The sequence below is a fragment of the Nyctibius grandis genome, chromosome 1, assembly GCF_013368605.1.
Source record: "Nyctibius grandis isolate bNycGra1 chromosome 1, bNycGra1.pri, whole genome shotgun sequence".
Taxonomy (NCBI): Eukaryota; Metazoa; Chordata; class Aves; order Nyctibiiformes; family Nyctibiidae; genus Nyctibius; species Nyctibius grandis.
Genome location: NC_090658.1, coordinates 17,852,282 through 17,996,460, shown reverse-complemented (window position 1 = coordinate 17,996,460; position 144,179 = coordinate 17,852,282). Strand labels below are relative to the sequence as shown.

At 40.4% G+C, this 144,179-nt stretch overlaps 1 protein-coding gene across 1 annotated transcript; it reads left to right on the top strand.

The window, feature by feature from the left end:
* The first annotated feature begins 63,296 nt into the window (after nt 1-63,296).
* LOC137667920 (ALK tyrosine kinase receptor-like) lies at nt 63,297-124,980 on the top strand. Its single transcript, XM_068409536.1, has 8 exons — nt 63,297-63,698; nt 91,124-91,255; nt 99,130-99,261; nt 100,763-100,863; nt 111,371-111,540; nt 122,493-122,587; nt 123,977-124,120; nt 124,871-124,980. The coding sequence occupies exons 1-8, from the start codon at nt 63,416-63,418 to the stop codon at nt 124,978-124,980; spliced, it is 1,167 nt and encodes a 388-aa protein (XP_068265637.1). The 5' UTR covers nt 63,297-63,415.
* The last annotated feature ends 19,199 nt before the right edge of the window (nt 124,981-144,179 follow it).

Sequence of the window (144,179 nt, the reverse complement as noted above, 5' to 3'; positions counted from 1 at the left end):
CCGGCATCTCTTGCAATTCGATTGTGTTTTACAAGCACCTGCAAATGATACGGGGTGAGAATCAGTGTGGTGCTACCGATCTTTTGTAATGGCAAAAAAGTTGTTATAATTCCTGCCACGGAGCACAGCACTTTCTGATTTATCCCAGAGGCCACTAGATGTGGGATACTGTCTTTTGCTTTTTTTGTGCTCCCATGGTGCTGTATGCAATCCTTTCTTGTTGCTATTTAATGGACTTCCTTTTTGGTGTTACTGGCGGTGAGGAGGCAGCAAGTATGTTTACGTAGCGTATTGGTTATTTAGCAAAGCAAAGTTACTTTCACAATTTGAATGTTGACTTGGAACTTCTGGGTGCTTGTCAGACTGTCACTGTGGCCGCTGATTTCATTTCACCTCTTATTTGTTTTCCCATCTGTTAAATTTATAATTATAAAGCTAGTAAAATTGTAAATGTGCTTAGTAGAGTGGTGAAAACACAAAGGAAAACCTGTCAACAGGGTCAGAGTTTGTAATGCAGGATTGATTTTTATTTCTTTTGATCTGTGTATTTCAGAGAAGTTAAGAGTTGGGCAAGGACAAAAATAGCATTGTTCATTTTAATTACCATTACGACTTTACATCTCTACGTGCACTGTTAATGGTAAGTTGCAGTGTTATATACTATATGTCAAACCAAGCTTTTTAAGAAGCCCATAGCAAGTGACAGCATAACTTCAGTTTGGTCTTTCATTACAGACCTCCCTCATCACTAATTCCATAATCATGTTCTTGCCCCCAAAAATAATGTAACAAGTGGATCTTAATACTGTTCACGTGACTGAAGGTAATTGAGGCCTCCCTGAAGAGAGGGGGTGGTGAAGATCCTCAGATCAGCTACTTTAGCAGGAATACCAGGATGCCAGCCTTGTTCAGATGTAGATTCAAAAGATAAGATTTGAACTACTAGACTGAGTTCACTTCTGACGTCTGTCCCACATTTCCTGCATGAACTCGTCGCACTGTCTGTTTTGTCATGTCACTGCTTTTTCTCTATAGAAAAGAGCAGAGTAATTTCTCTTGGATGTTTTTCTATGTCTTTTTAGATGGTAATTGCTTTATGTTAGTGGGACTTTGTCTCTTCCTACAAATCCTTGCAACACTTTAGAGGCAAAGGGAGGTTGAGGCTGTGGCACTTGGCAGATCAACATGATCTGTTTTGTCACTCCACACTTAGGGGATGTGGACTGTAGAATCCATGCATAGAACTGTCGGTACTGAGCTATACATCTTTTGACTTAAGCAGGCCCGTACAAGCCACATAAAATTATTTTGCAAGATGTATGTGATTTTTGGGGCTGTGAGTAGGACCCCTAGACTAGCCTAGAGTCTTAACCAAACTTGAGATTCATCTGAAGACTTTTGTATAAATATGTGAAGTAAAAGGTGTCTCTTAAATAAAACCCGAGATCTGAACATGCATGCATGAGCAAGGAAGCCACAAAATACTACTACTCCGTATAGCCAGTGTTTTAGTAGGTACACGTACATTTCTGCACAGAGCACTTACAACAGAGAAAGAGCACCTCTGTTTGAAGGTTACTACAAATCATGATAGGCTATTCCCTTTCTGGCATCTACAACTTCACTCAAGATTGATTGCATTGATAGATGTCAAGAAAAATAAATGAAGGAATCACTAACATCTGTCACATTTGACCTTGGGGTTTCAAGTCTGAAGGTTATTTCTTGTTCTTGTGTTTGTGCTTTTCTTGTTCTTTTTTTTTTCTTTTTTTTTTTCATTTTTTTTTTTTTTTTTCCCCTCTGCAATAGCTTCACAAGTCTGTCTCAGACATCCATAGGCTTAGTAGAAGGAATTTACTTTCTTGGAACCCTTTAACCACAAAAGTACCTTTCTCAGGTTAGTGATAATATGAATTTGCTTGGCTTCTTTTGTGGATGTTTTTTTTTTTCCTTCTTATGCCTGAAAAACTAATTTACTAAGTTCTTGAGGAGGAAAAAAAAGCCTTTGTTCTGCAAATGCCTGGACTGAGACATAAGAATGAAGACCAAATTATATGTATTTGGGGTACTTCTATGGGCAATGAAACTCATTTTTAGGCATCAAAATATGTCTCAGAAAATTTACAGCATATTTTACTTGCAGAGAATTCTAAATCAGGAGTTTAAATCATTTGGTCTAAACTATGCATTTGAGAAAGTCAGGTAATCCAAGAAAATAATCTGGATTTATGAATTCATTAGAAACTAAGCTCTCCTGCCTTGGTTGCCAGGCACTACTAATCCTTACTTTGAGAGGAAACTTCAACTGTTCTAGACAGAAAATTAGCACTTAAACTTTTCCTGTGTTGTTACCACTAGCCACCTTTTGGTTCCTTTCAGTCTGTCAAAATAAATGCAAAGGAAAAAAAAAAAAAATGATGTTTGTGTCTCTCTTCCCCCTTCCCTTTTCAAAAGATACCATCCTTGATACCCGTGAAGAATCAGTCCTTTTCATAGCATATGCTTGTATTTGAAAACAAGTTTTTCATCTTCACCTAACAAAACCTTGGTTCTTTCAGTATCTCAGCTCTAGATCTGAAGAAAGCTTTAAATGTTGGTTGTGGCACCTTGAGGAGTTCATTACAGAATGTATCACAGAATCACAGAATGTTAGGGATTGGAAGGGACCTCGAAAGATCATCTAGTCCAATCCCCCTGCCGGGGCAGGATTGCCTAGACCATATCACACAGGAACGCGTCCAGGCGGGTTTTGAATGTCTCCAGAGAAGGAGACTCCACAACCTCTCTGGGCAGCCTGTTCCAGTGTTCGGTCACTCTCACCGTAAAGAAGTTTTTCCTCATATTTAAGTGGAACCTCCTGTGTTCCAGCTTGCACCCGTTGCCCCTTGTCCAGTCAAGGGATGTCACTGAGAAGAGCCTGGCTCCATCCTCATGACACTTGCCCTTTACATATTTATAAACATGAATGAGGTCACCCCTCAGTCTCCTCTTCTCTAAGCTAAAGAGACCCAGCTCCCTCAGCCTCTCCTCATAAGGGAGATGTTCCACCCCCTTAATCATCTTCGTGGCTCTGCGCTGGACTCTCTCTAGCAGTTCCCTGTCCTTCTTGAACTGAGGGGCCCAGAACTGGACACAATATTCCAGATGCGGCCTCACCAGGGCAGAGTAGAGGGGGAGGAGAACCTCTCTTGACCTGCTAACCACACCCCTTCTAATACACCCCAGGATGCCATTGGCCTTCTTGGCCACAAGGGCACACTGCTGGCTCATGGTCATCCTGCTGTCCACTAGGACCCCCAGCTCCCTTTCCCCTACGCTGCTCTCCAACAGGTCTGTCCCCAACTTGTACTCATACATGGGGTTGTTCTTGCCCAGATGCAGGACTCTACACTTGCCCTTGTTATATTTCATTAAATTTCTCCCCACCCAACTCTCCAGCCTGTCTAGGTCTCTCTGAATGGCTGCGCAGCCTTCCGGTGTGTCAGCCACTCCTCCCAGTTTGGTGTCATCAGCGAACTTGCTGACAGTGCACTCTATTCCCTCATCCAAGTCATTAATGAATATATTGAATAGAACTGGTCCCAGTACCGACCCTTGAGGGACTCCGCTAGACAGAGGCCTCCAACTAGACTCTGTCCACCACTCTCTGGCTTCTTTCCTTCAGCCAGTTCACAATCCACCTCACTACCCGATCATCCAGACCACACTTCCTCAGTTTAGCTGCGAGGATGCTGTGGGAGACCGTGTCAGACGTTTTACTGAAATCAAGATAGACCACATCCACAGCTTTGCCATCATCTATCCTCTTGCCCTCTATATGAGGGTTATGTCCTCATAAAAGGCTATCAAGTTGGTTGAGCATGACTTCCCCTTGGTGAAGCCATGCTGAGTGCCCCTAATGATCCCCCTATCCTTGATGTGCCTAGAGACAGCACCAAGAACAAGTTGCTCCATCACCTTTCCGGGGATGGAGGTGAGGCTGACCGGTCTATAGTTACCCGGGTCCTCCTTCTTGCCCTTTTTGAAGACTGGAGTGACATTCGCTTTCCTCCAGTCCTCAGGCACCTCTCCCGTTCCCCACAACTTAGCAAAAGATGATGCAGAGTGGCCTAGCAATGACTTCCGCCAGCTCCCTCAGCACCCGTGGGTGCATCCCATCAGGGCCCATGGATTTATGGATGTCCAGATTGCTTAATTGGTCCCTGACCCAGCCCTCGTCAACCAAGACAGACTCCTCCTCTATCCTGACTTCTTCTGGGGCCTCAGGGGTCCGGGGCTCCTCAGGACAGCCTCCAGCAGTAGAGACAGAGGCAAAGAAGGCATTCAGTAACTCCGCCTTCTTTTTATCCTCTGTCTCCAGGGCCCCCACCTCATTCATCAGTGGGCCTACATTGCCTCTAGTGTTGGCTTTACCTGCAATGTATTTGAAGAAGCCCTTTCTGTTGTCCTTGACCTCTCTTGCAAGGTTTAATTCCAAGGAGGCCTTAGCTTTCCTAGTTGCCTCCCTACATCCTCTGACAACAGACTTATATTCCTCCCAAGTGGCCATCCCCTCCTTCCACGATCTGTACACTCTCTTCTTCCACTTGAGTTTGCCCAGCAGTTCCCTGTTTAACCATGCAGGTCTCCTAGTACCCTTCCTTGACTTCCTACCTGCTGGGATGCTCTGATCTTGAGCTCGGAAGAAGCAGTCCTTGAATGCTAACCAACTATCTTGAGCCCCCTTACCTTCTAGTACCCTGTCCCGTGGGATTTCCCCTAGCAATTGCTTGAAAAGGCCAAAGTTGGCCCTCCTGAAGTCCAGGGTTGTAATTCTGCTAGCTATTCTGTTCCTGCCACATGAGATCCTGAACTCCACCATCTCATGGTTACTACAACCAAGGCTGCCCTCAACCTTCACCGCTTCAACCAGACCCTCCTTGTTAGCGAGAACAAGATGCAGCAGCGCTCCTCTCCTAGTTGGCTCATCCACCATTTGCATCAGAAAGTTATCATCAATGCACTGGAGGAACCTCCTGGACTGGGGATGGCTGGCTGAGTAGGCCTCCCAGCAAATATCAGGGTAGTTGAAATCCCCCACAACAACCAGGCCCTGTAACTGCGAGACTGCTCTCAGCTGCCTGTAGAAGGCCTCACCACCCTCCTCATCCTGATCCGGTGGCCTGTAATAGACACCCACAACAGTATCACCCCTGCCAGCCTGCCCCTTAATTCGCACCCACAAACTCTCAACTCGCTCCTGATCCGCCCCTGGACAGAACTCAGTACATTCTAGCTGCTCACTCACATAAAGAGCAACTCCACCACCTCTCCTCAGTAGCCTGTCTTTCCTGAACAGGACATAGCCATCCATGACCACATTCCAGTCATGCGAGGTGTCCCACCAAGTCTCTGTAATTGCCACTAGATCATAGCCCCCCGACCGAACAACTCCTCTTGTTTATTCCCCATGCTGCGTGCATTGGTGTACAGGCACTTCAGGGAGCGAGCTGAGCACACCAATCTCACCCCAGGGGGATGGGAGGCCTCCTGGTCTACCTCAACACTAGAGTGTTGCCCCAGTGGTGCAAGCCCAGCTACAACCCCATCCCCCTTTGAATCTAGTTTAAAGCTCTCTGAATGAGCCCTACTAATTCCTGTCCCAGAACCCTTTTGCTAGTCAGTTTTCAGTGGTTGAGGAGTTTTAAGTCAAAACCCTTCAGAATGTCTAAGGTGAAATGGAGGCCTTCAAAGCTTTATGAAGCAGAATGAACTTGATATACAGATGTCTTCAGATGTGGAAAGATGGTTTTCCCATTCCACTTGAGCACTAGATTATGTAGATTAAGTTGTCACTTTAGCACTAGAGGTAGGTACATGTCTGTACATTTCTGCTTTAAACGTCTTAGTGGTTTTGCTGATGAAGTGCTAGATTATTTCTTGAGATAAACTTGGATCCTTTCTGTAGATTTTGTGCAGTGGTTTGCTTTTGAGCGTGCCTTGTTTTTGCATGTAATCTCAAGTACGACAAAGCAGTAGCTTCAAACTGCTCCAGAAGGATTCATTGTATTGTCAATAGAGATTGGACTGTAGCAGTTTATTTCCTCTTACAGACATCTATATGGAAGCAAACTATTTATTACAAAGAATGATATATTAATATTACCAAAAACTAAATTTTGAGTGCCATTCACTCTTGTGGTGTATTATATAGTAAAGCAACAATATTTTGCGACCTCTTGAACCAACCACCAAAGTAAGTTCAGTAATAAGTGGGTGCAATTACTTTTTCTTTAGCAGTTGATTACAGTGCCAATCAAACTGATTGGAAATCAGTTTGGGGCAGTGCAGTGCCGGGGGCGGGGGGGTGGAATCCAAATGCAAATGGGAAGGCCAAAGTTGTGTAGTCTACTTCCAATTACAATTACAAAAAAGGGCAGGGAAAAAAAAGCAATTTTAAAGTTGAAATAAAAGTAGCAAATGAGAACAATTTTTGTCCAACATATCAAAATTTGGCTAAATACAGAAGCAAGTTACTTAATGTGTAGAGTATGGAACGGTAGAAAAAAAATTAACTCATTTTTCAGGGTAAGAATTCGGTTTCACAGATACCCAGTGGAGCAGCCTTTTCTGCTGCTTTTAACATAGTGCTGAACACACTATAATGGAGGAGGGCTAAGGTGGTGAGCTGGACGGCCAGTGTGCCTGACACAAGGATCCTTGTGGCTCCCCAAATAATGGCAGCACCTGTCGGTGACCTCCTTGGGCTCTGGGAGCTGCTTCTGTGCGTGAAACCCAGAGATTGGCACATCTGACCCCACAGCTATGATACCGTACTACCATACCACAGCAACAGGGTTGGGGCACCCTGAAAGTGATTGTTTTGGGTATTTGTTCTTTTGAAACCAAGGAGTCCTTAATATAAATTATTTCTTACATGGCTGAAACAATTTCTTCAGACCACTCTGAGCAGCCTAATCCAACTTTATGCTGCGAAAATCCTGGGCACAAAAATCTGACATCTTAAACTTTTATATATTGTATCCTTCAGAATTATTTGCAGGCTCCTCTTTTCTGGTTGTTATGCTATTCTCACTTTCCAAAGTCTGGGGGATTTTTTCTTCCGCTTCTCTCGTTCCTTTAACCTGCCCCCCTTGTTTTATAGATCTCCTGTTTTCCTCTCTACCTGAGGCTTCTACTTCAACTTTTAAAAGTCATCCCAAACTAATCTTTACAGCCCCGTATTGATGCTAGTTCGTGTTGCACTTCGTAATGGTGTAGACAAGCCGGAATGAATTTCAATTTCCTAAAACCTAAACAAGCAGCAACCTGCCACGCATAGACACTCCACCCAGTCTCCTCTTCCCAAGCATGCACACAGAGTTCATTTTGTCATCTTTCTTTTCTTAGTTTAGGCGTCCCTTCTGCTATACAGAATTACAAACAGTCTCTTTAGGATCCTTTGGTGTATGTAGTGTCCAAGTATGCTTTCCCACAGCCAAAATGCTTCCAGCATTTGTTTCCAGAGACTAGGCAACATGCCTCATTAATATTGTCAGCCTTGTTTCTAGTTATTTTTCTGCTCCCCTCTAGCTAAGCTCTCTGTCATTCTGCTGTTCGCAAAGTTTTATAACTAGCCTGCAGTATAATTGCTTTCTGTATCTCCTACTTATTTTTGACCTTAAAAACCTTCTGAGTTCTGTGCAACCTCCTCTGTGGCTGCCCCACCTGGGAATGTGGTTTTTGCCAATGTGCGCAATTTCCTTGGGGCTTTCCTTGGTAGTGCTTAAGAATCTCCTTCTCATCCAAGGCAAATCTACCCTGCCATAGTAAGTATTATAGAAGATTTACAAGGTAGTATTCCTCCCTTCAAATTCAGAGAGAAATTATTAACGAGGTGCTGATAACCTTGCAAGACTTAAAAATCACGTCCTTGACCTGTCCAGATGCTAAGAATGTTAGTGTAGTGCTAATGCACTTGATTCTGCATTCTGAGCCAGGTTCTCAGGTATCGCTCTTAAATTATCTCAGTTCTGTGTCCTGGCTTGCACCACAGGGTTCAAGTCCAGTAGGGCAGCTTCACACTCTCACTTTAAAGAACACTGTCTATATTGCTGCCTCACTGAAAGTGCTGCCTGTTATTCTCAAGTGCTGGTAAATCAGGTAATTTCCACTCAAGAGCGAAGAAAGAGAACTCTGATAAACCTGGCCACTGATTTACAATTTACTTCTGCATATAATTCTCAGTAAATTCTCAACTGGAAATTGAAGGAAATGAAGGCTAAGAAGCTATGTAGATTCTGATGCTTGCTGCGGTGGCAGAGGACGAGGCTTGCCGTTCTTTTCAGTGATGGAGGAAAGTACGGAACAGGCTTGCTGTCTGCAGGAATACAGTGAGGACTGTGGTGTTTGACACCAGTGTGAAGCACTTTGCAGAGCTTTTAATTTAAAACTCATGTACCGTATTTGTTAACTAGTATTCCTAATACCTGAAAGCACTTTTCTGTCATTTTTCTGTCAAATAGCTACCTTTGTTTGCTTTGTAGTTTTGTTGTTTTCTATGGCACACGTCTGGTACAGTAGAAATTATATTCCTGTAACAAAATACTGTCTCAAGGGCTCTTTTGTACTGGCAGTGGCAAACCATTAATGTCAGCGGCTAGTCTGGCAAAAACATGGTTTTGGGTTGACACCAACACCAAAGGGTACAGGTTTCAGACAGAGTTGTCAGATCTGCTTTGTACACTGCTTTATACAGCTTATTTCTTGACTTGTGCACTGTGGCAGAAGGCTTTTCCCCACACTCTGCTGGATAATGCTTGTTCTTAAAAACAAATTAATATAGTGAAGCCATGAACATTTGTAGCTTGCACAGTAGCATTTTGGTATCTTGTTGTCATGGTTTAACCCCAACTGGCAACTAAGCACCACACAGCTGCTCGCTCACTCCTCCCACCACGGTGGGATGGGGAGGAGAATCAAGGGAAAAAAAAAAAGTAAAACTTGTGGACTGAGATAAAGACAGTTTAATAGGACAGGAAAGGAAGAGGAAATAATAATGATCATAATAAAAGAATATATGAAACGAGTGATGCACAGTGCAATTTCTCACCACCCGCTGAGTGATGCCCAGCCCATCTCGGAGCAGTGATCCCCCCAGTTTGTATACTGAGCATGATGTCATTTGGTATGGAATAACCCTTTGGCTACTTCGGGTCAGCTGTCCTGCCTGTGCTCCCTCCCAGCTTCTTGTGCACCTCCTCGCTGGCAGAGTGGGAAACTGAAAAGTCCTTGACTTAGTATAAGCACTACTTAGCAACAACTAAAACATCAGTGTGTTATCAACATTGTTCTCATACTAAGTCCAAAACGCAGCACTGTACCAGCTAGTAGGAAGAAAATTAACTCTATCCCAGCCGAAACCAGGACACTTGTATACAGAAATGAACAGTCTTCCCCATCACATTTGGAAGTACTTGCCTTTTCTCTACCTTTTTTTTTGCAAGGGTTGTGTTCATCTGTTTTTCTTTATGGACATTGAGTTCTCTGAGTCACCAAGTGCAGCTGACAGCTCTTTATAAAAGTTGGTCCATAACCTTATGATATTTTTTGCCTCCTATATCAGGCTGAGTAAATATGATTTTCTATTGGAAATAGCAGCAGTGAAGTTTGTTTACTGAACGTAATTGGAGCTTGTCCTGATCATCCCTGGCTTGGCGTGCCATTCATGATGATGGACTGAGGCCACAAAGCCGCATAATAAAGTTCCTTTTGACAAGACAAAGGTATTCCAATCTGGGACTTGAACCAGCATCACCATCTGCCATCCTTGATGAACTTCACATGATAAGACTACAGAAGATCAGCGCAAGTCTAAATCTTTCACACACAATGAAGTTTTTATGACTCTGCTTCATCTAGGGAGGAATACAAGCAGTAGAGTAAATGAGACAAACTCAGCTGTCTCTTGTATTCAGATCAGTGACCAGTTATTATGATGCCTTTGTAATAGAACAAAATTACACTAAGGGGAAGATTTTATCAAAATATTTACATTGAAATACTTTTTAATAAAGAAGCCAAAGAATCTGATTTTCTTCAGCAGAAGAAAAATACGAAGTGTAGAAAAACTTCCTGTGTGTGGTGTGCTTGCTAGAGATGTTAAGATAACTTTAGTTAGAAGACTGGTATCAGTACGTGAAGTGCAATGGATGACCTGATAATTTTTAGGATGTTAAACATCCTAAGAGTGTCTAGCTAAATGTACTACCACACCAGAAAATAAAAACGTGAGATGATCCATCTGGATATTGCCTTAGTTTGAATGGAGACTCTGCTCCTTTCCTTTCCAAATGCCTGGCTTTGAGGAGGCCATGCTGCGGGAAGTGTGGGCTATTGCTTTTGACAATTCAGATCCATATCAAAACCATGATGACTGCAATTTATTATTGTTTCATGCCAGATGAGCTATTCAGAGGCTCATTTCTTAGAGGTCTCCAGGTAACATCTGACACAAGTTGATTTCTTTTTTTTTAAAAGCCAGTTGTCTGGGAACTTGGGCTCCTTTCTTTCCTTTAGGCAATTTCTGCAGGTCAAGGCTAGGGCATGTATCTGGACTGTTTGAAAGGGAATTGACTCTCCTCTTACTATTTCTGTTTGAGAGGGGATTTTGATTGCCAGTATCAAGGCAGTTGCAGTTAACAGGGCCTAGTAAAACAGCCTAGTAAAACTCACAAACAATGAGAGATACCATCAACTTCAATGTTTATCAATAATCAGACTACTATCAATTTTTAAATGTGTTTTTTTCAAGCACATCTTGCTTTCTTTTCACTTATTGCTTGCTGCCAGTATTCTATTGTGAAGGGAAAAAATAAAAAATCTTATATAATATTATTGACTTCTTTCCTTAACAATTTGAAAACAAGGAGAGTGATGTTGTCTTGGACAACAGAATTTCTGTCTTTCCATCAACTGTTTTATCTCTTCTCACTTATTCCCAGGGCTCACTTGTTCCCTGCTCCCGCTATCTTAACATACTCTTTCCTTCTAGTTTTTTCTTCCAGACTTTTATTCTAAACAGGCTTTCCAGCTCCTCAACAGGTCTTGTTCTCTCTCTCATTTCACTTCACCCCCTGTCTCTTGCTCCTGTCCTGCTTGTCTTTGACTCAGATATTTTTCTTCTTCACATATTCTGGGTCCAAAGGCTGGGGGAGGCACAGAGCACCTTATTTTGTGTGCCCAGGCCTGGTACTGCCTGCTGCGGCCCAGGGTGAGCGCTGGACACCTCCCCTTGTGCAATTCAGCTGCCACTTCTGGAGGAAAATCTCTGCCAAGAGGACACAAGCATCAGCCTGTTAGAGGCTTGCAAAGTGGCCGTGTTGAGGTGAATTTTCACAGAAAGGGCCACACAAATGAAGCAAGCGACACTGTAGCTCTCCAGCGGCATTTTCATCAAGTGATCTGAAGGACCCTTGGAAATATTAAGACCCCGCTGAAGTAGGTGGTACTATACAGATGGACACAATCAAGCATTAAAGAGATATTCCAACAGATCATTAGTGAGATTGTTATTCAATAGAAGTGCAGCTGAGTGGCACTACATTTATGGCATTATTTTTACTAGAAGAGTGCTGGTTTTAATGGGGAGAAATAATGTTGATGTCTGAGTTTTCAGAGTCAAAGGAATTGATTCCAGCAGAGATGTTGATGTGCGTCTCCTTCACCTCAGGTGAGTGGCCTAGCGCTGTTTGGGGAGCAGGCATTAATCCGCTGAATTTCAGCGTATGCACAACTATCTAGTTTCTGCATGTTTTCAAATGTAGAAATACTTGTAGGGGCAAAGTAAAGAGGGGGGGGAAATTAATTATTCATAGGCTAGACAAGTTCTAGCTCTGTATCTTCTCCTGAGTCCTTTACCTCATAATGAGCACCAGGTGGCAGATAAATTTCCACCCCACAGGAGACAGGCACTGCACATACTCCTTCCATGTTCTCTTCGCCATCCCCCTCCCAGCTCTCCTAACTGCATTAATTCTCCCCAATCCTAAAACATGGATGTCTTTTTCTAACTGAATTGTGAGCATTTCTTTCTCAAATTAATCACTACCCAATCCCATTTTCATGTGCCTTTGATGCCTGGTTTTAATTGCCTTAAAGTAGAAAGCTTCAATGAGCAGAGAAATTAAAATTGCAAAATCCTGATGGCTTTTTTTTTAGTTGAGTTATTTGCCTCTGCAGTCAACTTGAGTAGTATGGCTTTTTTGGTTGTTTTTTTTTTATTTTTTTTATTTTAAGCAAGTGAATGTCTTATTAGTTTTCCATTTCAGACAGAGCCGCAGGCTTAACTGCAATGGATAGGCTACATTTTAGCTCCAGTACACGAAACATGTCCTGTGTTGCCTACGTTCTGGGAGAGATGTTGCAAGTCAGTGAAATGAGCTCTCCCTTTCTTTTGAAGCTGGGTTCTACTTAGGAAGGAAACCGCCATTTGGAAAGATGGAAACCTCTAATATGTAATGGAGTCTCAAGGATATCATGGAGGGGGCAAAAGCAGGACTGAAGCACATTGTATCCAGCTGAAAAAAACAGAAGTAATTTAGGGCAATCACACAACTTCTTTTATGCAGAAATTTTATCTTCCATGAAATCAGAACTTTTCATGGGAAAAGTTCAATATTGATTAAGTGTTTTCCTTTAGGCTGAGCTAGATGAAACATTGGTTTCTTGGACTGACCCCAAATACCTTCTTAGCTCTCTGTTCAGCATTACAGTGGATGTTGTTTTACTGCCTTAGTTCATGCTCAACAAAATTTGTATGTCCTTTTTCACAGGGATTGTTCTTTATCCCTCTGATGAGGCAGCATGTCTCCTTCAGCCACGATGTGGCATGCCATGGAAGTTGCATGACTTGAGGAGCATCATCACTGAGAGCTGGTGGGAAAACTCTTTATAGAAGGAATAACACCACCATTTGAGTGTCTGTGTACGCCTGTGCCATACAGCAGTATGGCATCATAAGGGAGTGCAATTGAATGATCAAGTGACTCTGAGAGAAATACTGCAGGTCAGCTATATAAAGCAAAGTAACACATGCTGATAGATGATTATCCATAGTTTGTTTTAAAAATGCAACTGTGCAACTGTGATGCTACTTTACAAATTTTTTGGGTTTCTTGAACTTAATGAAGTGTAATAGCAAAGCCAAAGGGTCCTGTGTTTTCTCAGACTTGACAAGTAAAATTACTTTGTGGAGAAAAATCACCTTGGTGTAGGACAAGTTTATTAATTATTGAGTGAAAGAGAAGTTGTCTGTCAGTTTGCTAGATTTCAAATCTGAAATTTGTTGCCTTTTACTGACTTGTTTGTTTCTAGGACTGATATGACTGCTTTTTCCCAGTATTGACTTTTTCTTAATGACTTCTGCGTGTAGTCTTCTGTAATAATTTATGCCATGATTGTGCTCAGTTATTATCTACTGACTGATAATAGCGTTTGTTTTACAGACAACATTCATTGTAATGTAACTGTTCAGTACTGGCACAGAAAGCCGCGTTAATAACTTCTGCAGGTTAATGTAATTCTTTACTCAGCTGTTGCTCAATTATCCATCAGAAAATATCTTGTTTTCTGTTCCTTGCCTGTGACATACCTAGTGAGAGTGGTTTGGGTTTGTGTTTTTTTTCAGCGTTTAGATGTAAAATGGATTTTAATGCCTTTTTACCTCAGAAAAGTATTTTAAACATCCTCGTGGAAAGTTCAGGTTGTTCTGAGGGGCAAAGACATAGCCTTTATTGACTGTCTTTTTATACAGTTACCCTTTTTGACCAGAATAGTTATTCAGAGTTGAAGATCCACAGGTTGCCTTTGTAAGGAAGAAAAGTTGGCAATGAGGCCAACGGTTTTGGTCATCCTGTTGATTTGAAAGCCTTGTGTTCCTGAAAACTGCAGACATCAAGCACCATAAAAAATTGTTACTCACAGCTCGTGTAGCCCAGAACATAGCAGAAACTACTTGTTTCTGTAGTCTTGTTTCTTGGGCCACTCTCAGTACTTACTGAGCGACGTTTGATGTTTGCTCTTTTCTGTATATGATATTCCTGGTTTTCTTCCTCATTGTCTCTCCCTCACATGTGCATTATACTATACACAGGAACTGGCCTTTTTTCTCCCACTCTCTAGAAATTTACTGTTTTCTCTCTCTTCCTCTTCTCGGTTGACCTTATATCCCTCACTTTATATTTTTTTTATGGGCCGGTCATTGCTTGTGCACGTAATTTGTGTGTATGTGAGAGACAGACACACACACACATGCATGCATGCATACCTTTTGCTTTCTGACTCTGTTTCAACAGTCTGGTACTGTATCTTCTTACATCCTTCGTCCTGGTATGACTGCTGAAGGGTGGCTTTGCTGATCCTTATTTCCTTTTGGAATAGCCATCAGTGTTATGCAAGTCCCATCCATCTGCTGGGGAATGCAGTTCTAAAATTATTTTTTAATGGTGTAGGAGAGGCATAAGCTCAATGTGTTTTCAGCCACAGAAGGAGAAGGAAGGGAGGGAGTGTTCCTCCAGTTCATTAATCAGAATGAGAATGAGAAATGGAAACAGCTTCCTAGTCATTTACTATTTGCTCCAAAGTAAATCTATCTAAATATTAGTGCACTGATGATAGTAAAAAAATGGGGGTGGCAGGGGAGGCAGGAAAAAAGCCTTGTCATTAGCTTGTCACGCTCTGTAGCAAGGTATGTGGGAGGCCAAAGATATATGTACTATGGCATTTCTGTAATGAAAACTTGAGCAATAAAAGTAGTTTCTGCTATGTTCTGGAAAAGGGACTCTCAGAGGAAACACATTAACAGTATTTCACATTGCAAATTATTATTGCATATTCAGCTATTGTTTCAAATGAGAATTGTGTGTATACAGGGTGAGGGAAGAAAGATGCAGTTAGTATTTCTTCTGTAAGCAGAATTAAGATTTTATGCATCTGGCTATATCAGTTCTACCCTATAAATTTAAGTCAATAATTTCACAGAATGATGAGTGGGTTGTCCCCAGGATACTTGATGGACTTACACGTGTAGTTCGAGTTACACTAATAATGGCTGAATATGTGAATCTCTTCGCTTTCACTGGGCTTAAATGGAAGAAGGTATTCCTTCATTTATATTTACATTAAACTTATATTAACAATTATCATTAACATCTTAGTGATATTATAGCATAGCCTTATCAGTGTATTCTCAAAATGCTTCTTGTTGAAAGACATTTGCCAGAAATGGTTCTAGCAAACCAGTGAAACACTCTCTAATTAAATGAAAGTAGTTCATTTTCCTTTTTCTTCCGTTGAGATTGCAAGCCACAGTGGCACTGCCAGATATCCTGCCTCTGTACTCAAAATGACAGTGAATTTTTTTTCTCTTCACAATTGTCTGGCAGAGGATCTGAGCCATTCAATTTACTTGCAGTCCCACACACTGTCAAGATACAAGCCCCAAAAGTTCTGGAGAAACGAGGGTGAGAGTGAAGCACTGTCGCAGAGTGAGTAACTCAAGTGTTGATTTGCCATGAGGTTGCCCATCTAAGGTAGGTTAATCTTGGATCTCAGGTGTGAATGAGGACATCTTAATTAGCACTGCACTGAAGCCATACTGTGACGGAACTATGTAGCCTAATTTTGTAGAGGAAATGTGACTGCCCAATCTATGATGCAAGTACAACGTATTACACAGGTGCTTATCGGTATCTAAGAAAGGTTTTTGTATTTCCCCCTTTATTTCCTTATATATCTCATGTTTTGAAATTGGGTTTTTCCTGTGGTGTTCATCATTCCCAAAAAACAGAGAGACCAAAGTGGGCTTGTTTATGAATACTCTGCTGTTTCTTTTAAAATTGCTCTTCCATGACCATTTGTAGTAGTAAACATGTTTATAATGATATTTGCAGGAAACACACATGGAGCAGGTACAACCTGAATCAAGCTGATTTTAAAAGATCAAATAGCTGCTGAAAATATACTTGTTGCTTTCTTCCGTAGATGATAACCTGTCAAGTATGGGTGCTGTAAGGCTGAATTCAGCAATGTGTGTAAAACACTTAGAGGCTAGCAACTGGAAGAGTGTCATCAGGTGTGCATAGCATCAGTTAAGCGGAGCATGAGGTTTTTAATCTTTAAAAAAATGAGTAACTTATGGTGTATGTCTTCAACAAGGTAGCATCAGGTCTTTTCAGTGCCCGTTTCAAGCCCTCTTGATTATGAATCTGTCCATAGAGTTTAGTAGTCTTTCAGTCAAGTCTTAAATCATCAGCCAGGAGTGCAGCCATGTTTTAGATGTATTTTGCTTTCCTAATATGCTTTGAAATGTGTAGAATCGGGGGCTGCATTTATGGAGTAAGTTTACATCTTTCTGTTTTAACATATGCAACATGTGGCAGATAAGTTTGGTGAAAGAAATATGTGGAAATATCTCACCTACCTAAATGTCACCCCCCACCCCTGCTTTTTTTAAGCAAAATGGGAAGTTGAGCCCAAATCTCCTTTGCAATTTTTATCTTCTAAGTGAAATTTCAGAAAGCAAATTTCAGTGTATCAATTTCAAGCAGCAACAGTCAGACAAGTAAATTGTGGATATAGATGTTGATTTTAGGTACTCCGAATGCTGGCTGATAGCAAACTTTATCCTGGGGGTGGGGGGAGATTGTGTGCGAAGTTCGCTAAGGCAGAAAGACAAACTGCTAGAGGAACAAAGAAGTTATGCTAATATGAGACACAGTTTAGCTATACATAATTTAATGCTTTGCACTTCAGCAAAGTTTACCTTTCAGGTAAAGATCTGCAGGACTTTTATCAAATAATAAGTTTTTTTTATGACATCTTTTCTGCTGTCTTACAGATAGCTGATTAAAAGACCAGCAATGTTAAGGGACTTTATCAAATAATAAGTTTTTTCTTGACATCTTTTTTGCTATCTTACAGATAGCTGATTAAAAGACCGGCAATGTTAAGCGACTGTTCACCACTCTGTATTCAGACCCCAGCAGTACTGTGTCACAGTTGTGTGTGGTGTTCTTAGACTTCTTCATTTTTGAGCGTTGTCCTGCTGAACACTTGCTCTGAACCTTGAAGAATTTTTGTCATCACATTGTTTATACTGCTCTTTTTTTTTTGTTTTTGTACTCTGTGAGTGCTGTTTCTTCATCACACAGCCATAACTGAGATCACAACCTTCAGCTCTCCAAGAGCTAAAAGCAAATTTTGTAATGAGAGATTTTATGGCTTTAGTCTGATAAAATAGAGCAACAGATGGAATCACTTCACTGTTCAGGATAAACTGTTGCCCTGAGCAGGTATGATATCTTAAAATGTCTTCTACAGTTCGTTGGGAAACAGAAACAGAGACATTTATCTGCATGAAGTAAAACCTGCTCTAATTCTGAATATTGAACAAAGCATGACATTTATAGAGATTCCAAAACGTTTAATTCCTAGAGGGAGAGTATAGTACTCTGCACCACCACCACCACTGAGGCTGGAGGTGTTTTGTCCCTTCAGACAGACTAGAACAGGCTGGAAGACATGCCTGTGACAGCTTCATATTTCATTATTATTATCAATCTATCTTGCTATAGTGAGTGTAATCCCTTCAACAAACTACCAGTGGTGGTGGCGGCCTCGTGCCAAGTCTGAACACAGGTTGCCAGCACTAGTCAGTATGGTGACATGGATAGAATATTTTCCTATTAGTTGAAAACGCTCACTTGATGTGCTGGGATGTGCTTTTCCTAGCATTGTTCATAACTTTGGTGTTGCCTTGCATGAAAAAATGGTAGTCTTCAGATGTAAATACCTGATAGTTTTACAGCGTAGGGAGAGTTAGGTCAGACTTGGGACCACTGTCTAGCCCTGTGTCCCTTTTGTTCCCTTTTGTACTTCTCTTTCTCGTAGCACAGGGAATCTCTTTTTTTTTTTTTCTTGTCAGAATAACAAATAAAGCTCAGTAATTAAAATTAAGAGATAAATCCTAAGCATTCTGTGCATGGTCTCTGCTGGTATAAAGACTGTAAGGTTAACTCAAATCTCTACTTATTATAATAGCTATTGACATTCATCTCTCTCATAAGTTGTTGATTCTGCCCCTCTACTCCGGTCTCGTGAGACCTCACCTGGAGTACTGCATTCAGCTCCGGGGCCCCCAACATAAGAAGGACATGGAGCTGTTGGAGTGAGTCCAGAGGAGGGCCATGAAGATGATCAGAGGGCTGGAACACCTCTCCTATGAAGACAGGCTGAGAGAGTTGGGGCTGTGCAGCCTGGAGAAGAGAAGGCTCCGGGGAAACTTCCAGTACCTGAAGGGGGCCTATAGGAAAGCTGGAGAGGGGCTTTTTACAAGGGCAAGTAGTGGCAGGACGAGGGGGAATGGTTTTAAACTGAAAGATGGTAGATTTAGATTAGATATTAGGAATAAATTCTTGACTGTGAGGGTGGTGAGACACTGGCACTGGTTGCCCAGAGAAGTTGTGGCTGCCCCCTCCCTGGCAGTGTTCAAGGCCACATTGGATGAGGCTTCGAGCAACCTGGTCTAGTGGAAAGGTGTCCCTGCCTGTGGCAGGGGGGTTGGAACTAGATGATCTTTAAGGTCCCTTCCAACTGAAACCGTTCTATGATTCTATATAAGTGCCAGATCAATCCAGGTTTCCTTGAGTAGGACAAGTTGCAGGAAAGCACTGTTCTGCAAAGATGGGCAATACTAGTGGTGCAGAGGTACAGTTGTAAAGAATGAAATTTTGAAGTCTGCTGAGCTCTCTTTTTATTCTTTAGCTCTTTTACACTCACTTACCATTATCAGCTTTCTAGTTCAGCGTGATACTTAAACGTAAGTTGAATGTTCACAGTGCAGAGTGCTGGTGTTGAAAACTTTCATGTCCTTAAGTTACATACAGTTTCTTCAAATCTCAAGTGGTCTTTGGAAATTCATTAATTCGTTGCTCCTGACTGTATCAGTGGAGATGTATCCACTTGTAATCTGCTAAATTAGGTATCCTTCCTTTCTACCATTTTCTTTCTCATTTCTAGTGTATAGTATACAGATCTCCCACATGGCATTCAATCAGAAATGCATACAGCAATTTTGGAGGGCATTTAGCCTTCTGTATTACATTCTGCAGTCTGCCAACATCTTGTGGCAGATCCAAGCACACAGGTGGTAGGATTGTGTTGATGTGCAATATGGCTTGCCCTGTTTTCCCGTGTGGACTTGGAGAGTTGGCCAAACATGGGAATTGGCCCAAATGTGAAAGCTGAGATTTGCCTTTGAGAGTTATTGGGAACACAGGCTAGATCAGATCTTTCTCAGTGTAATATTGTGTTTTCAGGAGTGGAATAGGCTTTTTAAAAAACTTTGCATTAAGTTGATGCTGGATTATGTTTCTCTACATCATAGATTTTAGCCCATTTTTTTACCCTAATATTTCCTATAGCTAGAAACTGCTTTAGGCTTTGAGAGAATTAGGTTAATAAAAGAACATCTTAGGAAAGTGTTTTTTTGTCATTAATTCATTTTTTACCTTTAATTGTTTTATGTTGTAACAAAGCCAACACCTTTTCAAATGTTAAGTGTGTGTTTCCGTGTCAGGCCCTTCTCTTCTGTTCTGCAGAACAGCCTGAAATATATCCTGTCTCACACAGTAGACCCACAGCCTAGGCCACTCGCTTCCCCATGAGCATCAGCCTTGAGATACTGTTCTGTCTGGCTCATAGCTGGGATTTGTCTATTCCAGTGGTGTTTAGGGTGAGGTGAGTATTGATCCCTCTTTCTGCTAACAGAAGTTCTACCATGAAATTAAAAACTTTTTTGAGATAGAGGTATAAATGAGGTTGGTATATTTCTATCAAAAATTTTGTTCCATTATATTTTCATTTTCAGATGAAAACATCTTTAGCCAGAAAATTCCCAACAGTGTCTTCTAAACAAATTCTTTTTAATAATTTTAGCATTAGATGGAAAGATCTAGTCCTTTTCTGACCAGGGAGTTTTAATGCCATGCATTACAACTGACAGCTTGTTCGTTAGCATTATTTGTCTCCCAGCTTGTAATGTTTGGAAGTATGAATAATTGTCGTTACTGTGGAAGGAGGCTGAGTTGTGACAACTGTTATAGCTCTGTGTTGGTTTTATGAGGAGTGAGTAAATGTCTGTGCAAGTGAGTTAACAGCTTAATCTGCTCCCTTTCTCCCAACATGACTCACTAAAGCATTTCTCTATGCACTGCTGCCCCCACTCTCCCCAGTTGCTGTTTGATTGACATTAGTCTTTTTGAGCTCTCCATACATGTGTTACCCTCTCTGTACCATACAGATGCTGCCAGTTTTCAGATTCTCATATGAGATTCCCCTGCAAGGGGATCTGACTCATAGACCCCTCTTGAGATCCATTTAACACACTGAATTAAATTCAAGTAGCTCTTGATGCTTGTTAGTGTCTTCTGTCTGACTGACTGGGATCTTACTCCTTAGTCTTGAGATTGATTGTAATATGAGATGTGTACATGGTATATCCCAGATTTATGCCACTTCAGGGTCTCAGTTGCTTTTTGTTTTGTTTTTTTGTTTTGTTTTGTTTTTTTTTCTGATTGTGTCTCCATGAAGAATTACAGAATATGTGGTCTCACTTCACACTGTGCAAATGTTTATTCCCTTGCTTTCTTAGCAATTTATCCTTTTGTAATAATATACTGTGCTCTCAGTTTTGCATACAAAGAGAATGAGGGTCTGCATCCAGCTTGGCTGTTGACCTGCTGGATGATCCTGAGCAAGGCTTTTTATCTTGATTTCCTCAGCCTTGAGGAACATTAGGATTTGTTAAAGAATATGTGGTGTTGGACCACCCAAAGTATAAATGTTTGGCTGCAATGTCTTTTGGAAATGTTTGAGTGCTCACACATAGTTTTGAAATGAGGCTCTAGTTAGGAGTTACTTTCTTTGTTTCACAGAAATCATAGCCGTAAGGCGCTGTAAACCACACCTTTCTGTCTGCTGACTCTGCCTGAATTTTTGGTTTGCCAGCTAGCAATGCCATTGAGGATCTTCACACCCCTTCCATGAGCTCCAACCTCACTGTCCGTTGACTGTTTCTAGGGCTTGCGTTCCTTACATAGATCCCCCAAGTTAAGTTATAACCTAAGCTTGTGTCAGTTCTCGCCTTCAAGTCAAATTATGAACCCAAAATAGTGGACATTTGTGAAAACGTTGACCTAAGGAATTCATGCAAAATCATATCAAAGCCCAGCTGGAGATGAATGAGTAGCAAACATGAAAACTAATGAGAAGGTACTCTAGTAGTACAAGGAAATTCAGCAAAAGTGTTTGTCCATTGGTAAACAAAAAGTAATGGATATTTTCCAACTTGAGTCTTCACAAGCAAAGCCTAATCTGAGACCTATGTGCATATTACTACAGCTTGGACAGGAGTGCAGCCAACATCAGAGGAGCAACAAGTCAGGGAATGTTTACAGAAGGTTTCCACATCCAGCTGGAGCTGGATGTGCCCAAGGGTCCTGAAAAAGTAGGCTGATGTATTTGTGGGGCTGGTGCATAATTGTCTATGACAAATGATGGTAATTGGAAAGGAGGCCAGCAAATTCCTGTTGACTGAAAGTAACACGTGTTGTACCACTTTTTTTGAAAGGCAAGAAAGTGGAGGACCTGGGGAACTCATCAACCTCACTCCCATCCCTGGAAAGAGCATGGTGCACATCATCTTAGAGTCTATTGGACTAGGTGACTTCCAACCAACGTTTTTATGACCCTGTTGTCTGAAAATGGAACCCTGATCTCTGATTTTCATCTCTTCTTTTCAGATAAACCTCTGTTTTGTATCACCAGCTGTGTTCTACTAAATGTTGTATACTCATCATGGGCCTCAAATCGATGTTGTTCAGAGTCAAAATTCCTGTGAACTTTCAGAAAAGTTAGGTCAGGTCTGAAGCTACACATTGCACCTTAGGTGGTTTGTATTTGGTCTTTATTATCCTTAGCAAATCAATATTCAAAAGTGAATTTCTTTCTTTTTGTCAGATCATTGAGTTTGAGTTCGTCTAGTACCTGGGAAGAGAAGAATAAATGCAGGGAGTTTAGTATCTTGCAGAGGTCAGAAAAGATTGATCTCTTTTCAGTTTATCATGCTGTAACAATTATTTAATGTGTTACAGCATTGCTGGTTTTTATCTCTTTCCCAAGTATTGTGTAGTGGCTGTATGCTAGAGGCAGACTGCAGAACTAGTGAGATCAATAGTCTGGCACATCTAATGTTCAGGTGATATGCAAGTAGAAAAACACATACTGCACTTCCAGAGCACAATGTAAGCTTATTTAGTGCTACTTTAGGTATAAAAATATTCAGTTTAATTTTGCCAATTACATGTTACAGTTTCATATTATTAAATGTTTCAATGTATACTTAAACGCTAGCAGTTCTGAAATGAGGAGAAGCTTCTCAGTTTAATGAGAAGGACATTTTTATTGCTGTTTGTACACTTGGATTAAATAGAAGATGCAGAAATTTAAGTCTGATGATTGTATTTTCAGGATAACATAATTAAAATAATTTGCTCTTTTCCTAATCTAGTGAATATATTTAAGAGATAATATTTGTGAAATGCCAATGTTCTCAATGAAATGAAGACAGTGTAATCACGCCAAAAAGTGAATTTCACATTCCAGGACCGTTTCTGTTAACACCAAACTACTGCCCCGGCAATCTCATGCTGTAGTTCCTGAGCCCGTCTCTTACATGCATCTTTTACTGCAGTATGGAACGTCAGGGGACATGGCAAGGTTGGGGCTCCTGTCATCCATGTCAGAGCTAACAAGTCCTGGATAAATCAGCCTGCATGTGAAATGAAAGTAATTAGTACTGTAATGTAGAGATTCACTGGAAAAGTTGGTGCCAAGGCTAATTTTCATTCTTACACTTCACTCTCCTATGCCCTTTCAAGTGCCTTCCTGGTCTTCTGCTTTAATACAGACCTTGTATGAACTGAGCAGACGGGCAGTCCAGGCTCCCACACTGGTGGTGTCTGCCACTGCGTGCAGGGCTGCCACTGCTCTGGGCCCCCAGGCCTCAGTCTGGGGCTCGGTGCCATGTACCCATGTGGCATGGGACTGAGTCTCGCTAGCAAGCCCAACTGAGGGGGCAGGACTTGGCAGCAAGGGACTGCAAAGGTGTGCAAACGGCACCGAGTAGGAGTTTGCACGTGCTGTGACTGCAGCCCAGAGTGGATGAAGCTGTCATGCTACAGTCCGCATCTCAGTGCGTAGGTGTGCGTATTCTCTGAGAGTGCAACTTATACAGGACTCTCGCAGGAGTTATTGTACTAGATCTGTGCCACTTCTTGGCTGGGAATCACCCAAACTGTCCGATTCCAGAAACAAACCTGCTGCAGGAGAGGAAAGGTACTGTTCCCCGGCCTTCAGTGCAACTTCAGTGAGAGTGGCTTTATTTTTTGAAAAGAAAAAACCCCAACAAAACAAAAACCCCAGAAGCTCTGTGCTGTTATTGATCAGCTTCAGCATGATACTGCTGCTGCTGACTCTGTATTTATGTTCCCTTCTACCCCATATATTGCAATTCAATCAACGAGAGTGATCTGTGAGGACAGAGACATGGGAGGAAATACCCATAGGGTCAGCACGTAATTGTGGAGGAGAAGGGATCGTTGTGTTTTATCAAATCCTCAACAGCTTGGTCTGCTGGGGATAAATGTTTTTTCCCCTTACTGCTCTCTGGAATCCTGGTATTCTTCATCCAGCATGATCCCACAGTGTGCAATTGAATTGAGATTCATACAGTGCGGATTGCCATCACAAAAGCATATTTGAGGAGAATTGCCTGAAAAACTTGCTGTCTGAGGGGAGACGTTCACAGGATAAATGCTTTCTCTAGCCTCCATTACATTCAAGGCTAAGTCAAAGGTTGCCATATTGAATATACCAAACTCTGTTGGGTAACTGCCAGCATACCAGTGATCTTGTTGCCCCCGCAGGCAAGACTCTGGCCTCACCAGCCATGACTCCGGGAGGGTCTGGCTTGATTTAGTCATGCTTTTTCCTAAGAAGCCTTGGGGAAATGCTTTAAGCTACAGGTGCTCTAGGGCTGTAAATCAGTGCCCTTGGCACAGAGTTCTGCCAAAAAGATCTTTTCAGGAGTGGTGGCAGAACTTTGTTTTTCTTTCTTGCATCGTTACAGACGTGATCAGAATTGGGACATTGAATGAAAGCGAAGTTAATTCTCACACTGTGAATTTTGAAGAAGTATACTATTTTTCACTCGCTTCACTAACACATTTCAATTTGCAGCTCTGGAAGAAGAAGGGGCAGGAGCTACCCAAGCATCTGTAACTAATGTGTGCTTGTGTTGGAGGTTAATTGTCAGATTGCCTTAAAATATCTGTAATTTATAATGATTATTAATGGAGAGTGAGGCTCTGGTTTGGGTTCTTATGTACGATTATCTGCTCAAATCCTTTATTTTGTGTACCTAGTACTTTTAATTAGACCATGAGCTTTATAAAGCATACAATTTTGGACTAAATTTCTCTCTTGTTTGTTTTTTTTTTTTTTATTATTAGTCGTATTTCCACTCCCTAGTATTTATAAATCATGCATCTGGCTTGAAAATAATACTGTTGGCAAGTTCTGTTAATTTGCCTTAAGCTTTTAAAACCTTACCTCACATTTTTAAACCTTTTTTCCCCAAAGCAGTGATGACTATAAAGTTTTAGAGATAGTTATTTGACATTGAGAAAGACATCAAATATTGCAAGACTTGTAATGAATTCACAAGAGATGTCAAGGCAGAGCATTTTGAAGACATAGATGACTATGTACCTATTACATCCACTTTTCTAAATTATTAGTAAGTAGCTGTGTATAGAAACTGTCACTCAGTAGTTGCTCATGTTCACATTCCAGCATCTGTCTTGCTTATAGCCTGAGGGGTCTGGTTTGGATGCAAATGAGGCTTTCACATTTGAAACCCTGGTTGAAATCTATCATGCAATCAAGAGGAATATTTTCTCCTTATCATAACGGAAACCATTTGTACTTAATACCAGCACTGATGCTTGTACTTCTGTGATGGAAGACCACAGGCATTAAATGATCAGCAAAGCGATGTTCTTATCCTCTAACTGCTAGGTTGACTGCTCCTTGTGGACTGCAGCCCATCGTGGTGTTCAAGCATTGTATCATATGTCATTGCCACAGTGCAGCCCAGCATTTCATCTCTGCTGCTGTCGACACATGACAGCATCTGGAAAGACCTCACGAGCGGCTTTAACAAAGCGTGCTTAATTTCTGTGTTAGCACACAAATGGGAGTACATGCACATAAACTTAATGAAAGTGTTGAACCTTCTGGATCTCAGTCCCAGAGGTCCGGGATAACGTGGGAGGAGGAGGAATGCTTTAATACAGTGCTGTGGCTTGTAGATGCTATGGCAATACAAATACTAATGATTAAGTAATAATTCGAATGTTTCATGGATTAGACGGAGGTTTACAATCGTTTCATGCGCTATGTAAGGACAACTTGCATTTCGTTTCCAGCTGCCTGTCCAGTTATGTGGTTCAAAGTTCAAGGAAAGTTGTAAAGCAATTAGCCTCTAACCATGAGATGCAGCCATTTGTGATGCTGTGCTTTTTGTTTTTTTAACAAAGACATGATAAATGCCATTATTCTTTGATCTGAGTTAAACTTGTTTTCTATCAACAGCAAAGGAAAGCAAAGTTAGGCTCATTCTCTTATTCTTTGCACTTTGCAGCACTTACAGAATCTATAGTTTCCAACTGTACAGCATTTTACACTTCCTATATTTAATTTTCACTTAAAAAAAAAAACCCTAACTTCCAGGAAAAAGAAAATTCAGTGTAAATATTTGTAATCAGGGTGATGCGATATTAAACGTGATACGTGAAATACATCATTCTGATATACTTCTAAGTCTTCGCTTACTGATTTTAATATGGTATTAGGCTACACTGTCAGCAAAAAGTTTGCTATTTCATTCTATGCAGTATGTCCTGTCTCACAGCGCAGCCTGGTTCAAGCTGTAATGACTTAGCACACTATCTAAAAATGTGCTGACTCTGGTTACAAACACAAAAGGTGTGCGATTTAAAACTGCCAGTAAGTGTTTGACTTCCTGTCCTTCCAAATAACCATTGAAATGGTAAGCTTTTTGCCCCGGTACTGAAAGAGTGTAAAGCTTATAGGCATTTTAGCCACCTTGTGCAGATACCAGAAACCAAGGCACAAAAATCAGAGGGAATTTCTGATGGCTCCACACACCTGAATGACACCACCAGAATTGACAGTATTATTTTTTTCAGCTGGTTCTCCTTTCACAGGTCTCTGCTTATCTTTATCTTTGTTTTACTTAGTTTTCTCTTCAATAGCATTTTTTTTTCTCCTTCAAAAATTGCTGAAGGTAGTGTTAGGGTCTCAAAATCTTGGATCCAACCACTTGAACACATCAGTATCAGGATCTTGAATCCCTCTGAATTCTCCTTTGATGGGCGAAATCTGCATGTTTAGTGTGGACATCCCCAACTCTTTGATTGTATTTCAATTTTCATTCAGATCAGATTGCTGGCCATTTGAATCTGTCTACAGTTAAAGCTGATCTGAAAGAAACATTAAGTACACATGTCCAATTAAACTGAAGGTATCGTGTAGCATATAAATTGCAGTCCATCATTCTTTTCAGCCTTCCTAAAATTCACTGACTGTATGTAATTCAAAGCAGCTATCTTTGTGGTTTAGGAATGTATCACAGTAGGGCAGAGGAGAAATGAGCACAGCTCTCTGTGGTGCTTAGCTTTGGTGGTCTCAAAATGGTGGGTCTCACTGGTCAGCCTAACAGTAGAATAGGCAGCATATTACTTCTTTACTTGCTTTCCTGCTGTAAGCATGTCCTGTCAGCCTGGGGCCGCTTCCTTGGGCTCTGATGGACAGGTGTCTCCCACCAATGCAGGTTTCTCTTACCTGCATTGCATTCTGCTACCTTTATAGATTGCATTTGTATACATCCCCGAAGCTAAAGCAAAATTGGTACCTAATTTGAAACGTCATTTCAACAGCTTCTTTGTGCTGCTTGTTTATGGTCATGAGTCCCAAGTGTCTTCTCGGATAAGCATTCCAAAAATAGGCTTTCATGCTTTTTTTTATAAATGTCTGGTATGAAAAAGAGGATGAGGGGGAGATGCCATGAATCAAGTCATGCTAATGTTAGCAAAGTACCTAGCCTGCAGGGGAGGGCTATGAACTGCTATGATCCATGCTCACCTGCAAGGGTGATGGAGAAAACCAATTCCACCACAGTGGATTGTTTGTATGCATATCCCAGGTGTCTTTACCTTCCTGGTTCATTTAATGTAACTGTATCCTATTAATAATGCAAAAAGGTACAGATTTCAAAAAAGATCCACCTAATTCAAGCTGTTGGAGTCAGAGGCTGGGCTGTGTAGTCACGATAGAGTTCACTGTCACCTGTTAAGAGAGGGAGCTTAATCAGAACAAAAAGTTAAAATTTTCCTCCTGGCTTGTTGCTAGCATTTCCCTGGCATACAGTGACTGAGTACTTAGCATGTAGTAAACTTCTCTAAAACCCAAGGATTATAGGGCTTGACTTGAAGAAAACTGTAAGTAGAAACTACTCCCCAGTCTATAAGTGAAAGGTTCTGGCTCTAGTGGCCTGATTCATTGTAATATTTATAAACAGTAATTTAAGCAAAGTAAAAAGCAGAAGGAGGAATTTTAGCCATCTTTAAATTTTCACCAACATGTTTAAGACAACAAACTGGGGTGAGAAATATGTAAACTGCCTTCTAATTAAAGTAGTTCAATATACAAAGATTTCCTGGTGCTGTAACTTTAAGGTACAAATACGTATTTAATTATCCCCAAGACAATAATTACTTCTGGATTGGTGTAATTCTCCCCATATACAGAATAATATGGTTTACTGAACTGGACCAGGCTTTAACAAGGCTTGCAACAGCAGTAATTTTAGTGGCTCCTTGGAGATTACAGAGTAAACATTTTAAAATTTCATTTATAGGAAATGTATTATTATGGTTTTGGTCAAGCCTAATTTATTGTTAACAGGATTATTAAAGTGATGTAAACTGAGGATCTTTCCTGCTGGGTATTACACGCCCTCTGCTCCCAGTAAGGTTGACCAAAATTCAGCATCATCGTTTCACTACCTTATGTAGATGTATAATACTCTCACGAGAATAACACTTAATTCTTTAATTCTTCCATAAATAACATACTTTATCCCAAAGTAGCCCACCTCTTGTTTGTTGTAATTTCTTTTGCTTGAAAATAGAACTAAAAAAGGTGTGGAACATGTAAAACTATCTAATAGCAGTCGTTATTTGATTTACTGTTATGACTGCCCTTTTAAAATCAATTGGATTTTTTTCTGTATTTAGCATTTAATAATCACACGTCTTAAGATTTTTCAGGAACAGGATCTAAGTTGCTTCAGAAACTTCAGAACAGACTTGAGGTTTATTTTTTAGTTTAACTGTCAAAATCCAGGCACAATATTTATTCTTTCAAATTCTGTTTGTACTGTTGAAGCATGTCTTCTTTTAGGCAAAGAATCTAAATCTGGTTAAAAGTTGGACTCCTGCTGTATATTTCTGGGTTTTGTCGTTCTGTAAAATGACTTACAAAGCCTTATTGACTGAAGATGAGCAGAGCCTGGAGCAAATACCTTATTTTAAAGTATCTTAGTAGTGTCTTAAAATGACTTATTTATTGAGTAACATCAAAATGTTCCATGTGCTGTATTTCTTATTTAATTTTTTCAATTTAATTAAGGAAGGAGGAAGAAGCAGAGGGAGAGATTTCTGGAGTTACGATTCCCCAGAGCTTTGGGAAGAGGGGCTGTATAGCAGCTGCTGAAGTCACTAACCGATTGAAGTGTTTGAATCCTGTCTCTTCATGGGTCCTTTGTGCCCAGTTGTTCCTGAGCTCTGTTAGTATTGTCTTTGCTCTTGTCAGCTGGTCATGGGAGAAGTAACTTACATAGTTACTTCTAATAACATAGTAGTTAAATCTAGTAATGTACCTTGCAGTACATTAATAGTAACTGTGACTTCTGTCACAGGTGAAGAGAGTCAGACAGGGTCAGGTCAAATGTGACTGAGTAAGAAGCTTCAGTGCAAACTCAACCCTGTATTTTGCAGAAGTTCAGAGCTTGCAACTGACCTTTTTTAAGAGAAGGTGAAGTTTTATTTTGATGTTTCTGGTTCCTTCTATGACCAGGAATTAAAGAACTCTGAGCTAGGATTTGGAACAGCTTTTCAAGAAATTTCCATCTCCATTTTACAAATGGCAGTACTTGTAAAGGTTTACATGCTTCTCAGAAGTATTTGTGTTAAATCTGAAGCTGTGATGTATTTTAAGCTACTGATGTTGTGGTAAATGTTTTGGAGGTCAAGCCAATCTGCAAGAAGTTCTGAGCTGTGTGAAGTTTGTTTCTCTAAGGTGTTTTCTCAAAATGCTGTGCAGTTTGACCACAAGTTCATCTCTGACCATCCTTTGGAAATAATTAGTAAAGAACAGGTTGTGTTGGGTAGTGGTGGTTTCTTGTCTGTGTTGGCTTGCTTGTGAAAGTTTGTGTAGCTGTTAGGGCACACTCTGTTGCTTAAAAGGAAAACGAGTGGGAATGGGGGTTAATCAAGCTTTTTGCTACTTCTGTTTTCATTTGTACAAGTAATTATTTTATTACTTTTCCATGGCAATGGAATTATGTAAGTTGAAGGAATTAGGGGTCTTAGGTGTAGAAACTTACTGTTCGTGGTGTGTTGGTGATGCTTTGAAACAGAGGTGGCAGAAAGTGCTTGGGAATGAGAACTTCTTTCTTCAGGATTTGTCATTTGAATTCATATCAGATGTTCAAATAAAGAACCCCCAGAGCTCACACCTGAGAGCTAGGCCCTCTCCATTTCTTCACTATTACTAACGGGGAACATACTCAGGAGTTAAACTTCAGTATCTTGAATCCCAGTCAACTGTGGCAAGTATAAAGCCATCATCTTTTTTTCCCCTGGTAGAAGGGAAGTACACAGCAACAAAAACCACATGTGCTCATCTTAGCATTAATTAGATGATAAAATCCTGATACTAAACTGATGATTATTTGCAAATCTGTAGATCAGCTAAGTAAAGTACTTGCCTGTGTTTATGTTCATGATTTAAACTTGAAAATATGAATTTTCCAACTCACTGTCTCTTAAATCAGCTAATCATCAACTATGGAAAATTGTCCATAGCTCTTTGATTGAGCCAGTGTTGTTGCTTTTATATTCTGGGTGGAAAGTTCATCACCCTTTCCTCTTGCATCAGGAGGAACGTGAATGCACACATACATACAAGCAAAAGTAAGAAGCATTTTTTTTTTCTGTGAAATGTTCAGAATTATGTGGAGTGTCAATACATCAAAGGCAGAAAAAAAGCATGTGACACCTTTTGTTCCCAGGGACTCTGGATGCAAATTTGTAAATAACATATGCAATTAACTAAAGTCTCCCTAGGTTTGCATTGATGTACCTGAGTTCTGCAAGTTTCAGTGTATTTTGAGATTAATTCCCTTGTTTTATACAATGGTTATTAGAACCTCAATGCAGTTGGTAACATTTCTGGTCTAATGAAAACAGATAAACGGTAACCTTGAGAATGCAGCAAATGAACTGGTCAGACAAAAACCGAGTCCCCGGTTTCCATTTCATTTCTGCAGTGACATTTAATTTGAAGCATGTCTTACACATTCAATTTTCTGATTATCTTTACTAGGTATTTGCCTCTTCTTTAATTAACTGCAGATACATGTCAAGTTCTCCTTCGGATGCTTCTCAGCCTGTTGTGAAGGGATCCAGAAGCATCTAGTATACTGATTTTAGGCCAGCAGGCCTCTAGGTACAACTCCATGTGCAGGTCGTTGTGTCTGACACTCTCGTAAATCGAGGGGATTCTGTAGCCAAAAGCCCACCCTTTGAACCAAGTGCCATCCCTTCAAACCTCTCAAAGAATGGGCATAATCTGCAGCATACCATTGGTGTCTTGGGCCCTTCTAGTTCAACCGCTTCTTCAAAAGAAGGCAGTAGGGAGTATCCCATGCACACAGAAATAGCCTGCAACCAAGGTTTCTGAAAATTGCTGTCCTTTAAGAAGTAAAGTAGGGCTCTGCCAGGGAATGAAACAAGACTGTGAACCTGACGGCCCTTTGTCCAGTGCCTGGGGGTTGGTGCATTGCTCAGCTCAGCTGCCTCCTCCACCAGGCAGGGTCCTGCCCTTACTGCTGCAAGCTTCAGCAGGCTTTCCTGGAGCTGTAGCTCATGAAAATGAGGGCAGATGTATGACTGTTTTGCCTTCTAACGACTTGCAGTCCTCCTTATCTGAGACTGGCCTGCCTTTGTGAGTTATGTCATGATCAAGCCATATCTGACTGATGGGTCAGGTCTGTTTGGCAGGAGTCAGATTTTGGTTCACAAGATGTGAAGGCAACCGCTGCCTCATACTGCTAAATACCTTAACGTACAGAACATCATAAAATCTTCTTGAATTTTGTCCAGTGAAAGAAAGGGATCACTGGGAAGGTGTCATCTTAGTGCACAGTTTTTGGAGGGAGACACAAACATATTCTACACAGCTAAAAGTTCTAGTTTTCATTAGAGCTGCCCACAAACTTTTGTACTCCAAGTTTTTGTGAAATACTGGATTTTCACAGAAAAAGAAAAGAGTTTGTGGAAGCTTTCAAAAAACCTGCATACTTTTTTTTACTAGCTTTTATTTAGACTAATACAGTGCATCTTTATTAACTTTTGGGCCACTTTTTGTAGCACAAAGCATTTGGGGACATTAAGTGATAAAATTTTGAAAAGCATACCTAGCAGAGAAAGGACTGTATTTCAAATCTTGTTTGAGCAGGTGTAGGAAAATAGTGAGGTGTGACTGTATGAGACCTGTTCCAAATGGCAAGATCTGCAGTACAGGATGGCTTTTATACTGGCACTGATGAGGATAGATGGCATGGTGAATAAATTGCTTGAGTTAGTGTTTAAGTGGAACAAGAGGTATAAGATACAGAACTGAAGGAAAACAAGTCTGGCAAGGTAAGCTGGGAGTATATAGAAATGGGTTTTAAAGAATGAGGAGAAATGCCATCATTCTCAAGGTTAGATGTGTTCCCTGCCCTTCTCCCCAGTCTGTAGCAGAGTGATTAAGATCTAAACTCTAGAATTACATTCCAGTTAACAAAATTTTCCTCTGTGATTTCAGTTCAATGGGTGCTCTGATTCATCCCCCTTACCTGAGAGCAGGTGAAGCGATCCACATAGAGTTGGTCCTTGGATTGCTTGGGAGAAATGTGCAAGACAATTTCTCAACAACCTCTTTTATCCCGGTGGTCTAGTGCCCTATTTAGAATAGGGTGGACCTTCTGGAGTGAATTCTGGTTGATATGCTTTCAAGAGGAGGGAACCATAGTTACATCTTACTTGTCTGATGCAGCCACGTGCAAGACAGGAATTGTTAATTATTTCAGTAACATCTTTCTGGTAAATTTGTCCCATGCATTGTTTTCTGATGTTCTATAGTCAAGGAAGAAACTTGTTACTTTTTTGCAAATGTGCATCTTAAAAGGGACTGGTATTTTAAATTGAGTATTGTGATCCTTTAGTAAGATGAGGTGGATTTTGCTGGTGGGAGACTTGCTTCACTGTGGTGAGCTTAGCTTGGGCAGCCTGACAGAACATGCAGGCAATAGCCTTGGGAATTAGGAAGTTCTGTGTCTTTAAAAGTGGAGAAAAGTACTTTCAGGGGTTTGGTGTAGAAGAGATCTTTTTCCTCCTGTATGTTGTCTGGTTGCAGACTTCTTAAGCTGTCAAGAGATAAATTTAAAACTTAAAATGGAAAATGTGATTATTTTTTTACCTGACTCTAAAAAGATATTTTCAAAACAGATGACAAGTTTCATGCATTGATTCCATTCTTTACCTTTGTACTGATTTTTTTATTTGGTTGTGTCATCTGAAAAGGGTTTTTTCAGGGGATGGGTATTTTGGTTTGCTTTTGGGTTTGCATGTATTTAATTAGATAACAACACTAGAGCCCCTAATCTTAGCCTATTAAAATGTGTTCAGGCCTTCCTGTATTCAGATCCTTAAATCTAAGTCAGTTTTTTCCTTCTGAGTCTGCCTTGGCACAGCAAAAGCAGGACAGGGGCATTTCTCTGGTTTTCAGGCATCCAAAAGGTAAAAACTGCTTTAATACAGTTTTAGTCTGAGATGGCAACGTGCATGAGGCATCTTGCATCTTGACCAGAACCACCGTGAGATCTCATGATTGCTGCCCCCCCCTTCAGTGTGGTCTTACTCTCCAAAACCTTGTAATGAAAAATGAGGTTAACATCTGTATTTTCCTCTAAACATCAGTCTCTGATATTATTGTTTGTTTTCTTTCCTGGTTACTATAGTCTTACGTATATATGCACATTTGAAGATTCATGAAATGCCAGAATGTTTTCTTGTCTAATCTTAATTCTACCTCTTGTAATTACATTAATTGTGGTACAGTTTTTAATTATATGAATCATAGTATTTTTAGTACAAGATACATACATGATTCACCACAGAGGATAAATGATGCTCACATAATGAGTAGCTATGCAATATTTTTTTCTCTCATTGTTCAGTTAATGCCTCTGTGGTTTATTTACTGAAATGATTCAAGCCTTGCTCAGAAGGCAAAGTTGTTCATTTCCTTAGGGGTTTTATTCTTACCGCATTCATGACTCGAATTTTGAATACTTCAGATACTGATTTGTTTCTACACCAGCCCAGTCAGGTGAGTAGGTTATTACAGGGTCATAAATCTGGTCACAGAACATGTGCGTGTTGCCGTTTCCCACTGGGCAGCTGAGAAAAAAGGTGCTTCATAAGTATTCACTGATTTTTAAGAGCCAAATTTGAGACATGTATGAGCAGATTTTTATTACATGACACTGAATATCCAAAAAGTATCCTCCATGTATTTCAAAGGACAATGAAAAACTGACAGACAATCTTTCTGCACAGTTTCAAGCTTCCTGCCTTTCCAAAAAACCCACCTCCAAAAAAAAACCAAACAACAAACCAGAGAAAATAATTAACCTGGGATTTTTTTTCTGTGATTGGCCTGAGGCAACTACTTCTCACGCAAAAACTCATACTGGATGGGAATCTACCCTCAAGATTCCCCAAAATTGAAATTCACATTTATGAGAGATGTTGGAAAATATTAATAAGTCATTGTAGTACCTCTACTCATAGTTATTGTAAACTTCTTATTAATAGTTTCTGGTGAATACAGGCATTACAGAAGTGCAGCATGTACTTCTTTTCCTCAACTCTTATCCAACGGCTTTGTCATTCCACAGTTTCATTTTACTGTCTTTTTTTTTTTTGTGGGGGCAGAAGGGGAATTTCTCCTTCAGAAAAGTTTCTGCTGGTTTCTAAAAAATTTCCCATCTGAACAGTGTGTTCATAAGAAAAGCTCTCACTTCAACAGACCAGCTTTTCTTGGAAAGGAATTAATTCTTGAAAAGATCTTGGCTGGTATTATTGTAGAGTTCATTTGAACAACAGCTCAGTGGATGGGGCTTGAGGAAGGACCAGTTATACCTCTTATGCCTCTATCTCTTTCCTTTTATTTTTTAATTGACTGATTGAGATTGTATCTATGAGCTGTTCCATTTTGGCATTGTAACTCATGTTTTGATTTCTTGGAAAAGGTTACTTACCTTTTCCTTCACATAAAATTGACTACTGGCATAGTGAGTAGTTAATTCTTTGTCTTTATTAGCACGAAAAATGCACTGGCCTGATTGTGATCCTTCTGCTTTAAACAGAATTATGAAAGTCAGTAAATACCTTGAAAGAAAGGACATTCAGAACTACATGGCATTTTTCTCTGAGGTGATACTGGTTTTCCCTAGAGCTGTGTGGAAGGAATTTCTGTTTCTGGTACAGGCTAAATGCTACAGTTTCTGCATAGGCAAAACACCCACCTAAGCTGCTTGGAATCCCTCCTGGTATAAAACAGAGTTTTGCTTAAAAAACAGAGTGAGGATTGTCCTGTACAATTTTATCTCAGGTTTCTCACTTAAACGAAGAAAAAAAAAATCTCTTTTTAAATAACAGGGAGAGCCAATCATGTTAATAATTTTAATTCTGTTTATATAGTGTGATTTTTCAACTTAGGTGTGCTACATTTTTAAGTCCAGCCCTTCTGTCATTGCTCTACAGGTCTAAACCCAGACTGAATCAGTTAAGTTCATTGGTCCTTTTTTTATAATAGCATGATTGGAAGCAGAATCTGCCATGTTTAATGCATCGTAAGGCCAAACTAGAAGCCTTATTTCAATGTCTAAGATTTCAACAGTGGAAACAGAAAACATATTAAACTTGAGTTTAGATTTAGGTTAGATTAAATCTCTCCCTATACGTTTAGGACTGCAAAATTGAGTAATTTTGGAGGCATCTGTAATTCTTCTCCAATCAGGACACTTTTTTTTTTTTTGCATTCTGTGCTGCTGCCATCCACTTATACCTTTCCAAAATGAGACTTGTCAATGTTTTAGCACTAAGATGCCAAGCCACGGTTTCTCTAGGGACTGTCAGTGAAATTTGCACATCCTTTTTACCCCAGGTGCATACTTGCTGACCCTATATTTACTATGAGCTAATTTGTACTATTGTAAGTTCTACCTTACCCACATTCCCTCATCTAGAATTTTTCTACACTGACTGACACAGAAATATGGTTTTTAAAAGTTTGAAACAGATCTACATTAACAAATCCTGCCTTCGTTTTAAAAAAATGAGTGATAATTCTGACCACCCAAATGCTGATCTCAGTGTTATCCTGTGGCCTGTATGTCCTCATCTTTTCAGAACTCTTGATGGGGGTGGACAATTCTCAGCAGCTTTCCAAAATTCTGGCGCTCTCTGCAGGATCAAACGATTTTTATCAGTAGGATAAGGCCAGTATCAGAGACAGTGCATAAAAAAAACAGACCTCAGTGGAGTCCACCTTATACCCTGTATATAACTGGGTATACATTTGTTGTGTGTGTGTAAAAGAGTAGAAATTTATGAAGGTGTAATCTGTGGCAGAGGACAGACTACTTTGACATATAACTATAGCAATCCCCTATCCTATATTCCTTGTTGTATTCTTCTTCTTTTGTTTTACTTTTGTTACCAGTTGATAATATTTGCATAGTTGGTAACTTCATGATGATACCAAAGAATCCCAGGGTATTAAGGTAGAACACTCCCTGCTGGAGAATCTACCAATTTAGATTTTGCTAATATGTTCAAGGGGAAGGTCAAATGGTGGTATAAATTGCAGTGGTTTAGACACCCTCTGGATTTTCTTTGTGTTTAGATCAGTTTTTGAATTTCCCTGTGCTGCCCATGGAAACTATTCTTCCTTAGTACTCAAGTTTGTCATGCAAAAGGAGCTTAACTTTAATGATATCCGAACAGAGACCCATCCATACCTTCTGTCAGCTGATGTCTCCTAAACAACATGGCACTGTGGTCAGAGCAGCTCAGACGCTTCACTTTTGTTTAGGCTAGGTGCAGAATCGTTTTCTCAGGAGTTGACAAGTTCAGAAGAATGAAATAAGATCGTTTTCCCTCTATACTTCTGTCACGGTTTAAAGCTGGGCCAGCTCGGTTGATGAGATACCCCACTGCCTACGGCCATACCACCGGATGGCTGGTCCGAAGCCAGAGGAGACTTAGCTGAAAGCAAAAATCACTGAAAGGAAAATCGGCCTGGTTTAGGCCAAACCAGGACAACTTCACAAAATCCTACAAAGTAGGATAGATCTTTTTGCTCTTGCGTCATTATGTACAGAGAAGGGCTAGGCTTTCATTGCAGACTTGCTCAAGGAACACTATGTGAACTCCAGAAGAATGAATGCTTGAAATTGTCCAGCACGATAAGAAAGTAATATGGACTTGAGCAAATGCTGAAATAATGAGTGTTGTTCTGTGTTTAAAAGCCCTGAAGCAGATTGAAGTTATCAGTCTCTGCTTTGCAGACCCCATCCGTAGTGTTTCCTCATTTTACACACATCTGCACAGTGATCTGTGGTACTTCAGGAAAGGACATTAGACAAGAACGGAGCACCCTGACAGAATATGTGGGATATGCTCTTGGGCTGATCCTCATCAGAGCTACAGGACTGTAACTGGATCCAAAATGAGAGAAGAGCGAGCATTTGGTATGATCTCTGTATCATGCAAATTCAGAGATGCTGCAGGAACAAGCAGTGTGAAGACAAACCGAGGCTCTCCTGAGAGCTGCTCTTCCTTCCCAGATCCTCCCTGTGCTTGCCTACAGCTCATGTTGCTGATGGAGCCTCCCCTCCACCAACCCGTTTGGCACTAGACCCTCTTGTCACTGCAAGTGCTAGCAGCACCTCCCTCCTCATCTCTTCAGCCTCTTCTGCCTTCATTACATGTCACCTCAGCAGCACCCAGGGATCATGGTGGGCATTGAATTAGCTCAGTGTTTTAAAGATGGTGAGTGCAGAAAACGTGTTGTTTATGTTCATTACTTTTAAAAGGAATTTCAGTTTCCCAGCCTTCCCTCTTGCCACTTTCTGAAGGGAGGGATAGGATTGTATTTCTGAGGCAAGAGAAAAGCAAAACCAAATCTTTATTTCTTTATCTTTTGGCCTGGAGGAACCTCCTTATCACAGTTGCCACAGCTGCAGCTTCTTCAGCCTTCAGATGAATGGCAAGACAGCTTTTGCAAAGTGTTTTTTTTCTAAACCTTGTTTCTCAGGAGTTGAAAGTAAACCTTGTGTCTTCCTGACTTAATATTCCCTCAGGGCTGCTTGTACAGCAAGGTTATAGCTTTTGCGGAGTCATAACCTACCACCTAACAAGCCTTCCAGCACAAGAGAAGACCTGATCTTGTAATGAAAGACAGGCAGGAGAGAAGAAAGAAACAAAACAAAACCCTTGAATGAAAACTTTCTGTAGTTTCTCTGTTCCTCACAGAGAGATGAGTCAGTGACCAAACTTTTCTTTTGCTTTCAACCTTTTGGCTGTTGTAAAAAGAGCATGACAAAGGCAATGTCATAATTATCTTTTAATAAAAAATAAAAAAGTTGAAAGACAATTTTATTGCCTGATCCTAACAAAGTGCTGATCCACTTTTCTTCCTTACACCATCAACACTGGGGAAAGAGAAGAGGAGGAAGAGAAGGAAAATGCTGAAGAGGAGAAAGACAGAAATAAAAGAAAGAACTGTTTCTGACAACCAGTAGCATTTTCATAAGTTATGATCGGTGCAGTTTGATGGGGCAAAACGTAACTTGTATTTTAGAGAAGGTCTCACAGCCAGTGTCAGTATGTGTTGGAACTACAGCTCTGTTTTCTTCTGGCAGCAGTATCAGTCTGAACAACCAACACTGAACACTTGCTGAACTAGGGATTGGTGACTTCCAGGTGAATATCCCAATCAACAGAGCCTTTCTTACCCTCTTGCTTGCTTTCCCCTTGCATGTATTTAGTACATTACATAAAATGAAGCAGTTACCACAGAGGGGTGCATTTTGGAATACCCTCACATTGATGATTGGTGTGGGATTTTGATTTGACCTTCTAAACTTAAAAAGGGGGTTTCAATTAAAGTCCTTTTCTTTTTAGCCAGACTGTCCTTAGCATTAGACAGCAGAGCATTTCAGAGTTTTGGGCAAGAAAATTTTTTGAGAAACACTATCAGCACCATTGAGACCTCAAGCAGCCTCAGTGTAGTTGCATGGAACAGACTAATTGTGGACCACAAATTAAGAGTAGCTTAATTCTATGTCTATGTTGAAAGGAACACGGACAAAATAGTTCCTACCTTCACCTGGCTCAGTAAGAGCACTGATTCATGTTCAGAGTCACTCCAAAAGTGGAGTGATGAAGTAGAGCTCTCTGTAATTATTATTAATTTTGCTTTTACTTTATGTTTTCCCTAAGACTGAGCTATTAAATTCCCAAACAATAAGTAGAAATGCATCTGTTAACATTATTAATCTAAGAATTTGCTTGCAAACTAAGATCTTTTCTTCTAGGGTAAACCCCCCTTAGGTATTTAATTTGTACAGCACATTTTTTTCCAGCTTTTCCTTGGTAGAACATAAAATACCAATTGAGCATTTGTCTTTATGGCTTCTCGTAGACTTAGGAAAAGATGGTAAACATTAAGTCCCATCCTCTTGCTCCCAAAATCTAAAAATCCAATAACAACCAGTTTTATTTCGCTGTGTTATGTTCTTGCTGTACTGTGGGAGATTTTGCCGTTAAAACCACAGGAAAACTTCTGCATTGAATTTCTCAGTATTTTCTTTTTCCTGTTTCAAAATGAAATTAAAGGTAACAGTACGTTTGCTAGAGGGAAAACTGTTTCCCTAGAGGGAAAAATGATTTTTTTTTAAAGAATCTTCAAAATATGCCATTTATTCTGAGGGAAGAAAAGATGTAAAAATTTCATGAAGTAATCAAAACTTGAAAAGAGCAGAGAAGCATTGTCCTATCGATGGCTTCAAGAGCTGTCTTTGCCAACAAATTCACTCTCTAACCGAGTTTGACACTGACAGCATCAAGTTTCTGTTTTTAGGACACTACCCTGAGGATTTAAGCAAGACGTAAGTATTACAGAAAGACATGTTCTAATGCTTTGTAAAGTGACAAAATTTGCTTTCATTCTGTCAAATTTATAGTATTGTGAGCATTTACTAACTGTTGTGGTGCTGGAGTGAATCCACGTCGATCAGAAACCGGGATTATGGTCGTGCCCTTTACTGAAACTTTATATGTCTCCCAGAGCTGTGGTTTGCAGCATGATACACCGATTACCACCAACGAGATTGGTAATCAGTGCTGATTAACAACAGAAGGCTTTTTGAACACACAATTGTACAGAGGGAAACATGCCCAGCAGGTGCCCTCTCTGATATTTAATTATCACAGAATCTGATGGAGAAAGGTGTTTACAGGACTGGCTCTGGATTGCTTACGAGGGGCTTTCTCAGAGAAAAGTTTTGAAAGAAAGCACACACTAGTGTCAGACAAAGGTTAAGACACTAGCTCATTAGAGCTAATTAATGTCCTGCGAGTGCTTTGCTTTTTCAGCCACGGTGTGGTACTTCACTGCACAAGAACTTTTTGCTGTGGACTGGAAGAGTCTGATTCTTAAGTGCCTTAAATCAAAGAGCTTCAAGATACTGCTACTGTAAGTCATAGTTTGCAAATGATCTTTGAGGGATTTAGAAGGTGTCAAGGGTATGACTAATGTTGGTTTTCTGGTGTGTGGGTGGATGCTTAAGTGCCATATAGATGTATGAGGTACTGCAGTTAATGGGTTGGTTCGGTTGATCATGGGTGTTTTGGTGAAGTTTGGGATCAGGTGGTGTGCTGTTCCCGATGGACTAGGTTACTGGGTAACTGGAAGTTAAACAGAAAATTGAAATACTGTATTCTTTATGTGGAGAAAATAGAAAGATTTTGAATTGATCATTTGTTGCACGGATCGAAAATTATTTTTGTCCAAAGGCTCTTCAGTTTGTTTTGAAATGAGTTGTTGAACTTGGCATAACTCTTAATGAACCCAGGTGGGATTTGCAAAACTATGAACATTTGTCTGATTCTTGTCCCAGTGAAGCAAGTGTGCTCATTCCTGACTTCATCTGGGGTAAAGTTCAACCACATCTCCGTGCCTGTTTCCGAGAAGTCTACGCTTAGTGCCCAGATCACAGCGATCTCCTTTACACCTGACATTACTTGGCACTCTTGTTTGCAGTGCGAGTGGGTAGGTCAAGGAATAAAGAGATGCTGGATACAGACCTTGCTTTCCGATTCTTAACAAAATGCTGCTGTTAAGGTCATAGCTGGGTCAGGCTGGTGGGCAATGAGCAAATACTTGTAGTGCTGCCTCTAGTCCATGATTGCTCTGAAGATAACAGCCAGGCTTGTCAGTCCAACACAACCAAGATCAAAATGATGGGGGTGGGCTGCGAATATTATACCAGAGCTTACACATAAAGCTTTCTCAAAGTGAAAGTTTACAAATTATTTTCTCCTTTCAAATAAAAGCTGGGGAAATAGGAGCATCAGTTTGAATGGATTTTCAAATTGAAACGGGATGGCTGATGAAAACGTGAGAAGTAGCAATGCCAATACATCCTCTCTGACAGTACTGGGTTGTGAGAGAAAAGAGACCTGCAGCCTTTTCTCAGCTCCTCCAAATAGTTCAGGTACTTTGGGACAGCTGTATCCTCACAGTGTCTCTACCACGTTTTCCACACAGGGGTGCCTCAGACTTGGTTAGAGCATCGAGGTATTACCACGCTCTTAATGGAAATTAATTCTTCCCACCCTCTTTTTCTATTTTTTTTATTTTGAAGACCATTTAAGATATCTTTTGGCTGGAGCCAGACAATGCACTTTCTTCATCTTCTAAATGATATTTTGATAAATACATGTTTAATATTTTTCAGGTATTTTTCTGTTGATTTTTGGAAGCTTTAACAATTCAAACCTTATTGCTATTGTTCCCTGAGTTAGTCATCCAGAAAGATAGGACACAAACGCTTAGACTTGAATTACTGAAATATTTGTGTGTCTATGCAGTGGTCTCAAGACTTGCACATTTTTATGTATAAGGCAAAAAATAGAGCACCTTAAAACAAAGTTTAAGTTATAAGCATGTCAAGGTTTTGGTCAATTAAATCATCACTTAAACACGTAATGAGTATTTCATTTTCACTAGAGAAATGTAGGAGGATCTCTGATCCAAAGGTAATTGCTTTGAACTCAAACTGCAATTTGCAGTTGGTTTCACTTGTCACCAGATTTTCTTGTAGTTTACTGGCTACCTTCACTGAACCTATTCTGTTAAAGGCAGAAGTGCATTTATTTTGAGATAGATATAATTTATTTTTTCTAATACTCTTTTAAGCAAACAGAATGAGAATTACCATTGAGAAATCTGAATAACAGTGGGGAAACTCTGAAGCGTCTTGAACAGCAAGGAATATGTGAAGAGTTACTATGCGTCTTGCCTGAGAGAAGGATGGACCAGGGACAACCTAAGGAGTGATGCTTTTAGCAGCTGCACCTACCTCAGAGCTGTTTGATTAGCTTGTGATGCCAGTAGCTTAATACCTCCTGCTGAGCCCGTGCCGAGCACAGGGCAGTTCACCCCTCCAGACGCCTGCTCATGTATAAAGTCCAACAGCCTGTTGTTTCGACTGCATGCGGTCAAGTACACGAAGGTGAGAGGTTGCCCACCAGAGAGAGTGAAAGGTGGCATTTTGTCCTAACCCAGCAGTACGCTTGTACCCAGTGCCCGTTTGGAACGAGCCTTTGCAACTCTAGATGAAAAGCACCAGATAAATGTCATAAACTACTATCTTGGCAAGCTAGAAAATGATATTGAGGCTTTCCACGTTAGTTTTTTGTTAAAGGAGAAATCAGTGATGTGAAGCCTGAATTTATGCTCAGGAAATTGCTTTTCATCCTACAGCATGGGTTCTTGAGCAGAGGTGGAGTCAAATAATATGTTGAAAATAATCTTTTCACAGAATTTTGATCAAAGTACAAATGTCCTTGCCTTAGGAAGCAGCTTTCCCCTGAGAAGTGATGCTGGAAAAATCAAAAAGAGCAAAGTCTACTTGCTGGCCAAAATTCACCCATGAATAAATTGCATCACAAAGCTACCAACAACATAACATTTTCAAAGACCATGTCATACTGTTGCTGTAAGAAAAGTGATTTGTAAGATAGCGTTGTACGGGGACTCTTGCCAGAACAATATTATTAGAAACTATTATTGTTCATAATGCAATAGAGTATAGACATCTAATAATAGTTGTTCTGATTTAGTGGAATCCAGACTGGAACCAAGTTTTGCCAGTTTTATCTTCTTCCTGTTTTGGAAGTTTCATGTAATTTTTTTCTGTCAGATTATGTTGAGGCCTTTTGTAGGAACATACCTACATTTACTATTCTTGTGCTGTTTAGAATAGTAAAAAAAAAAAATTCTGTCATTACTAGTACACATTTGAATCTTGAAGGATCTAAAGGAACTATCCAAGTAATGCTAAATGCCCACTGATGTATCATTTTACTTATTTTAATTTTGCTTGTTCGTTACAAAGCTGAGTTTCAAGGCCTCTTTTTTACTCTTTAACATAAACTTTAGGAACCCAGGAATCCTCATTAGTCAGGAGCCTCTGAATAGGCATAAATAATTGTTCATGACATGAAATTTTTCTTTTCTCTTAGAATTTCCCTTTTACTGAAAATACCTGCTTCTCATTCTAGTATGGAGTGACACAGTTCTAGAGAAGTTCCGGTAGAAAATGATTCTGACTGTTTACTAGTTCTTTTTTTTTTTTTTTTTTGTATCTCAGCATTATTTTCATGTGTTTTCACATGCTTTGGAAGATGAGAATTTCTTCTCCCATCCAGATTCTCTCTGTAAAGGGACATCTGCACTGCTAGAAGAGTTTCAGCTCAACTTTCCTTTGTCATCCCCTGAAAAGAAGGTTGCATCTGCAGCTGAGACTTTTAATGTGTTTGCTTAAAAGACTACATTCTGTTGGTAATGGTACCTTCATCTCTCCTCCCACATCAGGCTGTAAGGTTGAGTAATACCGTTGAAGGCCTTTCTCCAGTAATTAGCCAGTGGAATCCCTAGGGGGTTACTGGTGGGCTTGTTAAAGGAAAACTTTTCAAATGCATGTTAAGTTTGGCTGCTGGCAGTTCTTGCTGAACGTTTCAAGTTGTGGTGTCTAGCGCAGCCTGGACACAGCTGCTGCACGTTGTCAGCTTGCACGCACTTTCTTAGCAGGCTTAGCTGAAAGAATATCTTGACAGTGCTGTTCTGGCCACCTGTTGCTTTCGTACATTATTCCCACAGAAACCCACCTCTGCTGAATATAAATGATTCAGCTGTAGTTCTCTGCTCTGTGCATGTGAAGAGAGATGAAGAAAACATGCGTAAGAAAAACAACTCAGGAGAAAACTGTTATAGCACTCCAAAGGCCCCACCAAGAAACTTTCTTTGGATGAAGGCTAAGGGTAGGTAAATCTATTGAGATAAGAAAGAAGAATTTAGACAGGAATCTGAACCTTTATGGGAAACTTGTACAAATGCTTGCCACGTTTGTCACTACCCCACTTGTGGTTGGTGCAACAGAGCATAGCTGGTGGTAATCCTAGATCTGGACAGAAGCAGAGTCATGCCCATTTTCATTACTCTTCAAGCATGACTCTAAAGACTGCAGACACTTAGTATGCCTCTGGTGTTTTTTAGCTGGTTTTAATGCATTAAGTGGAACTAGCCTTTTTGGAGACTAAGTGTGTATTTATTCAGAGATGTCTTCCTTCAGTGCCAGTATGTTTCAGCCAACTACAGGAGTAATTTTTAGTGACAAGAAAAGGATTTAGTCTTCACAGTCTGCACAGACTCCCAGCATTGTTTTCAAGAGAACCTTGCCCTGAAATGGGGAAGGAGTAGCTAAGGTGAGAATATGAATCTTCATCTTTTGTAGTTCATCAGACATCACATAACTATGAATACAGCATCCTTGTCTATTGCGATTAGGTCTCTGTGTGTCACTTGTTCCTGTCTCTAGAAGTTTTCCTTCTCTGTGTGCCTCACCTGACTTCTTTTGACTGTCACCTCAGCTGCCCTGGCCCTGTACGTACCTTTCTGTTGACGCCTTGACTTCGTTGCTGGTGCATAATCCACATATTGTCACTACAGTTTTTTCAGGATAAATTTAGAAATGAGGGATTATTGAACTCACAGGAATTTTGTAGTTCTTTTGAATAAAAATTGTATTTTTTTTATATTTAGCAGATGTTTTTCAGTAGAATTTAGAGACACAGCTGAAACGGTAGCCCAACATCCAAGTCCAGTTTGTCCTCAAATGGTGAAAACCTGTATCAGGGTTGGTAATCTAGAGACCTGACAGTTTTTTAAAAAAAGAAGAAAAAATAAAAAGAAATAAAAAAGGAGAGGGGGAAAAGGCTTTGACCCTGCTGAACTCTTTGAATCTAAAAAGCTGTTAGAAGCAAACAGCTTTTGATCACCATCAGCTTTTGGCTGAGTTAAAACATATGACTTAAAGTTAGAAACATAAGACTGGGAACAATCACTAGGATTGCAAGAGCTGGGGCATTAGTTAGTCTGTGCCTTTCTGGTCTCTCTGCTGTAATGGAATTTTTTTTTTCTCTCTTTGAATGATCTGAAGTTCACTAGTCTCACCTATTTCTACACAGATTGCTTATTTCAGGAGGCTATGTCCTGTCTTTAGTCTGCTGTCTTCACCTTGTCCCCATTCTTTTCTTTTACTTTCTCATGGGTCCCCATCTCCATCCCCCCATTTCCCAGAAACTGATGAAGTTGAAATTCCTTTTGGTATAGTATTTTTTCCTCAGGCATTTTTAAATAGAATTTCTGATTCATGCCTTTAAGTTTCAGTTATATGCTGTTTCTGATATTAACAGATATTTCTGTGAAGGTTGTAAGTACAGGTTTATTCATAAAGATTATCTCAGGAAAAGAACAACAATTGAGGTCTCCTCTGCACTGCAATTTGTGCAGCTCGGTTTTCCACCCTAGAAAGATCACTCTACTTTTTTCAAGTGGCTTTCTGCCTGAAATGTTTCACGGATTGCCTGGTGCCCTTTAGAGAATGCTAAATAGCACACAGAGTGTTCCTTTGCTCTTGACTCATGGCTGTACCCTGACATCCCAAGGGCTGAAGGAAAGGGAAAACAATACAAGGCTGAGGCAGAAGTTTACATAGAGAAAGAGTCAGTCCATGCGGGCCTTCAAGTATGTAAATACACTGTTTTGTTTGTCTTGCACTAGGCTGTTGTTTTCATCCAGAAGTGTGCAAAAGAGCACCTGTTTTCCCATCTTGTGTGAACCACGAACTACAACCCCAGTGGGAATGTGGTCACAGTCTTGGCTGCCTCTGGGGCATCGTGTCTGATGCAGCTAGTGCTGTTGCATGTATTTTGGCCGTCTTGCTCTTATCCACGTGCTTGTCTGTACTCTGCCAGATTCATTGCTTGCCAGTGCTATGGTTCTCCACCTCCCCCCCCGTCCATCTCCCTGGCCCCTGCTCTTTGGCTCCCTTGCCAACAGATGAACTTTTTGGCCTGGATATGATCTGCCCATATTCTCCAGTGCCCTGTTTACAAAGACATGTACACATTTCAGAGTTTTGAATGTTGCCCTTTGCTAACACAAAGTAACAAGAAGAAATAACCTTTTCTCCTTTCTTCCTTCCCCCTCTGTTCATTGAGAATAGTGACCGGAAAAACAAAGTACAAGGTAAAGCCAGCACAGAGCAGAATGTCTAATAGGGTCTGAAGGGTTTCCCTCCAGGGAAAGGCTGCTTGAGACTTACTAACTTTTGCACATTGAACAGGAAAATGGTTCTTTCACTCTGAAATGAATTTCAGAGGGGAGCAAGGTTTGAAACACTTGACAGAAGCTTCATTAATAACTCTTGATGCTTTTCTATGTCTTTGCATTTTCAAGGCCTGCATCAACAGGAGCAAAGCACAGGTTACTTCAATAAGCTGATAATAATATGCATTTTCTTATTCATGTATCCTGTTTCAGTGCAAGTTAGGTTCATTCAACTGAAGTTCTGAGTTTATAGCTGAAAATGAAAACTTGAAGATGTGGCTACTATTGAGCCTCCAGTACCATTGATCTGGGATCACAGCAACTAAGCAGGCTTTGTTAGAGAAAACAGCAGTGAAGACAGAGATCTTTAGCCAGTGGAGCATCTTCTACCTGTGCAGGATCACAGAATGGTTGAGGTTGAAGGGGACCTCTGGAAATCATCTAGTCCAGCCCTCCTGCTCAAAGCAGAGCCAAAGCAGCGTATTTGTACATATTGATAAGATGCTACCTGAGCCTTCTCTTCTCTAGGCTAAACAATCCCAACTCTCTCAGCCTTTCTTTGTATGTCAGATGCTGCAGTCCATACTGTCATTATTTAAGCTATTCGTCTAACATCTACTTATCATAGAATCATAGAATGGTTTGGTTTGGAAGGGACCTTAAAGATCATCTAGTTCCAACCCCCCTGCCACAGGCAGGGACACCTTTCCACTAGACCAGGTTGCTCAAAGCCTCATCCAATCTGGCCTTGAACACTGCCAGGAAGGGGGCATCCACAGCTTCCCTGGGCAACCTGTTCCAGTGTCTCACCACCCTCACAGTAAAGAATATCTTCCTAATATCTAATCTAAATCTCCCCTCTTTCAGTTTAAAACCATTCCCCCTCGTCCTGTCACTACATGCCCTTGTAAAAAGCTCCTCTCCAGCTTTCCTATAGGCCCCCTTCAGGTACTGGAAGGCTGCTATGAGGTCTCCCTGGAGCCTTCTCTTCTCCAGGCTGAACAGCTCCAGCTCTCTCAGCCTGTCTTCATAGGAGAGATGCTCCAGCCCGCTGATCATCTTTGTGGCCCTCCTCTGGGAGGGAACCTCTGGGAGGTTCTCCTCCCCCTCTACTCTGCCCTGGTGAGGCCGCATCTGAAATATTGTGTCCAGCTCTGGGCCCCTCAGTTCAAGAAGGACAGGGAACTGCTAGAGAGAGTCCAGCGCAGAGATTAAGGCAGTGGAACATCTCCTTTATGAGGAGAGGCTGAGGGAGTTGGGTCTCTTTAGCTTGGAGAAGAGGAGACTGAGGGGTGACCTCATTAATGTTTATAAATATGTAAAGGGCAAGTGTCATGAGGATGGAGCCAGGCTCTTCTCAGTGACATCCATTGACAGGACAAGGGGCAATGGGTACAAGCTGGAACACAGGAGGTTCCACATAAATCTGAGGAAAAACTTCTTTAAATTGAGGGTGACTGAACACTGGAACAGGCTGCCTAGAGAGGCTGTGGAGTCTCCTTCTCTGGAGATATTCAAAACCCACCTGGACGCGTTCCTGTGTGATATGGTCTAGGTAATCCTGCTCCGGCAGGGGGATTGGACTAGATGATCTTTCGAGGTCCCTTCCAATCCCTAACATTCTGTGATTCTGTGGACTCACTCCAACATCTCCATGTCCTTCTTATGTTGGGGGCCCCAGAACTGGACTCAGTACTCCAGGTGAGGTCTCATGAGAGTGGAGCAGAGAGAGAGAATCACCTCCCTGGACCTGCTGGCCACACTGCTTTTGATGCAGCCCAGGTTGCTGTTGGCCTTCTGGCCTCAGGTGCACATTGCTGGCTCATGTTGATCTTCTCATCAACCGTCACCCCCAAGTCCTTCTCCTCAGGGCTGCTCTTAATCCATTCTCTGCCCAGCTTGTATTTGTGCTTGGGATTGCCCCGACCCACATGCAGGACCTTGCACTTGGCCTTGTTCAACTTCATGCGGTTTGCACAGGCCCAGCTCTCAAGCCTGTCAAGGTGCCTCTGGATGGCCTCCCTTCCCTCCAGCGTGTCGACCGGACCGCACAGCTTGGTGTCATCGGCAAACTTGCTAAGAGCGCACTCAATCCCACTGTCCATGTCGCTGACAAAGATGTTAAACAGCACTGGTCCCAATACCAGCCCCTGAGGAACGCCACTCGTCACTAGTCTCCACTTGGACATTGAACTGTTGACCGTAACTCTTTGAGTGCGACCATCCAGACAATTCCTTATCCACCAAGTGGTCCATTCGTCAAGTCCACGTCTCTCCAATTTAGAGACAAGGATGTCGTGTGGGACAGTATCAAAGTATCTGGAAGTTATTCATCCTCATGTGACTGTAGAGTTGAGAAATCTTTCTTCAACTGGCAGAATTCATGTCTGAGTTAGCTGAAGTGGGATGTTTATGGAGACAGAGTTCAGGGCTTCTAGCAGAAGAGGCCCTGCCCCATCCATCTGTCCTAGAAAGAGTGTTGCTGCTCAGACAGGTTGCCACATCCACTCAGGTGGCAATTTCTGTGAGCCTTTAGCAGAGTCTTGCGGTGGACTCCTGTGTGTTGCATCTCTGCTTCCCTACTTTCATAATAAGTGGGCATCATGAAGCTTTATTTAGTGGTATGTTGAGGACTTCAGAGTGCCTTCCCCTGGCACCTCATGTTCAAGCTTAGGGGATTACATTATGCTATAGTGCTCTGTGAAAACGCTGACAGGTCTCATTCCAGAAGTAACTACATTATGCTGGTGTATCAGTATGGTCAGAGGAATAAAACTGACTTTTTTTTAGTCAGAGTTTAGTAAAATTGAATTGGGTTTGTTTGTCCACTCGATTGTGTGTGATTGAACAGAAATGCCCTCAAGGGAGGAATCTCTGTGTACTTTTGGGTCAATTCCATTATTTTCTATATAATCATTGCTGTCTGAGAACTTAGATGTCTGACTAACAAAAGTTATAAGGCAAATTCTTGAATTTGCATGGTTCACATCAGGAGGCACGAAATGTAATACATAGATTCACCATTTCTCTTGTTGCAATGGAGCGATGATTTACATGGGACATTACCTGCTTGGAAATGAACATTTTGCATCCACTAAGTGCTTCAGGATACAAACTTGTCCCTGTGAAAGTAGGAGGGGGGAGGAGAAGGTGCCTAAATATTTTTTTTTTTCCATGAAATAAAAATTGCAAAGCATACAAACAGCAGGATGGGAATGCTGGAGTTGCTTGTACTTGGCATACTCTGAAAGGGGTTTGTTCACATTTGCAAAGCAAAAACAAAAATCTGGAAGGCAGAAACAGAAAATGACCAACTGCAACCAAAGCATTTGCTGCTTGTTTGCTCTGAATGTACAATTGGCCTTGGTCTTTTAATTATAATCTGTAAAGATGGCTCTGTTCCCTACCCACCCTTGGGCTTCCGGGAGCACTGAGTGCTTAGGGCTTGGGCTGCTAATGCTATAATTGAAGCAGCTGCTCTGTACTCTCCAAGTACTTTATTCATTCACCTTCAAAAATGTTGATGGATCTGTGGCCTGTTATGGGCCTTTTCTGTAGCTGTAAATCTCAAACACAGCCACTTGCTAGATAGAGCTAATGAAGAGAATTTGCTACGGCTTTTAGGGTGTTGTCTCAGTTTTTAAAAGGAGAAGAAAAAGGGAGGGGGTGAGGGGAAGGCTGCTCTTAGGCCATAAAGCTCTTTGGACTAAATTCACTTTACCTACAAGACCAGACATCCTGATTCTCAATTATTCTCAATGACTTAAACTACAAGTGAATGTAAATATTACTAGGCCAAAAGGTCATTATTTTTACATTCTGCACTGATTTTTAAATTAGCGCATGCAGAGAAGAGCCTCTGGGAATTGTGCTGTAAATGAGCAGAGCGTTGGGAAAGGTCCACACTAATTCATGAAGGCTCCAGGCCAGGGGTTGCTCTGCGGCCTTCCTTTTCTCTCTTGCCTTGGGACTGCAGTGAAAGGGCTGAATTGCTGTTGCGGACCTTGTTAAAGCCTGAAAACTTCAGGCAGCCAACAGAAGCTCAAGTATACCCATAGCCTTTCTCGATACACCTTCCTTTACTTGTTGTTTTTTCTTATCCTTGTAATCAGCCCATTTCTGAATTACTGTTCAGAAGAGTTTGTCGTCGTGTCAGATGAATGCATTTAATCAGGGGAAAGTCATCCTAGTGTGAGCTAATGGCAAAGCTGGGGTGCGGCTGGCAGTGGCTAACTTGGATGTATTCATTCAGTAGGGCTGTGGCAGAGATGCAGTTACTGACTAAAATGCAATCACTTGACTGCTTTGATGGAGTTTTAGCCTAGTGGTGTCTTCCTTCAAGCCCATTGCTCAGCTCAGAATATCCTACAGACTCAGGCAGATCTAAACTCCTTGTGACTAGAGTTTGATATATGGGTATATATCGAACTGAGGCAGTTTACCCGTGCAAAAAAGGGTTGTGCAGGAGCATCTGAACTCTTAATTACCCAGGAGCTGGTTCACCTAAGAACAAGCTGAAACTCTGCCCTTTGAGCTGGGCAGAGGCAAGGGCTGCTGTGGCCCACAGGCTGTTTTTTATTCAACAGTATTGATTGTTCTTGGCAGATACGGAGCCTGAGAGCTTTGTGGTTATGTTTATTAGAGAACATTAGAGGTCATTGTGAGACTTTGAGAGTCAATAAATTTAAATTTTGATGAAAAATGCAAATCCTACTCTGAAGCAAGTACTCAGGCAGCCCATGTGGGAAAGCAGTGGGAGAGGAAAGAAAGGGCTGGAAATTTTACTGTGCCTTCCCCATCAGGCTGCAGCACTTGGATTATGGTTACATTCTGTTCAGGAGAGGAGGAACAGCGAGGAAACGGTCTTAGAAAGTAGTACATTGAAAAATCCTCTTGACGTGACACGAAACAGATGATAAATGTCAGGAAATGCAGTCTTGGTGTTGCTACCCAGTTTATGTTACCTGAAGGTGAGCTGACAATACGTACCCCTGCAGAGATACTTTGCATACCTGCAGCCTTTGCTGTCTGAAGTGCTCAAAGGTTGTTGCAGCTTCATATAGCAAAACTCATTCTTGTTCAGAGTTTGATTTATATATTCAAAATAGGGTTTGAGTCAGACCCTAGGAATGGTGCCTGGATTGATTTGATCTTTTTCACTGAGCTGGGTATTGTTAACTTAATCAAGCCTTACAATATCCTCAGGCACCAAGTATACCTTTTTATACCGAAGTTCACAGAAATGTCACAATGTTTCTAAAGTCACACTGGAATATCATAGCAGGGTCCTTTTGCCCCATTTCAGCCTTGTGAAGGAATCGTGGAATGGTTTCCTTTCCAGTCTTTGCCTGATACGGGTGAGCTTGCAACTGAGACTTGCTCTTTGAGACTGAGCTCATGTTTCTGAGCTTTCCAGGGTGCTGCAGTGCATGCTGTCCTTCCCAGAATGGTGTATAAAGGCAAGTGCTATCCCAGCAAATGTTATTGAATTGCAATTGCTGATGTCATTGAAAAAAAGAAAAAAAAGACGACTTGAATTTGAAAAACAATTTCATGTGATACTGAGACGAACAGCATTGGCAGGACTGCTGTATTTTGGGAATGCATGAAAAGGCCAAGGTATTCTTTTTATCAGTTAAGCACTAAAAACAGTCATCATGTTTTCATGCTGTTTTAAAATCACTTTTCAAAAACACCTTCAATTTCATTGGCAATTTTAACCCAAGGAAATGAGCTTCTTGGTTTAGGTACCTTTTTATTTGACTGTAAGGAGCCAGTAAATTATACTAGAACATCTTGTGAAGTCTGTTTTCTATGCATGTTCCTTGTCAAGGCTTTTCTTATTTATGCTCAAAGGAAGTGTGTATGCCAAATGTTGAGACTAACAGGCAAATGTATGCTGAGCTAACTAGAACATCCCTGAGCTCCAAGGTCTGGGGAATAGAGATCCCAGACAGTGGCTTGAACTTGAATTTCCAGGCAGTGGCAGATGTGGTCAGCTATTCTTGGCTTCCCTTCTGGATGTTCAGCATGGCTTGTTACGATTCTCTTTCTCAGATGTATCCAATGCTAAATGAGGGAGAGATCAGTGGGACAGAAACAGGGTCAACATGTCTGGCAAAAGTTAGTCTTGACCGTAGGCAGTATTTCTTCTATTTGGATCTACACAGCAGGTGTTATTCTCGTTTATATTCAAAATGTGGTAAGATAGTGAGGACATTGTTATTAGCTATGGTAGCATTGCTGTGACTGCTGCTATTTTGAAAGCTGTGCACACCTCACTTTCATGGACTTCTCTCTCTTTAAAGTTGACATTTCAGTTGTTAAATAGTACGGTCTGTCGGCCTTCTGATGTGCCATTTGCTTTGACGAGTAGATGCTGGCTTCCCAAGTTCTATTTCTTTGAGTATGGTGACCAGGCGATTGTTTTAGGCACTCTCCTTTTTTTTATTTTTTTTTAATGTCTTTCTCTGTTCAAAGTTGAGTTGTACAAATCAAAGCCCCCTTCCCCAACAGGGTAACTCTTATAATACCCACTACCTAAGCAATAATTGACACAGCCTTTCTGCATTTCAAGCCTCATCTTTCCCCGTTCAGATCCTTCCTAATGAGTTGTTTCTTTCAAAAGTCTGTTCGAAGGAAGCAAATTAAATTGGAAGAGGAAGTTGTTCATCAGGAAGTACATCTTTCGTCTTTACCCCTGCAATTACCTTTCATGCTACCCCTCACGTTGCTTATGTATAGACATCTTCTGTATTGTGCAGTTTTATGGGAGACATTTCATGTCTATTTATTTTGCACCATGTTTTATTTTTATTTATCTAATTTGCACTGCATATGGCACACCCTATGCCTGATGCAATCATATGCCTTCCTCTGTGTCGCAGCCAAACACTGTGAATAGCTGAAGTTACGGGAAAGATGGCATTTGCTCAGGATTATCTGCTAGCCTTTTTGGTTTCTGGGAATCTCTGTAATCCAGTCAGGCTATTTTTTTTCTAACCAGACAGCTTTTTATGGGGTTTGACCTGATGAATGGGTTTTAGGAGCCTCTTACAGGAGGTTGGGGACTGTCTTGTAGTGGGCAGGAATGCCTGGAGTCAGATGTTCTGTAAATCTGTCTGAACCTTATGGTCCAAACAGTCCTTCATCTAGTCCTTAATCTTTCTTTAAATATATTGATACCGTATTTTGAAGTCTAGGTTATTAAAGCTGCTAGATAATTGCAACATGTCCCTAAAGGATACAGAGTTAAGCATGGCTTTTCTCATAAGTAAAACCTTCCCCCTCATCCACTCTTTCAGCCTTTGAACCTAAAATCTTTCATGGTTTTTGTTCCACCATATAGGTGGTGAGCAGACACAACATGCATACTTCCCTTTAGCTGTGTCATGAAAAGCCATTGCTGAGTGCTGAGGTAAAAATCCCAGTTTAATTGGTCTCTCAGACACGGCTATTGAGAACTCAGTTATTTCAGAATACGTTGCCAGTACTCTTCTCTTTGAAAAGACATCCTGTCTTTCTGAAGCCTTGACTGTACTTGACTGTAATTAAGATTAGATTATTTTTTACTTTCAATATTTAAATAAAAAATGAAAACTACTCTTTGGCACACCTAAGCAGTGCTGTACATTGGGTTGAAAGGATGGAATTTCCTTCTGATCCTCAAAGACAATTACGTTACTCCCTGAAGCATGAAATTTAATTACCCTCATCAGAAGCAGCATGATGCAGTGGATTAGGACATAGGAATAAGGATCAGAAATTTTTATCTCTGATCATAGTTCTGCCATTTGGTTATTGACTAAAAGAGTCCTATAACTTGCCTGTGCCTCCCTTTCACACACCTGAAAAATGAGGTGTTTGATTTCTTTGCTAAGGGGCTGTGAGGTCTGTATAATCATCTAAAGATGTAATGGTTTGTATGAACGCTAAGCATTGCTGGGATTGCCTTGGCTTACATGCTGCCAGCAGTTATTGCAATTTGGTTTCATACAGTGAAATCTCATTTTTTGGCAGAGTTAGTTTCATTAAAGGAAGTGTAATCAAGCTCGTATGCAAATAGGGAGAGGACTACAAGAGGAGGTGACACTGAAGAGCCATTGTGCATCAGAAAAGTATCCTGAGCTGCTGTTCTTTTCACATCAGTTCTGATGCTACATCTCTGATCTGATTACTAATTGTAGCATCCCAGGAGTGCCTCCAGCTGTGTACTTCTCGAGGTGGAAGAAAGTCTTCTCCATCTTGCATGGCTTAACTTGGGAGCAGAAAGGAAAGTTCAGTGCCAGATGAACATATTTCTCTGGGCAAGTTGATTAGCTCTACTGTATTTACAATTGCAGTAGTCTCTTACTGGAGTGATTAGTCATGTCATGTCAGTGGGGAGCTCCCATAAAAAACTCAGAACTGTTTATTGGATGTGATGAAGTGACTAATTAAAATAATTTGTTCTGTCATTTAAAAAAACAGCAACACTTTCTCATGTCTCAGCTCGACTTGGCCAACAGAGCTTTTGAGTAGACAAGATTTTTAGCATGTCTGTAGCATTAAGTTAACGTTTCAGAATAGTAACAAAAATTGTTCTATAAGTATCTGTGTTACTCTTTCCATGGACATTTTAAAAAGGGAAACTGAACTGATAATAACCCTGCCATTTAGTGGGTTACATTCCAGTGCAAAGGTGCCGGATTACCCTGTTGGAAAGAAGTTTGCCTTCCACCAAACAGCATAATTTCATTGTCTGTTGTTGAATCCCTCTGCAGTTCCTGTGCTCTTTCTTCCAGGGCCACTGTCTATATTAAATTCCATTAAAAGATTCTCATTTGTAATCACAATAATTAGATTTAATAGTGAGGCTGCAGTTCTTTAGTTACCTACCTAATTCAATTCTTTACAGCACTCAAATGTAAGTCTTCAAATTTTCAGAGCAGGGAATTCACTTCAACCAGGTTAGTAAATCAAAATCTTTGTAACAATGATTTTTCTACGAGATGCTCAGGAATGAGATTTAAAAAAAAAATCATATTTTTAACTCTATGGAAGTTAACAGGAAAATATATTTTTCTGTAGGTTTTATCTTCTGCCATTTTAATAAATTTTCCGATGTGGAGCAGTTGTGTTGTGGTCTTGCAGCATGCTCTAACTACAGGAGGAGATCGTATTACCAATGAAACTCTAGTGGCTGAATTGCAAACTTCCATTGTTATCCAAGAACAAGTATGACATTAAAATATCCTTTACGGGCTACTTGTGTCTCAGTGAAACCTAAAGCAATTTTTGCTCTATTGCATTATCTCCCTGGTTGTATGATTCTCAGTAGAGCAGCTGTACAAAAGAGCCCATCATTGCAATCCTAAAAGGAGGGTAGTGTTAACTTCCTTCCCAGCACACATGAGGCGATATCATTGCAGTCTGGAGCCAAAATCTTGTTGGTCTCCTGTTCTAGGCAAGGTAATTACATTCTGTGTCTGACTCATCGGTCAAACCTATTAGAATTACAGAGGATTTTCTTGTGAAGGGGGTGTTATTAGTTTTAGCTTAAAAGCATTAAAAGAGTAAAAGGAAAGAAAATCATTACAGTTATTTAATCTTCTTTATGGCAAAACTTTTGTGAAGCCATCTTCTAAAGGCATTTTGAGGGAAAGGCGGGGAAGCATTCTTGGAACCAGTCACAGGGACGTTAAAGGTCTGATCCAGTGACACTAGTAAAGGTCTTAACTGTGTTTAACCTATCACCAACAGTTACGTCTTGCTTATGCAAAAGGCCATAGAAAAGGGTAGAAAGACAACTGGCATTAAATCAATAGAGGAAAATGTATAACATTTTTCTTTCTCTTATTAAGTAGAATGATCTGTGAGCAGAAGAGTTTGTGTTGCAAAATTTCTGCATTGCACATCAAGAATTAGGTCCTTTAATGCTAAATAATCTTTCATTAATATACAGTAACTTTATTTGTTGCCATTTTAGAAAGTAGATCCTTTTCAAGACTATTACAATCGTGCATCAAATTCAAGCCCTGATGTCTTTTAAGTAATTTTAAAATCAGTAAACTGAAATTAATTTAAAGTTGATAATTAAAAGTAATTACAAGGCAGTGTATTGTATTGTTTGAACTAATGAGAAAAGAGTTTACACAGCCTCCTATGGGTCATTTTATTTTTTTATCCTTCTGTCTCTTAGAATTGTATTGGCATCTTCTTGAAAACATTTTTTAATTTTCTGTTTGCTGCAGCCTGAAAAGGTCTAGTCTGGTTCTTCCTTTGTGCTGTGCCTATTAATTGCTTAAGCAAAGAAAGTCTGGAGCAGTAGGGAGGCAAGATTAAAACCTGTTATAAACTCCTGTGTAATGATCTGGTAAAGGGGAAAAATTCTCTTTTGGACTCCTACTGATAATTTTTAGTTCTGCCCTTAACAAGATTTCATTCTCAAAAATCAGCTTCTAATTTTTTCACTACCTTTATCGTGCCGCAGGTGGGTTTTGATGTGAAATACTCTGATGCAGCTGCTATGATTGCTATTTAATTTTGTAATTCCCAAAAGTTCACTGAACCTTTTACCAAAGAGATATCGACTAAGTCCTTGCCAAGATACATTGCATTTTTCTCGCAGGCATACCATGATAACTGTTGGAAACAACAGGATGGGAGAGAACCTGAAATAAAATCACACTGTATCTCAACTTAGGTATGAGAAGTCTGTTAAACTGCACAGTTTTTTTCTGTGGTGAGTGGGGATGAGAGCAAAACAGCTTGAATTCAGAGAGCTCTTAAGGGGAGGGGATGGTCTGAAGTGCTCGTCTTCCCTCAGCCTCCTATTAATAGCTGCTGGGAGCACACAAGCTGCATCATGACCCAGGAGGGGCTGACACCAGAGCTCAGGTGCATTGAGCCCTTGTTTACTATATATAAGGCAATAGGATTTAGGACTTGGTTCTTTGGTTTTTGCTCATTGTTTCCATATTCTTTATGTTGAAGACTTCTGCTTTCAAATTGGCCTCTAAATGTGAGAAAGCAGTGGCTTTATTAGAGCCAGGCTGGCATAGTCTTCTGGGTGAAACTTAACTTGTGCCTAGGGGCTGGTGCAAACCGACTGTGCACTGTACTGAAGACATAGGTGGCAACACAGGTGTCGGCTGTGGCATGGCTGACGGCATGGAAGTTAATTCTACCTTCCAGGTGTAGACGAATGTCTGGAGAATGGTCACAAAGATGGTTGATGTACATGGGATGTCAAGACTGAAGTCTTGACAAAATGCTGGAATCAAGCATTTTGAAACCCCTCTTTAGCAGGATGAAAGAGCACCCAATGAGTGTGTGTGTGTTCATTGGATTCAAAATCATTTATCCATGAAGGCAGACAAATGCAGGATGCAAGTGTTCTGGCCTGAGATTTTACTTGAGAGTTCTAGCACATATGTTTTTTTTTTTAATTCACTGCCTCTAAGAGAGCATTCTAACTTGTACTTGCAATTAATCAGTGCTGGCATTACCCAGAGGAGCATGCAAAATGGCATCTAAAGCATTAGAGTATTGATTAGAATTAATCAGGAATGTATTCCTTCTGAAGCTACACACTGCATGAACAACCAAAGAGTGTCTAAACTGTAAATATCTCTCAGAAATTAAGTTTCCATGAAAACTGGGTTATGGAGTCTGAAACTGGGTAACTACAGGGAAATAGAAGCAGGGGAGCAAAATCTGGTACCTGGCAATCTGAGTCATGGATGGGAGGTTTAAGAAAGGTTTGGTTACAGAGAGGTACTTTGGCTTGTTCAGGATCTAACACCTCACCCTTGCGGGGCTGTGTTTCTAGGTTGTTTCTAGCGCACCTTCATGTTAAGGAGTGTGAATGAATATACAGAAGGTGGTTTGAAAACTCAGCCCTTGTTCCAGTTCCGGTTCTGTCAGCAGCATTTTCTGTTTTGGAGAAAAGCGAATACAGCCTCGTAAGAGAAACTCTGGGTCTTGTCCAGGCTTTCTTTAAGCAACAAATTCTCTCTAGATAATATATGTCTAAAGTCTGAAAATATTTGCATCTCAGATTTTGAGCTACTCTGTCACTGAAGACCACAGTTTTATTAGTTTCTGCCTACATCTGTGTATGTTGCAGATTCTAGACATTTGAGCCAACTTCTTTCTTACTGTAACTTCAGTGAAGGTCCTGTTGGGTGGATCTGGCCTGCTGTATCAAGACACTGAGCAGTGCCTAAACAATGCAATATAGTGTGTTGCTTTACAGCATAATGGATTAAATTAAGATGTTAAACTGTGGTCTTTTTTTATTGCTTGAGGCAGTATCTAGAGAGATCATCATGGTTATTATGGCCAATGTTGTGGTAAAAATAGTTTTTGATGTTCAAGGCAGTGCAGAGATGATAGCTATATGCACAGTAACTGATGCCTTTGTCCTTGCAGTTGTCAGCTTACCAGTCTGATTCATCACTCCATAGAGTGCTTGGAGGTTATGCAGAGGATAACAGGAGCAATCTGTTATCTGCTGTAATTTGCTTTTGGGACCTAAGTTTCACAGAAATGCAGAATGATTGAGGTTGGAAGGAACCTCTGAGATTGACTAGTACAACTTCACTGCTCAATGCAGGGTGAGCTAGAGCAGGTTTCACAGAGCCATATCCAGTCAGGTTTTGAATATCTCCAAGGATGGAGACTCCATAAGATTTCTGGGCAACTTGTTCCAGTGTTCAATCACCCTTAGAGTAAGCAAGTTTTCTCTTCTTTTTAGATGGAATTTCTTGTCTTGCAGTCCTTGCAAATGTGCCTTGTGCTTGCCTGTTGTCCTTTCTTTGGATACCACTGTCTGATTCTCTCTTCTTTCCATCCTCCCATAACATATAAATATTGTTAAGATACTTCCTGAGCCTTCTCTTCTACAGGATAAACAATTCCAATTTTCTCAGTCTCTTCTTGTATGTCAGATGCTCTAGTCCCTTAATCATCTCTGTGGCTGTTTGCTGGACTCAGTTCACTGAGTCCATGTCTGTCTTGTGCTGGGAAGTCCCAGCACTGGACCCAGCGCTCCAAATGTGTCTCCCCAGTGCTGAACAGAGGGGAAGAATCACCCCTTCAATCTGCTGTTCCCAGTGCAGCCCAGGAAGCTATTGGCCTTCCTTGTCATTGAGGACACGTTGCTAGCTTATGTTCAACATTTTGTCCACCAGGACCCGCAAGTCTCCTTCTGCAAAGCCGCTTTCTGGCCTGTGCTGGTGCATGGGGTTGTTCCTCCCCAGGGGCAGCACTTTGCATTTCCCTTAGTTGAACTTCATGAGGTTCCTGTTGGCCCAAATTTCCAGCATGTCAAGGTCCCTCTCAGTGGCAGCCCAACCATGCTGTGTAAAAATCACTCCTCCCAGTTTGGCTGGAAACTTGCTGATGGTGCATCCTGTCCCATAATCCAGGTCATTAATGAAGATAGAAAACGTTATTGGCCCCACTGTTGGCCCAGAGGTATACCACTAGTGACTAGCCTGTAGCTGGGATTTGTACCACTGATGATAACCCTCTAAGCCTGGCAGTTCAGACAGTTTTCAGTCCACCGCACTGTCCACTTACATAGTCTGTACTTCCATCAGTTTGTCAGCAAGGATGGGATGGGAGACAGCATTGAAAACCTTACTAAAGTCGAGATAAGAAACATCCACTGCTCCCTCATCCACCAAGCCATTCATCTCAGCATAGAAAGCTATCAGATTGGTTAAGCATGATTTCAGTATGAAGAGGTTCCACACATGGTATTTCCCTATCTATTTCAAAAGATGACTGAAATAGCTTTTCTATTACTGTGCTAAAATGCATTCTAAAATTAGGTTCATAACATATAGGCCACTAATAGAAATTTAATAAAGTTACTAGTAATTAACATCTAATGCATATCAGTTATGCTGAAGTAGATCTTGCTGCTGCCAGGCAGCCTGTAGTACAGACTCTGCAAATGAGTTTGGGTCTGTTAAATACAGGATGTTGTATGGAAAGGTCTGGAGATCAGAGTCCCTATTCTGCCATGGAATGACGGCGGAATCGATTCCCATTCGAATTTGCCTATGGGTCTCTCTGCTGACCCAGTAGCTATTTTTAGTGTCCCCAATAAATCCACCAGTTAGTGTCATCTTTAGCTCATTTATTTTCATGTCTCTGAAGAAAGAGGCTGATACTTGGGATTTCTTTCCACATGAATCTTTGACTCTCAGACAACCTACTGTAGGAATTTGTACAACAAAATACAAATATATTTTGTAATGAACCTGGGCTTGGGTGAGTCTGCCTTTTCCAGTCTTGCATTGCGGTGATATAAAATACCCGCTTGGCAACAGTTCTGGGAGTTAATAAAGTTTCCGTGGTAAACTATGAGAGGCCTGAGAATTTCAAACTAAAGTTATTGCACCAGTAACTCAGAAAAGCAATTCCTAAAACTCCTGGCACATTTATCCAGAGGGTTAGCAGTAGCACAGAAATGGAAATCATTGTTGAGAGCCACTGTATACTTGGAATTAAAATCCATCAGTCTTCTGAAGCTGAGAATGATTTTCATGACATACAGATGCTTCTGTATTTCATAACCAAAATTAAATCTAGGGTGGTTTTTTACTCTATTTGTAGATAAGTTTGTATCCTTTAATCCCTGTAATATACCTAATTTGAGATGACATCAAAAGAAATAATGCGCACAGAAGCTAGGCATTTAAAATACTCTCAATGCTTTATTTTATTTAATTTCAGTAAAAGCAGATTTATCTGTTTAGGGGAGGGGGATGGAAAAGGAGTGAGGATGCCAACATCCACTTCTCAAGCGGAAACCTCAAGCACAGAAGTCAGAAAATGAGATGTGGAAATGAAAATAACTGTAAACGAAAAACAAAACTTAGCAGTCTAGTTTCACTCTTCTTACTGGAAAAGGAGGAAGGAAGAAACCTAGTAAATAATTAAAAAGCAGCATTTGCTTTTCTGAGGTGCAAGTTAAACTGCATTAGCTGTCAGCAGGGTCTTTATGCAACCCTTGCTTAGGACTTTTCTTTAGGTCCTTGACATACCTGTTGGCAGCTTCCTTGCCTGCTGGGAATTGTGTCCAGTTCAGCAGAGCGTAATGACACCATTGTGTCCCTGATGAGATAAACAGTGTGTCTGCCTCTGGAGCAAAGAAAAGTCTCCTAGCTGGTAGCAGTATACGGTCTGCAATTTGGGATTGATCCACGCTTGTAGCAGGCGCAAGTGATGGTTGGTTGGTGCAAATGTCATACACATATGTTGTTATGTTTCCTTTCCGAAGTGGGATTTTGTTGTACTTCTAGAGAAAGAGGTGCTTGTTATGGATGCCAGATAAACTGTGTAGTTTCTTTTGTTCAGAACATATGTTCCAGTGGGTTCCCTTCCCCAAGAAAGATGTGTTCCTGTGCACAGCCCATATACAAGCACAAACCCATACACGGGGGGTGATGGGGACACTTGATGAGGAAACATTTCTGTAAGAGCAGTGAAAAATGTGTTGCCCCTGACCTATTATGTCAACTAGAAGTAGTTACAGTCTTCCTCAAAAATGCTTAATATTGATGTTTGAAAACAACTTAAGGAAACACAATATGGTTTTGTTCTCATCTTTTAAAAAATTGCAGCTGGGGCTGTAAAGAGCATTTCCTAATAGGGTTTATTAGACCCCTGTTGTCTTGTTTGGCTTCAGCTGACCAGTTACAGTATGCTAAAAAGAAATGTTTTTTCCTTGGTGCTGCATTTTTTCCTGTAACGGAAGAGAAATGTGAAAAAGTGGATTAGTAGTGACTGAATGGCTATACAGAATCTCTCATTTCTGATCATGTTTATGGTTAGTGAGCAGGCACTGGATAAACTGGGGTGAAATGGGTGATGGGCTCTGTATCGCTGCTGAAGTAATACGCCTCTTGGGAAGCAGCCCTTCACAAATGGTGTCAACAAGTAGTTTTACTGGCAGCCTGTGCCCAAGGATGAAAGGTGAAATGGTCCAGAGCAGGTTATCATGCAAGTATTTTATTCCTTAAAGTTTTCCTTGCAGATCAGAATTCCAGTATATTGGGGAAAAGAGAGATACTTTTTTACTGTCTTCCTTTAGACATGTCTTGATGGACACAGAACATTTGAAAGTTAAATTAGAGGTGACATGTAAGAGCTGAGGGTCTAGGAGAAGTTCTTGTGCTGGCTGGCAAGGTGTTTCAGGTGGAGCAGCAGACCCAGCCAATCAGAGGGGAGAAGGTGGATGTTAGAGACAGCCAGGCCTTCGTGTCTTCTAGCATCTCAGAGAGTAAATTAAGTTCATACAGACTTTTTCTTGTCATTTACTGTTGGCAACAAGCAGACTAAGTTGAAACACTCTTTGTTTGTGGATGTTAATCTCTAGGGCTGCTAATCCAGTTCCTTACTTCCTTGATTTACTTGGTGGGACTTTTTGTTTATTTGTTTGTTTGGGAGGCGGGGGGGAGAAAGTGGCATGTTTTAGTTGTAGTGCTTCATGCACGTGTAGACGTTCCAGCAACGCACATTAGAAGCAAAGTGTGTTGCCTCAACCAGTGACGCAGTGATGGGAATTATAACTATTGCGCAAGCCCTGGAGACTGGCTTATTGCCTGAGTGACTAAGAGACTTTGCCGGTGAGAAGCAGGAGTGATATTTAGAGAGGGTGTGCGTGTGCACTACAGATTTCACGGCTTGCTTTGCAAAGAAAGTTAGGCTTCTTTTAAGCAGCAGGCAGACATCTGTGAGAAATCCGGGAGCACAGAAGTGTGACAGAAGAGAGCAATAAGCTACGATTTAGCTGGGTTTTCCACATCTTAGCTGCATGGAAATCTTGGTGTTTAGAAGCTTGCTTTTGCAAAATCCATGAGAGGGAAAGGCCCTGACCATGGGGCACCGTGAGGAGAGTGAGGGCTGGGGTAGGAGGCACAGTATGACTAGCCACATGTGGAGCTGCTGCTTTGGGGGGTTTGGTCCTTGTAAAGTAGCCTTTCTTACCACTCTTCTCCTTTGTTCTTTCCTCTCGCTGTATGATGAGACCAGATGGGTGTTGCTTCAGAAGAGAGTTGGACATCTGGAGAAACCATTTCGGATCTCACTGGAGTATGTTGCTAATGGGAATAAGAGCGTAGCAGCTGTGGATTCCTTTGCAATGAAGAACTGCAGTGCAGGTAACGTATTTTATTGCTTCTAGCTCATAGTCTTTCAATGCCTTTTAGAAGAGGAGCATGATTTCTGGCTGTTACAAAACCTTCACAGAAGGAAAGCTTCTCGTCAAATCAATAATTTAAATTAAAAAAAATAAGGTCCGTTCCAGGGAAGAATTTTTTTAATGTTGCCTTAAAAGTTTTTAACATCTTGAAGGAAACAAGATTTTTTTTTTTTCCCTTTGGAAAGAATTTCTAGGAAAATTTCACTTTGGAAGAACCAAAGCAATATTCATCCTGGCTTGCCAGATGCCTATGCTGATGACTTCACTTTCTGCAGCAGAAAGTAGAACAGATGGGTGGTTCCTAGACAGATAGCTTGCAAGTCATCTTTGATGTTCCTCATCACAAATTTCAGGGTTGTTTTATTAAACAACTGTGGAAAACTTGATTCTAATAAAGTATGCCTTTCTTTGGCAATGTTCCAAAGCAGTTATTGCTGAGTAACCCCTAATATTTCAATGTGTAGTGTGTGGAATTTTAATAATGGACAACCTTAATGGGGGTTACTTTTTTAAATATAAGCTCTGTTATCAATTCAAGTATGTAAATTTAGTGCTTCATGCCGGAAGCAGCTGCATTGTAGTTCTACCAGCTTTATGGAGCTTGTGAATCACACTGAAAGCTTTAGGTGGCATGTCAGTGAAGAATATTATTGCTTATAGCACTTAACGCATTGCCTTTTATCCATTTTATTTATTTGGAGTACTGCTGAGTTGAGCTGCATGTCCTTCTTTTCTCCCTGTCTAGGACAGGGAAATTTGCTGGCGAAAATACATTATTTTGTTTATTTATGTTGCTCTCCACAAAGGCCAGTTGTATTAAGGGGTTTATTTCACTGTTCGTACATAATGGTGATCTCTCAGCTCCGATAAGGAACAGCCTGACATTGTGCTGAAAGCGCAAGGCACATTCAGACAGAATGCATCTGTTCTGTTGCTGATGCGTGGAACACATCATGGTATCTCTCTAAGGCTGAAAAGAAAATATTGCAACTCCCCAAAACAAAAATGTGAATGGGACAGAAGTCATTCAAATCCACAGTGCTTTGGGCATTCATTGCAACAAATTTTATGTCAGACTATGGGAGATACTCAGCTCCCATGAAGGTACATCGATTCTTCTCTTGGGAGTGCTTGAAGGAGAGCCATAGGTGAAGGATGGTCAGCTGAGTGAAAGGTTAACATTGGCTGAGTGAGCTCATAGCGGTACTGAGCATGGTTCTGCAGATGACAGGTGTCAGTTGCTGAGTCTATTAAGAAACATTGTGAGCAAAAGAAGGAACAAATCTCCCATTTTTATTTACAGATTTGTAGCAATTGGCTACTCCTCTGCTCTGCTTACGGGACACAGTGTATGAATAATATCACCAGGGAAGAAAACCACTTGTTCTTTTTTCAGTTAGATGAAACTGCAAAGCCTTTTGCACACAGCTGAAGGTGTGGTACTGTGTCCTTCTACTAGAAAAGAAGGTGGTGAGGGGTAGCTGAGAGTAGCACCTTAGGCTTGGAGGAAGTAGGGAAAGCAATAAGAAAACATTAGTCTAAATCTAATTTTTCTGCAGCTGTTAGGAGCCTTTGGGCAGCTTAGCTGCTTGGATACCTTAATGTTACTGAAGCACATAAAACATGGGTGAATTTGGGAAAGAAACATCTGAGAAACAGTAATAAGCCTTCAGCCTAATTTTTCTAAGCCTCTTGAAGACCATATACACAATTTAAAAATAAATAAAGGCACATAGACAATCTTAGCAAATTAAGCTACTGTTTCCACAGGTGGATACAGGTTTGGATCTAAATCAGATGCCAACAGGGGCTTGAAGAAGGTAGAAGTTTGAGGTTGGGATTTGCTTTTGAGAATTGTGAATTCCATTTCTTGAGTTCTTTAATCATGGAAAAGATCATGGTTTTTTATTGCATTTGAACTGAAAAAATAGCCTATTTGGGATTGAATGGAAAATTAATAAGTTCAGATGCTGATAATGTTCTGAATTTTTTTTAATTCTAAATTTAAAAATTCTAGATTCATATCCCATCTCAAAAAATTAAATATCCCACTAAAAAATTGTTGAGTGGAAACATAATTCTATCATTGCAATGTGTTAATTGTACTCCACATTTCCCTTCCTTCAACAGTATGGCAGATTAGAAAATCAAAGTGATTTGTCGCTTCAATATCTTCACACTTCCCAGTTCCCATCATATAATCAGTCTTGATTGGGTTAGCTTGATAGAAAAAAGAAAGCCCTTGCAGACTGAGGGGTTTCATTTGGTTTCATTTTTTTTCGATTTTTTGTTTATTTGTTTTTTGGGTTTTTTTAAAATGTTCAAAATTGGCCAAAACTGTATTTGGTGTATCTCTTATCATTGCTGTAGTTCATCACTGCTGTTCGTCTCATGCACTCCATCTTCTGGCTTTAATTCTTTAAGGGCTGTTTAGCACTTGACATGTACTAAGTGTTGGGGTTTTTACAGAAAGTTTTCCTGAACAATAGGATGAGGTTCTGATCAGAAAGCCCCTACTTGAATAGAAAGGCTGCTTGTACCTCTATAGGTTTTGGATCAGGACAGTTAACAGGTAGCAGCGCCCATCACCCTACAGCCAATTGACTTTCAATTACTGTCTTAAATGTGAAGCAGATTGTGTTTGTCAGTGTGTAAAATCTAAACTATTGATTGTCTAATTTTCTTTCTTACAGCTTACTATTTAAATAAGAGCAGTATCCAAAGGAAAAAAAATACAAATTGTAAAGAAGTAATGTATTAATTTAATAATGTCAGTGAAGAATTTGTTCCTTCTACAAGTAAAGTAATTGATACAGTGGCATTTTATAGTTGATGGTAATTTCTAGTAATAAAAATAGAGTTCATTTCCTAAGTAATGTATTGACTTATTAATGATATTTAATGGGTTTCTTACTGTTTTTTTTATTGCAGTTGTAAATTAATTACTCTGCTAACTTATTTCCAAAAGTCTTAATTAAAGTACTTAATAGTAAGCACAAGTAAATGACAAGACATTGTTTTACTTAGCAATGTTCAAATTACCTATTCTAAGTAACTTTTTAAGTAAGGGGCATGGAGTTCAAATGCTTCTAAAATGTGTTAAAGGTTTAATGATGCTCTGAGGCTGTTAAAAGTAGTTATTTCAGACACTCAGCCTGAGGCTGTTAAAAGTAGTTATTTCAGACACTCAGCCTGTCCAAGAGGAAGCACTTAGCTTTCAAGTTTTCAAGTTCAGTAAGCAACATAAAAAACATATTTATTTTGGAGAGGGGAGAGACTGTGTGTTGTTGATTAAGTTAATGCTTCTATCCACTCAGCAATAGCTTTTTTCAGTAGATACTGAAAATACATGGAAATAACACTCATTACCTTCAGAGCTGGTAAGTAGTTAGTTCTGTAATGATCTCATGTTTATAATACATATGCAAATTTCTGAAAGATGAAGTTAAGGTTGTACTAAAAGCAAAATCCTTGATCCACAGCAGAGGACCTCTCAAGAAGGGAAAAATTTTGAAGACCTAAAGGTGATTTTGCTGGAAAAAGAGATAGTGAGGGAAGAGTAAAAATATGGACTTGCAACATGTATGAAGAAATATGAGCAACTGCCAGATAGAATTTTTTGTGATTCTGTTTGATCAATAGTCTAGCAACAGATTTATGAATCAACTGCAGGAAATCAATAAAGGCTTTCTCCAAACAAGATTACTTATGTATCTGAATCATTACTAAAATGATGTTTTTGTGTATTCAGACAAAAATTACTTACGTATCTGAATCATCACTAAAATTATGTTTTTGTGTATTCAGACAAAACCTGAATATGTATTATTTCAGTTTTCCCATGTATGCTCACATTCTGCAGTTTGTCTTATAAATTAATTTGCTGACAGGATGTTGTGGTTAACTGAACTTAATGAAATACCAGTGAGCCCCTTTTCAAAATGAGTTCTTGATGCTTCCTACTGGAAAATTGCTTAGAAAAGTTAACCTCTTCCAAACTTCTCGAACTGAAATAGTATCGGTGTATCTGATAGAACTGTAGAACAGCCCAGGATGAAAGTGACCTCAAAAGATCATCTGGTCCAACCTTTTGTGGGAAAGGGAGCCTAGATGAGATTATCTAGCACCCTGACCAGCTGCATCTTGAAAACCTCCAGCGATGGGGACTCCACTACATCACTGGGAAGGTTGTTCAAGTGATTGTTTGTTCTCACCGGAAAAAATTTAAACACAAGTTTCTAATTGGAGTCCCACATGACACACTTACAGCTAATTTAGATGTTAATAATTAATTCATAAAAAATTTTGTATAACTTCTAAGTAAGTTTTACTTGAGTAACATTGCAAGATGTTTACAGAAGATTTATGAAGCAATTAACTTAATTGTGTCAATATTTTTTTATTGATTGTTTGCTTAGTTGTAATTATGGGACAGTGGAGAGAAGACATGTACCTTCAGTGGAACCAACCGTGTCATCTTATATCGTCTGGAGATCCACCACTGCCCAGAAATTCAGGGAAATGAGTGAACAGAACAATGAGCACAGTCAGTATTGTGCTGTTGTTATAAAACTGAAAAATAGACATGATTAAAAAAAAAAGTAGTCTTAAATTTCAGAAGTAGTTGTCTCTATTTGGATTTAGGACCAACATTTACCATAATACTTACTTGGCCTATCCAGGTTGTTTTTCTGTAAAGGATGTTGGAGAATTTTCTTTGGCATTAATGCCATGGTTAAGGAGCTTACCAAGCCAGAGGATAGATCCAGAGTTAATTGAAGCCAATGGGAATTATTCAGTATGTTTGGATTAAGTTCTGAGTATCTTTCATTTAAAGAAAAAAATAAAATTAGGCAGATTGGCTGCATTTTCCTTGGAGTGGCCTGTGCTATTTATACAGTTCTACTGAGCTGGTTTTCCTGTGGATCTAATTTCACTAAGTAGGCATTTGGAAAAGCCTTACTATTTTAAGAACATTTGCCTCCAAATGTTTTGGCAACCATCTTCCTCCCTATTAACCTCTGCTCCCACGTGAGGTATGACTGATTATTCTGACTTCAGGTTGTGTGCCAAAACCCATCCCTAACCTGCTAGTGTTTTAATCCTGTAGGGATTTTGTGTTGGAGAAAAAACTGCTTTACATATGAGTGTGGTGGCTGTAGTGAAGTTAGATCATTTTAAGGCAATTCCAAAATGAAAATTATTTCACTTGTGGTTTGTGCCCATTTAAGTAAAACAAATCTAATGCACTTGTTATGGGGCTTATCTTTTTTTCATTTTTCATTTTCATCTTTTTAAAATTAAGTTATAGTAACACTAGGAATAAAAAATTAAGCAAATTTAGTCTTAGTATTGTTTCTAGAAAAGGTGCAGTAACTCAATTAGTGGTAGAGTAGCTTCTTACAGTAATGAATTAGTGATTATGCATTTCTGTTGCTGACTGTCAACACCTACTTGTGGGGCCAAATTTAGACAGTGATGGTTATGTTAAATAATTTAATCTATTTGGAACATTAGTGTACTCACCAAAGGGGAGGGGTAAATGAACCTGAATATCTAGAGCATTTGATTTTCATAGGTCTGTCATGACAGTGTGTTGGTGAATGGGACTTAGTGTTCTGTTGTTTTATTAAGTAGTCAACTGATGATATATTTGGTTTTTTAAGATACGAGGAGGGAGGTATAAAGAAATGTTTTAGATGGTGTAATAATGCTCGTAAGACTGGTCTTTAAAATTGATACATTCATACAGAAGGTGGAAAGGCTGGAATCTGCCACAGCAGGACTGAATGTGGGTGTTTCTTAGGCGAAGTTACTCTTACCAGAGTGGGCAGGTTCATCTACTCTAATTCAAAAAAGGTTAGGTGATTTGGGTTAAGAAACAGAATTGAGAAATCTCAGCCTTTAAAATCCAAAGCTTTAATAATCAAAAGAGAAGGGTCGGCTCATAAGAGGTACTGGAAACTGCTTGAGAGACAGTGCAAATCCCTCAGTTCCCCTGTGAATGTTGTCAGTTGTGGGTCTTAAGTACTTTTTAACACCTTGAAGAATTGGCCAATACATTATCTTTTTAATGCTGTATATGATTTTTATCCTGACCTTCTCCCTTAATTAAGGCTTATTTCAACAGGGGAGCCATTGATTCAGTGAAAGAAAATGAACTCTGTAATCTGCTTTCCCCAAATTGAACTTATTTTTATTACTATTAATTGCTGCCACTTAGTTCTTGTGATGTTTTAACTGCTTGGATTTATTGAAATAATCATAGGATTCACTATTATCACTTGAGAAATGGGGAGGACAATGATGATTTACGGATGACCCAATGATTTTAAACCAGTATTACTCCAGATTCAATGATTTATGCAAGCTGATTCCATTGTGTAAGTAGATGACAGTCTATCTCTCCCTTTCTCTCTTCATAATAAACGCCTGCATTTTCAAAAGACTGCTAGCCTGTAAAACAGGGCATGCAGAACCTTGGTTTTGCTAAAACAAAGTCGGGGTAGTTTTGCTCTGTGTTTTGTTTTATATAGATCCGTGAAGTTCCTGGTTAGCTGTAGGAAAGGTTTTTGATTTAAACAGGACTGATGTTTGAAGATGTTAGGACGTGGCTATGCAACTTGATTCATGCTTGTGAAGAATTACAGTAGTCTTTGATAAGAGGTGAGAGACAGCGGGGAAGCTTAGAAAGTAAGAACAGAAGAGGGAGATGATCAAGCAAAAAGGATAGGAGTCAGACTGTGTGAACAAAAGAATAAACAAAAGAGGGAGAGATGAGGAAAGATGAGATGCTAATAAACCAGTAATACTGAAAACAAATGACAGGATATCAGGCAGGAATAATTGTTCTAGATAGTGGAAATGATTAAAGAGTTTGACCAGCTAGAAAGTGATTGAAATAAACATTTACAATCCAATTAATTAACTAGAGCAATCAAACTTAATCAGATAGCCACTCAATCAACCAGAGTGAACTGACTAGATTGATATCTGTTGAACCAGCAAAGAAACCAAGTGAGACTGAGGGAAATTCAGTGAATTGTGAAAACTGAATAAAATGCAAAAGGATTAATCAATTAACATTTAAAATTATCAAATGCAAATATAAATGCGTGGATGTTCAGGTGGAAGCTAGTCCCATTTTCTGTCATAACTCAAAAGAGCCTGAAGGGCATTCATGAGCAAAATCATTTTTGGAAGATGAAGAACAAGAATGAGGACAAGATGGGACAAGAAGGAAAGAAGATTTTCTGTGTGCACTTCCAGGTTGTAGAAGATGAAATAATGTCAGCAGCAAGAACCTTATTTTTTTAGAAGCCTGCATAGGTGTCAAACACACCAATGCTGGATTCTGAGGTACGACTGCTCTGTAGTGGTACAACGCATACAAGATTGAGAAATGGTATAATTACTCCTCTTTCTTTACCACAGTGAAGACTTCTTCAGATTTTGTCTCGGGGCACTTCTACAACTCAGGGCTTATCTTCTGAAGTATTCAAGTTCAGTTGGTTTTCTCTGTCTGAGCGGTCTCATTGGAAATCTCCCCCAGTCTTGCTATAAGATTTTGTCCAGCTCTTCCCTTTTCTTGTCCAAAACCTTTCTCTTTCTGCCTCAGGGGAGCCCTGCTTGCTTTGTTCTGTTTCTGCATGGTCTACTGCAGCCAGCTTTCTTAGCAAACCAATTGCTGCACCAAACCACAGAAATTGTTTAATAATTCTGCACTGTATCTAGTGTGGGAGAGGTGTGGCATGTTGGTGCCAGCAGTGATGGATACACTAAAGTAGATGCACTGCAATGGAACAACTAAAACCAAAAAGCCCTGACCTTGTAGTTCTGAATCAAATCCATAATACATGAATAGAAATTCCAACTGACTGACCAATGCATCGATTTTTCCCTGAAAAATTTAAAGATCTGTAACAGGGGACCAAAGTTTTCTGAAAAGGTGTGCGTGCCATTTCAAATGAGACTCCTTCATGCTGTATTTGGAAACACACAACCAGTAGCTGCACATCAGGATCTCAATGAGGATCATTAAACCTGTATGTTGCGATTATTTTGCTTTGAAGTCATGAAAAACATGAGGAAAGAGAGGAACTTTCAAAAGCTGCCAGGTGACTTAAGAGCACAGACTAATGGGAACTGTGCTGCTTAGTCCCCCAGGAGTTTTCAAAAATGCCATCATTACTGACTCGCACTGAGGCATGCCTTCCACCTGTGAGGATGAGAAAGGACAGACTGTGCACTGTTCTTCCATGGAGGCAGTTTTGCAGGGTACCTCCATAGATGAGGCATACAGGGCTTTTATGAAGTGAGCCTTTGAAAGCCCTGCTAGTAAGGCATATTGATCCAGAAGTCACACACAGATGGCAAGATCTTAAATTACCAGTCAGGTTTTATTACATGAAAGAAATGTTAAGAATACCTTTCCCCCCGCTTCTTTAAATGATTGCCAGCTGAAGTGCTGAAGTTTTGTACAACTGGGAGGTTGCAAGCACTTAAATGAGTCAGTTGGATTCTGGGGCCAATTCCAGATTGAAGTGTATTGTTCATGGGACATGATTGATGGTGTATCAGCAAATTTGTAAGAAAAATAAGAGGTTTGGAAATGGTTTTCAGATCTACAAGGAAGTATAATGCAGTCAACTCTTACAGAGAGATTTATCATGTTCCGCAAATAATATTGATGGTGGATTTTTCATTTGATGTGAATAGAGTTGAACAAAGTGACTACTTTGATACCTCAAAACTTTGAGGGTTGAGAGCCAATCTGTCTAGTTCTGTGAGATAATGGGTTGCAGCATACTGGGATTTAAGCTGTTTTGGTTGATTTGTGTGAGCCACAATCTAGAGTAAATGATTTTGCAGAGGCTACAGCAGTGAATATTCTATACACTTAAGCCTAAATTATGTACTGGATTTTTAAGACGTCATTTAGATCTGTAAGCAACGACTGCATAAATCCAGCATCACATTATATGGTACAAAAAAAGACGAATATGAAAAGGATGAAATTTAAATATTTCTGTAATATTATTAGTGTTACTATTGATTTACAGAAAGTCACTGTTGACCCTTTAAGCACCTCATGGAATAACAGTGTACATATATGTGTTTATGATTGTATGTTAATGAAACCATAATGAAAATAAACCAATCACTGTGAGATCAGAAACACTAAGTGCAAAGTTTTGGCAACACTGTTAACTCATCAGGCACTTCTATTGTATGCATCAGTAACAAAACAGTGGTAAAGTGACTAACCTGTCTACAAAAGTTGTCAAGTGGCTTAGACAGCAAAGTAATGAAAGTATTTACTGCATGCGAGCTATTTCCTGAAGTAAAGGAAGTGAAGCGAGTAACTATGAAGTTACTTGGGTGGAGCTGCTGCTGGTGAAAGTTGTAAAGCATGTTGCGCACCGTCCCATTAATTGTTGGAGCTTCGACCACTTTCATCACCTGAAGATCTGTCCCTATATATTTATCAAAGCTTTTGAAAAAGAGGGACCCTAACAAGAGGTTTGGTAGGAACATTGCTGATTTGGACTTCAGTTTCTTTGTCATTGCTGGGCTCCTCACAGCCAACAGAAGAGTCTGGTTTGGAAAACAGAAGAGTAGGGTGAAAGTTATAGGTGTTCCTTCATTGTAGGTAAAGGAGGCTGGAGCTGATGCTTAGTGTTCACAATGATACATATTACTATAAAGTTACATTGATTTTTTAGAAATGGGATTGCAAAATACATTTTTTACAAAGTTTATTTTCTAAAAATATAACTTGCAACTGATTAAGACAAGTGAGAAACCCGAAATAACCTTTTCTATCACATGTTGAAAAAAAGTTCTATTCCAAGAGATGTTTAACCTATTCATCTTTGCACAGAGTGCTTTGCAGTGGTCTTCCATGCTTACTGTGTTTGTCTTCTGTTTTCTTCTAATTTTATCTTTGGAGCACCTCCAACTTCCTCTGCTCCCAAGGGAAATCAGGCAATTTCTCTTATTTGGACAAGCCTATTCCTCCTCTTTCCCTTTAGTCATAAAACATTCCTGCCTATCTAATTTCATCATGAAACCTTTAGGGCAATTATTACTCCATTATAAGTTTATATGGTAGCAAGTAGTCTTCATCTTATTTGTTGATTTGTAGAATGTGGGCTAATTTATGACTTCATGTAGCTCCCCTTAAATTATTATAAATGTGCTTCTACTTGCTGCTTCTGTTACTAGCAGTACCAGACATCAGCAGTGTCTGTAAAGCATTGCAGTTGTCTTTCTCAAGTATAATAGCAGTCAGAGCATTTTCTGGTTCATATTATTTTTGACTTTTCAAGTAAACAGTGCATTCCTTTCCTGGACAATTAAGGTAATTGCTGAAGTGAAATTGAAGCATCAATACCGGGCAGGATGCCATCAAATGGAAGTCAGTCGTGCAAAATTGCTCTTCCTACACTGCAAGTCCACGGTGATACTGTTCTGTAGATACTACAGGGGAGTTTATTACTGTTCCCATTTATTCATATTGCTATACCATCCAAGAGCACTACTCACACAGGAATCTGGTCTGTGCTGTGCACTGAGTACTAGCAATGGACAAAGAAATTAAATCATTAATTCCTTAGCACAAAGGCAGGCAACAATAGATGAGTAAAGATGACAAAAGCCCTTTGGCCAGGCCACAAGAGTGAGCATTAGAATAGTTGACACCTGGGATGGAATTAGTTGGGAGGAAAAGGAAACAATTTTAAATAGCCCTTTCATCAATCTTAGAAATGAGAGAGAAGTAGTGAGTGAACAGAATCAGGCCATTTGTGGCAGCAACAATAACCAACAGTTTATGGATATATCTCTAACAAGTTTAAGTCGAGGGATTTGACTGATGAAATAGTAAAGAGTAGGCTTGCTGTAAGCTTTGAGTTTTTAGTTGATGCTAGGCATTGTCTAAAATGTGACCATGCTGGTATAATTGAGTGCTGTCTCTGGGGTTTCCTCTCTGGAAAATTGCACTCATTCAGAAAGTTGCTTGGGCAGAGAGCTTGGTCATGGCAGAGCTTTGCTGTTTGCCTAAGGAATCTTGCTGTACTTGTGCAGGTTTTGCCAAGTGCCAAGTGTTCATAAAGAGTGTATAGGAATGGCATTAGGTGAAATGAAGACAATTTATTTTCCAGTTTACAAAGCCAAACAATGGACTTGTCACTTTCTCCTTATTTCTTTGTCTCAATATTGTATAGGAGATTTCTTTTTTAACACATCTAGATTCTGCTGATGCTGACTGCTTTTTTTAGCACTTGAACAAAGACTAGAAAATATTTTCAGTGGATAGGAGACAAAAAAATCCTCTCATGAACTTCAACTTGCAAAGCTAATTCCCAAGCAGTTCAGCACAATTCTCAGTCTAGACTTCAACTGAACTGTCAGGGAATAAAATCTGTATAATAAACTAGTCATCTAATTCACAACATCATGAGATTCAATCTCCTAGGCAAGATTTAGTTCAGACATTCAGATGCTTTGTTGTATGAAGTTAGACAAGGTGGTATTCATCTTTTGTGACTTCAGCTATCTGAAAGTTAGGCATCATGTCAAAGCTAGTCTTTAGGGTCCCTCTGTAGTCAACAGAGAGAAAAAAGAGGCACTTCAGAGAGCAATTCATTCCACCTTTAACATCATAGCATCATCAGAGTGTCAGAAAGGGGACAATGCTTTGCTTGAAGAATTGTAGCCTGGAATTTCTAACAGAACTATCCTTTTAAAGCCAGTGGGTGCTTTAATACCTGTAATCTATAAAGTCTGCCTACCAATTCCTCACTTCGAATGAATAGTGTCAGGCAAGGAATCTTTAACAAATGGATCCTCTATTGAACATCCTCAACACTCACTGATTAGCATGCTAGATAAATCATTTTATAGTAATTATTTTGCAGGAGTTTATTCAGAGTCTGTTAGAATAAACCCTGAAAAAAATTAAATGGCTGTTGAGTGCAAGATTAATAGTGCTATCCAGGAATACTTTACAATACCAGTATTACCAATACAAGCTTCATCCGTGCATCTTTGACAGAATGCTTCCGGTCAGACCTAGAAGCCTCTCTGAACTAAAAACAAAACCACCAGCTGTTCTGTGAAACCTGTATAAGTTATACACCAGAAATCAGCCCTGGGTTTTTACCCTCTGTAGATGTTTTATGAGTGGGTCTCAAAAAGAAGGTATATTTCTAAAAAAAACGGTCTTTTCACATAGGAGAACATTCGGATACAGAAGTGGATTGTCAAAACTAAAGTGGTTGTTGGTAGAAGCAGAGCTACAGCAAAGAGCCTTCTAATGGAGCCCTGTAGATCATATTGCTTCTCTGTATCCTCACAAAATCACTTACATGTAAAAGCTTTGATTTTTTTGTTGACCACATTCCTTTATGGGAGACCTCAATGAAGGCTTTTTTGAAAAATCTACTTAAATTGAGTTGCATTTGGATATTGGATCCCATGCTTCTTTCCAAAGAGTGGTAATAGAAGATCCACATTATTTTTTCAGTTACTTCCTTACCAGTATGTGCAATTCCCTCTCTTGCATTATCTTGGTTATTTTTATTACCCTTGTGAATGACTCTGTCACTTCTGTTTCTGCAGAAGCAGTAACTCAATCCCTTAATAAAGCCTTAAACAACTTTGCTTCTAAATGAGGTTAAGATTTATATTATATGCAGCATTTGCCTTGAACCTTAATTCATCCTACTTCTGCATGGATATCTGGTTACATTCAGGAGTTAGTCATTTCAAATCCAGTTCCTGGAGATCATTGAGTTCTACTCTAAATTTCAACTGACAAGACACCTTAGGCATGATATACCATTAAGAGTCATGTCAGGGAATTTCTGTTCCTTTATGTTAGTGTAATCAATGTTTCTTCTTTATCAGGAAAATTTAAAACAAAATGGTTTTTTTTTCTGAACAGAAAATTGTAGCAATTTTGGGTTGTTTGTTTTTTTTGTATATGTGTATCATGTTTTATAATTTTAAATACTCTTCTGCAAAGAAGCTGCTATGATTTCCTGTACATAAACACACCCTTTTATCTCCAGCTTTGATTTAAAGAAAGGTCACTCTTGTGCAATTCTAAATTGAGGCAGAATTTCCTGTCAACTTGAGCATACTTGCAGTTGGTTTTTTTCCTTTTCCATTCTCCTTGTTTTAGAAGCTGAGTATCTCAGATCAAGATCAAGCTATATATACAAGTTTTCCCAAAGCTGCAAAGGTAACGGGAGTTAGCAGTCTGATGTTCCACAGTATGCCCTCTTTAAAAAAGGGAAAGGGAAGTACTCCCTCTTCCATAAATTGCTTTGCATGAAATAGTAAGAATACTATCATGTCTCAGAATTATCTCACATATTAGAATGGTGTTTTTTAAAAGTGACTAGAGCCCACGCGCTGAGTTGCTCGTCTACCTTGTAGCACCACTGTATTGTGGCTTTGCTCCTTTAGTCTTTAAGCAGGTCACAAGAATCTGTAAGCTGTTTTAATGCAGCCCAGAGAGCAGCTGCTATTTGAAAATGAGACAAGTTCACATAAAATCCTTGGGTAGGTAAGAACTGTTGTTCTGGGCTCACCTGTCTGACTTTGCCTGGAATAAATTAGGGAGTACTTGCATATGCTGCTTCATCAGCATATCAGAAGGGAAAAGTGGTCCTGAACAGATGGAGGCAATATCCTCTCCTGCCAATGCAGCTGGAGGATGATGTCTGCCTGCAACCAAAGGGACTTACCTGTACCACAGCCACAAATAACTCCAGGATCTCGTTACAGTACAGTTTAACTCATCAGCGTTGACAACCGTTAGCTGAAGTATTGTTGCTAAGGCTAGAGTCTCACATTGCCTGGGATTTGTGAAGGGGAGTACCTTCACCTTGTGAATTTGTGACTGTATAGTTGAAAGTACTTGGGGTGTGTTGATCAGGATTTCCAAATTGGCTCTTACGCTGTGACCTTGGACAAGCTTCTTCACTTCTTCAAACTACCATCTCGCTGCCCATAACAGAACAAAATAACACTTTGTGGGGGATATGTGGCCTTGCTATTGTTTAGAACTAGCACTATGTGAACATATTTTTGTTTGCACAGGAAAGGAACCCCTCATTTTTAAGAGCCATCTAAAATAAAAATGTCCTCTGCAGAAGAAAAATGTTTGCTCAACATTAAACTAAAAGATTTTACTTGACCTGAAATAAAATATTGGTTAGCTCCAGGAAACTTGTTCAAAATTTGTTTCATTTCAGATACTTCATCCTTCCGTTATGCCTTTTAACATAGTTTCAAATTAAAAAAAACCCTAAAGTCTGAGGAAAAGGTATTAAAATTTACAGGTTTTTTCTTTTTTTTTTTTTTTTTGTCAAAACACTTACTTACTAAGTTTGACCAGAATTTTGAACAGGTTTGTGCAACTATAGTTGCATTTGTAACAAACTTAGAATAAAAATGGAGATGCTGCTTATCCTTGTGTAACACATGGAGGCTCTCAAGTGAAAGGCTCTACTGAGTGTATCACTAAATGCTAATCACAAGCATGGAGGATAACACAATCACTTGAGTCATTACCACATGCTAATGCAGCATCTGTCTGAGGAAACCCTGGGTCATTTCAGCTTGGTCCTATCCCCTGAAATCTACTCACTCAGTCACTGCACCAAAGAGACAACTTTTTACCATGTTAGCACTGACAGGACTTTCTCTTAATTCGGCATGTTTTAATAAACATGTAAATATTAGCAAAACACAGATTTAACTGTGGGAACCTCATATGTGGAGAGTAGTGAAAAACCACCATTGATGCCTGCACAGTTTCACGTGAGCACTATGAATCTATTACACTGCTATTGCTTTCTCAGTGAGAAGCAGTATGGAAAATAGTTAATGTAAACTCAGCATTAAAAATTTCACTGACAATTAAGGTGACAGATTAAACTGATCTACACGCAATCTGCAAGCTGATTTGGCATTCACTGATTAATGCAGTAAATGAGATACTAACAAAACTCACATGCAATGTTATAAATCACTGACTTCACTCACCAATGTATATGTGGTGTCAAACAATTTTTGATGCTGTGTAAGTTATTACATTTTCTGTAGGTGAAGCACTGGCTATCTATTACAGTTTTAGGATGAGATTATGAACAGAGACTTTCAATTTCTGACCAAAATTACTTCCAGACTTTGTCACTGGAGTACTTGAGACTATTATAACTGCTCAGATTTCCAAAATTTAAGTGGAAATTGCTTTTCTTTTTAGTGGAAAATAGCAATAGAAAACTACCAGCACTAAGTCTGGACCCAAGCTTCTTTTTAGTGGACACGCATTTGAAGGTGGAGAGATGCTTTAGAAATGTGATTTATATCTCCAAAAAGGTGATTCAAGAAATGCCCATCTCCGAGTTCTGCTGATACTCAATGCAATACAGATCTGCTGCTTGAAGAAACTGCAGAAGGAAATGCCACAGAAGGGCCCTGAGATCTGTTATAAGTATTTGGCCCAACTACTGCAAACAGAGTCCCTCTCTTATGCTTTTCCACGGATGTTAGTCTCCATCAGATTCCTTATTTGATAGGCAGCATTTCTGAAGGTCGTTTGCTAGCAATCCAAGCCCCTGCACACACAAACGGAGTGCTGAAGTACTCTAAAAGTGGCACTGGGCTGCTGTGTTTTGGCTGTTTTGTTCTCAGTCCTTGGTTATTTAATTCTTTCTTCCCTTTGTTGGGTATTGGGAAAAGGATGCCAGGCTTTTTATTTCTGAGGATACAGTGGATGAGTTGGTAACTTAGTCATGATCTACCTGAAAGAGGCCTAGTGACTGCTGTGAGATACCTTTCACTTCTACTTTTTGTTAGCAGACACCAGCCAGGTTGTCCAGAGACCCTCTCAGCAGGATTGTTACTGGACTGAACAGGAGAGGGAGGTAAAATAGACGTAGGATGGGATGAGTTCTCGCAGCGCAGAGAAAACTTGAACTGCTACTCTCTGTGCTGAAACTGCTTCACACACAGGGGGCCAATAATTTGGGTTTGCCACCCTGTCTTTGCCAGCTTGTAGTTTGGTTAGCTGTCCTGCTGTTCTGCTGAAAACCTTTCAGACAATGCAGCGGCTGTTGCCCATAAAGACCTGGCTGCTGTGGACACAGAGGCTGCTGAGCTTTCTGATTGTCTTACTGCCTGTGGGACAGTGGATCATTGATTTTATCCATATTAGATGCTAGGGCAAGGCACTTCTATCATTTTTGTGATACCTCATTGACAGACTGTTTAAAATTATATTACTCACTAAAATGCAGTGGTAATTACCTGTGGGATGAGAAGGAAGGGCATAGTCAAAGTAGAGTTGAGAGCCTTTACTGTAACTACTGCTGCATAAGAGTCCTGCTGCTGTTTATCAAGGAATCCTGGAAAAGGAGGCAAGGCATTTTTCCTGGTATAAGTACAAATTCCAGGGCAGTTGGTTTTGTTGATAATATTTCACTAAACTTTCTGAATGTAGATTCCCCGATCACTATGTGTTACATTCCAGGCTTTGAGGTACTGCGGTGATGAGAATAGTTGGCTGGTGACACGCTGGTGAACTGTGTCTACCATCCCATAAAGTTAAATCCCTGAGAGGGCTGAAAGTGAGGTTTTATAACTACTCTCTTTGGAAAAAAAATATATAGCACGTATCTAACACCTTTGCACTCAATATAACTTAACTATACCATGGAGGGGACCATGGGCAGGTTAGGATGAATGGAAGTACAAGTACAGAACAACCTATGGATCAAAGTAAAAAACAGGAAGAGTCAGTGTTCCCTAAGATGGCTGACATCCCCAAGATGGCTGCTGCTCAGAGAGAAGGCTTGATGAAATCCATACAAAAATTAATGTTAATCATTATTTGGTCTTTTAAATTGATACTTCAAGACCAAGTGTAGACACATGTAAATGTAAAGTACCTTTTAGGTGTCCCCTATTCTCTTTCATTGCCAAAAGAAAGTTTGGTGGTTCTTTTTTATTATTCAGTGTGTTTGTGCAGTTTGTGGTGTCAATTGAGTCCTTTCCAGTACAGCTTGTTAACTGTAACCCTCTCCTAAATTGATGGGGTTTTTTTCAACATTTCCTTTTAAACCATGCCTCAACCCAGTAGATCTTTGGTGGAGAGTACTGAATTTCATTATTTTCTGAAATTACCTTATATTTCTCCTTTCTTAGTTCATCATATGCCTAATCGGTTTTGATTCCAAGCAGTCAGAATACTGTGCATGTATGGCTGGGTTGGGTTCTGTATGTCATTTCCATGTCCTCTGCTCCTCCTTCTGGACCTTCCGGTAATTATTCTTGAGTAGCGTATTATCCCTGTTTGCTACAAAACCAGACTAACCCCATTTACTTTGCAGTACCCCATTTACTTTAGCACCCCGTTTCATATTCTCTTGTTATTCCTTGTTTTGTACTCAAATGTTTCTGTTTGCTAGGTCTTGATGAAGAATGAGCAGTAAGCTGTGTGTCCTCCTACTCCACTATTTTGTGTAATGAATCATTTTGCAGTTATAAAAGAATTAGTTATAAAGGATTTGTCTGCCAGGAAGAGGTATATTTGCATTGTATAAATCGATTTATCTAGAGTCAACAAGGTGTTAACACTTTGCTGAAACCTACCCAGCTGGGAGCAGCATTTTACATAATAACAGCAGTAGCAAATTTGTGATAATTTAATACTATTGCTGACAATAGTTAAGGGATTAATTAATGGCCAACTGAATCAGTTATCAAAATGGGGGGAAGAGGGGTTGGAAGAACCTTGAAGGGGCACTTGCACTCAGCAGAAAGCCTATTGCCAAAGTGGATATAAAAGAACATTTTGGGTTGGTGTACATTGTATGGTGCCAAATTTGAAGATGAGAACTGTAAAAGAAATGCCTGTCAGTTCTGAGTAATTGTGTAAAATCTTCTGAGAGTTTGATTGCATGGTCTGCTCATTGAAGGGTAATGATCTTAAAGAAAACCTAGAGTCATAGAGGGAGACATAAGACATGTTTGTCTCCTTGATCTGTCTTTACACACAGCAACTGATTTATTAAGATCCCTATCACAGTATTAAAAATTTTTAAAAGCCATTTTAATATTATTTAACGTTTGTCTAGCTATTTTACTGTGGCTAGCAACCCACAGACATCTCATCCTCAGGGCATGGTAATTGTGAGTAATGATATTGGTCAACTCTTACAGTTCTCTCTGCACCTCAGTATATGTTTGGGAAAGAGATCTTGCATGGAAAGCATTAACTACAGTGTCTTTTAGCACGCCACAAGACAGTAGAGAGACTGCATGAAACCCGGGTGGTCATCTTGGAATTGTAATATCATCCCTTCTTGTGTTTTCCCCCTAATATCTTCAGTACATACCTTGGCTTACACAGAGCTAATCACTGTGTCTGGTTTTTTTTCTGTAATCATTTCCAATTTGTAAGTCTTCCACATGTTCAAGGGTTAGCAGAGATCCCTCCGGCAGAGACACGGGCTCTAGAAAGGAGTCTTTCTCCAGGCTTTTTTTTGATGTTGAGGGCCATTGGCCTTCAGCAGCTTTGCTCCTGGGATAATTTCATTCAAGTGTAGCAAGGCCTTGAAGCACAGCCTGATACACAAGAGCAAAGAACATCTATGTCCCTTCGGACTGGCTTCAAAGCACTGAGATGCAGGCAATCTTCAGTGCATTCAGCTGGAAGACTCACCAGTGAGTCATAGCATCCACCAACATACTAATGTTCAGGGGTGTGTGGAGGTAGGGTAACACTGCAGTGTTTCCTTTTGCTTCCCTAGAACTGAAAGCTGGATAGCCTCCATCCGTGTTCAGTCTCTCCCAGTGGCAAACTTGTTATGTGTCACCTGGTACTATTGCTCTCCCTCGCAGCAAGTGCTCCTGTGCAATTTCACTTTGCTTACACTTCAAGTTTTTGAGGTATTGTTGCTCAGTTTTCAAACAAAGTGGAAATTAGCTCCTTGGCAACAATTTGTTTCACTTACACAACTGCACAGTTTTGCAGAGGTTGGCAAAGTGGAGAGGGGCATGACATGAGACTTTCTTCCCCAGCAAGCTTCTGCTGCTACCTGGAACAACTATTGCTCTTCCACTGTGGGGCTGCTGCTTTGCACAGTAAATCATTTGGCCGTGATGCAAGGATGCATCACTGCACCCTGCTGAAAGGGACCACATATGCATGCTTCTCATTGTGCTGATTTGTGATATTATACCTATCTCCCCCAGCAACTGATCTGCAGTAAGGCCATAAACCTTAATTTAATACTGCTGACAGCTAAAGGAGAGATACTGCTTTAAACAGTTATAGAAGCAGAATTGCATTTTAGAAATGAAAAATATGATTCCTATCTAAAATGATGTTTGAATACAATTAAGTGTCATACCTCCATTTGTGTTTTTCATGACAGGGCATACAAATGTTCCTCTGTTGACTGGTTTGGCAGCGCTGAAAGACCGTGACTGAGAGATTACTGAGATGCTACTACTGCAGGGTTCAGAGAGAGGTTATATCTGACCTGCGTGGAATCGGCTCTTGATGAGCCAAGCAATCTTCTCCCATCGCTCCTTTCTGTGGCTTTTTTCTTAGATCTGGGCAGCTTCAGTCCAGCTGGTAGAGGTTGGAACAGGAGTCAGTGAGTTAGTCTGGTTTGGGCAATTTACAGTCTCATTTCATTATTTGAAATTGGTTGGTGTGTGCCTTAGTTTCTTCACCTTTAAAATGTTAATGATGTTTTTCTTGATGTGGTGTTTTTAAGAATGGGAAAAAAATCCACTATGTGCAATGGCAGTGTTGGTTGTGCTTGGAATTGGGGAGCCTGAACAGGCAAAGATAAAATTTACTAGAGTAATTGAAAGTGGATTTGAACCCAGCCTTCTAGGAAGCAAAATGTGAAAAATTATATGTATTTCCTATCTTAATCAACTCTTAAGGTTTACCAATAAAAGAGGCACACAGGAAGTTCAGAAACACTGTTTTCATGTTCTGTGTCCAGTAGCCTTGTTTTATTTCATATTCATTTCCATGTCTGATGTTGAGAGTGGACCCGTGTTAATTCTGCTCCTGTTGCCTATAAATAAGCTTAGAGATCTTAACCACCTCATGATTTTGTCAGCGTCCACCGCATGCAGCAAGCAGCATTCATCTTCCAGTGAGCTAGCGATCAGTCTGGCCGGCGTTTCCCGTGGGTAAGGTTGCTGGCTGATAAGAGCTGGTCTCCAAGCCCATTCAGACCCAAAGAGGTCTGATGGGAATAGCAGAGCTAATAATAAAAGTCAGACCTTTTTATTTTCCTTCTCGAAGGTTTGTATTTTGAAAAATGCACAGAAAATCACAGAAAGGACTGTTTTGGTATTTTTTCAACCAGTTGCTTATGTTACAAATATACTAATGCTTTTAGGAGAGGTATGAAAGCTGGGAGGTTGTGTTCGTATGTTTCATGGTTTTTGTTTGGGTTTGTTTTTTTTTTTTTAATTTCATGAAGATGCAGTGGTACCTGAGAGAAAAGGGAATGAAATAGCAAATGTGGTCTGGTATTGAAACAAGGGCAACAAAAAGCAACTGAAAGAAATAAGACTTCAGATTTTAAAAGAATTACTGTATTCCATTGCGTTGTTGTAAGTCAAGACATTCGTATTTAGGGATGTAAATTTTAAAGATGTGCTGTACTAGATGTAATTTTTTAAAAAAAGACCAATGACCATGGAAACACAGTGTTTAATAGGTATTTGGGAATAAGTGTTGATTTTCTGTTTCTTTTTGCCCCTTTTGATTTTGTAGATACCCCATAATATGTAGGTACCAATGCACGCTGGAAAATACACTTCCTTTATAAAATTCGCTGCTGCTGCTGCTTAATTGCTTGCTATTAATTTTTGGGTGTGCTGTTGGAGCTGCTTACTGATCAGTAAGCAAATCACAGGAAAAATATATATGTTACAATGAGCCCTAACAAAAACAAAAAAGCAGCTAAATTTTGTGCAAGATTAATAGGGAAAAACATTATCATGTCATTTATTGCGCTCAGCAATTATTTGCTGTCTCAGGAGCTATGAAAATAAATATTAGAGCCTCAGTCAACTTCCCTAATTGAAAAATAAGAAAATGTGAAATATAGCTAACTTTCTTATTCCACATTATTTCATTATAGTTTTAAGGAAACTAGTTGTTGCTGTAAATTCAGGAAAGCTACATCCCACCAACGTTAATGTTGGGAAGTCATTCTGTCAAAAGGTAGGAAAAGTAACTAGACCTGGTCAAAAGCATTTCCAAGAGAACACAGAGGGCCTGGCTAGTCTGAATGCTGTATGGCTCTGTAGAAGGTTCATGCTACTGAAATGTGGCAGTGAGCAGTACCTGCTCCTCCGGTGTGCTACGAAGCTTTCTTCAGTGTAGGCAATCATACTGGCATTAGGCAAGACTGAAGGGACAGACATTTTAAAATTTGTATACTAAGCATAACATCCCTACTTTGAAACAGCAGCAGCAGAGAGGGAGAGCACGTTAGAACTGAGCTGGATGAATGATTGACATGACTGAGTTCCAAAATAGTAAGTTTCCACTTGAGTTTCCCACCCAACATTTTATCTTTGTTTGGATTAAAATGTTTTCAAATCTCTTGGGTTTATAACAATATTTAGTTATGTGTTGAAACCTCTTAAGTCACTATTTCCAACCCAGAATTGTTTTCAAACTTTTGTTCTGTGAGATATTTTGACATTTTTATTTTATGGTTAGATATATTTTGAATGTTGACATTTTCTGTGAAATGAAAATTCTGTTTCTACATGACTAATGAGCAAGATTTCTCACTTTAGAGTAGCTCACTGTGGGAGTGCTGCACCCTTAGCATGCAGGGCAGGGGGTGCTCCCTCAGTGGGAGGTTATTTACTATCCTCTGTCCTGCCTTCATCAGATGTATGACCCTGTTCATTTTATACCATGAATTATTCAAACTGCACTGTGAAGACAGAGTAAATAATTTCCTTCAGGTTTTTTCATGGCTCTGTTATCATAACATCTTAGTTCCTTACCAATGTTAATGAAATGAACATCATAGAGATCTTGTGATGTATTTATTCCCATTTTATGTATAGGAAGTGAAATAAGAAGATTAAAGAAAATTTATGTAACTGGAAAAACGGGCAAGCTTTCAGGCATATACAAACATGGGCTGCTTTTTCTGCCTGTATCAGGCAGTCTAATAAAAAGAGATCACCTCCTCCTACAAATGTGGCTTCACTTGCATCCTTAGGCAATGGCAGCAACAGTAATGATGCTGCTACAAAGATTAAAGCCAGAAATTATGAAGTGTTGACTAATTTTGGCTGCCTGGTGTGAGAAACCTGGAGTCCAATCTTTTTTCAAAGCATTTTTTGAGGACATTGCGTTTTCCAAGTATCTCTCTCACTGGTCTCATTTGCAGCTGTGACCACTTGGCTTCTCTGCAGATCTGAATACAGGTGGGTGGCTGAAAAATGAGGGCAGTGTAGCTCGCTGTGAAAGTTTTGATTTATGCGATCTACCCTATATCATGTTGGAGTTCAATGGCCATTTGCCAAGGATGGCTTCAGTTCCCTTAAACATGAATTCATCTTTCTCTTCTTTCACTTTCCTACCTCCTTTATTTCATACCTTCGAACTTCTCTAATGGTAGAAGCAGGGGTATTAATGACTCATATCAATAGCAAATTTACTTTGTCCTGGAATATGGCTATCTTCAGCACCAAGTTGAGCCATCAGCCTTCAAATGTCTGCATTGCTATAACACTGGATGGTTGGAGATGAAGAGTGAGGCAATGAAGTGCCCATCAGAAATGGCGAGTCATAGAAAATCAATAATCAGAAACTCCTCAGAAGTCTCACTGTCCTTTTATAGCTAGACATCACCTTTTCCTTGTTTCACACAACCTTTAAATCCCCCAAATCCTCTTTTTTAAATATGTCTGAGTCAAGGTCTGGAATTCAAACCAAAGGAGGAACAGATGAAATTGAGAAGTTAATGAAAAATTCTTGTGACAAATAAGCATTGTCAGTGAGGTTGCACAATCCATGATTTTTAGTGGCATTTAGTAGAGGAACGTTAGACTGCAGCACTAGCCCGTTAGAAAATGTTATTTAAGAGGTGTAATTACATAATAGGAAAGTTTCTCATTTTGGAGTGGTAGCACATACGGTGAGATAAGCATGGTGGAGTTCCATGGGTATTTCTTACTACATACATGCATTTAAAAATCTATGGTTTTTATTGAGTGTGTATAGAGGGCCTTGCCATGAGAACCATTGGAGTCAATTCAGCTGTGTCCAGCCTGGCTCCTCAGGGATAGCCCAGAGAGCAGCTGGTTTTTGGTAAAACATGCACGAGGGTGCACATTCATCCCATGTCTTTGCAATTTCTGTTCATCTTTTTTTGCAGAGTAGAAATGACAGGGATTTTTAACTACCAAGTACTTTCCTACTAAACACTCTTGTTTTAATGTGTGCTGGGTGGGAGGGCTTTACCTACCTGTTGGTCCCAAAAGCTTTCGGTAGCATTAAAAATTATGGCCTGAGAAGTTGAATTTAGCACATGAAGGTATAGTTATGTCCAGCTTGATTAATCCTGCATGCTAATTAGCAGCGTAGCCAGTTTTCAAGATAAGGGATATCTTTGGAAAAGCCTGTGAGAATTTCAGTCTTCCCTCCCACTTGGCCAGCTGTGGTGGCAGTAAGGGGAAGGTTCCCATTTTGCACTGATCAAACATCACAATCTTTCTGGCCACGTTACTCAAACAGATACGCCAGAACTTGCCAGCGCACTTTGATTTCTCTGCTGATCAAGGGAGGGGGGAGGAAAGAGGAGGCAACCTAAGTTGGAGAAAATCTGCTGAGGAGTGAAATGCATCCCCTTTGGCCCCACAGTTTGAGCAGTAAGTTGCTTATCCTGTGTTAGGCTAAGCCACATAGTTTTCCCCTTTCATGCTGATCTGCTACGTGGAAACTTAAGTCCAAAAGCATGGGCAGTCAAGAGCCCAGGCTGTCATTTGTGTCCAGGGTCTGGTTTGAATACTGCCAAGGCTGGACTGTGTTCAGAAGCAGGACCTGTGAGTTACGAAGTCAGCATTTGTTCCCCCAGGAGTTGTTTGTTTCTCCTTTCAATTTAGAACCTGAAATGCTATTTGTTTAATGTTGCTGTTTAAATAATGATTTATAAGACTCCAAGCCAGCCGTGGTACAGCTTAATGACTGCTATAATTTATGGATGCCACTGGCTACATAAACACTGCTGTAAATATAAAGGATGTCTCCCACAAATTTTACTTTGATACTTATTTGATACCATTCATTTTCCTTTCCTTACACATCTTCTGTGTGTGAGTTGAGGCCACTTGACTCAGTGATCCAGGTCATTCTGGCTCACCTTGCTAGGAGTGATTTGGGCTGGGAAATTAAAAAATCAAATGTCTATTTTTGTTACAAAATATTTTAATTAAAAATAGTTTCCTTGAGCTTGGATACAAACATCTGCATCAAGTGGCCCATTAAAAGGGTCATTTGTATTTGGGCTTTTTTTGGTTATCTATTTGTTTTACTAGTTAATCATCTCCTTTACCCAATTCATTTTGTCTTTGTGCACACAGTAAGCAAGCAAACAGGAGACAGGAATAAATCATGCACTGTCAGAGAGCCCAGCCATTCCCCGGGCTGCAGCTTTGCTATTTGTGTTCTCTAACCTATACAAAGAGCACGTATATACGTGTCTAATGCAAATCTGAGCTAATTCAAGCCCTGTCTCCACAGAGATGAATGAGCATGCAAAGCTGCTGCTTTGTTTTGGAGGAAAAGCTCCTGGAATTGCTTGATGTCTAGTTGCAACTGGCGGCTTTTAAAAACCACGGTCAGTTGACTTCATAAGATTTGTACTCCTGGGCTGCAACAAAGACACCTGGGAAGACAGTAGGTGCTCTTGAATGCCTTGGTTCCATTACAATTAGTGTTAATGCAGTCATGTGCTTGGAAAACTGAGTGCCTTTACAAAGTTAAAATGGACTGAGTAAACAGAAAAATGCCATTGCCTCCAATAAGCCCTCCTCTGAATCTCTGCATGTTGTATCCCAGCAGCTGCTGGGATAAAGCACGGACATTGCTGAAAAGATTGCAGATAAACTGAGTGGGACATGAGAGCTGGTAATAAGCATGGGTGTTTCTTCAAAACCATCTGTAGGGTAATTCAGAGAGACAAAAGTACTTCTGAATTTGAGTAGGACTTCAACACTTCTAAGAGTGTCATGATGTTACTAACCATAAGGAAGCACTGTGGGCCTTGTCTCTTAACTTTTCTTTAGGGTGGTACTTCCAGCAACACGGTGCCATATAGGTTCATTGCATACCCTTAGGAGAAGGGATCACCTACTGAGTTACCAGAGTCACTTCTTAGACTTTTCTAGCATCCATCTGCACACTAACCTGAGTCTGCTGTGACTGGCTTGTGGCATGTAAAGAGCTTTGCTTCTGACATAGGGAAGGCTCTCAGCTGTGTCTCTAAGAGCACATTTTTGCAAGGAGCACGGCAAGGCTGAGGAGGATATCTTCTCATTGTCTTAAACCCTTACCAAGGGACCTGCAGAAATTGTCAGCAACCGACTGAGTTACTTGATCTGTTTTTTCTGCAAAGCTCTCCTCTGTAGCCAGCCTTGACCCTGACTGAAATACAAGGGCACTGTGCAGCCTGTATGCGGCAAGCCAGAATTGCTCTAAGGCAGTCAAAAAAACAGCTGACAATAACACAGAGCACCCTTTTCAGGAGCTGGGGTCCTTTATTAAAAAGGTTTGGCATGTATTCCCCCCACTCCTGAATTGATTTGCACCATAAAATAAGCTTGAAGAGAAATAGTGGTTGTTTTCCTACATGCTTCATTAATTTTTAGTTTTGGCAGGCAATATAAATAAAAGTATCAAGTGCACATCTAATTGAATCACCAGTGATTCCCAACTCCCTGTAGTACCAGAGAATATGATGTAGCTGTGCTGTTTAGCAAGCACAAATGAGTTAGGGAAACAATGGCTCACTCTGCCCGGAGGCTTTGGTTTAATCTTGAGCATTTACCCGTTTAATACGAGACAGGGCAGGAGTTGTTGCAGTGGGGAATTCACAGCACAGGCCTCTTCGTACTTCTAGGCTTGCCTTCTAGGAGTAGTGCACTGGAAGCACGTCTCTGCAGAGAGTCAGGAAGGTTTCGGTGAATTGCATCTACACCCAGATTTTTTGTGGAAGTGGCTCTTGCATTTCTCAAGCTTGTTCTCCTCCGTACATACTGACTGTAGGATGTTGCTGAACTAATTCCTGCCTCTTCAAGGTGGCTGATCTAGAGCATGTGTCTCTTAGGACAGGTCATTGTTTTTCTTTCTTCGTTGTTTTTCTTTTCTTTTTTTTTTTTTTTTAAGTATCTCACTTGGCTACAGTCAAAGACCTCAGGATGACAGAATTCCTACAGTAAGGAAAATTATACCCATCAGGCTGGATGATCTCTGACTTCTCAGCTGTCAAGGGAATCAAGTGCCTCCAGAAAAGGATGGTGCTAAGGGACAAGTACTCAAGATCATTTCTGAATGGATGATACTGGCCTCTAATTGTAATGTTCAGTGACCTCATTTCATAAGGGTTGGCTTCTTTCCACGTTGCTAGCTACCTTTTGCTGCTTAGCATAGGTAAAATGAATTAGTGATTTTTGTATCTTGGTAGATGTAGCCTGCTGTGGCCTCCCTGACTCAAGGGGAGGGGAGTACAGGATGCAGGAGCACGAGTAGGTATAGAGAGAAAGAAAAATACAAGCAGAGATCAGCCTGTTTTCTGTCTTGCAGAGACAATATGACAACGTGATACATCCAAGTGATAGGTAATACATGTTGACAGGAGAGTACGATGAAAGCTTTCCAAACCATGTAGCCATTCCTGAGCTAGACAGAGAGGATAGCGCTCCTCAGGACTGTCAGTCTAGCAGTAAATTCACATACAATTAAAAATCTATCATGCGTATTGTGTTGTTCTTGAGAAGTACCACAGAGCAGCCTGCAGGATTTCAACCCTCTTTTCAAGGGTCAGAGATGCTTTCCAAGTTAAAACACCAGAAATGCCTAGAGAACTGAAATTCTCTATTAGGTGGACCATTAGGTATTTGACAAGATTAAACAAGTCAAAATAATTACTTTATCAAGTAATTATTGGATTGAAGGGATTTCACAAGGTGTTCTCCCCTTTGACATTATCGCTTTCGGTGTTATCCAGGATTCTATGACCTGTTGGTTGAGAGGAAGGCAGTTCAGTAATCTGAAGTAGTTTTTGTTTTGTTTTTCTCTAGGATCTGCTTCTGGCTCAAAAATGGCTCTGGAGGGTTCCTTCAGCTGCTGGAATGGAACGGCGATCCGGCTGGGGCAGGCGTGTGACTTCATCAGGGACTGCACCGAGGGAGAAGATGAGGGAGATATGTGCAGTGAGTAAATCCAAACCCCCAGGCTGCATCCTCCTTTCCCAAAAGCGTTGTTTGTTTTGAATTTTAATGCCTGAGACTTTAGCACTAATAGACTAATTTGATACAATCAAAAGACCAGTATCCTCCGTAACACATGCAGTTTCTCTGGATGTCTGCCTGGAGCGAACCATTTGATATATTCCTGTACTTGCCTGTATTATTTCTGCAGCAGGTTCTTAAGATGCTCTTAGTGCTTCATCTCTTCCAAAGTCCTGATCAAAAATGCAAAGGAAGTATAGCCTGAATAGCTTTGCCTTACAGAATTCTGAAATGTGTAGTTTGTTAGAGCTTTTAATCAAAATGTAGCACAGCATGTGGCAGAAGAGAGAGGAAGGAGAAAACTTCTGAGATGAAAAATGAGTAGAGACAGTAGCTTGTCTTTGACCAGCTCCTGTCTCTTTGTAATTCCTCTTGTTTTCTATCCTCTCTTCAGCAGTCAGTAGTCTAATAAAATACAGCAGAAGAGAGATAGCAGCCTGAGTTTTCTGAAAACTTGCCGTGTCCAAATACTTTGTAATTGTACTGCATAACCTAGATACTTTAGGACCTTCCTTTAACTGTCTTGAAGATGCCTTGTCTCTTTTTCTATACCTCTACATGTTCTACCTGCAGCGTCTTCCCCTTTGCCAGTCTACAGATAGTTAGGAGTGGTGGATTGTCAGCTGTATGGTTATCCACAGGGCAAATATATCAAGAAAAATAATCATTGAGAGTTCATCATTTACCAATTTAAAGTGTATGTGTGACAGCTGATCTAGCTTATGGACTTTTGTTGACAGAGATGCATTGATTTGGTATGCAAAAAAATGTGTTCCCTGACCAGAATACCAGTCTTGGCAACAGCATTTGGAATAGAAGAGGCAATTATTCTCAGTTTATCTTTCATGTGCGACAGCTAGAGCAGAGGAGAATCTGGGTAAGGTAATTCAAATGAGCTGTGTTGATATAGGTGATGTCTAGACAAACAAACCTTTGCTGTTTCTAGCATAAACTTAACATGACTGACACACAACTACTAGCAAATGCCAGTTCTTTGCTGCTAACAAAGAAATAAAGTAACAGATTTTATTGGTGTGGAGAACAGCGGTTTGACCTGGGATCATCTAGCAAACTAGTTAAAAGCTTGAAATTATACACTTCTCCATCATGTTAGATGTTGTTACAGTTTGAAATTATATTAATTAATGACACACACTCAGTGAACATTAAATTCATTTTCATAAGAACAGTGTTATTACTGTGGGCTTGCAGCTCCTTAGAACCAATAATACTTCATGTTATTATTGAAAACTTTTTGCCTAAGAGCTCTAAAACAGAGCTTAAAACCTCATAATGGTTTTTCTATTGTGTTCTACACTTTCATTAAAAAACCCTGGTAAATTACGATAATCAGTAGGTTGAATGCATTTTCATTTTATTGAAAGTAGAGAGACATTTGCCATCAACTATATCTCCAGGTACACTGTTGTGTCTTTCTGCTATAAATGGCTCTGCCTTGTGAGGATAATCCTGTCTATACCAGTGGGAACAGCAGAGCTCACAAGGTGGAGTTGTACCAATCATGGATGCAAACTAAACGCCACCATAGGATGGGGCAGGCCTGGAGGAACGTGCTTACCTGTTATTTTCAACATTGGGTGCGCCTGTGGCTGGTGTCTTGTCCATAGTCACATATCAGGAGGCTGGCTCTGCTTTTGCTGCTAGCTGCCACCCTTTATCCCATCGTGAGCCACCTGGTAAAGTGACCAATCCCTCTCTCACATACGCTATCCACAGGGGTTGGTTCGGTTGCCTTTTCCCCTTCCATGCATCTGTAGCTATTTGCGTAAAGCAGTATAGCACTTACAGTTGTGTCAGCAAAGAATGTTCCGAGAATGTAAATGAGAAAATGTAAAAAGCAGAACACATTTAACCACCTGTTTAACAGAGCGTCACTCCCTAGCTTGAGGAGAAGACCACACGGCTTGTTTTCAACCACAGGTACTGGGAATGAGAGTTCTTACTCCCAGCCAAAAGGTCTGAAAAGCACCATCTTCCACTCAAGCAACAAAACGAGACTGGCTTGCCTTAGCAACAGCTCGAGTTGTGGGTATGTCTGCTTATCCACTTACAAGTCTGCTCAGTTCTATAGCTGATTTCTCTGCTTTTGCCTCTTTACTGTGTTGAATATTGTTGGCATAAGACTTCTTACACAAAACAGAGAAATGATCTGATGTTTTAGATGTCAGTTACATCTGCATGGCAGCCCAACACAAAACATATGTCATCTTTCAGCATTTCAGTTGTCATTTTGCTCCTAAGCAACACGATGTTTTCATCAGCCTTTTGCATGTGTGGCAAAAAGTGATTCATATATATAAAGCAGAGAAAGGGCTTTCCCAAATGCTGCTGCGTACACAAAAGAGCTGTCAGAAAAAGATGTAGCCATGCTCAAAACTGAGGGGAGAGCTTTTAAAATTGCCATTAACCAAAAACTTCTATCTTTGAGCTTCAAGATGTTGGTGGTTTTTCCCTTTCACAGTCTTTCAGCTGTGCAGGTACTGACATTATTTTTCTTTCTTTTTTCTTCCTATTCATTTGATTTTTGTTCCTTTCTTAGCTGAAAAAAAAATCTCCCTAATGCCAGCTGTTTGTTACCATCTCTTTACTTATTAACGGCCAGTGAAACGTCACGGTGCTTGTCCTGCATGCAACCAATTAGTCTGTGTAGAGGGTGTAAAATCAGAGAGGGATGACCCCTAGAGAAAAGCATGTTGCTGTTTGAGTCATAATCAAATATTCTTGCAGGAGCAAAAGACAGCTTCAAAGAGGCAGATGTGGAATTAGATGCCGAACTGTGTTGATTTGGGATCAGACATACAAATTTAACAGACTGATGGAAGTGGAAATTACTTTGCAGAAGCATACTTTGCAGACACACATTAAGACTTCAGATAGTGGTGGTCTTATGTCTTTGCTAGTAAATTCATGCTTTTATGGATTATTACGGCAAAAAAATAACATACTTTCTCTTATTGTAGTAGAGACTCATACATGTAATATAGCTGGTATGGTACAAGACAGAGATGAAAACTCAAATTATTTACTAATACAGATTGGCAGAACTCTGCTTTACAGAAAGGGAGAATTTGTTTCAGTAGTTTGCTACTCTTTTTACTTAACAATATCTTGGATTTTGGTTCAGTAATCTTTTGTTATAGGGCAGCAAGTCTGGGAAAAATAAAAGTTTTACTGAAAAGAAGTGCATATACTTTTGACTAGTCCAAAATTATTTTACCTTGTGTCTCAAATTCACCAAAAAAAATTCAGCCTGGGAAAATACGGGCTAATCAGTCAAAGCATGCTAGGAAAGTAATGGATATATTTAAAAAAAAAATAAAATAATTGAGCTGATGATAGTATATTTATTACCTAGAGACCCAGAACTTAGAGGATTCACCCAGGATATGACAAACCCAGGACTGATTCTTTCTTCTGCCTAAGTGAATTTGAACCCGTATTTCCCATTTCACAGAGAGTTTCCAAGACTGTGGTCTGGAGTTCTGGTCTAGTTCAGAAGAAAAAGGGTTACTCAGGTCTCCTGAGGTTGCTCTTCCACATTGTATAAATTTTACCTGGAATAGAGATTGAAACTAATGTCCTCCATCTTTCAAATAAATCTCATAACCACTGGGTTATAGGGTAATTTTCACTCTTTGCCTCATTGAATATTTAAAGATGTTAAACACGTTGCCAGGTGAGATAAGGAAGACTAGCAGCTGATTCATGAAAGGAGTGACTCAGGCTATGCTATGTGGTTGGAGGAGTGCGAATATCTGTCAAAAGACCAGATGGCAGCTAGAATAGGAACCTATAAAGCTTGAATTTGTGATAACATGAGCAAGTGACCAAAAAAGCATAGATAATTAATTCTACAGGGGCCAGTTTACTTTCCAGGCAAAAATGCATGAAGAAACCACTGGATTCATTTATGTCCTAGTGATAGATACAGCCCAGCAGAGTCTCCTTGCAAGCAAAATGATGAAGTAGCAACCTGTTGCCATGCAGTGCTCTCTTAAGGTTCCTGTCTTGCATACACTAATCCTTTTTGGTTCTTTCTTGATCAAAAGCTATACCTCTAGCAACAAATTCTAACCTCTGGCAGTTCTAAACTTAGCAAAGCCTTCTGGCATTAGGGGATAACTCTTTCTTGACTGTGTTGAAAAGTATTTTCCCTTTTGATGCTTCATTTCTGGTAGAATTTGGCAGACCAACTTTGCTAGCATAGAGGCAGACATTGAAACAAACTCATCTTTAAGATTCATGTGCTTCTTTAAGTTCTTTGAGTAGATTACCTTTTTGCCTTCTGAGATTTCCTCCTACATTTGGTAAAGGTCCATACATACCAGAGTAGGCTTTTATGCTTGGGTATTTTATAACAGAGGTCTGGAATTTCACCCAAAAGATCAAACTGTAGTATCTGGTTGATTTACATCTACTTTTGAATCAAGAGTGTGCTCCATCCGCTTGCGAAATTATGCCAGTTGCTGATTTTTCTTGCTATTAAAGGATGAAAAGTCTGCGTTAAAGTTAAAAAAACCTTGAACTTAATTACCTGTCAAGCAAAATCTAGATCATTCTGAAGTCTTGAAAATATTTGGTTAGGAACAATTTTAACACCCTGCAGCTTTTCTCTACTTTATCACTCAAAAGCAGAGACTCTTATGTTCTCACAGTGCTCCAATCTCACTGGATTACTCTATTCTCCCTCCCGTATCCACAAGCTGCATCTTAATCTTACTGAGGTCTAAATTTGTTGAGGTTTCTGTCGCTAATGATAATATTCAACATAGCAGGTTTCAATAGGCATAACTCCTGCCCCCTCGTTTACTTGATTTTCCAATGTCAGATTAGCTTTCCATCATCAGTGCAGTGTCTGCGCTAGTGTCAGTTTGAATTATAAACATTCAGAAAATTGAGAAGCACGTGTCAATGGAAAAGTGCTAGCCAAAGAGCTCTTTGTGGAGTAGCAATATGTGGAATCGTAGGTGCTGTATGTATTTAAGGTAAGAAAGAGCAGCAGACAAAATGCATCCAGTGCACAGGATGTCTGAAAATTCATAAAAAATTAATTTGTGGAGGAGGAATGAAATTTTCTGGGAAAGTAATAGCTTCTTATTTATGCCCTAACTTGTTCATTGACAGCGAGCTTTTTCTGGCCTCTAGGCAGGGATTGCTACTTAGATGACTCCTCCTGCTGCTCTGACTTGTTTACATCATCCTAGATAGCGTATAGTCATGAAATGAATTCAGTTGGACACCGAGCCAAGCTGTTTCAGTCGGAATTCAGGACACATTATAATTTGTCATTTTCTTTGGATCCCAGCCTCCGGCTGCGCAATGAAATGTAATCAAGTTCTGTAGAGGGGTAAAACACAAGGAAGCATCTCTCTGCTTAACAGCTCCACATTTAAAGACTAGGCTGAAGGAATTTGGAGCTTTTTAAAAGGAAAAACTTGAAAAAGCCTTAACTCCAGTACAGGTTTTGATCTTTTCATAACGAATTTGTGTGCTTGCGGAAAATAACAATAAAACACGTCTCTAGCCTCCATTTCAGGTTCCAGGTTCAAATTTGGCCCTACTAAAAAGCCACAGATGTAAGATTTGTTTCAGTTTCCTCTGTGAAGTGAATTGTGATTCAGACTCCTAGAAAATCAAATACTCGTGGTCTAGACACTGCAGTTGTGGTGTTCCCCAGCTGTTTTCTCAGGGTAGACGAAGGAGTAAGTGAATGTGCCACTGACAGTGAATTGCCTTTTGAGGTGAGTCAAAGCTGAAGCCCCGTGAGCAGCAGGTATTTAAATGACCTGCAGTCTCAGCTAGGAGGTTCTGCTGATATTTGAACATTTAGAATGATGTCAAGTTTGGATACTGCTGGCTTGCTTCATAGATAGAAAATTTCAGAGGGAAAAATTCCTAATAATCACAACAAAATCTGAGTTCAGGAGCCATCTCTTCTCACAGGGAAGCTAATGAAATTGCCATTATCACATGACCAGCACATCCTCTTGCTTTAGGATTTTGTAGTCTATCATGTGTTTTTTAAGTGAAGAAATTTTTACTCTGATTTTGACAAGCAGTTGAAAGGAAAAACTAATTTTCTGGATATGGGGGTTTATAATGTGTTTGCACATGAAATTTCATTTTTATCTTGCAATTTTAAGTAGATTTCTTGTCTCATTTTCCTTTAAAAAAAAAAAACAACCTACAACAAAAAAAACCCAGATATTTTTAGCAAAAGTTTAGGGCAACAGGGAAGGAGAAAACAACCAGGGCTAAACTGGTTTTTAGTACAGATTTGAGTACACAATGGTGTAAAAACTCTGCAAAGGCAGGAATATCATCATCCCTTTATGGCTACATCTGTTCATCACAGCAGTTTTTCTGGTTTATTGGGAGAAGGACCACCCCCATTGAACAAGCATGTTCAGGGGCTTTGTACTGCCAGCCCCAAGGACTGGTTAGTCTATATAGCAGGGTAAAATGACTGGTTGCTCTTCTTTACCTCTCTTCTGGCATCTTTAATACCTAATGCAACTCTATATTATATTTCTGCCAGGCTAGCTTTGTGCTCTACCTTTTTCCCCATCAAACCCAGTTTGTGCCCTTTTATTACTGGGAAGCCTTCTGGTTCCTGGCAGAGTTGTTAGCTGCACCGTGGGTGCAGAATCTATATTAAGGATCACTAGTGATTCACTAAAAGTGACAATAGTGTCATGGTGGTTGTGATTTTACACGTCATTTTACAAGGTCTGTTTTCTACTGAGGTTGCTTAATAAGTACAGAGTGTGGCCTCATGCTGAAGAAGAGAAATGCAAAGGTAGAACTAGACATCAGTAGAAATTAGGAAGGCAGAGAGTGTTTATTGAGGATAATGGGAAAAATTATTTCATGAGTTTTGAAGGAAATGTGTGATTCATGGCCGAGTAGAGGATGTTCACCTATGGCAATAAGTGTATGACTCAGGGCAAGAGCAGCAGTGCTTTGCACCCTTTGTAAGAAGAACTTGCAATGTAGGTAGGGACAGAGATGAAGAAGGCATGAAGTTACCTTCTGCTTTGAATGAGATAACTATTACTTTAAAACTGGTTAATTTAAAGGCAAAAAGCTAATGTATCTTTATGGTTTGGAGCTGGAAACTTGCCTGAAATCCCAAGCCAGTGACAGAATGAGTGGGCTTCAAGGCCTGAAAGTATGGCTTAAAATAAACTATCCTCTTTTCATCCATTCATCTCACCAAACAGATCCACAGGTGCAAAAACTGAGGCACAAAACGATTCAGTGCTTTACCTGAGACCACATCAGTGCTCACAGAGAGTAGAGTCACATTGCTGAGCTGGGCTGACTAGAGACCTTGACTGTAAGGGAAGGGGAATCATGTTAAGAACTTATCCCTCTCCAAGACTTCCCTCCATGGAGCTGCAGCAGCAGTGGTTAGGGAAGCCATCTCCAAGGTGTAACCTTGAGTGGGTTTACACCTGTGGAGCTGTAGAGGCCAGGTATTTAGGAGACCCCATAGTGTACACTGAGACATGTCCTGTCACTTGGATGCATCAGAGTGTGGGGGGAGTCACTTACTCACAGTCTGGGGGTTGTTTCCCTTACCGCCACCCTCCCCATGTTCAGGCATGCACATGACTCCACACAAAAGGACTGAGTAGCTGTGGGGATGCCCACATGCCCTGAGCAACCCTGTCAGAATAGTCACTGCAGCTTCTCTGTGTGCCCAGGAGCATCCTTCTCCTCAGCTCACCTGTGTTTTTCTGTGTGTGTGTGTGTGTCTTTCCCTCTTGCAGAAAATCTTCCCTCTGGCTTTTACTGTTCATTTGAAGAAGGAGACTGTGGCTGGATGCAGGGCTCTTCTGCGTCCCATCCTTCTCCATGGCGGATTGGAAGCCCGGAGCACAACCGTTTTCCTTCAATAGAAGGTGTGTGAGAGTAATAGTAAGTGCAGAGAACGAACAGTGGAGAGCAAAAATGATACACAAATGGCAGGGAGAGGGAATAAAACACAAGGCATGTTTTCATATGTTTTTTACATATTCAGCCTCCAGTGAAACAAAAGCCATCTTTCTACTCTAAGTGCTTTGAGCGAAAGTCTGTCCTGCTCACTTTCTGTCTTGAGGGTATAGTCTGGTACTTCAGACCTCCCCAGCTGACACCAGATACTAATCTTGACCCTTTCTAAACAACACACCAAGTATTCATCTGCATGACCCTCCTCCATACTGATCTGATTTTTTCTTTACAATTTTCCTTTTATTTCCTCTGTTTCTCTGTTCTGCTTCTTTTTTCTCCTTCTCATTCCCTTATTTTTCTTCTCTTTGTTACATTGTCCCTTAAGTTCCACTTCCATGTATAATTACTCTATACTTGGTTCCTTTAGCTGAATTCCAGTAGTTCATTTCTAATTCTTCTCATACAAACCATTGAAGGTTTATACCTTGGGCATTGAACTGGCTGAGTTTTTGAACCATTGAACTGGTAGTTGAGTTTTGGCACACAGGCTACCCGCCAGGATAAACTTTTTCCTAATGCACCAACATGAATCATTGGAGGCATTTATTGCTGAGGCAGAGCATCTAAAGGGATACAATAATAACAGCAGAGTTAGTGGTGTGTAATCCCAACATTGCTTTAGAAAGTTAGATCTGGAGTTAAACATGAAAAGTAAGATTCTCTACTTTTGTGTGAACTAGTATAGGCTACAGTGCATTTATGCCATCTGATGGCTCAGCCCACGGTATTACAGACCACAGAGTGATGGAAGCATAGGTAAACATGAAGGCAAAGAGACAGAAAGAGGGTACTGTGGGGAGCTGGCAATAAAGTGCTGCTGATTCATGATTTGTCTATGCTGTAGCGACAATTTCAACAAAAGCCCAAATAACTGGGCTCTAAGTAGTGGCACTGTCCTGAACTGGAGGGCAGAGCTGAAATAGTGCAAATACACACCTTTTCATGCAGAGCAGCCAAGGAAAAAGCCTGGTGTTACTACTGCCTTTGTTCCTCTTGTTACAACAAATGATTAAAGGAGGAAAGTGGCCTCCAGCTGCATTAATATTACTCTGGTGGTATTTTGCCATGGTTGTATTTTGTTTTGGGATTGGCCAAGATAAATATTCTCTTCCAAGTTACTTTTAGTTCATAAAAGATACATTTTATTACTCAGCCTTGCAAGGAGGATGAATCTGAAGTCATGGAGGAACAGAACATATTTGTAGGGGGAAGGTAGATAGACTTCTTAAATGTATTTCCTGAGTATGTTTGTTGGGTGAAGCTGCATTTCTAATAAATTGAAAAAGCCTTCTGCTGTCTGGCATTCTCCTGTAGTAGGAGCCAGCTAGCATAGGTTCTGTGAAGGTTTAACAAACTCTGAAACCAGAAGGTAAGTGCTGCAGTTTGACCTCTTCCTGCTCTTTTATACAGGTTGTGCACTCCTCCTCAACACCAGCAAATCGCCAGCAGTAGCAAACACTGTCATGACCAGCACTGCGTTTCCAGCTCCTTTGAGGAACTCCCCCTGCAAGGCAAGTCTCGATGTTCTCTTTTCTTCTGTAATTTACAGAGCTTTTTTGTGTGTCTGACTCTGGTTTCCAAATATAGGCGCTAGGTCAGTAGCACAGCAGCCACTTTCTCTGATGGCTTATCTATAAAATATACGTATTTAATGCCCCTGTGTGCAAGGGAAAGATATGGTTAGCTGCTTGAAATGCCACAAAATGTGCTCTGAAAAGCTTGGCATATCTTGTCTTCATTATGCGGCCTCACATGATGTATTACAATCTTCATAATTAGGTGTATATGCTGTAAGGGTACGGCAGCCAGCATTACATAAACGCAAAGAGGAAGAAGCTTACTGCATGAAAAAACATTGTATTTGCAAGATCCAAGACTAGGCTTCAGGACTGCCCCTGAGCTGCTCAGAAAACAGTGCATGCTTTCTCTAGCACAGCTGGGATTTGAGTTGGCAGGTCGTCATCATGCTGCACCTCAAGCCTACCAATCCTCACATAGGCCTTGTTCATGGGTGCGCTGAAGTTAACAGCAGCAGAGATAAATTCATGTAGAATGAAACCAGGTTCTTATTCAAGCAGAAAAGCTGTAAGACATCAACTTAAGCAAGCATATCAAGGCTTGCCAACCCTGCACAAATGGTTGTCATTTCTGAGTCAGTTGTACTTAACCCTTGAACTGCAGATTACAGAAAGATGACCTGTCTGCATCTTTTTACTCTAGTCTACAGCCTCACAGATTATATTATCACTGATAGGATTTATTAATGCCTTAGGACTTTGAACCATGGCTAGTGACTTAGAGCATTTCATATCTTGAATGGTCACCCTGAAATGTCACACAAGCTCCTGGATCCTGGAGCAGAGGGATTTGGGAAAATTGATCCTAACAAAGCACAGTTTGGTGTTTGTTGGTTGAGCACTGAACAGACAAAAGAATCAGATTCTCCATGTTCCACTGATCTTAAAATGCAGAAAGGACAAGAAGGGATGCATTAGAAAGTTCTCTGCAATGAAAGTACCTAGAAGATGGTATTTCTTTGGCTTAATGTTTGGTTTGGTTCACTTCTGTTGGATATCTCAGTTCATACAGCAAAGTGCATCTGTTTTTGCTCTCTTGATATATTCGTGCCCTCCTTCTTTAGGAAATACATTCTACCTTGTTTTTCCTCCCTTCTGTGACAAAGGTGTATGCAAGTTCTGAATATTCTGCCATGGACCAGCAAGAGCAAGTGTTTTTCATAATCCACCTGACACAGGAATCAGAGTGAATGATTTCCCAATATGTGTATATTTTTTTCTTATGTATACAACAGTGCAAATAATTAAACTTGCCATCAGGGGAGAAGCTGCCATGTATTTCATCTGCTCACATGCCATCCCACCTCCGTCACTCCCCTTGGCACTTAAAAGGCATCCGAACGCATCCAGCATTGCAGCTGTTGGTAATAAAGAGTGAAGGAGCTTGGCAAGGGTTTTGTCTCTTGCTTTTCATATAGTGTAAAAGCTTCTCTTCTCAATGAGCCCCTGGTGGCTTCAAATTCTATTTTACTGGAACAATCTGTCTGTGAGCAGAATAATTTAATTCCACTTTTCAGCACAACACAAGAGGAAAAAGGAGATATTCTCCCCCTACGCACTTATTCCTCCAATAGGTGCCAACAAACTTCCTTATAGTGAAATTATAGTCAGAAAAGAGGTTGTGAAAATACCATAATGCTGTCCTGTATTTATTCACCCTCAATCGCTTTCCGATTGAACTGGCTCAAGTTCAGGCACTAAAAGATGAGTTTTCTTCTACCTGTCACTGCTGACAACTCCACCTGGCATGTCACAACCAGGACAGATTCTCTGGCAGCTGAAAACCCACTGACAAAACTCACTCATGATTCATGTGGCAAAGGGATCTCAGCAAGTGTGTGTTAATTAGACCCATTCTTCCTCAGTCAGAGCAAGCCGTAAACCTGCCCTCCCTCTTGTATTTGGTCCAGCTCACATGCTCCTTTAGATATCTGCTTGCTTTCCTTGCATGTTCACTGATATAATGGCTAGTTCAGCCAGTTGATTCCAGTACCCCAGAGAGATTCGCATCCTGCACCAATATATTTTAATGATGGAGGCTGTCCTTAAGCCTATCATTTAACATCCTTCCTCCTCCTTGTATGCCGTGTCTGCCCAAGTATCAACATGCCTAGCTCAGCTGCACTCCTAGGGACAAGACTGAATGTGCTGTCCTGGCTACTCAGCTCACTCACCTCTCCTGGGTGAGTGGAGCTTACCCCTGCTGTGTACACAGGACTTTATCAAAGGCCATATGCTCCAAGTCCTGAGACCAACAAGGAGGCCAGCAGACATCCCCAATTTGCTGATCTTGACTCCTCTCTCTTCTCTCCCTGCTACGTAGAAGCTCTGGGGCACTACTAGACCCGTTGTTTGCTGAAGCTACAATTTTTTCCCCTTGTCCCTGAAATTGATTTTATTTTATCCAGTCATGTTAGACAATTACATCCACCATAGCAAATGCTGACACCCTGCTTTTTAGCCTGAGGTGTACATAGGAATTACTTCAACCTCAGCGTGAGGAGCATTACCTGCTGCAATACTGTTTACCGGACTGGAGGATTCTGGTTTTTGGCCAGAATATCCATGGAACCAGGACTCAATGCTCATAAGGAAACAGTCATGCAGTCCACAGTGGGTGCCAGCCACAAAGAGTTTGCTAATGCTTCAGGCTTGTTTTTTCTCCCTCAGCCTGGCTGTTTAATCTTCCACTGGGATAAACTGGCAATGGAGATGACTGAACAGTCTGAGAAAATGACTACTAATACCCTGGAGACTTGTGGGGTGGCCTGGTCCAAACACCTTCCCTGCTGAGATTCTGGGCAGCTGTTTGCAGTAGTGCTGATGCTAGCACTTGGAGACTTCAGAGCCTGGATGATCTTTGGCATACATATTGCTACTAAGTGTAGGGCAAGCGCAACCCTCCATCTTTGTGCTCTCCCCAACTTGAGGTTGGTCACCAGGATCGTGCTGAGCTGCTTGCAGGCTGTGCTTCTCTAGCATTTCCCATGCCCTGTGGGAGGCTCCTCATTAACTCAGAAAGGGAAAAATCAGCCTGACCTACTCTGTACTGCCCCACATGCATCAACAGATGAGAAGAGGGTAAAAATGCATGCAGGAGGTAGAGTAATAAACACAGCATGTACTTTCCCACACATGTTTGGGATTGGTGCTAATATGCCTTGCACTTTGTGTATAGCTTTGTATTGCACTTTGCTCCTGTTTGTTTTGAGCAGCTTTATACTTTCATTTTCTTTGTTCTTCAGTGCTTTTGGCAGATCAGAGCGGTTAGTTTGTGATGCTGCCCTTTGTTCTTGGTTCAGTTAGTTTTTCTCTTTCTTTTTGTTGTTTTATTAAATCTTGGCTAGAGTATCTTGGCTTCAGAGAATCTTTTGTTTGCAGTCCAGACAGTCTTTGTTATCCTTTTCATGTTGCACATTCAGTACAGTCCTTTGCCTATTGACCCCATTAAATGTGTGTTTAAAACCCAGCTTATGCAGTAAAGGGAAACTGTGGGTCCTCTGTCAAATCTTGGGGGAATGCAGGAAGTGGTTTGTGTAGTCCATGAAGAGATGCTCCATTACCCTGAAGCAGCCAGAAAGAGGAGATGCAACAAAAAGCTCAGGAAATGCTTCAGGAACCAAACTGAGTCACTGTAATCAAGAGCGAAAATCTTTTAACCCACATGTAAAAGTTCATTGGAAACAAAGCACGTGTTTGAGCATAGGAATGCAGATAAAGTGCAAAGAATTAGTATAAACAGTGGCCTGATTTAAAGGCAGAATTTATAGAGCTTAAGTAATAAAATGCAGCATTATTCACCTGTTCTCTTCACACTGTGATTCCCCTTCTCTGAGTGGGAATCAGCTGGCCTGATCGTGGAGTGGTCAGACATTTCCTCATTTTCAAGAAGAAATCCATATGCATGTCATCAGTAGCTGTACTGCTGCCTGGGAATCTGGGAAACCACATTGCAATTAAAGTCCAAGGGAAGTGCTGTCATCTCAGACACGACCCCTGGTGAAACTAAATTGCTTTGCCGCAGTTGATAGCCCCTAGGTGCGAACAGTTTCCAGACTATAATGGCCACCTACTTCTCAGTACTTTGCGAAGATGTCAGAGAGCTGACACAAGAATGTTGCAGATGTTCAAGGAGCACTCACCTTCATGTGGAAGCTGGAGACTCAGTTCTGGCCCCCACGTCTGGACAATGAGGCAATCCCATCTCCCTCAGTCTCAGCATTGTTGCTGTACAAGTGCAAAGTCATGTACATTGGCTTGCTTTTCATTCCATTTTTCAGAGATGCTCCTTGCTGTCTGCATCCTCAGGCTTTGAAGGATGCTGTAGTGCCTGTAGATCATAAGAGTCATACCCGTGTCTTCCCAAAGTGTTTGGGCTTCTGTCATAAAAAGATGTAAGACCAGGCCCAGAACTCCTGCATTCCGTGTGGGTTTGGTACAGTGTGTACCTGTCTGGGCAGCAGTAGTTGTATCTATCGCGCAAGACTTCGTTTTGTGGTGGATTATGACTGTTCCATTTGAAAGTCGCTGCAGAAGCAATGAATGGTCTGGAGACTGATTTTTAGAAAGGCTGTGCTTTGCTCAGCACAAGGGAATCTGTGATAGACCTTAGTGCTGTATCTGAGAAGTAAAAGCACTGCAAGCAGTTTTGGTGTAGGCTATAATTGATAAGGAGAACAACAACAGAGGTGGTGTTGCCTTGGATGGTGATGAACTTGAAATTAGAAATTAGCCTTAAATGTTAGCATGTGCATCTCCACGAAGGAAGGTAACTCTTTGCAAGAGGGACTACATTGTAACTGGGAACCAGGTTATTTCATTATTCTGATAGATCCTGGGTCAAACATTTTAAAGGGTATAGTTGTGCTGAAAAACAGTGAAAACATATTCTTGTGATAGTAAAAGAGCTTTGTGCTTTTGGCCATGTTTAAAATAATGAAAATCTTTTTCTGACATTTTGACATTTCAACCAGCTATTTCTTGAAAGCCACCATTTGTTATGTAAGTAAGTACTAAACTGAGCCAGACTTCTTTTAAGCCTGAAATTACTTTTTGAATGTAAACATACTCTCTCTAGAAAATAAATACAATATGTTGATGTAAAAGAGTATAGTTGATGTTTGCCCTCTCATTCGGGTTTATAGATATAAAGATGTTTTCATCCTCTATGGTTTTTAATTCCGTTCTCTTTTCTATGCAAAAGTGTTGTATTTTTTTCAAAGCCTGTAAATCAATAATATAAATCGTTCCTTGAGTGCATTCTGAGCCCCATGCTGACACCTGCAGAGCGTGTCTTTTTCTGCTCTATTCCTTGAGCTTTAAATAACTTCGAAGGGTACATGGTAATAACATTGACTCAGAACATTTATGAGCATGAAAAATGCAACATAGATATGCCTCTAGCACAGCCTTTCATGTGCTTTATTTTGCAGAATGTTGTTAGCATCCTTTTTTTGTTTTAAAGTGGTGTTTTTAAAATCTGTACAGCTTATTCACTGTTATCTGTCCTTAACTTTTCTTGCTTCCTTTGCCACCTGGCTTCTGTGTCATTTGATTGGGGGATCTATAATATCTGCAATTTCTTGAAGGCCTGGTCACTCCACAGTACTCTGGCAGCAAAATTATGACCTCTTTCTCTATTGTTGTTGTCTTTATTTTTATGTTTGTTTGTTTCCTGAAATAAAGGTGCTTTTATTACATTCTTGATTTTATAAAAGTAAACATAAGTTAGAAATAATGTGAGAATAAGTAGCATGAGATTCTGTTCGTATAAAATACAAGCTTCTCTTACCTGCCTAGGTATTTTAAAGCTATATGATCAGATCAGTTAGTTATCATTTTATCATTTATGTAAGGTTTTTGCTTGCATATCTGAGTCCTAAGCAAAAGCAGAAGAGTCAGCAGGCTACAAGACAGACTGATCATGCACAGCTGTTGATGTGGCCAAAAAACAGGAACGAGACCTTTTGGTCATCTTTCTTATTCATAAGAGTCCAAGTATAAATTGCTGAGCAGTCCTAATAGATGTCTTTGCTTGTACTGTTGTGTGCAACCATTTCTCATTTCTAGTAAGAAAAACAATATTGACAATATGATAAACGTCATGTCTCAAACGTAGATCATATTCATGTACAAAACTTACTGAGGCTTGGCAAAGGTGTCTGCAGCTATTGTCTAATTCTGTGTAAATCATATTCCAACTTGCAGCTTCAGTGTCCATTCAATGATGAGGTGTTTTCCAAGCTTCTTTAATGCCTGACTTACATTTACTGGGTCAGTACATTCAAATCTGAAAACAGCTCATACTGTTTCCTGTCCAGTGAAGAAGACCCAAGACAAGAGTTACATTTTTCAGAAAAATAAATGTCTGTATTTCAAGAATCCACAGTTCCTGGTCAGGAAAATTTTGAGCAATTCCTTTGAGCAAGTATTGTAGGTGGGGGGGGCAAGGATTGGAGGCATGAGAACTGTGTAACGTGCTGTCTCACAAGATGTAAGCCTGTGGTGTGGAGTTGGGGTGTGGGTAGCAAGATAGGTACCAGTGGGATCCAATTACTGCAGTTCCTTGGGAACAGGATGCCTGTAGGCTCTTCTGCATCTTCTTAAAAATACCTTACTCCAAGCCTCATTTGAAATATGTTCATCTTTTCCCCTTTCTTTGGTTACTTGTGCTAAAGACGGACAACTGGCTTTTCCTGCCAGGTAGGACTGTAATGCTAACAGTCAGGGACATTGCCACTCAGAAAGGGAGGCAAAAGAAACAGCAACTCTCCAGAGTGTCACTGAGGAATGTTTTATTGATGCTGCTGTGAGTGTGTGTCATTGGTCCTCAGTCAGACATCTGAGCACCAGTTCATACTGGAATGTTTCTAGCCATTAAAGTAGACTCACAGGTGTAAGCAGGCCCAAACTTCACCCAGAAGGTTCTCAGTATTCTGTTTCTTTTGTGCATAAGGAAGTAAAATGCAAGTCTCCATTCTCAGGTGGTCTTGAAATTATGCAGCTTTTGCTAGAAAATCTACCCTCCCTGTTTTTCTTCACCTCTCTGTTAAACCTGCCAAGCTGTGTCAGTATTGATAAGGATTAGTTTTTTGTTCTTTCTTGGATGAATTGACTCTCCTGTTTGTCAGTTCAGAAATTCCACAAACTCAGAGGCTAAGGGGATTCTCAGAAGGCATCTTTCCAGATGGTATTTGCAGTACAGTGCATGTGGCTATCTGACCCAAGCTCTGCCTCAATATGCTGTGTGTTTACCATGGGCTCCCACTCCCTTGAATTTTCCCCAAATCAGTTTAGAGCTTTTCATTTACTGAGTCAGTGGGTTTGCATATGAACAGCTAATCACCAGCTATGGTGGGTTCTAAAGCCAGAAAGCAAGGTGCCATTGAGCCAATGTCTACCTGCAATGCTTAATTAATTTCTCAGTGATGTTTCTAGCTTCTGAATATTTTGCTGCTGGTTTAACACAGAGGGAGATGTTTGATATATAATGTTAGGGGTATGCCACCAACAGCCCAGATTCAGGTTTTTCCAAATGTGCCACTGCACTACTTACAGGACGCATCGTGTATATAGTACCATCTGCCATCATTGATGCCATATTCTGTAGCAGGAATGCCAGCCCCATTCGGAAGTCTTTACTATGACATCCAGCTCATCGTCTGCTCTGGTTCACTTCAGCAGGTGTGAAAAGACCTGGACCGCCCTGCTGTGAAGCTTAGAAACCACGGAAATCAGAGCCAAAAATGCCCATTTGGACACAGTGCCAGTCGATTCACTCAGAGCCAGTTCATTAGAGTCTGCGTGTTGCACTTTGCCAACGAGCTGCTCTCCCACATCTAATGCCAGCTACGTCTTTCCTTCAAACAGCTGACATGTGTGCAAAGGCATCCATTACAATTCATCAATTGCTTCAGCTTTAGCTCTAGTGTTACGTTAATAGCTATCACAGGGTCGCTCTTTTCTCACTTCTGATTGTGTAGATGTTGCCTCTTACTGTCTGGCAGGTCTCCAGAAGAGACAGAGGTCTGAAAGCTCCTGCGTAGTAGGAGCTTCAGGGGTTTACCTCTCAAATTTTGAACTGTCAAAATGGCACAGTGAAGCTGCTCTCACTTACCTGTATTAGAAATTTCACATGGTGCATTACAGTAGGGTTGGCATTAGGGTCCTAAAAGTGCTTCACATATGGACTCTCAGTAAGAGGAGTTGCTTTCCTTGCTATAGGTTGAGTGCTTTAAATGTCCACTGGCATTCCAAAGTTACTAAAAAAAAAAAGTTTAGTCCTGATCGGTTTTCTCGAGGGAAATTACTTAAGTGGGTCTGAAAGGTATTCTAAAGATAATTAAGGGAGAGCAATATTCACTGTAATTTCAGTAGTCTCACTTCATAGGCACTTGAAAGTAGAAAATGCTCAACAGGTTATTTAATCTTGTCACCTGACATTAAGACCATGTATGCACTGAGTTAGAAGTAGCCATGCAGATATCAAGTTTGAAGGCATCAGCCTCCTGCAGCATAAACCTTTGTCAGCAGCCTCTTCCACAATTCAGCTGCCTCCCTGGCCATAATTTTGTATTGTATCAGAAGCAGTTCTTTGCAGCCCTGCTGAACTCTGCTTTTTCTCTCTGGTGTCTGCGAGGTGAAAATGCTCACAATTCATCCTATGGTTTCCACTGTCTGATGTTATGGAAACGGACATGGGACTCCACGAGTCCTTTCACAAACTTGGAGTGAGAGTAAGCTGGTCTTTGGACTTGAGCAGTGGCTTGTCCCCAGAAGGGCTGTGGTCTGGTAAGCCCCAGTGATGGTTTGCTGAACTACTGAAAACCTATGCATCAGTCTTGAACATCTGTGGTCAAAATGAGGTAATGAGATGGATTCACGGACCCACACCTGCATATCAGTTTGTACACCTTATTGGTGCTTGTGTCATATACACTAGCAATTCAACAGACCCAGGAGTGATTCCAGGCAAGTGCAGTGATTTTTGGGCTGGAGAGAAAGAAGAACGACGTGTAAATCTTTTGGTCTCTGTCATAGTTTTGCAATGTAGCCAGAGTTGCTGCTGTTTTTGTAAATTTGAAGACAGGCAGGTGAACTGCGCTGTTTACCTAAATTCAGTACTGATAATCAATATAATGGGTACCCAGAATTTTGTTTCAGCCACCTCAAAATTGTGAGCGTAAGCTAGGAATAATAGCAACACTTCTGTCCTTTTGACCCCTGAATCTGACTTGTCTGCCAGGACAGACTTACACCATGAGAGTGAAACAGCAAGCAAAATCTAGCAGTTGTGTTTTATGCTGAGAAATGGATATGAATATTCTATGCTATCAAAGCAAGAAAGTAAGTAATGTTATCAGGTATTCCTGTGTAAAATATAAATTTAATTCTTACCCTCCTGATTTAGGTGTTGGCTTTGAAGTGTTAAAAACCAGAGGACTATTTTTTAACATGCATGGATGCTAGATACTGTGCTGAACACTTTCTTATGTCCAAAAATCCATCGTTAGTGTAGCTTTAATAAACTCGTTCCTTCATCATTCTTGCCTCAACTGGTTATTGAGATGTGATCCAGCTCCTGCATGTAATATATATGTATTTTACTCATGCTCTTTATCAACAAAGAGCTAGCTCTTCTTCTTCTTCTCAAGAAAATTAGAAGACTATATTCGTATAATATGGATTCTGAGACCAGCCTGACGTAGAGGGGATTGTTTTTCTTTTCATACAATGAGAGAGAGAAAGTAATAAAATGAGAAAACTACATGAAATAATTTTACATGCAGGGAAAAATGCATAGAAATTGACTCAATTACATTAAACATAACAAAAATGTTAGAAAACCAGTTCCTGAAGGTATTTTAATTAATAAAAAGCCTAATTATTACTGAGCTTTAATTGGAAAGTCTGTAGAAACTTGGAAAGAGGTAAGAAAAAACTGATTTTTGAAAGGAGTATCTGAGGAATGAGGATGTGAATACTAGCAATGCTTGCTTATAGGAGCTATTCTCCCTGTGTTTTAGCTGCTGCCAGAATATAAAAGTTTATTGCTGTAAATGTTGTTAGTCTTAACTTGAATCTCTTAAGTGGCATCTTAGGGGAGTGTGATCTTTGTACTGCAGATAATAGAGGTATTAGCTTATCCCTTTGAAATTGCGGACACGTGTGAAAGCTAAAGCAGAGATGTTTTGGACTCAACATTACCAAACAGAAAGGCCTGTAGTTCCAATATTAAATAGCATATACTAAGTATTACAGGTTTCCACATCTGTGGAGTTTTCTAAAGGGATTACATGAGCATAAGGTAGGGAAAATCAACTTTTTGGTGATTACAAAACGAAATTTGGTGATTTACAAAGAAATGAAAGAAGAGTTGGGAATTTTGTTAACTTTGGATAATGTTTGTGATGTCTAATCTCATATGTTCTCTTTCTTCTAGCTACGAATGTCATGGCTCATCCATGGTGTCTTGCTGGGAAATATATCCCTGGTGATGGTCGAGAACAAGACAGGAAAGGAACAGAGCCAGATGTTCTGGCATTCAGATAACAGCGAAGGTTTGGGAATATGGCAGTGGATGATCTTACCTCTCCCAGATATACTGGATAGGTATGAGTCTCCTCATCATTCTCCTTCATGGTGATCAGTCATTTCATCACTACCTGGTGAAGAAAATGGCCAGCATCGTTCCTGAAGTGGTTCCCCCAGGGAGAGAAAGCACTTTGTCCCCAGGAGGTATCTTCTGTTACAGGCAGGGAATGAGAATAACTGAGTAATTAGAGCAAAGCACCCAATTTTAGAACTCCTGAGTGGTAGTCTTTGTTCACAAACTGGGTCACTGGGTAGTGTACAGCAAGGTGCTTAAACTTCTGTGTCTCCATTTCATTGAGTAGCAATAATCATTCTCCTCACATACTGTTTCATGTAGTATGTTTGATCCTCTTACGTGGTTTGCTGGAGTTGGATGTAAGTTCCATAGCTGATTTTTTTTTCTGGGTATCAAGGTCCCCAGTGTTCATTGTGTCTAGATCTGAGGATGAAAGAGATGGGAGAAGAACCTGCTGCAAATCAGACAAGGATGCATCTGAACACCTTTGTGTTAGCTGTAGCAGGAGGCTCAGCTTAGTAAAGGTTATATACAGTTATGAATACAGTTATGACTGTATTCTGGCTTTAAGCATAAAAGGTTTATCTGGTAGCATATGCTTAATCTGGTAGCATATGCTTATTTAAAAAGTGTTGTTTTAGCTGTTTCTTACAAGTCAGCTTTAAGGGAATACTCTGTTGTTCATTGTTTACTTTTTGTGTGTGCTCTGGCTTATGCTGTTTATAGAGAAGACACAGACATACTTCACCTCCTGCTGCCCTGGCCCTTAGGCTGTAAGATGCATCTACAATCTGTGTCATGAGCACTGGTGTCCTTTGTCTTTTTGGAAATCTGTGCCCTGGAAATAATGAATTTCATTAAGGGATAGTTTGCCTCATAAGAAGTTTGAACAAACATTGTATGAATGTGTCTTTTATCTTGCTGGCTCTGGGGGATGCACGTAGGCTGCAAATACAACAAGGACACTGCCAAGGCTTCGGTCCTGAATGTATAATTAATACGTGTGCGTCAAAGATTTTAAAAATATCAGCATTAGGCTTGTGCAGTCACTGCTGAAGCACCATTTGTAAAAATACCTGGTTGCTTCTTTCCCTTCAGCTGTGTTTCCTTTGAAGAATGGTATATTTTGCCATTATTATTAATGTGATTTATTTTCTAATGTTGCCAGGGGAATGTTTTGTACCTGAATTATTCTGTACTCTTATACTATTGCTTTGCTTTAAATTCTCTCTGGTTGCACAGTCAGGCAGAGAATACTTTGATCTTAGGAGCCAAGCTAGCAGTGGTTCACGTGGAATCACAGATCTAACTGATACGTGGTGCTGACTATTATGTATAAGGTGCTGACACCCTTACTTCCCCTTACTTACAGAGAAAGACAGCTGGGTTCACTGAGGGAAGGGATTTTGTGGAAGGTTAAGACATAAGCAAGGAAAACTTTGACGTTTTGGTGTCTCTTGAAAAGTTTTGTCCTTATTTATTCAAAGAAAGTGCACTATTTTAATGATTTTTTTTTCTAAGATTGATTTGGTTGAAACCAGTCCTTCCTGGGAAGGAAGAAATCTCCTGTGAGACCTGGAAATACTGCAAGCATCTTTCTCACCATCTTGAAACCTGTTTCTTAGGAAATCTGGACTGATGTACAAATTAGGAAGGAACTCTATGGAAGAGTACACTGAAATGGTACTGCGGAGACTGCAGAATATATACTTTGGAGATAAATGGCTGTTTTATTGAACTGTAAGAATTATTTAATTGATGGGAACACAATGCTGGTGCTGCTGAAAGCTTGCTGTGTCTGTCTCTTTCTAATTGGTTCCTGTGACAGTAGCTGTAAGGATCTGTGTTAGAGGCAGCATAATATTGCAGATATTCCTACAGAAGGAGCTGAAATTTTAAATCACCTCACAGAAGTAAAGCTTTTGAATAAAGCACACCAGTGTACCAGTTCCACACAAAATTAAAGCACATTCCATTGTGATTGGGAAGCTGAATGGAAAGTGTTATTAATAAAAAGATAATATGCTCTAAAACTGCTCAAAAGCATGCTTGTTCAAAAGCTGCTTAGCCATAATTTCCATGTTTGGCTTATGGCACTTCAAAGAATCATTAGGAAGACTTCCAAGAAATTAGATCAGCTCTATCTTTAGAAACAGACATTTCTTAAATGTTTTATATCCCTCAGGCTGTTGGGAGAAATTATGTTTTGGCAGAAAATCACAGCTAGAACATTTCAGGTGATTTGGCACGAACAGCAAGTAGGGAGGAGTATGACAAAGAAACTAAATTGGAACTGAGGGATGTTAGATTTCTAGCACGGCATTAGCCTGAGCAACCCTGACCGCATGCTTAATTTCCAAGAGTATAATGAGGAGAGGATTGTCTTCTTTCCTCCCATTTGATCCTTAGGAAAGCATCCAGTTGAAATTTCATCCTATGTCTTACCTTTTCTATGCGGACTTTAAAGAGGCTGAATTCCTGGCTTTTTACATCTTCCCAAAGTTAGCTGTCCTTCCTTGTTCTGGAAGGTGTTGGCAAAACAGTCTTGAGAGTGGGCTCATGTGGTGTGGAGGTTAATAGAGCTGTAACCTAATTCCAGATGCTCGGTATCTTCTGTGGATGGGGGAAGAAGGGCAAAGGGCCTGGTGAAGGATATGCCATCAAAGCACCTTCAATTAAAGAAGCCAGTTGTGGCCAAGAGCCCCTTGAACTCTTGGATGAACAGATTGTGCTTACCAGAGGCAAAAGGCAAAGTCTCCAGAAGTGCTGTATTTTAACTTGCCACTTAAATACACTCAACATGAACTGACAATCCTTACTATACTTCATTTGGCCCCCGTGGAGCCACCTACCCCTCCCTGAAGGACACGTTACCTGCAAATCAGATAATCTGCACAGATTAGTGAAAACTAGAGAATTGGTCATTTTTGCTTACTGGAATTTACACATTAATGCGGTGCTAAAGTATTTGGGTTGAGAGTAGTGTAGAGCACTGTGTTATTGTAAAATTGTTTTATTTGATGAACAATTACTATTTGTTTTCCAATGATAAGCGATGAGTCTGTTAAGAATTGTTCTTTTTTAACTTCACAGAAATGCAAGTAAGAAACAGTCTTGAAAGCTCTGTTGTAGTTGGTAGTTTGGGCTTGCTTTTTTTATACATTTGGTTTTAGTTAGTAAGTAAATGGGAGTTTAAATTTTAATAATGATATAGTCATGGGAATGTGGCAGCAAGAGCAAACAGAAGCCTGATGTAGTTGAAGATGAGTGATTTGTGTAGTTAATAATTAGACATTCTGTTAGTTTAACAGAATGGTTAAGGTATATCACATAGATAAAATAGAAGCGTGTGTAACAAAGTGATTGTCTGGAGCTTGCTGTAGGCTGATGCTTATTATCACCAAATCCACCTAGCAACTGTTTTGCTAGGCAGTGTAAAAGGTGGAAAAAAGATTAGCTCTAATAGGCTGAAGCTTGGCTGGAAAAGTAATGCTTTAAGAAACAAATTCTAATTCTCTTGATTTCTGCTCCCTTGGTGAAGCTGAGGCCAGCTATGTGGAGTGACATGTAGACTAAATGTTCTCTGCGGGTCTGTCTACCACCTGGCTGGAGTTGCCTGGAAGTGGACTCCACATGAGCCAGCCCCAGCCCAGCCCAGCTCTGGTCTTTTGAGGCCTATATTCTCTACTAAACCTGTCCTTTTCTGTAAAGATTTCACAGTAGCTTCTGTGAGAGGAACATTTTTACAAAAGGCAAGTATTAATAGCAACCTGTCCAACCTCAGTACAGTCTTCTGATAGAAGATTGTATAGACATATAAAAGGAATGTAAATGTGTCTACTGGTTAGAAAGATTTCCTTGGCTTCCTTCCTTCTTAAGTTTATTTTTTTGGCATTACAAAGTCTAAATTTGTAGCCAGTCTTAAGTAGTAGTGGCCAGATCATGGAACGACGAGTGAGAGGAGGAGTTTACTTGAGGTCCCTAGAAACTAAATTTTTAGTCATAAGTAGCAGCACCATTTGCCTTGTCACTGATAGCAAGGCTAGGCTCTATGTCCTTTTAACAGGGCAGCATGTTCAGAAAGTACAAAACAATTTTCTATTGATCCCATTGTGCTCAGAGAGATTCAAAATTATTTTCTTGCTGATGACCTTCTCCTGAACACGGATTGAGGAATTTTACTATGTTGGAAGAGACAAATATGGCTTACCTGGAAGGCTAGATATGGATGTGACCTTCCTGAGGAAGAAAGAAAAGAAGTCTACAATCTTAAGTTACCCCAGAAGGTGATATTCTATGGCAACAAGTCAAAATTCATGTCCAGATGGTTATACTTTCTTTCTTTAAACTGGCTGCTTTACCTATTCCAGTCTTGCTGGCTCACTGGATTTTTATGAACTGCACTGGTGCTCATCAGTTTTTTGTCTACATATCAAAGTGGGATTCCCTTTCAGTCCTCAGGAGTGAGACCCTTTGTTGTGTCTGGCTCCATCAACAGCTCTCATCTCAATGGCAGCCAAATGAGCCTCTCGCTCATTGCTGCAGTAAAATGACCAGTAGAAAGAAGTTGTCTCATAGTCATACCACTCTGCTGTATTTCTACCAGCTGTGGCTAAGCACTCTTCTTGTCTAATCATTTCTTCTTGCATTGCTCTGTCTTTCCCTCACACTGCTTTCAGATTTTCTTTCTAGTAAGTTTCTGGGCATCAGGTTTCCCACTGAGGAAGAAAAAGAAAAGGAAAGTTCTTGGCAACATTTTGTACCCAGAGACCTGGTTGTCTCCTGTTGTTCCAGAACTTTCTTCCCATTCTGCTATGAAGAAACAAGGACCTTCCATATAAGATAGATATATGTCTCCCTACACATTACCACATATATATTCATTGGTCACATCTATACCCAGATCTCCTTATTCTTTCTTCTTATATCCATCCAGCAAGCCCAGCATCTGTTGCTCCGATGTGGTCCCACATCTTGTTAAAATCAGAGTGAGACTTTAATGCCCATATCACTGCTCTTCTACTCTATAGCATTAACTATATCTGCTATCGTCCTCCTTTTGAAATAGAGTTATTCTGCTGAAGGCTGTTCTGTTCATCTGAAAAAGCGGGTTTTGGTGACTGTGTGCAGAGTACCTGTGGCAGATTTTGTACGTGTATATATTCAGCATGGTTGCCTTTAATAACACCTTTGAACCTCAACCTTTATTACTGGCTATTAAGCAACTTCCTGCATGGCAATTCTGTCACTGTAACTGAGTTTGGTTAACATGCTTATATTTCTCCAAATAATCTCATTTCACCTAAGTATGTCTTTTATCCCGAATAGTAAGTATTCCTTTGTGAAGTGAGCTAACAATGCATCATTTGTAACAGAGAAGTTAATGGGAATCTGAACGTAATAAGGGTTAGTGACCTGAAACTTCTCCGTTCCGTAAGTACCTCGGTCTCAAGCAGGTTCAGCCGTAATTATTTTAGCTAGGTAGAGAGAGAAATCAGTTCCATCAGAGGCGAAACATTACAAGTTATGAAATGGGATCTGTACGTACAGGCACGCTGTGATCGTGTCACTGCATGGGGGTTGGAGTACAGAGGATATTAGCATTCAATCTTGGTTAATAATCCCTATCTTTATGATAAAAAGAAAAAAAATAATGATTATGAGCCTTTCTAGCATGAAGACAGCTGCCTGAGTCTGGCTAATGGAAACCTGAACTGTCTGCATGAGCCAGGGACAATATTTAGGTGGAATTCAGAGTTGTTACTGAAGGGAGAGAGCTGCAGATTTTGCACAAAATCAGCTTTCTGTGGTCTTCAATTCAAGGAGAACGTTTTTTATTTTCCTTCAAACAGAAGAGGATATAATACAACCAAAAGCTAACATTTCTGGGCAGTGAAGACCTAAAAATTGATGTAAGCAAAAACGTTTGTCCTCATGGAGGCTATACCAATGTATTTATAGATGTAGCTCTATATTTCCCTCTGTAAATAAGCCCCAGATATTTTTGGGGGAACCAGTCTTCTGTTAGGATCAAGAAAAAAATAAGTAAGCAAAAAGAACCAGCTGAACAGAAAATCCAGGATGATGTGATGAAGGTCAAATACTGACCACACTGAAATAAAACACAAGATATAAAGATCCTGAGGAATGGGGAAGATTACAGCCCAGAAGCTTTAATGTTATCCTGTTTCTGTCGGATTTAGCTGAGTTGGAATATGCTTGGTCCTACCTTTCAAGGAACTATTCATCTGGATTCAGTTTTCGCAGGTTGGGCCAAAGAAACAAACCAAAAAAAGCTTGTTTGTTATGCCTTTGGGGCCATTTCTTATCTGTGACTGAAATATTTGATCAGTAGTCACCCCTGAGTGGTTTTTGAATTTATGTAAAACTTGTATCCTTTAGACAGCCAAACTCATGTTCCCCAAAGGGGACATTTGAATTAGGGGTTTTTTGTCCACCTGTTACAGCATTTCCCATCTGCCTCAAACAGATTTTTTTAAAAAACAAAACAAAACAAAACCCCTTTGTGTGAGTTGCATTCACAGCTCAGCTGACGCTCAACTCTGCGTGATGTAACTTGTACTTCCCAGTTGTCATACATCTAAGGAACTTTTTTCTAGCTGTGCTCCTGAGGTCAAGTAGGACAAAAGAAGAGACAGAGAAGAAGTAATTTCCAACAGTCCTGAAGTAACAATTTTTCTAATATCCAAACCATTAAGGCCTTTTGTGGCAGCCATATTTTTGTTCCTATGGGGAAATCTAGCTTACAAACACAGACTTATCTGATGGGGATTTGGGTTCCACGTGAGGAAGTTGCCGGGCTTTATTAAGCAGCAAAGTCACAACAAACTTGCCAGCCCTAATTTTGCTGCTCCTGTGTAACTGTGTTCAGGAATACTCTTTCATGGCCATCCGCCACAGCATCTGTATTTGCAGTGAATACGTCTACACAGTGCTGTGGACCAGTATCTGTGCTGTATAGGTGCCAGTTGAAGTACTGGATGTGCAGTCAGCATACCCCACTTCAATCTGTGCAAAAATATGAGTGAGACGTTGTTACCTCCATTGTTATACTGAGTCGCTGCAATAACATACGCTTCTGGTGTTTCAGTGGCAGCTTTCACGAAAGTCGAAGGGAGTTGTTTCATTGATTTCAGGGATCAAACAGAAAGAATAAAAAGGGAGGGGGCAAGGAAATGAGACTGTCTGTGGGGTTTTTTCCATCTCACTGATGTGTGACATTTCCATCTTCAGTTTTGATTAAATTTCCCTTAATTAGCCCATTAAGCTAAAACCACCAAAGCTAATGATTGAAATGTTGGTTAACTGATGATCTTGTTTCAATGGAATTTGAAAGACATCATCTTTCTAAATTAATAGTGGCATTAAACTGGAGAAGAGAAAAAGATGAACTATTTGTTGCAGAAATGCTGGTCTCAAGAGGAGATTTGTACTGAAACTGCATTCATATTATAAAAAAAATCAGATTAATAGACAACTAGAGCAAGCACTGATGGTCCTAACAGTGTTTGACGTGCACATGATTTTTATGTTTTGGAGGCATTTCTGTCATTTTTTTCATCTCTGGTGAACTTCAGGAAACTTCTCAAGTGGTTTGGTCCCAGTGCTCCTGCAGGTGAAATCAGCAAGGCTGTCTCATAACTTGAATGAACTGTAAATAAAAGAAAAATGCAACCTATTACATTCCTATATGGGCACATTAGATGGCACTCCCTTCAATGACAGAAATACTGGTTTGTATCATGTCTTTCTGTTCTTAGGGACTGAACATTTGATAATTCTCATAACAACAACCCTTCATTGTCTGAAGAGGCATGACATGAACAGTGTATCAAAGAATAACACCTTGGGGCATAAAGCTTAGGTTCTGCCAAGGAAATTGCCTGAAGCTATTTTCAGAAGTATTTAGTTGCTGTGTACAAAGAAGGTGTGTAGTCATCCTGGCAGAAGTATCTGTCTTTTCTTTTATGCAACCTGTGCTAAAGTCTGCAGAAGTGGAGGGAAAAGCTGACGTGGAGGACCATGTCTAAGAACTGCTCATTTCTCTTTGTAATTCATTTCCCAGCCTCAGTTTAGCACCTTACAAACATAAGTACACATCAAAATGTCCACATCTCCAAGAGGCATCTAGTGTGCACACCCAGGAAACAGGCCAGAGATCAAATGTGTCAGAGACTCAGCTCCAGTAGTCCCTTCAATGTGGCACCAAGGTTCACTGTGTGCAGAGCATTGATTTTCAGACACAGCCAACTGAAAGATGTGTAGCTGAATCCATTTCCACCTTACCTCTTCCTGGTGGTTTCAGCAGCACACAACAGGGAGGGAAAAGCTTCTGCTGAGCTATAACCTGTAGTTTACAGCCCAAGGTAGGTCCTGGTTCTCCATAACATACTACACTGTGACCTGTGGTGGTTCAGGACCTGTTTCACATATGGTTCAGTCATCTCTTCTGCTGACACAGTAACTTACAGGAAAAAGTAGATCATAGCCCACTTTGTCTGTCCAACAGCTTTTGTTTAAGACTCACATGGCATGTCTCAAATGGAACAGTTTATACTTATGCTAGATGAAGTGTTGTGGGATGTCAGCTGTGGAGCAAACAGGAGGAGGAGGCAGGGAGAGGACATCTGATGTACTTGGAAGCCAGTTTAACATCCAAGGATTTTATATTCCTTCCAGTTCTCCTCCTAGACATCACCCACAATGGGTTTCAGGTATACAAACGAAGAACTGTGAGGCTTCTGGCAAAGTCAAACTGCAGTTGCACTTTTTGTGGATTGGGAAGGCAAAAAATACACTTTTGTGATCTTCAGATTAGTTTGGACGGAGCTGCTGCCTTTTGAGCTGATAAAGATGGATCATTTAGCAAGGAAAATTTGTCTTGCTCTTTGGAGTTTCCTTTTATGTTAGGGATACTCTTCCTTCACCATATCCACTGTTCTTTGTGTCAATCACCTTCTCTTTCATAGCAGCTGCTCCTGTCTTTAGAACATAAAAAGTCAGTTTTAGGAAAGTCTCTCCGCATGTCCAAGGAGTGAGAAATTTCAGTATTGAAGCATCATTGTTTTACTTTACCAGAAATAAAGGAGGAACACTGTTACTATATCAACTCTTTCTTGTTGTGAACGTACTGTGTTCTGTTCTAAACCCTTTGCACCTTTCAGGGGCTGCCAGGGCCTTTTCTGTTTGAAGTTTTTGCTTTGGTTGGATCAGCTTTTTTGACTATGTCCTCATCTGTAGCTTAGGAAGAGCACCAGTCGCAGAAGAAAATGACACTTCAATCTAGATATCCTCAAAAGGCGCATCTATCCCTGGGGTCCGTTTTAGCTTGTGTGCCAGACCTCACTGTCATCACTGGTGGTGGAAGCTGCACTGTATTTGAGAACAACATGGAAGTTGGTTATGTTTGTTGACAGAGTCAGGTGTCTGAAACAGTCAAAACCCTCATTCAAAACACAGGAATGTGCTGTCCCGAAGTAAATGTACATATGAGCAGAGAAGCTTCACTTGAATTTTGTTTTGTGAGGTTGGTTTGTTGGTAAAGGAGAGGTAGGTTTTAAAACAGTAGGAGACAACAAGACTAATGTAAGAATACTGATAGACAAAAAGCTGAGAGAAAATATTTTAGTCCCAGTACTGTGCATAAAGGACTAAAGTCTGTGAGAAGAAAAAAGTTCTGCTGGTGTTTAGATTCTTGCTGCAGTGAAGGGACAGGATTTCTACAGCCTTTCTAAATAAATAGGACTGCTCCTCAAAAATACCTTGCTCTGTCATCAGTTTCTCATCTAAACTGGAACACCTGCAAGAATCCACATTCTGGCTAAACGCTTATATCTAAAAGAGCAGGAACCATCAGCCATAGATCTACGTTAAAGAGACCCATGAATGGCTTAACTTCTACTGGTGTAAAACATCAGGATACAACAGAGAATGAGGTTTAAATAATATTTTATATTCTCTTGCAGCTTGTTCTACAGTGTATGATAGTTTCACATTTTATACTCTTGATGCAACCTCTCAGCATTGTGTCTCACTTCTGGGCCATGGTCGGCTGCTTTCAGAAATTATTCTCTTTCCTAAGCAGAGTATTATGATTTTATGTGGCAGATATGCATTGGGAGAACATGAACTTGCTAAGCTAAGAGAAAATCTAAATCCATGAGTGCACTAAATTAATGCGTGGTCAATATACTATCAGATTTGAAGTATTTCATTGTGGGTTATGTTTGCTCTTCCTGTTGACTTGTAATATCACTGAAGATGAATTTACAGTGATGTTACGGTGGTCTTCCTGGCAAAAGCCAGCTGAAAGTGTGGAAGTGATTTAACGCAAACCTGCTCAGCTCCTACAAGGAGATAATGAATTCTACTCTTTGTATGGACTACTGGGTGTCAGTTCCTCTCTTTTGTGACTGCCAGGACTGTTAGATATCCTTTGCCTTCTAGAGGGCGGATCAACACCAAATACTTTCTAAACTGATTTCAGCCTTTGATTACCAGTTCCTTTCAGAAACTCCAAATGACTTCAGGAGCCCCAGTATACTTATTTTTCTTAACACTTTAGGGTGTAAATCGCTTGTGAGAATAAAATCACTTAGACACCTGTTTAGGTTTTTTTGTGCCAGAAGCCAGGGGACTTTATTTGCTGACCTGACACCCGTTCACACACATATTTGCACCTGCTTCAGGTTGTATGCCTCTAGAGGGAAGAGGGGCTGTATTATTTTTTCTGTCTAACTATATTCATGTACAGCTCCCCTCCTCAGATCGTCTTTGCTTGTTAGGGGTGAGGATACTTTCTCTGTCAATTTAAAATTTTTATATGTGAAAAAAATAGCTTTTTCCCTCCCATTCTAAAACTGCTTTAATTGCGAAGAGCTCTGAGTTTCATCTCTTTAACAGAATTTAATCCCTGTTCTTCCAATCTGTGCAGGTTTTGGTTTCAGATCATCGCTTCATGGGAAGAAGGATCTGATGCCATTATTGCTTTTGACAATGTCTCCCTTAGTCTGGACTGTTATTTAACAAGTAAGTTTTCCTTTTATCTGCAAGTGACTTGTCTTTTATTTGCCATGTAATTGAAATTTGGAAAGGGGTTGGAACTGTGGGGAAGGGATTGGGCGTTGTTATCTTCAAAAGACTCTTGAAATGTGAAGGTATGATTCAGAAATACCTGTGCTTAGATGGAGGAGACTGTTCAGATGCATACCTTATTAGTGGAGCCGGCCAGTGAATGGGTTCCGAGTTTGGCAGTAAATGGGTAGTAAGACATATGGTGTGGGAGAGTCAGCTTCCAGCTGAGGCAGTAGCATCACCTGTCCACCCAGGCTGATGCACAAGCCAGTCTGTGATTATAGAGTTCCACATGACCTGGTTTGCTGTGTGACAGTTATCAAAATGAATGACAGTTGGACTCTGGCTAAGGAAAGACAGGCATCCTATGACTGACACTAACTTTGCAATAACATTGGGCACAATACTCCAGTTAAATTAGAACAAGGTTATTTTATTTGGACTGACATGCATTTAAGTCTGAATCAGAAACTAGGATCTTCATTCTCTCCTGCTCTTGGGAAAAATTTGGATTCTGATCCAGACTTTGTGATTGACTGGCCTCGAGAATATGCCCAGTCTATACCTCTGCTGCCAGATTTCACCCCATTTAGTTTTTTATTGAACATTTGTGTCTGGCTCATCTTTCACAGTCTCATGCATAGTGAATTGCTTAATTTGTAAGTGTCCAATGATCTGTCACTCTATACCTCAGACCGACAGCTTACATGAGGATTGGAGGATTGCTGCTTAGAACACATGAAACTTCTACCTTGGGCTGAGCAGTAGAACTTAAGTGTGTTCTTTCATCTCCTGGGCTTGAATCTACAATCTCTGTAGCCCTGTTCAGATTGAAAACCTCTAAGCTACTTCTTCATCCAGCAGCAGTCAATGTTTCATCTGCTTTGTATTATGTTAATTTGCATTGGCTGGGGCTGTGAGTCTTTCCATTTACACAGTGATACCCCTTGGTTTCTGTGCACGTAAGTACAATGTACCTCAGGTACCCATATTCTAAAGAGATCTTAAAATTAGGCTGTAATTAAAAAAGATTGCACAAACTCTTACTGGCTAAAAGAGAAACTTTCTAACAGTTGCTAAAGATTGTATTCTGTATTTCTGCTTTGTGTCTTCATTCACTTGCTGTCTTGCCCACCACTCACCCCTGTTTATTTTTCTTTTGTCACAGTAGGACAAAATGGAAAGTCAATCTGCATTTTCCTTTTAGTACTGTTCTATCCTATGACTGCAGACTCTTGTTCTCAGCAGAGAAGCCTCCAGCCCTTAATTTAGCTTCAGTTTTGGATTACATACTGACTCAGCCACCCTCAGTGATAAACCAATCTGTGACTTCCTGTTTTGTAGTCAGTGGAGAGAAGACACCTCGAGGTATCACTCCAGACTCAAGCAATTTGCTTACCAGTAGAGGTGGCCAGAAGAAGTTTGGATGGGAACAAAAGCTTCTGGGAAATCTCCAACTCAACACTGCCCCCATTTCTGGTCCAGCAGGTAATTGTCTGGCCTGAGAAGCATTTTCAGACAACAGTGATTTCCAACTAGTACAGATTTCAGTTAGGTGTGGCTAAATGCAACATGATTCCTCTATTTTTTCTTTTACCAAAGCCTTTGTTCAGAGCTTTTCCCAAGTCCTTTACAAACAAAACAAAACAAAACACGCTCTAGAAAGCAATTACCTTTAGCTGTTAACTGTTACTTGGATTTCGATTGCAAGCTGGTGAAAAAAAGAACCAGAGGGAGCCTCTTCTTGAAGTAAAAAGTGCTTCTAAACTGTAAGGCAGGTTTGTTTGGTGTCATGGTCATTTAAAAATAGGCAGGAATCAAAGTGAAGTGTCCAAATTGACTGAGTCCAACATGTGGTGATCTGAACCCCAACCTCTAGTTAGTAAAGGCTTGGTTTGAAATAACATAGCTTCACTTTTTCAGTAATATTTTCATTGCCAATTTAAAAGAGTACAGCATTGGACTTTGTTTTAAAAACATGATTTTTAGTTAGTTAGAAATGTCAGTCTTGTATGGTCAATATTATTTTATTGTCCCCTGTCCCTGAGCTCCCCTTTCCAGCTTAACTCTAGTGTGGGCCAAATAGATGCAAGATTTCCATTCCTTCCCCCTCATGTCACTGTCTCCCAAATGTTTGTTTCTTCCCTCTCCCAGGTTGCCTGCACATTCACAGTATCTGTTTTGGGCTCTACACATGCATTTCTGTTTCAGTCTGCTTCCTTTCCTCCTCCTTGCCAGCTTCTCTTCCTGATTTGATTCAGGTGGCCACAATCTCCAGCCTACCTGTGGGAGCAGAGCTGACCATGGAAATGAGAGGTGACTCCAGGAGAGACAAGCACTTGCTATAAGTGCCACCCTGATCACTGTGTGCAGCTGTTTCTCTTCACTTAGGGCTAGCTAGTTACCTGCCAATTTGAAATACTACCCCTCTTAAGGTGGAGGACAGGGGTGTGGTTGGTATATGCTTCCTTTACTTTGTTGGTAAGTCCAGGGATTTGTTCCTGCTGCCTCCTCTCCCACTCCTCTATCTTAGAAAGTCTTGTTTGAGTTTGTTCTATTCTAGGCTGTGTTTCACTTTGCTACCTGCAGTGTACTGTTGAAATACATGAACTAGCGGTGTTAGCTCTGACATCAACAGCAGTCTGGTCAGTGTGGTCAAAAGCTCCACACAGTCTTCAAAGCCTGCCTGAAAACCTGGATGTATTAGCCCACTCCATGCTGCTGTAGCAGGGCAGCTGCTGGTACCTGAACTCTCTTGTGAAGCGAGCTCTGGCAGTAGAGGATGATGATGCAGTCTGCAATGTAGGCCAAGAGTTGCCATCAAGTGGAGTTTATTGATATTTTATGTATTGAGCATCATAGAGAAAGCAAAGTGCAGGTGCACTGATGGGAGCCTCAGGAGAATGAGACAGAGGGAATGAGCCATAGGAGGGGATGCTGGGCTGGGTGGACCTGTGCTATAGCTATAAAGGGTATGTCTAGCTCTGTTACAGATGTCGGTTGTGAGCTTGGACTGGTCACAAAGGTATAATTTCCAAAAAGACACTTACGTCTTCTTTGCAGATCCTTTGAAGTGTTCCCTTCTGTATCTGTATCTCCATTTCCTGCCTGTAAGTGGAGCCACTTTTTACTTTTAAGTGCTTTCAGTATTGCTCTTGTGTCAGTGATCTTGTGGTAGGATCCATACATAGGTGTAGATTATGGACTTCTGGCTGACTTTCCATAGCAATGTCAATGCTTAGGTGGTGATGTAGTTCCCTAAGGCAGCTATACATTTCCTTCCAGGGTACCTACTGTTTTAGTAATAAAAAAGCCATTAGATATCAGGTTCAGATTGGAGAATGGCCTGAAGTTTGGATACAAAATTAATGTAAAGGGGGTCTGTGGGTGTTTGGCTAGAAATCTTGTGGCTGTAGGATTCCTCAAGGATTTTGTTACCTCCTACTTCTCACTAGACCTGAAACAATGGAACATCTTCTAGCTTTTCTGCTCCCTGTCCTGTCTGAGGAATGCCATTTAAAGAAATGCTTGGATAGTAGAAATAATGGGAGTCAAATTGCATGGGGATAGAAGAGAAGTTCACCAAGGTACTTTGAGCAATTCAAATAATTTGTTATGACCTTGGGGTGAAAATTCAAGGCAATTCCTGTGGTATCTAAGCCAGCTTGCCTAATTTCTGTGCTTGACCCTTGGTCCTGTTCACGTTCTGTCTAAAATTGTCTCCAGCCCTTGAGGTTTGAAGTCACTCCTACAGCAATTTTCTCCCCTTTGTGCCCTCTGTGTAGACAGGGCAGAAATCAGAGAAGCTAAGCTGCAGCTTCTTGCAGTGGGAAGTCATTGCATTTCTGAGGGTCTCCACAGCACCGAATCACCTTTTCCTTTGTGTTGCTGAGTCCCTGCTCTCAGTAAACACTGCAGATGCTTGTCTGGTTCCGGGGCTATGCATTTTACCCAGCTTTAATCTTGTTTCTTTCTGCATCCTGTAATGCATTTAAGAAACCTCAGGCTGAGTCTGTCAAGGCCTTTACTTTGATGGCCACGTGATTACTGTTATGCGAGTGAATCAACAGCATCAGAGCCACCCTGAAGTCCCATAGACTGCATTGACCAATATGAGCTCAGCTAAAAGTACTTACAGCTAATGTGATCTTTGGCTTGTGTGATGGATCACAGGCTATAATATTTCCTTCTTAAGAAATCATATTAAAACAAAGAACTGTGTTCCTATAGCTGAGGAGACAACAGGATAATAAAATGCCCTCCCCAAGTCCCCAAGCCAGCTCAGCCTACTTAGCAGGAAGTACAATCTGAAAGACAGGTACAACTTTGTTTACATGACAGTAAATCCAAAGAAGCTTCATTGCTTTCAAGGGTATGGGCCTTGATTTGCTCCTTTGTAACCCAGAACAACCTCTTACATGCACCTGCTGGTTTTGCCTGTGCTTGGAAATCCACTTTCAGCAGAAGCGATAGTCATCACCACCAGCCTCCTCGTCCTCTCTCTTCTCAGGCCCCATACCCAGTGAATTACTTCTTCAGCCTTGCCATTGCTTACCATGGCTTGACATGCCTCCAGGATATGTACATCAAAGGTTCAAAACACATAACGTAGCCACTCTGTGAAAGATCCTAAAGCTTCCAGAAATCTGTTAAACACTGTCATGTGTCACACATGGGATGATGAATCCACTGTGTAGAGAATAAGACCCAAAATTGCTACAACTAATGTGGTGGTATCGCTCTCTGAAGTTTCTTGATGATGACAAGGACCAATACAGAAAAATTCCTGTAGGTTTCAAGTCACACAGTTACTTGCAGTGCAAGGTGGCCATTAGATAGACGATCGTGAAGCAACACAAATGCTTTCCTTTTCAATTAATTAATGACGTGTTATTTGCTGACATGCCAGCTTCTTGCTGAAAAGTTGCAGGTGAAACTTGATTCTAAAAGAAGCCTGCAAAAAAGTTGTAAGAAAACCTGTGTATACCAGAAGACTGAAACAACTTCAGTGGAACCAGGATTTTTCATTGAAATAGTTAAATCTGTGCACTGTTTATTTTGATGTAAACCAAGCTTACTTTGGCTTCATTTTTAAATTGATTAGGTATTAGTTTAAGTAAAACTGAAAGCTGCTCAAACCATAGCATTTCTCTACAGGGAGTTTAACTACCAATTAAAAAGCCAATTTATATCAAACCAGTGCAATTTCCTTTTATAGACAAGGCCAGAATATGGGAAATTCAGGCATATAAAGATACAGTGAGCAATAATGAGGAACTCTAGGTAAACAAATTACTATCATGGAAACTGGAGGAGACAAAATAGGTTTCTCAGTAGGCGAAAGGAGATAACAAGACACAGAGCAATCAAGCTTTAATTAAAGATTTCTGGTGCTTCTGAATAGGCTGTAAATACCATGAGGATAGCCTCTCTTTTGATGTTTCAACTTCTTATCTGTCCCACTGACAACTTACTCGTGTCAGGGCATACAGTACAAAAATGGTGTGTTGTGAAATGTACAAAAAGATTAACCTTTTTTCCTCTCAAATCCTGCATTGTTTTGCCCCATCTGATCTGCATATGCACCAGCCATTGTATGACCATGATTTCTTGCATGGAAACTATCATCAAATCATTTTCTCATCCAGACTAGATTACTGTCTTCCTTCAGCTCCGGTCTCTTCCTCACAACACTTAGTGTTTGCACAGATTTTGTCTTTTGCATCAGGGAGAGTCCTCTTACGAGTATTTATGTGGCTGTTTCTCGGAAGAACTCTGAGTCACATTAGTTAATCACATGAAAGAGCTGAAAGGAACAGCGGAGCGAGTATTAAGTAAAAGAAAATTACATTTGGTTGCTCTTTGTGTGCAATTATACTAACTGAACTGTTGGCATAATGCAATAAAGGTATCTGCAGAATTGTATTTTTGTATTAAGCATCAATTAACACAGTGAATAACAGCTCAGTGCCCTCCCCCCAGTAAAAGTAGCATCCTGAACAGTGATAGAAAATGTTCAGAGACAGATGGTGGGATCTCAGATTATGTAGGCCTGAATTTCTTTATTGCAGTGTTTACACTTCTTTTCTCTGTAGGACTGAAAATAGCAAAGGTGCAATACTGAAAATCAACATACAACCAGATCCCAATGTAGCAAAGTTGAATTGGCATAAATGCTCTCCAGAGTTAATCATACAATTGAAATAAACAGGGCAGTTTACACATTTTAGACCTAAATTTTAAAGCTGCCCAGTCTTAAGAATAGCAGTATAAATTGTGCAGAAACTGCTATAAATCTCAGGAAAGGTTTTGAAATAGTTTTGACACCTCCACCCAACTTGATCTTTGTTATCCAACATGCATTTCTACTATCATTTGTAATTGTGAACAAATGAATTCCAAAAACTTAGTAGCATGTCTCACTTAACACCCTTTATGGAAGACTCCTGCTACCTCTTTAAGTGAAATATAAAAGAGAAAATAAATTAGTCTTCTTCATGCTGCTTTGTTAGTTTCTGGTTCCAGAAGGTAGCAAGAAACAAGCCATTCTCATTGCTGTTCAAAGTCAGCAATGCCCTTGCCATGTTATGCTGACCACACATAATTTCCTACAAGGATGCCCTGATAATGTTCTCTTTATATGGACACTTAAGAAAAATCTAAAGCATGAAAAAAGCTTTGAGTATTTCTTTGAAATGATACTCAGGATCAATCTGGCATACATTTGTCATCACTGTGGATGCTCTTCTTGTTGACCTGAAAAACATGTCCAAGTCTTCCATTGCCACTCTCATTTAGAAAATGGGAAAATAGAGGTAGAAACAGTAACTCCATAAATAGTTGAAAAGCTGGCCTCCTCTTAGTCTAGCTGTGCCTGTGTAACTGGTTTTGGTATTGCTGGCAAGACTCTCTAATTTCTATGATAATTTTATATCCCATTAATATTATTGTGTAGACACATTTAACAGTTCAGGGACTGCGATTGTGAGCACAACCTATTTCTGCCATTTACCATCATCTTTCAAACCCTCTCCCTGCCTCATTAATCTCTGGCAAACTTAGTCCTAGAAAAAGTAATAATCTCAAATTACTGCTCACAGGACACTGTTAAACAGAACCCAAAGCAAAATTGAAAGGTTTTTCCTTCCTTACATCACTGAACACGTTTCTTATATATGCTTGTAGCATATTTTGCCTACAGACTTGCAGTACAGACCAACCCTGGAATTACTGGTAATGTGTAACTGAGATTGCTCAAGCACCAAGTAAAAGTTACATCCCCACACACATACCATGGTTGCCAATGGCAGCCAAATGTTAGTGAAGATTAAGATGGGCAGTTTCCTGTAAGCCTCTGATTTCCCATATTGGACAAGTATGGTAAGGGAGCTTGTGAATGCTTTTACAAATAGGTGAAGCAAGTGTTCTGCTTGTTCACGGCATCGAATTTGATGACATCTGCCTTAGAGGAAGAAGTAAAACAAACTCCCCAAGGGACAAGTAACAGAATTAATTGTCTCCAGAAGTTTAGCCACTGGGGTTCTCATGCCCCAGAAGCATGAGACGTTGTAGCCTTTATAATGGGTTCTTTTTTCACTCTACTGAAAGCATGGATAGCCTCTTGACCTGAACAGAGGTTGTGGCAGCAAGTTCCATGAACTGCGTATACATTGTTTTAATGATGCGTTTCACTCATGCGTTACTCTAGGTTCCAAAATAAGCCAAGTAGCATGGTGCTTGGTAATTTTCTTGAATCACAGTAAAGTTTTGGTTTGGAACGAGTTGAACCTCATTTCAAACCAGCTTAATTTAACAAATGCCAGTTAATACATTTAGGCCCTTGAGGTATAGCTAAAATGCCTATGTCTGTTTTGTGATATGGAGTTTATGTGCTATATGTGCCAGTGAAATTGCTTTCTATGTTAGAAGTACAAGCGTGCTTTAGGCTTTGCTCCAGTGTTGTCTCTTCCTTGTTGCTGGTTGTTATGCTGCAATGCCTGCAGCAGTGCTGCTTTGGGCTACAAGTAGTATCAGATCTTCAAATGAATTAGTCATTTTAAGTCTTGTGGGGTTTTGTTCTTTTTGTTTTCCAAGAGCAGGACATCACTCCCCTTTGCTGTGGCTGAAATCCAGTGCCTTGATTGCTGTGCATTTTATGTATGTAGCCAAGCTGTGTGAAAAGTAGAATTTCTGCTGTGCAAAAGAAAATAAGCATGAGTGACTGTGTTTATGAATATATCAGTAAATCTAATTTGGAGAGAAAAGTTGGGAAGAAGGAATTTTTTAAGATCTGTTTTAATAGAGCCAAAACGGTGTTTCTTGCAAAATGTTGTTGCTGTGACCTTAGCAATGTGTTGGGGAGATTGCCAGGGAGCTTGAGGAGGGCAGATGTGTGGGTGAACAGGCAGAAGACCAAATGTTTCCTCTGCCACGGTTCTTGTGAAAGTTGGGATTCCGTCAAATCAACTAATGTATAAATTATTCACCGAAATGTAGTACCCCAGTTCTGAATCTCAGTGTAATCTTCACTTCTTTTCTTTTTCCCCTACCTTAAACAGGAATTTCCAGTTTTTAAACCCAGTTAGCATCTTGCAACTGCCAGTGACAGAATATATGGGGACCCTACATTTAACTACCTGTTAGTTTTCATCATGGGAATGCTCAGTTGTTTCTGGAAACCAGGCATCTGTAACTGTGTGAAGCTGGGCAAACTTCTGAAATCTGCTAGTTATTTGGGAAGATTTAGACTGGAGAGTCCTGCTTTCTTTCCCATCATGTGAGCGTGAGATGCCGGTAATGTTAGCCTGTCGCACACTGCAGAACGAAGGAGAGGTACGCTGTGCGGTATGAGACAGACCACAGTGGTGCACCGATGGAAAAAATCTATGCTTCTCACTTAGCTGCTTAAGGATTTTCGATTCAGTGCTGCTGCTTTAGTCTCTGAAGATCAAAATAATGCTTCAAGTTGAATTACTGTAAACTGCTGTGGCATGCAGCAACCTGTAGAAATGCTCTCTCTGAGCTCATGAGACATGCTGCGGTCATTTCTAGAATCAGGAGAAAATCAATACTTTACAGGGAGTGAATGGTTATTCTTAAAAAAAGAATTGGTGGGTTATCTAAGATGGGCAGTATCCTGTTTTGTTACTGGGTTGGTGGTTTAATATCTTGGACTGTTACATCTGGCGATTGAGGGCTGGCTTTGTGAAGTGTTTAAGAGAGCAGAGGGAGGGAAGTGTGAGGTTTTTAGTCTGTATCCAGAATTGTAACTAAGACCCATCTGTCCTAATTATGTTGAAATGAGGAGTGACTTCGTCCCATGCCATATTCTGTCCCATTTAATTCAGCAACAAAGCTGTTACACATTGGACTGGCTTTCAGTATCAGGTATGAAAGTGTATATAAACAGGAGGAGGACTACTTGCGAGTCAGTGCAGCAATGACAAACGAGGAGATCGCACAACACCTGGCTGTAGGTTTTACTGAAATCCTGGCTGGTTCAAATCAGGTGCAGTCTCCCCATGGACTTCACTTGGGACAGACTGCCTTCTGCAATGTTTTGGGCAAAGGTCACTACCCAGCTCTGCTACTTCTGAAACATGTCTTCTCCCCATTCCTATCTACCATCTACCTGAACAGAGCAAGTAAATATGTCTGCTAGCACTGACTGCAGCGGCTGCAGAACCTGGGAGGCTTTACATATAATCTTGTATATAGCGCTGTATCGATTACAACAGGACCGCTTTTGAAATCTAAGATAGTACCTCCTGTGCTCAGTCACCTCTAGGTTCCTTACGTCATACTCCTTGGCATAACATATCTGTGGTTTTTCATTCCCCATACTCTCATGCTCTTAAAGCCAGATTCTAAGAGCTTAGATGCACATTCACTAATCTTAAGTTACCAGCACTCTTCGCTCTTAACCTGATACTGCCTCTGCCCTGGAAGCAAGCCCCCTCTAGTCTGTCCAAGAGGCAGAAAATACAGAAGTTGTTCTGGTTGCTTCAGTTCAAAGTCTGAAGGCATAATGTTTGCAGCAGGAGGACATTTTTCTTTTGTTCCACCAGGGCATTGGACTTTTAAGGAAACAGAGGCCCATTAAAAAGCACTTTGGAATAAGAGGTAGTTCATCGATCCTCTGTCCCTGGAACCCAGTGGGAGTCAAGAGCTGCCAGTTTCAGGTCCAGCTGTGCTGTGTGTTACATGTGTGATAGTGTAGAGATACTTTTGCCAAGGCCAGGTAAGCAGATACCTAAGGAACGAGATTTATTTAAAGGGAGTAAATCAGAAATGTAAAGCTTAACCATACCAGCAGTATGCACATGCTGTGGTCTGTCCTAGGTTTTATCACTTCCAGTTTTCCATTTTGATTCTCTCAGGTTTTGTTCTTACTGTCCCCTTGAAGGTCACCTGTTTCTACCTTTGGGAACAGGTTTGATGTTTCACCAAAGACATCCAAATGGCTTCTTATTGTTCCAAACAAAGACACTTACCTGCCTGCTTTACTGAACATATGTTTCAGTGCAGGTGGCTTAGCCCAGTGGGATATTGCAATGTTAAATCACTGTGATAGCTGACAGAATGAGTCTCTCATCTCTCATTTTGTGTGAGATTTTGCTTTGGTTTTGGGTTGTCGGGTTTGGGGTTTTTTTGCAAGAATAAACATAAGTAACTTCTGATGCAAGACTGTTGATATCAGAGCTACTGAGGCATTTTGATTTAGGAACTTTTAGACCTTGCTTTCTTAGGTACTTTTCCCCTCTTACCTGTTGTACTTGGGGTTTTGTGGGTACATTGGAGGCAGAGGAGGAGAGGGGAATTCCTCCATTTACTATGTACTAATTTTAAGACTTTATACTGCCACCCATTGCAAAAGGATTGGAGAAATAAGTAAAATAAGTGTGTAAGTATCCATATAAAACAAGTAACAGTAGCAAAATCTCTAGAGGGCCCTTGCAGGGGAGTTTTGAGGAGAGGTGGCATAGATTTTGCAATAAGAAGGAAAAGATTATTCTCTCAGCGGTACTTAGATCGGGAAGCTTTCCTAAAGCAGTAGTTTTGCATTGCTTCTTGGAATAGCCAAGACTGTATTACAAAGGTTTTTCAGAAATACAAGCCGCTTTATTTCTTAAAGTCCTGCCAAATTATTTGATCCATTTCATGCATTGAACTTTTTTATAAGAAGGAATTTAGCTCAACTTCAGGAATAGTTTGTGAAAAGGTAATTCAGACCTTGTGCCTGGCTAAACTATGTTTCCTTGTATTTCTGGTGGGTGAACCCCTCCAGTAACAGTAACGATAGAACTGCTGGCCTCTCTCGTCCAGACACATGCAGACCATCATTTCTAGACCAGATCTGCTTAGACAATAGCTCTGAATTCCAAGAAGCAGATCAAGCTAATGCTCTATCTGAGCTAACTGGTACCATTGCTGAAAGAGTCTGCATGTGTTGTATTGCATTAGTGGAAGCTGGGGGGAAAAATGGTGCCCTTTGAGAAAGCCGTAAGGAGGGCTGGCTGGCCTGACATCATTTGTAGAAATAATCTTTAGATGTATTTCAAGTCTTTTGTCTTTAATGGCAGTAGAATTAACTAATGGAGTTCATTAGATTGTGTGTATTAGCTTGTTAATAAGTATGAATGATAAATCATGTAATGTGCACCAAAAATGCTTAGTCCACTCATTTACCATCTGGATCTTAGTTTTGATTACATATGAAATATTTCCTGATATACTAGCAAATATGTTAGGGTGGGTTTTACAAGAGCATTCTGGTCTTGCAACTGCACTGACCCTAATAATGAATCTTTAACAAAAAGGATGGCATTTTCAGCATCATGTATTCAAATTTAAAAAATAGATTTTTGAGGCACAAATTAGCAAAGCTTTGTTCTAGAAATCTATTTGTACAGGGCTAGTGTTTCCGGTTGATGAAAAAGGCTGTAATAGGCATGCATTGATTTACACCTGCAAATCTGGCCTAGAACATGCAGAGCTGAATGCTTGTTTTACAGACCTCAGTTAGGTGTTTTGCCTTCTGAAGCTTAACTTGAATCTCTTGTGAGCAAATAATTATTCAAAATACAATTAGTTTATTGTTACATTTTAATCACTGAGATGATGTTGTTTTTACAGGTTTTTATCTAATTGACAGCTACTTTCCCATATAAAATAATCAAATGTCTGTAGAAACTGAAAGGGCTAAAATGCACCAGTCTTGAGATTACGAGCATGCACTTGTAACAGCCCAGAGAGCAGAGCCCAAAACTGGGTGGTCTGTGTTGCACTTTACTCTGAGATCTTTGCCTTTTTGAGCCTTAGAAAAAGTAAAGCTATGTTCATAGCTGTGATAGCTTTCAGGAGATGTAAATGAAAAGTTGTCAAATACTGAGATACACAGCACTATGAGTCCTTTAAAAGAATTCTGTGAGTATTTGTTCTGGTTAAAACCTCAGGGGCCACATTCTTCTCTTGGTCCGACAAGAGAGAGTGAATAAAGAGCAGAACAGCTACTTGATCTTCAGATCATGCTTTAAACATGTCCTCATTTCAGATCACTGGTTATTCACAACATGTGGTGCCAGTGGACCCTATGGCCCCACACAGAGCCAATGCAACGATGCCTACAGGAACTCCAACCTCAGTGTGATTGTAGGAGCTGAAGGGATTCTCCAAGGCATTCAGATATGGAGAGTACCAGCAACCAACACATACAGGTAAGGGAACCGTCTCTGATTGTCGTGGTGTATCTTTGCATTTGAAACATCCAAGCTGTAGATACATGCTAGGCACATATGCAGTATTATATTCAGAACTTTGGCCAGATCTACTTGGGTTTTACTTCTCCTTGACCCTGTGATTTCCAACCTTTCCAGTCTCAGATTTGTTGTCTGGAAGATGCAACTTTTTCGGTGAAAGGCAGAAGAAAAGAAAGAGACTCAACCATCTGAGGCAGATGGATCTTTAGCCTGGTTATAGGTTGGGAGAGCTCTATAAGTAGCTGAAAATCAAGTGTTTTGACCTCCCTGGGCCAAGGGGCATACATATCCCATATGCCATCGATTGAATTTTGGAATCAGAATGAGTTTTTCCCACTTTTCACTTGGGATAGGAGGCACAATCATGTGTCAGCATTTCTTTTGGGACAGCTTACGTCAAGCGCTCAGCGTCTTGACTTTTTTGGATCTAGGCATGGTAAGTTGAGCCTGTAAGCCTGGCTCACCACCATAGAATTGATTTTGGAAGCCAGCCATCTAAATGGTAGGCTCTGTGATACTGAGGGTTCTAACGCTTAAATCCCTCTGTGGTGTTATTTTCAAAGGTAGATGATCAGATACGGTTCAATGCTACTTAATTGGATTTTTACCAATCATTTTTTCCTTTTGCTCTTGCTGGGGAAAGAAGTACAATCGAATTTTAGTTCACTGTATCTGAATGGTAACATCAAGCCATTACATACATCAGTTTGTAAGCAGAACTGTCTGTTTGAATCAATGACTGTCTAGTGGTGTTTTTTTATGCAACATTCCCTATCAAAACCCATGATGGTATCATGGATTTCAGAGCAGAACATTCCACTGAAGGCTTTGAACAAATTTCAGTTAAAACTTACTGGCACCTTCTTTTTTTTCTTTTTATTGAAAAAGACTATTAATATTGGGGATAGATGTCAGTCTCTAACAGAAGTCTGCTGTAAAGCAGTTTTGAGGAACTGGCTAGGCTAGGCTAGGCGCAAGTCTGCCTGAGTGCCTATTGCCACGAGGATTGATGGTAATGAAAAAAGCATTAATGGTATTTTACTCAGCTATCAAAAATGAGTTGCCTGAGGTGAACAGAATTTTTCAGGACTGGCATTCAGTAAATATGGTTATAAAGTATAGCCCAAAAGAGAAGAGGCAATAAACTTACAACAATGTCATTTCTTTAATATCACAGCCCAAGAAGAGCCAGAATTCCAGTGCAACTGTAGGCTGATTTTTGCTACACAATGCAAACCACAGGTCCTGCAGGGAGGACTTATCTGTTTAAGTCCTATAAATGACCTAACAGACTTTTAGGTTCTGTATAGATAATAAATGGCTAATGTCATTGGTAACCTATATAAAAATGGATGACATTCTCTTCTTCACCTCTTAAGGCTGTAGTAGAGAATTCACAGCCTGGGGAAAGGAGGAGGCAATTGTGGGCTTAAATTAACTTGACATCTTCCTGATTCTGGGCTGCTGGAGGGGCAGCAGAGTCCCCCAGTATAGCATAGCCCTAGGAAAATGTCAAGTTGCAATATCAATTCTAGGGCTTCCCAGAGACTGGACTCACTGCCTGTATTTAGCTCTCCCCTGCAGGCCTGCTGCACTGTGTGTCCTGTAAGTTAGCCTGATAGCCATCTCCAATATACACGACCCAGAGATAAAATCCTCCATCTGGCTGTTGGGCTCTTAAGAAAGCTGTTGTTATACCATATCAGTACGTTTTACACTGTGTAACACAGAGCGGTGAGTTACATTCCTGCTAATTGCATAAGAAGGATATAGACTGTGTGAACACGAGGTAGAATATGCATTGTTAAAATGCAAAGACAGAAAGCTCAACATTGCACAAAGCTCTACTAGCACAAGCTAATCATACCCAGAAAACCCCACCATCTGTGAAGGTCTGGGTAGGCTGCCACACAACTGTAGGCGGCTTCATTTGAAGACTGGAGTCCTACATGCTCCTTTGCTGATATGGACAAAATCATCTGGTTTGCTCCCATGGGACTGCACATTGTATAACAATGAAGTTAGGCAATATAAAATAATATTTTTCTTTTCAGATTTCCTTCTAAACATTCAGAAGGTCTTGTCATCCCATATGTAGGCCTATGATCAAATATGAGAGAAGTGAGAGCTGTAATAAATTACATGTTACCATCCGTTATCAGAATTCTTTCCATTTTTAAAGCAATTGTCTTTGGACTGTTTTGCTGAGTGCCCTGTTTGTTGTCACTTCCACTGTCCTCTCTTTTGTCTGGTCCCTTCTTGTAATGTAGCACAAGAACATGGCACAGTGGAATGCGAAAAGGTGTTCTTCTAAGTTGTTTCCCATGACCTGTCTACCTAGAGGTGGATTTTTTTCCTCCAGCCCTGGTTTGCACAGCCAGTGCACTTTGCTCATCCTGATCCTTCCTGAAGACGCAGTTTTCTTTTTCAGTTCCTATAAGTGTCATAGTAAAAGAAAAGGAGGAAGGCAGTGAAAGGTATTCTGTGTTCTGGTTATATCTACTCAGGGTGGTCTGAATCTTTCTTCAAGGCCAATATGGCTAAATTGATTCCTCCTGTAAAAGAAAGTTTTGTCTAAGGAAAGGGATCCTTCTAAAACTTGAAGTCAAGATAACCCATCTGTTTAAATAGTGACACCCATTTTGCATAGCAAATGACTGTCACCTGAATCTACTGTTTTTTATTTGTCTGCAGCTTTTGAATGAGGCCAAAATGGGCTGTCCTTAGCTTCCTGACATCATTTCTTGTGTGCAAAATCTGTTCATACACAGAAAAATATGGCCCCTAATTGCAGCCAATTAGCCCTGCCAGCTTGCTGTGCATGATACTGCACCTCATCGGCCGTTACAAAATTCTACAGCAAATCAACTCAGTCTTCAGGTTCGTGCAGCATCTGTTCAGGGTAGCCCAGTGCTGTGTCCATTATTTTTTCTGCTGGCTCCAGTGCAGCCTTACTGAGGAATAATTGCTTTGGTTATCAACAGTGGCATGAACATAATCATGTCACATTGCAAGGACCTAATGTGCTTTATGAGGCACTTGATGCTCCGTAGTTGCTTTGACATCAGAACTGCTCCATGCTGTCTGCCACAGAGCAGTATCACAAGGTGAGTTCCTGACGCTGACCATTAAGGCAAGTTGCTGGCTGAAAGTGAGCTGGCTGCCAAAACTGTTCAGGGTGCTCACGCATGATGGGTACTGCTCGTTCATTCTGCTTGTAGCCTGTTTGCATGCAGGACTGTGCTGGGCAAAGATCAAACTGGTCCTAGTGGAGAGGAGGAGTTAAAGCAAAGCACCTAACTGTAACTGGTGAGAAGCTCAGAGGAAGTTTGGTGTTCTCAGCCCTGCAGTCACTGTTTGCATGCTCCAGGTTGAATTTTGCTCTCATCAAAATAGCTGCAAAGCTACTAATGTAAGTGAAGAATCACCTGCCTATTTCAGATCTAAATTGAGCTTGCTGTACCACCACTCACTTGCTCAGAAAGTTGAGTAACTGTCTTTTGTTGCAGCAGAGATATGTTTTATCATGGTTTTTATAAAGTGCTTTGAGCAGACAACACCAAGTGGGGTGGGAGTGTTGATCTGCTTGAAGGTAGGAAGGCTCTGCAGAGGGATCTAGACAGGTCAGATAGATGGGCCAAGACCAATGGTATGAAGTTCAACAAGGCCAGGTGCCAGGTCCTACACTTTGACCACAACAACCCCATACAGCGCTACAGGCTCAGGGAAGAGTGGTTGGAAAGTGGCCCAGTGGAAAAGGACCTGGGGGTATTGGTGGACAGCCAGCTGAATATGAGCCAGCAGTGTGGCCAAGAAGGCCAATGGCATCCTGGCTTGTATCAGAAAGTGTGGACAGCAGGACTAGGGAAGTGATTGTCCCCCTGTACCCAGCACTCATGAGGCTGCACCTCGAGTACTGTGTCCAGTTCTGGGCCCCTCACGTCAAGAAAGATGTTGAGGTGCTGAAGCGAGTCCAGAGAAGGACAACAAAGCTGGTGAAGGGTCTAGAGGGTATGTCCTATGAGGAGCAGCTGAGGGAACTGGGATTGTTTAGCCTGGGGAAAAGAAGGCTCAGGGGAGACCTTATTGGTCTCTACAACTACCTGAGAGGAGGTTGTAGTGGAGTGGGAGTCGGCCTCTTCTCCCAGGCAACTAGCGATAAGACAAGAGGACATAGCCTCAAGCTGCACCAGGGGAGGTTCAGGTTAGACATTAGGAAAAATTTCTTCACAGAAAGGGTCATTAGACATTGGAAGGGGCTACCCAGGGAGGTGGTGGAGTCACCGTCGCTGGAGGTGTTTAAGAAAAGAATGGTGCCATGGTCTAGTTGACACAGTGATGTTAGGCCAAAGGTTGGACTTGTTTACTGCAGGTAGTGTCATGTCTATCTACTCTTCTATATTCCTCTGGTCCTGGGAACAGGAGAGCTGTTACCCATCTGATCCATGCTACCAGGACCAGTTATGCTGTCTGCTTTCTCAAATCTCCCCGTATCAGTCTTACGCTTAATGTTCTCTTTAGCCATATGTGCTGTATTTACCAATTCTTCTGCTTCTATTCTTTCTCTTGGTGCAGACCTCTCAAGGGTATGCCTTCTGGGAAGATGTGTTTCATTTATTAAAGTTTCAGACTACAGGGACTTGCTCACTCTGTCCTCAGCGAGTGTTTGCCTAAGAATCAGTGTGAAAGAAGCTGTTTTGTAGCTACCCGAGTTCATAGGTCCATGTAGAGCAGAGAACCTCAGTCTTCAAGCTTTGGGTTCAGATTTATTTAGAGTGTCAGGTCTTCAGGGCACAGTCCTGTGACACTGTGTACAGTTCAGGTGTGCAAAACACTCAGTGTCCAGAAGTGGTTTGTACTACCTTTTACCTGTCTGGGACAGCTCAGGTGCAAGGCTTTTGTTTTCTTTCTCCTGCAGCATCTCAGGCTATGGAGCTGCTGGTGGGAAAGGAGGAAAGAACACCATGGTGCGGTCCCACGGCGTGTCTGTGCTGGGAATTTTTGACCTCCAGAAGGATGATACTTTGTATATCTTGGTGGGACAGCAAGGAGAAGATGCTTGTCCTAGTGTAAGTGGTTGTCCTTTCTGTTTTGCCTTAATCCCTTCTACAAATCCGTGGAGTTTTGTCTGTTTACAGAGAAAACTTTTGTCCTTGAGGGGTTATACAGTTCAAGGAATAGCTACAGTTTTGCTGGGAGGGCATGAGTGTGAAAAGATGAAGTACCATGTCACTGTGCTCACTTCCTCTTCAACATTCAGGCCCCGTTGACAATACAATACAGGTTCGTGATTGATCTGCGTATCTCAGATCATCTGTGTGGGTTTTCGGAGAGAAAAGACAACCCTGCTGTCCTTTCCTCTGGAGATCAGTCTTCGAGCTTGACTTCACACACGTTGTGTTTGCTCTACTGTTGAGCCCAGCCCTGCCATCATCATAGTACTCTGCAACTTTGGAGACACTCACCTCACAGGGCCTATTTGGTTGTTCTCTGTATGGGAATGGGAGAGACAAATTAATCACTGCTGAATCAGTCCTGATTTTTGTGTTACTAACCAATCATTGCTGCAAATGCCTTGACAGAAAGGTGTAACTTCCACCATTTGCAGGTACAATAATCTATTAATTGTTCTGTATTCTTTGGAGGATGAAGGAATAGGGGATTCTTATGGAGGAAACTAAGCATTATCTGATGAAATTTCACCTACAGGTCTGGACATTTAAATTCTGTGCATTTCTCAGCTGTTAATGGCTGGCATCTAAGAGATGAAGCAGCTTAGCAGTCTGTTACAGCAGAGAAAGGTTGAAAGATGTAGACAAGAGGGGTTCTCAAGGCTGTGTGCTGAAGTAAATAATGTTAAAACTAGAATTATACACATCTACAAACAAACCATTAATATGAAGCCTCTTTGAAATGAGAAATGCCCTAACTCAAACTTCCATCTAATGTCTATAACTAGGACATTCCAGCTGAGTGTAATATATGGACTCATTAAATTGCAGGCCACTGTAATCTTAGTGAGAATTTATTGAGTGCTAATGTAATTCTTCCATTGAGGCAAAGAGATTGCATTGACTTGTATAAGGGACTTTTACTAGATTGGATTGTAATCAGTTATGTCTTTACCATGAAGGATTTTTATTTTTTTAATTCAATTGTAATCTAGTGGTTCCTTTGGGTCATTGACTTTGTCATTTTATTAATCATCCCCCCCTCAAATCAATTAAGGAGAGGGAAGACTAGGGAAAGGAGGATTGTTTAGTTCTATAGGCAAGTTTGCACACATAAAATGGATTCCATTCATTCTCTGGCACAACCTAGGACTTGTTTTGTGGTCAACAGAATAATTTGTAACTTAGATGCTTTTATCAGGTTCCTCTTCCAAAAGAAAACACATACATGAAAGTAGAAGGAAGCAGAAGGTCATACTACTATGACAACTGTTTGTTCATTTTTCCCTTAAAGAGTTGTTGACTTGGTGAGTTCAGTGTGCATAACAAAATAGTGTTAATGAGATGAAATGTATAAAATAAAATAAGCTAGAAGCAAAGCTTGCAACTTACAAATACTCACAGCAGAGTCCTGCTTATCATGCACTTTAGTGCTCCATTTTAAAATCGAAGTGACAGTTACCTCTCTTAGGTCATAGGCCAGAAGTACTTATAAATGATGGTTTAATGTTGTGTTTGAAATTATTTGTCTAATACAGAAGGTTTGTTACATGTGATGCTAATTGGTGGAGGGGGAAAATGTTAAGTAGGAAATATGGAGGCTTTCTAGTGAGGTATTTTCTTTAACATGAGATCAACATTGCAATCAAAGATGGGATTGCAGCTGGTTTGGTAGGCTTTGAACTAGCCTGCACTGGTGATTACAGTAAAATTGCTGCTACTGCATAAGCGTCAGATCAACATCAAAACTTGCTTGGCAGTCCAGATAAATATTAGGTGGCTATTCTGTGCTGAGCTCATTGCTACTGTCCATGCTGTGACTACCTAGGTTAAAGCTAGCTCTGGTACATCTACGTGAGCCACCAGTACACCTTAGTTCCGGATAGATGCACGTTGGCTGCCTGGCCCAAACCAATGGGGCACTGGATGAAGAGTAAAGAAACTTGGGTTCTCTCTATGTCTCTGCCATTTGGCTGTTGAATGACATGGGGCAAGTCACATCATCAATGAGTTACTCCCTTCCCCCATTTGTGAAATACAGATAGTTAATGCTGAGAAGTATTTGCAGAAAATTCTGCTACATCTTGTATGTTAAAAGTGTATGGAGCTGTTTTACATGGTAATAGATATCAGCACTGAGCTTGCTTCAAAATAACTCAATTAAAATGGCAACAAATTCTTCTGATGACGGTTGAAGCAAAAGTGAGATTCTTCTAGAAGAGCATTTACTTCCTTCTGCTTATGGAGTTTCACTGGAGGACAATTTATTGATTTGGGAGGGTGAAGGGTCCACGAAGCCTGTGTGTGTACAAGGACATGGAGATTTCTTACCAGAATTCAGACCTGGTCTTCTGTTTGCAGACTAATGATGTTATACAGAAAGTCTGCATTGGAGAGAACAATGTGATTGAAGAAGAGATACGTGTGAACAGAAGTGTCAATGAATGGGCAGGAGGAGGTGGAGGCGGGGGAGGTGCAACTTACATATTTAAGGTATGGAAACAGTCCCTGTGCACCTTCAGCATGAACACGTCCTGCCTCTTGCCTCTAGTATCGCAGCCTGAAATACCTGAGAACTCTTTATACAGCTCTGGGGAAGGGTCCACAAAGTGAGCTCCAGGTATCCTTCATTTCCAGTTGATAGCTGTGGTGAGTTGAGTTGGCCCTTCACACTTAGAACTGCTATGCAGTATGGCCACTCTTGCTTTAGTGGCTTGGAGTTTCCTTTGCAAACATAATAGTTTGAATTCAATTTTTTTCAATGCGAGCTGAGATGCTGAAGCATAATTCTACAGCAAAGGGCAAATTCCACACGACTTTATTCAAACCCATCATTGTAGAACATTAGACTTCAGCTACACATCTGGCCTATACGGTGCAACAGCAAGAAAAGTTGAGGATAGCCTGTATGTTTTCTGTTGGCAACCCTATATCTAGAGACCACTTATCTTTTCTGTCATGTACTAGCTGAGACAGTACTCATTCGAAACATCAGTTTCAGGCATTAACAATACGTTTACATCACCCAGCTTCTACATAATTCTACATAGCTCTGCATGCTCAGACAGTTTCCAGTGTAGAAGTCCTTTACCAGTGGAGACACTATATTGCACTATATAGAGCAGTGCTCCTTAGCTGTTTCATTTGGTGAAAGTCATTACACGGTAACATTACAAGCTTTCTAAGAGCCATCAGCACTGTAGGTACAATTTATAGAGCTGCTGATGCCACTGTTCTCTGTTGCAGAACTTGAAATGACTAGTGCTATTCATTAATCTTTTGAGATGTGGGTGCGCAAATAATGCAATGGTAATTTGTAGTGCTGAGCAGTCCTAGATGCCTGCTCAGTGCAACACGCAGTAACTAGCATGTGGTTGAACTTCCATTTGCATGTCTGACTCAGTTTGAGCACTGCCTCTATTTCTGAATTTGTTAAGATGGAGAATGGAGAACCGGTTCCCTTGATAATTGCAGCAGGAGGTGGTGGCAGGGCCTACAGGGCCAAAACAGACACATTTCATCCAGAAAGGCTGGAGAATGATTCCTCTATTCCAGGGCTGAATGGAAATTCAGGAGCTGCAGGTAAGGAAAGTTTATTATTTTTACAAAAACCTCAGT

Bases quoted from the DNA above. Each gene is read 5' to 3' on its own strand.
- LOC137667920 (XM_068409536.1), top strand. From the start codon at position 63,416: ATGGGGCACCGTGAGGAGAGTGAGGGCTGGGGTAGGAGGCACAGTATG. The intron at 91,256-99,129 runs GTGAGTAAATCC...TCCCTCTTGCAG, and splicing joins AGATGAGGGAGATATGTGCA to AAAATCTTCCCTCTGGCTTT. The intron at 122,588-123,976 runs GTAAGTTTTCCT...CCTGTTTTGTAG, and splicing joins TCTGGACTGTTATTTAACAA to TCAGTGGAGAGAAGACACCT.